The 139,931-nt window shown below is 37.6% G+C and overlaps 11 protein-coding genes across 20 annotated transcripts in view; 6 read left to right on the top strand and 5 right to left on the bottom strand.

Moving 5' to 3' along the window:
* Positions 1-11,895: 11,895 nt before the first annotated feature.
* Positions 11,896-13,849, bottom strand: LOC129578260 (probable maleylacetoacetate isomerase 2). 6 transcript variants are annotated; one of them, XM_055466540.1, is made up of 5 exons: positions 13,399-13,849; positions 13,266-13,299; positions 12,969-13,146; positions 12,565-12,895; positions 11,896-12,457 (listed from the first exon to the last, which is right to left on the bottom strand). In XM_055466540.1, the coding sequence occupies exons 1-5, from the start codon at positions 13,401-13,403 to the stop codon at positions 12,331-12,333; spliced, it is 675 nt and encodes a 224-aa protein (XP_055322515.1). In that variant the 5' UTR covers positions 13,404-13,849; the 3' UTR covers positions 11,896-12,330. The 6 variants fall into 6 exon arrangements, with proteins under 6 accessions (XP_055322515.1, XP_055322511.1, XP_055322514.1 ...); XM_055466536.1 differs by having other exon boundaries at positions 13,252-13,272; positions 13,592-13,849; XM_055466539.1 differs by lacking the exon at positions 13,266-13,299 and having other exon boundaries at positions 12,969-13,233.
* A 4,876-nt stretch (positions 13,850-18,725) lies between these two features.
* On the top strand, positions 18,726-61,352 carry LOC129578257 (BAI1-associated protein 3). The gene is made up of 11 exons (XM_055466530.1): positions 18,726-19,727; positions 45,187-45,771; positions 46,889-47,117; positions 50,875-51,115; positions 51,518-51,686; positions 53,339-53,639; positions 53,995-54,202; positions 54,345-55,135; positions 55,301-56,693; positions 56,790-57,036; positions 57,117-61,352. Exons 2-11 carry the CDS (start codon positions 45,603-45,605, stop codon positions 57,206-57,208), a joined length of 3,840 nt encoding a protein of 1,279 aa, XP_055322505.1. The 5' UTR covers positions 18,726-19,727; positions 45,187-45,602; the 3' UTR covers positions 57,209-61,352.
* Positions 61,353-61,479: 127 nt separating this feature from the next.
* LOC129578258 (collagen alpha-1(IX) chain-like) lies at positions 61,480-70,116 on the bottom strand. Of its 4 annotated transcripts, none has more exons than XM_055466532.1 (15): positions 69,982-70,116; positions 69,266-69,893; positions 69,101-69,184; positions 68,903-69,028; positions 68,742-68,801; positions 68,473-68,599; positions 68,330-68,380; positions 68,215-68,256; positions 67,976-68,010; positions 67,824-67,833; positions 67,662-67,714; positions 67,454-67,481; positions 67,368-67,385; positions 65,534-67,271; positions 64,183-65,119 (listed from the first exon to the last, which is right to left on the bottom strand). In XM_055466532.1, exons 1-14 carry the CDS (start codon positions 69,990-69,992, stop codon positions 67,099-67,101), a joined length of 1,446 nt encoding a protein of 481 aa, XP_055322507.1. In that variant the 5' UTR covers positions 69,993-70,116; the 3' UTR covers positions 64,183-65,119; positions 65,534-67,098. The 4 variants fall into 4 exon arrangements, with proteins under 4 accessions (XP_055322509.1, XP_055322508.1, XP_055322507.1 ...); XM_055466531.1 differs by having other exon boundaries at positions 69,266-69,896; positions 69,982-70,101; XM_055466534.1 differs by lacking the exons at positions 67,368-67,385; positions 67,454-67,481; positions 67,662-67,714; ... (8 more) ...; positions 69,266-69,893; positions 69,982-70,116 and adding exons at positions 61,480-62,294; positions 62,425-62,770; positions 62,840-63,611 and having other exon boundaries at positions 63,714-65,119; positions 65,534-65,990.
* A 776-nt stretch (positions 70,117-70,892) lies between these two features.
* Positions 70,893-73,816, top strand: LOC129578256 (uncharacterized). 2 transcript variants are annotated; one of them, XM_055466529.1, is made up of 3 exons: positions 70,893-71,239; positions 71,462-71,685; positions 71,819-73,816. In XM_055466529.1, the coding sequence occupies exons 2-3, from the start codon at positions 71,521-71,523 to the stop codon at positions 72,872-72,874; spliced, it is 1,221 nt and encodes a 406-aa protein (XP_055322504.1). In that variant the 5' UTR covers positions 70,893-71,239; positions 71,462-71,520; the 3' UTR covers positions 72,875-73,816. The 2 variants fall into 2 exon arrangements, with proteins under 2 accessions (XP_055322504.1, XP_055322503.1); XM_055466528.1 differs by having other exon boundaries at positions 71,459-71,685.
* A 466-nt stretch (positions 73,817-74,282) lies between these two features.
* Positions 74,283-81,326, bottom strand: LOC129578255 (uncharacterized). The gene is made up of 5 exons (XM_055466527.1): positions 81,099-81,326; positions 79,870-80,627; positions 79,332-79,796; positions 75,816-75,994; positions 74,283-75,727 (listed from the first exon to the last, which is right to left on the bottom strand). Coding segments are annotated over exons 1-5 (2,001 nt in total). The 5' UTR covers positions 81,101-81,326; the 3' UTR covers positions 74,283-75,130.
* A 320-nt stretch (positions 81,327-81,646) lies between these two features.
* LOC129578254 (uncharacterized) lies at positions 81,647-88,470 on the top strand. Its single transcript, XM_055466526.1, has 9 exons — positions 81,647-81,795; positions 82,113-82,289; positions 82,379-82,761; positions 83,054-83,282; positions 83,371-83,752; positions 83,843-83,978; positions 84,059-84,157; positions 86,820-86,998; positions 87,173-88,470. Coding segments are annotated over exons 1-9 (2,271 nt in total). The 5' UTR covers positions 81,647-81,793; the 3' UTR covers positions 87,857-88,470.
* A 253-nt stretch (positions 88,471-88,723) lies between these two features.
* On the bottom strand, positions 88,724-92,904 carry LOC129578253 (novel acetylcholine receptor chaperone). The gene is made up of 3 exons (XM_055466524.1): positions 91,798-92,904; positions 90,164-90,302; positions 88,724-90,091 (listed from the first exon to the last, which is right to left on the bottom strand). The coding sequence occupies exons 1-3, from the start codon at positions 91,975-91,977 to the stop codon at positions 89,871-89,873; spliced, it is 540 nt and encodes a 179-aa protein (XP_055322499.1). The 5' UTR covers positions 91,978-92,904; the 3' UTR covers positions 88,724-89,870.
* Positions 92,905-93,206: 302 nt separating this feature from the next.
* LOC129578251 (cytoplasmic tRNA 2-thiolation protein 2) lies at positions 93,207-94,683 on the top strand. Its single transcript, XM_055466522.1, has one exon. The coding sequence runs from the start codon at positions 93,330-93,332 to the stop codon at positions 94,641-94,643; it is 1,314 nt and encodes a 437-aa protein (XP_055322497.1). The 5' UTR covers positions 93,207-93,329; the 3' UTR covers positions 94,644-94,683.
* Positions 94,656-96,388, bottom strand: LOC129578252 (vacuolar protein sorting-associated protein VTA1 homolog). The gene is made up of 5 exons (XM_055466523.1): positions 96,176-96,388; positions 95,963-96,064; positions 95,715-95,865; positions 95,267-95,631; positions 94,656-95,127 (listed from the first exon to the last, which is right to left on the bottom strand). Exons 1-5 carry the CDS (start codon positions 96,246-96,248, stop codon positions 94,862-94,864), a joined length of 957 nt encoding a protein of 318 aa, XP_055322498.1. The 5' UTR covers positions 96,249-96,388; the 3' UTR covers positions 94,656-94,861.
* A 14,263-nt stretch (positions 96,389-110,651) lies between these two features.
* LOC129578247 (dual specificity protein kinase splA) overlaps positions 110,652-139,931 on the top strand; it is a 117,247-nt gene continuing 87,967 nt past the window's right edge. The window contains exons 1-3 of the mRNA XM_055466517.1: positions 110,652-112,095; positions 116,893-118,029; positions 118,306-119,285. Of these exons, the coding sequence (XP_055322492.1) occupies positions 111,478-112,095; positions 116,893-118,029; positions 118,306-119,285 (2,735 nt within the window). The 5' untranslated portion in view covers positions 110,652-111,477. The remainder of the gene's footprint in view (positions 112,096-116,892; positions 118,030-118,305; positions 119,286-139,931) is intronic.
* LOC129578248 (oocyte zinc finger protein XlCOF28-like) lies at positions 127,047-134,033 on the top strand. The gene is made up of 2 exons (XM_055466518.1): positions 127,047-128,439; positions 130,123-134,033. Exon 2 carries the CDS (start codon positions 130,212-130,214, stop codon positions 131,352-131,354), a length of 1,143 nt encoding a protein of 380 aa, XP_055322493.1. The 5' UTR covers positions 127,047-128,439; positions 130,123-130,211; the 3' UTR covers positions 131,355-134,033.

Genomic DNA, 139,931 nt, shown 5'->3' with positions numbered 1-139,931 from the left:
AGAGAGAGAGAGAGAGAGAGAGAGAGAGAGAGAGAGAGAGAGAGAGATAAAAACGAAATCTCTATTGACATTCATTGTTATTGCATTTGATATGTGTGTGTGTGTCGGTGCTTCGATACGATTGCTTCAAACAAAACGGAATTAAATTGCTAATCAGAAGCAGGCTGCTCGGAAAAGGCGATCTCTACACAGCAGCAATAGCATCCGAAACGCTGACGACGACAACAACAACAACAACAACAATAAACGAACAAAAAATATGTTCCACATCTAAATAATTCGTTTTTATGCTGGTTGAAGAGAGAATGAGAAGCTCAACAAATTTACTATTATTATTCGCTAATGTGTGTATATGTGTAGTAAATAAATTGAAACGATTGCGATTGTGACGTACGCATACAAAGGAATGTAGCAATGAGCACAGAACACAGAACCGAGTGAGAGAGAGAAAGAGAGAACCATATGCACATGAAGTGTGTGAGTGTGTCACCACTGGCTGTGTGTTTGCTTTACTGATAATATTAATAAGAATTACTTGAAACGATTGACTTTTATGACGACTCAAAAAACTTGAATATGAACCACCTCGAAATGCAGTAAATACAAGAACAATAACACAACGTACATTCTCATTCGTATATACACACACTCATAATCTGTTATTTTATTTTATTTTTTCTCTACTTCTTCTCTGTAATATATTCGCTTCTTCGGCTCCGATGTGTTCTCGAATAAACATTCGCGTTTGAAATTGTGCTCGCGGAGTTATCGTCAGCGAGTGACATGTGTGTACAAACGTTCTGAATCTGTGCGACCGTATGTGTGTCTGTATCAGAGTGTGAGTGTATCTATATGTATGGGTTTGTGTGACCCGTGATTACACATCAATGAATTCAATGTGGTTGCATATTTTGTAGTTTACTTTTTTTTCTCTTTCCCATTCTTCTCACTTTTCTTTGGTTCTATCACTTTAATTCTTTTTGATTTTCTTGATTTAAACAATGAAATGAAAATAGGAAGAAAAAGAAATCTTATCAAATGCTCAAAATGTTCTCAACCAAATTTCCATTTTCATTCCGTGCGCTTTCGTTTTTTCTCTTCTTCTTCTTCTTCTTCTTCTTCTTCTTCTTCTTCTTCTTCTTCTTATTTTTTGCGAACGACACACATTTTTTCACGCTGCTACTGTGAAATGCAATTTCCAAAACAAACCGTTTATTTTATTTTCTCCATCAATTGGTTACAAATTGCCATTCAAATTCAGTTCATTGATTATCGAATGCACTCGGTGGTTTTCTTTCGATTTACTCTTTCGGTATGTCAACGTAAATTTCGTTTGAGCGATATCAAACGAGAAAAATCAAATGTTATGAACTTGTCATCATCATCATAATCATCATCATCATCATCATCGTCATCATTATCTGCATTTGAATGATGTGTTTTGCATTCAGTCGCACACACAACAACATTTTTTTTTATTTTTTTCTTTCTTCATCTTCAAACCGAGCATTATTTAATATCGTCGATTCGATTTTGATTTAATAATTAACTGCAACTGATTCGTCATTGTCGTATTACGTTCATTTTTTTCTTGTCTCTTTACGTTTTGTTCAAGTGTAGTAGAGTGTACTATTGTTTCTGAATTAGAGTTAGAATTTGTTGTCATTACTTTTTCAATTGAAACAAATTCCGCCTTTGGTTTGGTTTGGCCTGTTTTCGATTCTGCTGCCACGGGATTGTTGGTTGAATTCCAAGTAATTAGTTTAAATTAAAAAACTTTATCAATACATAACAACTGAACAACGACAATTAATTCTTCTTTTTTTACTGCCTTCTTCTTCTTCTTTCGCTTATTATTATTTGTTGGTTAAATTTATTATTTTGTTTTTATAATATGTGTACAAAACTCAATTTGCGATTTAATTTCGTCGGACGAACAACAACAATAGCCACACAACGAAAAAAAAAATAATGTGAAAAAGATTTTTTTTTGTATTTATATTTCTTTTTTTATATGTATAAATTCGAAACTTAATGCATATAATATTGTTTGTTGTATTTTCGTTTGCCTTTGCTATATGTGTACGCGAAATGTATCTTTTTTGTGTGTTTTTATATTATTACTAGTTTTTTTTATTTGGTTTCAGTGTGAAAGAAGAAACAGTACTGTCATGAAGTACAGCACAAATGATACTAGCTGGGCTCTCTAGCTTTGACGTTATATGTTTTGTAACTGCGGTTGCAGAGGTAGAGAACCATTTACTGTTCGAACCGTATGTAAATTATATTTTATGTACACGCTCGCGATACACGCACACATCGTTAGACTGGGGCGCCCGTATGTACACGGCTCTCTCTCTCTCTTTCTCTCTCACTTAAGTTCAGCGTGCAAATAGTCTATGGAATGTGAGTTTTTCTCTCTCTCTCTCTCTTTCTCCCTCTCACTCTCGCTCGGTCTCTTTGACTTTTTCGTTCGCTTTTCGCTCTCTGTTTCGCTATTTGCTTTGCTTTGCGGAGCGCACGAGCCCCGTTCATGTAGTGGTGGCTGTATGTGTGAGTTTGTGACTGATTCGTGCATCAGAATTTCTTATTCGAATTCATTCCGAAACCAACCAACGAACGAAGAAACGAAAAAGAAAAACACACAACAGCAAAATAAAAATATGTGTCGTGGAAAGTGCTTGAATATTGGGCACCGTCGCTGTGCTCTTTCTCTCTGACACTTTCTGAGCGCGCGCGCTCGCCCATGTGTTTGTGTGTACTGAGAGTACTGACAGAAATAGAGAGAGAGAGAGAGAGAGAGAGAGAGAATGCGGCGGAGAAGCTACGCGTTGCGCATAACAGTAGTATTCTTTATGAAAATTCCTGCTTTGCTCTAAAGGGCTTTATTTGCCATTCAGGAAATGAATGCGTACACATGACATGGAAAAAAAAACTCTCGGTACTGTATGCGATGTGTGTATGCTCCAAATGCTTAGGACGCGCGCTATTTGGAGCAAGCAAAACGAAAAAGAAGGAAGAAACAACAAACGGTCATGTCATGATGTGTGATGAGAATGTCAGAATACGCACTTTAATGCGCTTTTCGAGTTCACTGTGTTGCTCTGAAATTTGCTACAAACGCGCGCGCTCTCCAACTCTCTCTCGTATCTCGTATCTGCCACTTTTCCGTCATTCTTGATTCTGTGCGATTTTTTTCTCTTCTGCTTAGTTTTCGTTATCGCACGGCCGAAATAAATGATGATAATCATTACACGCACCAAATATTTTGTCACATATTGCCGAGCGATACATAAGCGTTGGACTGATTTTTTTTTCATTTCATGGTCATTTGTTGACTATTATTATTGCATCATTCCACCATCAAAAGTCGCTCGTGCCTGTCATATTGAAATATTCAAATACGAATTGTGTGCGGCCAACATTAGCAACTACATAGCAATAGACCGAGATAGAGATAGATAGAGTCGCGCGTACAGAGAGAAATAGCAACAGAAAAAAGAGAAACACACAAACACACACACACACACACACACACCGTATAGTTTCATCAAATCGCAATTATGCAATTCCGAGTTCGGCGGATATTTCTTCGGTGGGAAATACTCAATGTGACTAACGAATATGTGTGGCCGTGTTCAATCGGAGCTGTCGATCATATAAGCCACGGCGAGAGGAATGTTGTTGCGAGAGGAATATGATGCGGTTTTGTGTGCCCTGGCACCTAGTTTCTGCTCCACACTCAAATACTCACTCATGAACATGGAACAGTCAGCTGACTGACTCTCGCGGATTGTCATACATTTACATGCATAGCGGTAACTTTGTTCGTTCATTCGTACATTCGGTTAACATACATACACTTATACACGCTCCGAACAATTGTGCATGCCAGTACTGAGTGTATTGAAACCGAAAGCCTAGATTCCTAACCCACACTCATACAAAAGCATACACACGTGCACGCAAGCACTTATGACACAAACATTCGTTCCGTCTCCGTTGCTTCCACAGTGTGCGTTTGCGTTTGCGTTTGCAATGGTTTGTCTCACTTATGCTGAGCACCATGTACATTTAGTTCAACAAAATATCCGAACAAACTACTCGGCCACTTGTAATGATCATTGTACTTTGGCCAAGAATCCAATAATTTTAACAATAATTTCAATTTGAGGCCGATTTTTTTTTTTTAAATTATGAAAAAATTTCGGTTTTCCGTATGGGTTTCATGCGACTTGACGCAAAGAGCGATTTGAATTAGCCGCTAAAGATATTCCAATTCAAGCGGGTTAAGAACACAGCCCAAACACATATATTCATTCATTCTATTTCATTCGAATAGCGATCATAGTCGCGCTGCTGTATGTACAGCTATTCGGCTATGTACTGATATTGAATACGTTATACGTATGCTCTTTGTATTTATTCGGCCATACAAATTATAACCCATTTTTTGTTCCTTTTTTTCTCTGCATTCGGTTTCTATCATCGTCGCACGGTCGGTCTCCTCCTGGTCTGTGTCTCATTCGGTATTCGGGTTGTTCTATTCTCTATGCTCTTTGCACATTGTTTAAACGGTTTTTCTGCGTCGTGAGCTTTTTTGCGTCGCTGTGAAATCTATTGTGCGAATGAGAGTGCGTATCCACTTAAAATACTATTTGAACAATTCAACGTTATTTTCGATTAAACTAATATAACAAAAGTGAGATGGGTTTTGAAGAGGAGAAGAAAAGCAACAACAACAATGGCAACGAGCGACTGAGAGAGAGAATGATTTTTGCTACTTTTCGTTGATGTGGTTGTTGTTGTTGTTGTTGTTGCTGTTGCGTTAAATGCATCATGTGTAGCAAAATTGAAAGCAAAGAGCAGCAAAAACACGTCGATTTCAATTTCAATTTCTTTACCTCAAACACTCAGTGGCATGTACAAAGTGGCGAACGTACGCATATTTTCTAAACGCATTTACGCGCGCGCTGCCTCTCGCTCACTCACTCTCGTACTCTTTCTCCTCATTGCAACATATTCAGTTATTCGGTTGTTATTTCCGTATTCAGATCGATTATGCTCTACATTGAAATGATTGCACGAATTCAAATTTATGTCAGGTACTTAGCGACTAATTCATTCTATCTATTTTTCTTTGAATGTAATTTGTATGCGCGTAAGTGGTCTGCGTTTCATTGTTATGTATGTAGATTCATTTGGTTATGGTTAAAACGGTCATTATAGCCATACGCATATATACATACACTCTACCTCTATCTTTTCTCTTTCCCATCATCATTGAGTGAAATGGACAGAAAAAAAAGTAAATTCGGACGAAATGACGACAGTAATCCGCAGTAGCAACAACGCAAAAGGCAGAAAGTAACGACCAACGACGTCGTCGTCGACGTCGACGACGACGACAAACAAATAATCAAAGTCCATTATGTGACTAATTTCGAATAGTACAATAATGTCATTGTGTACGCATACCATGCAGCCAAATGACCTTTCATCGATCACACATCGCATGTTGTCTGCAAACGCGAACTCTAATATTAACCAAATCGACGTCTTGTCTTGTCTCTTTTTTTGCATTATAATCAACGCGCGTCTGATGAATCGATAGCATTCTGTATAATGTACGTTCTCTCTCTCTCTCTCTCTCTCTTTTGTGTCGCTCACAATTGTTCTCTCGCCCGGTGTGTGTGACTCAGTGCAAAATTTCAGACAGGAGAAAAATAGCACCGTTCGATCTTTATTGAGGTGGAAAAAAAGAATGTCATATTTCGTGTCGATCTGCCAGATCACTTTTCATAACTGGTTGAATACAAGAAAAAACTACTTTTCGCTTAAAAAGGTCGCTTATTAGTGGTGATTAGAAATGTTTCCCATCTGAATGCCATAGAATTAACAAATCACATCCATGAGATTCAGACGATCGAGGAAAAAAAAACGACTACAACAGCACCAATAACAACGTTGATGACAACCGGGGAATTATGTGTAGGACAACAAAAAAAGACAATGCCAACACAAAAATTGACGAACCAAATGCCGGGGAAATGAATTGAGTCTCATTAAAACATTTGATCGTTAAAATATAATGAGAAATAAAATGATATATTACATGAAAAAATCGTACTTTTCTGCATAAACACAATGTGTTTGTGTTGAAAATGAGTTATTGTCGCAGTTTTGTTTGCATTTACAGTTCCACCGAGAGAAGAAAAGCAAACAAGTGGAGAAGTCTCAAGTAATCATCGATAAAAGATCACCATAATGAAGTGTGTAACATAGAACCGAAAATTCATTGACATCTCTCGCCATCGCCTGATGTGTCGCGTAACGATTTTCGATCAATTCCAATGCTTTTTGCTCGTTGATTTTTTGCTTTTAGCTTCGGCCATGTGGTTTTTTCGTTTGGTTGGCGGGCGGGCGGGAAATGCACGAAACAGCCAACGAAAAGAAAATTCATGACAATGTTCGCGAGTAATCATCACATGCACGCGCGCAACACCTGAACATGAATCTCTGCGCCATGAGTGTATTTCGTATGTGTTCGAACGGCGAGAAAACGTTAATTGGCTGTTCACGATACGAAGAGAGTAATGCAGGCCACAAGCGAGCACATTATAAGCCGATTACGTAATTAGAACGTGAAGAATTATTAACAATTTTTTTTGGTCTCTCTCTCTCTCTCTGCCTCTCTTTCTCGGTCGTGTTGAATAGCGGCGATTGCATTAGTCGAAATTCATTTCGAGAAAGAAAAAACACCCGTGAATAGATCGCTAAAATTGCAGTCAAATATGCATTCTCGATATGGATTGGTTATCGAAAAGGGCTTGTCGAAATGTATGTCTGTGTGTGTGTGTGGCTTGGAGATGATTGATTTTTTGTGTATGTGTGAGACTTTTTTTCTCTTGATAATTATCGATGCACGTTTTGGTGTCATTTATTGGCCAGGAAATTTCAACACTAAACAATAACATTTATCGCATATATTCGGTTTTAGTTTTTCGTTTCATTTTAAGAAAATCGGACATTTATCGTCGAGTGCAGAGTACATTGTTCAAAACTCGTTAAAATTCAATAGAAAAAAAACAGCAACAAATACAAAACAAAAGAAGTGCACAGCATAAAAATGATGCATAAGATGTACACACTGAGTTGGGAGATTCCAGTTTAGAGTAAGGCATCACACACATACGTACCCAAGTCAATATCGCATTGGCAACAGCAACAGCAGCAACAACAACAAAATATTGCGAGAAAAAAATTCGTAATGAAAAAAAAGAGAAACGTTGCATTGCAGATAACAATCTGGTTGTGACTTGTATTGCGTCTTATTTTCATGTCGATCTATTCTTTAGAACGGAATAGAACCCGATCTCATTGTCATATGTGCTACGACGTTACATTCTATTTACGCACAAAGTATTCTATTCTCGAAAAGATATCAATGAAATTTGTATTTGAGCGAGCATCTTTTCGTTGTCGAACGTCTAATTCATGTTATCACACTAATGTTTAAAAAGTTGTTTTCAATTATAGAAAACAATAATTTGAGCGTAAATTAACTGAACATTTTTTTTTTGTGCGTGCAACCGCCAAATATACCAAAAAACATTAGTTGAATTGCAATTATCAAATGCTACATTTATTGTACCCGTGTGCTCAATGCTTGGGTTGAACGTTTATTATTGCTTCGTTTTTTTGTTTTGCATTTTCTCTCTTCTTCATTTGTTTTTCGCACAGCAAACGACTGCTAACACAATTGAACATTTTCGACGTGAATGAATAAAAGCCACAGCAACAGCAGCAACAATAAAAAGGCAGTCATGTTTCAGTGTCAAACGATTTGAATATTGAAAATGTGCAGTGTGCCAAAAGGCGTTGCATTATAACCCAAATGATTAAAATACACTGCATTTGTATCGCATTATGCTCCTAATTAATTAACTAATAACAATTATGTTTATTTTAAACGCCAATCCGTGTGCCATTTGTGTACGTACAACAGCGCAAATTTTTGCTGCCCCATTATTTGATTAGGGTTAGCTATGCGAGAGTCATATGTGCGCGAATCGGAAAACTGGGGAGAAATAAACACAAATTATTAGTGCACTAATTTTGACCGCACAATTACGACGGAGAATTGATAAACCGCAAATGAAGTAGTTTACAGGCAATTTCTTTGGTCAAAGTTGTGTGTACTTTGATGGCGTTTTTTTTTTGGATTATTTTTAGTTGTGTTAACATTTGACCGGAAAATGTATTTCAAATCATTTTCGAAGCGAGCAGAGACATAACTCGGTATTCATATACACACAAATTGGTTGCTATACATTAGCAACTATGTTTGTGGTTAGATTATAATGAGAAATGGGAATGGCTTGAATGATACTTATCGATAGTCTGTCCCTTTGAAACCTCTGGAAAAGGTCAGAATCGATAAACATAATCGAGTTTGAACTCTGGATTTGGTATTAGAGCCGAGCCTGCATTAGCGGTGACATCGCCGTCGGCATTTACCATCGATTTTCAAAATCGAAAAACTACTCTCGCTAGAACTACCACAGGAAACTGGACTGTTTGAACCATTTCAATGTTCACCTAAATTGATTTTAAACTTTACCTTTTAAAAGTCAACAAAACATTTAATTAGCATAAAAGTTGAAAGCATTAGTCTTAAATCCACTTCACACTACCGATGTAGTGGCAATGCCCAACTACTGTTTTGTAGTCATGTCGACCGAATCATACTTTATCGCATGTCTTTGTGAAATTGAACGACGACGACGACGACGACGACGCCGATAGCCGCCACCAATGTGCGTGAATGCGAATCAACATTTTGTGCTGTTTGCAGTTCAGCATAAATTTTATGATAATGCATGTAAAAGTATGAGAAGTACCCATTGTCGCTGGCGTTGAATTGAAAATAGTCAGGTTATCATCAAGTGACCTTTCACATTTGAATCTGCTTTTACTTTCAATAGGCACAAACACACATAACGCTTCTTCGCTTTTCTTCTCCTTCTTCTTTGGTACGTTGTTAAACGGTTGCGCGCGATTTATTCAAAAATATTTTTCACACCCAGATATCCGATTAGGTGATAATTTTTCGATAAACACCATATTCGTCCTATGCCTAATCCGCATTGAAGTACGTGCATGATGTGAAAAATTGTAGTAAAAATTAAAAAAATATGTTAACAACGATGAAAATGTGCTTGATTACCAATCAAACGCATACACACAGTCTCTCTCTCACTCTCACTCTCTCTCTCTCTCTCTCTCTCTCTCTCTCTCTCTCTCTGTCTCTCTCTCTCTCTCAGCAGATTATCCAATGCATTTTTTTTTCTCTTCTTCTTCGTCTCTGAAATCAAACTGCAACCGCAAATAATTTTTAATAACCTTACATAATAACTTTTGTTGTTTGTTTTATAAGTATATAAATAAACATAAATTTTTTTTGTGTGAGATTTATTTTTTGTGTCTCTTTTACTATTACACGGTTGCGACCAGTGTTTGAGACAAGGTCATCATTTTTTTTCTCATTTATTCTGTTATGTCATGCGTCGTTTATTTATGATTTTTCTTTCAATAAATGCGCTATTTTGAGTGTTTTTGTGTCGACACATTTGTTGAACTACAAAGAGCTCGGAAAGATATTTTCAAACGAAGTGTACTTTGTTTTGAATTTGAAGCCGATTTGATCTATATACGATTTGTATATGCCATTTAGCAATTAGAAGCATAAGAACATCATCATTATCAGACCCAGACCCATTCACGCACAAAATGCCACTTTATCTGGTCCAGATTATTCCAAATATAATTGAACACGTTTGTGTATCAATGGATTCTCCAGTTCCAACACTAAAAACTCAAGGTTTATGTATCATGTTTATCGATTGTAATTAATATTTGAGTTTGTTTATCAATATGAACTCAACGAATGAACCAGGTTTTGTTTTATAAATATCTATCTCTCTGTACGTACGTTTATTTGTTTACAATTCCATACAAATTGTATTCATATCAAAAATTATTTGAATTTGTTTTTTCTCCGAACTAAAAATGTATTTTTAGCACTACATGAAATGTAGAGCTACTAATCTGCTTTTTTTTTCTCTTAATACTTTTTGAGTGATGAAACAAATTATGGTGAATTTGAATTTTATGCTCATATTTTTTATTTAATTTAAAACGACGAATAATTGCATAATATCTCAAAGCGCCAATCAAATTTTTATTATCAAATGTTGTTTAAAAATTACATTAATTTTTCGTATAATATTTTCTGTGTCTTGGACAGAATTGATGTGATTTTAGATTCTATGCTCATATTATTTATTTAATTTAAACCCTAGGGGATTCATGCCAAATTTTATTTAGCAAAATCTATTTGTATCATTTAAATCATGTAAAATTCAAGCTAGATTTTAAATATTTTGTATTATTTCCCGAATGCGTTGTTATTGTTCATATTCACCTTGAACAATATGTTCTGGAAGTGGGTTTTGGTGGATCCTCAGGATCGTTCAAAACTGCTCCCGGTTCTGGAAGTGGGTTTTGGTGGATCTTCAGGATGGATCAGACTGGGTTTGATAATGCCCTGGTCAATCCTGAGGATCCACTTCCAGAACCAGGAGCGGTTTTGAACAATCCTGAGGATCCACCAAAACCCACTTCCAGAATTTTCGAAGCGATAATGACGTCAACAGATTGGAAATGGTTCTGCTGACAGTCGGTTTATTGAACAAAATTGAGCAAAATTGAAATTATGCATACATATCTGTTTAATATGTTGAAACATAAACAAATTCATATTATTTGTTCATATTTTAAATATGGAAATTGGCGTGAGGCCCCTAGTTTAAACCAAGGGCAGTATATTTCAAAAAAAAAATTCAAACCAAGATGTTGTCATTCATTTTGCAAATAAATATATTACTTCAAAGTTACTTTGATGAAATACATTTCATGTAGTGCGCCAAAAAATAGTTTGTTGTGAAACAACAAAATAGATTAAGAAACTAAAAACTCAAGAACGCAGAGCGGAGCGTTTTTTCTTTCTCGGGTTCCAAAAAGTCTAATGAATTTTCATAATTCCGATAAAGAATCGCTCATAAAGGCTAGGAGAATCGATCGATTTTCAATTAAATTTCGTTCAAACAATTTTGAAATTCCCATTCGTTTTCGTTTTTTTTTTGTCGAGTTCTTGATAATCAATTTGGTTGTTTTTTCCAGTGAGGAGAGAATAACTAAGGCGATAAGAAATGCACTAAAGTTTGGTGATGAATAGAAATATCGATAAGGTTTGCGCCTAAGTTTTTTTTTGCCTTCGATGTTATCAGCGCAGTGCAATGCTAGTGACGAAAAGAAGTAATAGGCGATAAAATAAATTTTATGAGATACTAAGATTGCATTGTTATCACACACTATAGTTGGTGTTTCACATTCATGTTTCCAATTCTCGTCCATTGACAATTTCGACATCTGTGATGAAGATTACTAGGAAAACTTCTATCTTATCTAGAAAATATTATTATGACCGTTGTTCAAACTAGAGGCGTACTACTTCTTTTTGGTTTCTAAACTGTTTTTTCTTTATCTCGATTTTCAATTTATTCTAAAATACTTGAGAATGAACGAGAAAACATGTGTGCTTGATTCGAATTTGATCTCAATTGACGTGGCGGTGTATTGCATTTGCATCAATTATTATTCGAAGGCTGTATTCGGATTCAAAAAAGGACAAAAATAAAATACCTTGGATACGTTTTTTTTATATCGTTTTTGGAAGCAAACGAGTTTGTTGTTGTTTTTTTTTTATTTGCCCAGAATTTTAGGTTCACACACACAATTATTTAAACACACAATTAGAGAAAAGAAAAATACTTACTCTTACTATATGATTAAAATCGTAATTTATTGAAGAAATAAAAAAAAAGAATTGAAAAGAAGGAGAAAAAAGTATGTATATGAATAAAATCGATTTTGTTGAAAGGAAAGTGTGTCAATGTTTGGGGGCTTTCACTTATAGTGATATAACAATTGTCACACTTCTATTCCCTTTCTGCTTGCTAGAAGCGGGCCAAAAATATATGAAAACAATCAAAAATAAGAAGCTACATAAAAGAAAAAAAGAAAAAAAATTATATATATCAAGTGAATAAGTAAATAATTGGCTTGGAATTGTTGGTGTTGATTCTCAACGGATTGGAATAAAAGTTGAACTCAAATCGACAAATAATTTCAAATGGAATGATAAAATGATCGATTGTTCGTCTTTGTTTTTCATTCAATCAATATTTTGGTAAAATAGACGATTGATTATTTGGCTGCTTCGGGCGGACAATCTGGTTGATTCGATGGATGTGCTGCACGGAAGGCTGGATGACTTTCAAGCTCACGATCAATACGTAGAATGATTGGATAAGGGCGCAGATCGACGTGGAACCTATGTATGTATGTCAAATTTCGGAGATGATTAGTGATTGAGAACATAATATGCGATCGATTTAGATGAAGGACGATCGACAGATCGACGTCAACGTCGTCACTTACCGTCGCGCATTGAACACTTGTGGCACTAAACAGCAATCGGCCATTGAAATTTCATCACCGACACAGAATTTACCAGCCGAAGTGGACAGCAACTTTTCAATGGCACGAAAACCACGGGTTATCCAGTGCTGTGCCCATTCCTTTTTCTTTTCTTCGCCTACGTGGATTAAAACGATTAGATTCTGTAGCGGTTGAATGCCGGATGTAATGACTTCGCAGATTTCCCGCACTTTGCATCGCTTGTGTACATCCTGCGGTAAAAGTGGTCGCTGTGGTCGTGTTTCTTCTAGATAATGCATTATCGCTACCGACTCAACAAGTGTGTGACCATCTGGAAAATGGGATTGATAAATAAAGAGAGAAACGTCGTCAAAATCGAATACAGAAATTTCAGCAAAACTTACCGATTTGTAGGGCCGGAACTTGTTCCATTGGATTGACCTCACGATATTCATTGCAATGCTGTTCGCCACCTGATTTGATTAAGCTAATCGCTTTTATATCGTATGGTATTTCCTTGAGATTGAGCGCGATACGAACACGCCATGAGCATGAGCTCCTCCAGTACGAATAGAGAACGGGCTGCGAGGGAGAAGTAGTTGAAGCCAAATCGGATTTAGACATTTTGCTCAAAAAACGAGAGTTGGGCAAATTATTAAAAAGCAACTTCTAGAATGAGATACGAACAAAATAAGGCACACCTTGTAACTGAAAAAATAAAACTCATCAAATCGTCTACGAAACGAAGATATGAAAGGAAAAAATCAGAAGAAAAAACAAGTCATAATAATTTGGATGCAAATCAAAAAAATGTAAAAAAAAACACACACACACAGCATAAAATATAATGATAGGAACGTGTAAAAGCCGGTTTTTTTTGTTTCAGCCCAACTGGATACTAAATCAACACATTCTCAATATAAAAATACGGCATACAGAATTAAATACCACACACTGTTCGGCAGATGAACATCTAATCAAAAACAAACCAATCACGAATATGGATGGAAATCAACACTAAACAAACCTTCGCTATTGTCGATAACGACATAGCGTTATGATACTTTGAGTAATTAATTTTGGGGCCGTTTTTATGTAAAATATGAAAAAATATATTTGGATTCTTCGGATTTATGCTTGGTTCCGATTTGTCGTTTTTGTTTGCGGTGTTTTTTGCTCGTTTTTTTTTATTTTGTTTCGTTGTTTGAGGTAAGAGTGTTGCAGAGATTTCTATTTAATATTCAATCTATAAAAAATGTGCGGTTCAGACTGTCATTTGAGGCGCTTGTCGGTCTGTCTGAGTTTGTGCTGCACACACATCGTTAGGTTGGCATTCGTGCATTTCGAGCTGAACGATTTATGCATTGGCTAAATTCATAGCAAACATTCGAACCATCTCATGCAAATAATTCGTTGGTTTTTATTTTTTCATTCGACGAAAACCGGGTTTAGAATTCAAATGAACTTGCTCAAATATGAATAAACATTTCTATTCATCTTATCGTAACCATTTCATTTAATTATTATAAAATTTTCCATTTCAATATGTTTGTTTGCCCGATAGGCGTAATAACTCTTCTAAACAATTTTGGAAAGTCGACACACAACACATATACGACAGCTCCGGAAAAAAAGACATCTATGCATCAAATGTTGAATTACCTATGTTAAATTGTTATCCTGTTTTATCCTTAAAATCTTTGCAACAGATTCCAATGTTGGTTTTCCATTTGGCCATTCGGAGCGAGAAAGAGAGACAGTGCGGTCGGAAACCGTTCAACGTGCTGTTTCTTCCAAAAGCATACATGTAAAGCCTAAGTGTGTTAGTCCTTGGAATGAAAACGAAAGAAGCATACACACACTTCGTCTGAAGCCAATGGAAACGGTATCAAGGCCAAACTATTGAAATTTATCGCTGAATGAATGTTAAACTATACTTGTTGCATAGACATTGACAAGGTGAAAATCCGAAAATCACATTATACACATGTCAAATTGTATTACATGTTGTACTCGGTGTATTGTATGGATGTGTATGGATGTGTGTGAGTGTGAGTGTGCGTTGCATGGAAGGCAATTGATATCTCGCTGATTATCGAAACCACTGCAATTGAATATGTTGAATAAGCAACAACATTTTGCATTCATGATGAGAACACTGTAACGTGTTTGAGACAAGAATATGTTCCATTCAATTTTCCGCACTCTCTCTCTCTCTCTCTCTCTCTCTCTCTCTCTCTCTCTCTATTTTTTTCTTTCGAAAATAGGAAATTGATTTTCCTTTCCACCCTTATTTTATCGATTTCTAAGTGAATTGAGATTGTGGTTGAGTGAATGGGAGCGAAAGAAAAGTTGTAAATGGCCTCCCTCGCTCTACTGTTCACCTTTTTCGGTGGCCAATGTTGAAACAACCGAAAAGCCATTTCTCAACAAAATCTGATTTCAATTTGAAAATGTTCAATTTCCATTGCATTGATACGATTGGAACGGATGCAATGCAATGCAGAACGTCGAGTAATTATTGACATTACGGATCTCCATTTTAGAAATTAACGTGAAGTACGCTTTTTGGTTTTACTTGTTTGATTAATTCATGTGCGGTTTTTGACTAAATGCATAGGTTTTTCGGTGTTTGTGGTTGTGTGTGTGTGTGTGTGTGCACATGTGCATTTCATTGAATTTTCACACGAGCACAACATCACCACCCGACACACATTGAGATACGTGAACGTTGAATTGAACTGAACCTATTTATGATTTTCACTTTAGAAAGGATTAAAATTTTGTTTTTTTTTCACCTCAACACATCTTCCCTTGCGCTGAATATTGATCACTGCTTAACGGAAACACAAAATTGGTTAAACCAATATGCTGTTAAGCATATTTGTTTAGGACTAATTTTTTTTCGGTGATAATTAAACTTTATGTACTTTCCCGTATGAAATGTGTGGTTTGCATGAAATGAACCGAAGAAGAAAAAAACAAAATCGTATTGCCAACGAGCATTAAAAGTTGGAAATTGTGCCAGTTTAACCGCAGCTATCTGACACATCCTTCAAAAACCGAACTCAAAGTGGATAATTTCAATATTCTCCGAGCGACTCATTCACGCACAAAATGAGGTTGATTCGTTGTTGCATTGCATATTGCTCGCTCTCATTAGCACCCAAAACGTATTGACGACTAATTTGGATTTTAATCTGTTTGGTTACTGTTGAACCGAACACCCAACATTCCACAGTGAAGCCTGTTGATTTCGTATATACATATTGCATGCATACATATAGATATTTCAGAACAACAGCATATTACGCCCCGATGGAGAACAACGACAACAGTTAGAAAATTGTGGTCTCATCATACAATCGCTCAAATTCGAACCAAACAAAACCATAATGCGCCATTCAGAGTGTAGTTCCCCATAATAAGCCTATCTGTTTTGATTAAAAAGTTTTATTTTTTCCCTGTTCACTTGATGAGTAATCAGCTGACATTACAGTCGACAAACATTCGCGTGATGGATCAGAGATGGGGCAATCATTTTCTTGTTCTCAATTCTACTGGCAAAATATGCACCCTCGGTCCCTCACCCATATTCGATGAGTACGAGTACGCAATCGAAAATTATTTAAATGTTTCTTCTCTCATTACCATTATTATTCGAATCAATGTGATTCATTATCATCACACATACATATGTTACCAATATGTTGGGAGTTTTGTAATTAGTCTTGTAACTTTAATTGTCCATACGGGAATTGATAATTGTGTTTTGAATGATTTTGAAATATTAATTAAACCATTACTGTTCTTGTTACTTTTTAATGGGCAATTATGGGTGATGGTTAATGCATGTTATTCGTTTCGATTTGAATTGGGAAAATGGTTCGCAGAATCTCGTTCTTTCAGGTGTTTCATTACAGAAGCGGAACAGAAAAAACCAAACATATATTTGACAGCACTTCCATTTGAAATGGCATTGAATGAATACAAATAAAATTAACAAAAACCAAAGAAAAAATTGAAATTGGTACCGTTCCATAGCTTGAACCTTCAGCTATACACCAGTGAAATTACATATACGTATATGTGTAAGCATGTGTGAGATATTACCTCACACATACACACATGTGCGTTTCCTGTCCCTCGGGCATACAATGCCCGTAATGTATTTTTCCATGGAAACTGGACCGGGCAAAGAGACAGCAACTTGGTGTCTTCGGCGAAGTTGTAGTACTAAAGGTCTACTATAATTTTGCCGAAGACAGATATCTCTTATATCTTATCAATCACACGCAATACGTAAAAAACCGCGAAAACGCGAATATTCGCCTTCTCATTCTTCACGGAACTGAGAAGAGATAAGTGACTCCTGTCTTCAGCAAAGTTGTAGAGCAGGTTGATTACTATTTCCACAGACACCATTTCATTATTACCTATCAGTAACGCGAAAATCTGTTTAGAAAATCCTCGTATTTTGGGCGGTTTTTTTGCGAATTTGATAAGAGATAAGCGATATGTACCTTTAGCAAATTTGTAGAACAAGTTAAGTACTACAACTTTGCTGAAAATACCAATTTGTTATCTCTTATCACAGTCCAGTTTTTATATGAAATACATTACGGGCATTGTATGCCCGAGGGACAGGTATATGTTGCAAACTCAAGGGACAATCATAGTGTTAAATATGGTATTGAGGAAGCCAGCATGATGATAATTTACATAAAAGTCATCCTATTACTAGGCGACAATCTGAAGGATTTCATACGGTTCCTATCGGATCCTGTATTCATAATAAGAAGGATGTGCAGATGAAATGCTCAATGTAATTTTCTATAGATTATGTATCATATATAGTCAACGCGATTGTAATGTACTATATGGAAATGTGTTTATGTTTGTGTGTGAATGTGTGTAGAGTGTTATCTTTCGGTACTTTCTTAGAATCACGTTGACGAGCATGAAATTTGTTCCAAAACCGTCAAATAATGAAATCCGGTTTTGCAGCTGTAGTGTTTTAAATGAGAGAGATAGAACTGAAGCCTATACAAATCAATCACAATCTTTTACAGGAAAAATATGTTTTGTTTTGTTCGTCTTTACTTCGTTTCATTCGGTTTCCCAATTCCTATCTCACTCTCTCTCTCTCTCTTTCACCTATCTCTTTCTTTCTCACGTTTACATTTCGAAATGACACCAAACTTTTTGTTCGAAACATATTTGAAATATTGTCGAATTGTAAACTTTCATTCACGCTGTTATCGCTCGCTCGCGCACGAGAGAGAGAGAGAGAGGTGCGAACGATAGCGATTCGTTTGCAAGGGATAATTTCACAAACAAATAGGATAATTGATTGATAATTGGGAATTCAATATTCATTAGATGCATCGGAACGTCCCGAATGGAATACTTTGTCGTTCGATCCATCAAAAGGCTACTAGGCCCCGCGATGGATTGTCATTATGCGACGGTGGTGAAAAAAAAAAGCGTGGGATAAAAAACGTGAAACAAAGACCATTATCGAGCTAAGTATTTAACACGTATCTCGTTAAACTATCTGCACCGAATCGATGTGTACGATATGCTCTCGTGCTCTTGCTCTCTGGCGTACTTGTTTTTCATCTCGTTGCAAAGCTTCCGAAAAAAAGTATGCGAGAATTTCAAAGCAAAAAAACGCACACAGACACACTTCCACACATCCACGGGCTAATGCAAACCCATTTATGCCAGGACGACGGTAGTGAGATAGAAAAGCTTAAGCTTGAAGCCTTTACTGAAAAAAAAATATATATCAACGAAGTCGCACCGAATTTCCCCTGCCGCACGGAATATTTCATTTGCAAGCTCAACTTATCCGTTTTTCCACTGAAAGCTCGTCGTTATTCCGACCACATCTCTCTATCGGCTGCGTGTTGTGTGTACTGTGCGCTCTCCATCTCGCTCTCTCGTTCGCACACACATTCGGTCGGATACTCATCGCACTGACATTGTCACTTGGTTGCCACCACACACCGATTTGACGATTGTTATACACACTTCGGGGCTTCAAGTCAAGCTTAATTTTATCAAACACACGTAAAAAGCTCTCCAATATTCTTATCGCCTCACCATATATACCGAAGTGTACTCGGGAATGGTTGTGTTGTTTTCGCCTTTTATCAGCGCGTCAGCATACAGCGCGCTCGTACACACTACGTGACTGAAATCGTACGAAGAATTTCTCTCCCCTTTTGAAAAACAAAAATATGCGCTCTGATTTCAGTTCTTCAGTTCTTATCGAGCTATGTTCGGGATCGGAAGCAAATATTGAATAAATTTCGTATCAAACACACACACAATACAGTTTTAATTCGCGATAAACAAACATACAGAGAGGAAGAGAAAAGAAAAATATCGAGAGACGAAAACGAAAGAGAAAAAAAATAAGTAATACGCACAACAAATACACAGTTTTTTCCTTTCTCTTTTATTTCGTTTAATTTCGTTCCGTTCTTCGGTCGTTTTTTTTTCGACATCGTCAATCCGATGGGAATGAATTTATCGAAGACTCAATTTTATTTCTGTGATGTAAAAAAAATACCCAAGCAAAATGAAAGCACGTTTTGTATAAATTTCAATCGAGTAGATAAAAAAAAATGAAATAATCTATATGTATATTGTTCATACAAAATATCGCTATCAATTTTTCACGAATTACGCAAAATAGAATTAAAAAAAAAAAACAAATAAAAAAGAGATACGTCGACGGGAAGTAAAAAAATAAATAAAACAAGATAAAAAGTAGGCAAGGCAAAGAGATTAAAAAATAATGCGTGTAGATGCGGTGATGAATTAACCTTTGGAATTAACGAGGAAAAATTGTAATATCATATAGTGTAAAATCTTATCTGTATCTCTCGAAGTTGAGCCAAGGCTCATCCGTTTTCGATTCCTTCGTTCTTTCTTCCTTTCATTCGTTCATTCATTCATTTTTCTGTTTGTTGCTAAAACAATGTGCTCTTGTGATAAAAATTATTCACGTCGCTGATTGAGATAGACAAACGAGATAGAATGTGTATGCCGTTCTCCGCGCCGCGAATGGAAGCGAAGTGTTCGAAGGTGTTTCTATTTCCAAGGAAAACAAATAAATAAACAGAGTGAATAAATAAATAAATGGTGTATTGGTATGTAAATATGCAATCTATGTTCCATGTTCCAATGTTCAAAATGTTGTTATTGGTGATGTGAGGTTTGAGCGAATAATGTGAATGAGATGTGATTTCAAGAGTCGACTCTCGAATTTTAATTGTTTCCACTGTTTCTATGCGTATGCTTTTGTTTTTCTTTTTGCTTGTTCTCTCAACTCTTTTTTTCTGTTCTTCCTTGCTAAAAAAAATCTGCTCCCTGTGTCTTCTTCATCTGTACTTGTTCCTTGTTATTTCGTTTCTTCGTTGGAATTTTTCTCCTTTTCTGATTTGTGTGTGTGTGTGTGCTCCCGTGTGCCGAATCTCTCAATGAATGAACTCTTGCATCCTGTAGATGCTGTGTGCGAGGGAAGAAAAAAAAGTTTGCGATATCTTCTCCCCGTGATTTTCTCGTTGAAAGTTTTCTTGTTGAATTTAATCGATAAACAAAATTAAATTGACGATGTTGCAGTCAGAAAGAAAAAAAGTGAGCGAGCGCTAGAGAGAGAGAGAGAGAGAGAGAGAGAAAACGAGAACGAGAGAGTGAGACCATTTAGTCAATCGAATGTGGCGCCATATGATGTAAATTAAATATGAAACGGCATGCCGAGCCTGAAATGAAAAGAATGAGATTCTTGGAAAAAGTTTCATTTTGGTTCGTCGTTTGTGTTCGTTGGTTTGCCATCTGAGGCTCAAGGTATTTCCATAAAAAATTGTGTCTGCGGAATTAATTTTAAATTTCAATGCCGATCAAGGAAATGATACTTAGTTTATTGTGTTCGGCTTTGATGACGGTTAGACATAAAACACCCACATGGCCACCCCAGTGCACACGCACACGCACATACACTTGCTAACCATTCTCCTTCCTATCCAATTTCCAAACATAATAATAATCATCAATTGATGGGAAAAACGGATTCGGTTTTTGTGTTGCAACTAAAATAATGTGATAATTTTCCATCTTTTGTTCACTACACCGACATCACTTTGGCGTTCAATGAACGACGGCGGCAACAACAACAAAGAAATAACCAGCACAAAAATCAAGCGCAAATGAAATGGATTTTAACATATTGATTGGTATAAGTAGCTTTTGAATACAACAGCATTCTAATTTAAAAGCAAAATCCCCTTCAATTACAACATAAAACCATGGAAAATCGCACAGAGACACACAGTGAAAGAGCCATATCAAATCCTAATATCAAAATTACCGAGAATTCAAAATGTGTGTAACCGTTTGATTCCATACCGTTCAGCAGCACCAGCAGCAGCATCAACAGCAACGGCAACGGCAACAGCAACAGCAGCACAACACAGCATACATTATTCTACATGTTGATTCATCGCTGCGTATCTTATGGGCTTTTCCACATAGACAAAGACGGCGAAAGACACACCAAACCAGAGATACACAGTGTGTGAGAGACAGATTGAACAGAGCAACGATGCGTTACCCATTCATTGGCATCGAGCTGTGTGTGTGATAAGCAGCACACTTTCCTTTTGCCGTGTACGTATTGGATAGGGTAGCCTAGCTAACTGATGTGATTTTCACAACATTGTTGGCGCTCCGTTCTGATTGTGTACTTGTTGGCTTACATCGCAATTTCGTCTATGTCTGAATGTTTTGATTGTTTCATTATAAAATATGGCTTTCGTTAATGGTTTGAGCAATATAAATGTGCACGGAGGCCAATTTCCCCCCCCCCCCCCCTGTCTTTCGTTCTATATAAATAGAAACGTATTTATTTATAAATCGTCTGCCCCGTCATTTGGGCCGAAGTCAAGCCAATTTCCTGATATACATTCATACTTCAAACAGAGCCACCAAAATATGCGATGGCCACAGAATGAAAACAACAGCAACAAGAGAAAATAAAATAAACGCAGAGAAAGGAGAAGGTGAAAAACATGATTAATCACCAAATAAATGTTGAAGGTACGTTGAACATGCATTGTGTGCACACACACACACACACACACAGGCTACGGATGACACGATGAACTTGAGAATTAATGAATGACAACGTTATAACGAATAAATCCCCGCTTTAATGAATACAAAAGACTCGCAGCACATCGCATGCGAATGCAGTGTCATGTAAATACAAGTGTTTCACTTTTCGAACGCTTCTAATTTTATTTATAAGCAAATTGGTATGCTCTTCATTCAACCTCCGTACCTGAGTTTCATCTTCACTATCTGTACTAATGACAAAAGCACACACACATACATGCACAGAGTCTAACCTCAATTGGAGAGGCAGAACGAGAGTGCATGCGAAAGACGCACAGCAACACCGACCTATGTTGAATCTTATTCGAGAGCACGAAAAATATGTGATTTACGGAAAACATTGGTAAGATAGCACGTGTAACAGGATGGAAGTGTATTTTGTAACCAATTCCGACAACAGAAGAACAATAAGCAGTCGTTCGAAATGCTGCGCTTCGTTTCCAATGCTCAATTGTGCTTGTCTCTTGAATGTGAATTACACAGGCAAAAGAAAAGCCATTGTTCACTTTTTTTCCTCTTCTACTTCTGCTGCCTCTTCCTCTCCTCCTCCGATGTCATCCCATTAATTTTTAAATAATTAAGCGAAATGGAATGGTTTCGCCAGCTAAATCAAATTCCGTTTTATCGACATCAGATGTGTCAGCCTGCATAACACACCACCATATATCGCGGTCATAAAAGACCATCGGCAGCCTGAAGGTGTGTACGTCTGCTGTTGTGATGTATATTTTATTTTTCAGTCTTGCTCAACGCACATGTGCATGTGTGTCAAGTGAACAAAAATAATTTACGATTTATTTTCACGTTCATATCATAATCCGTTTTTACTACCGTTTGCCGTCGCAGGAAAAAAATGGCTTTGCATACAAATCATGTGCACAGTGCTTAGAAAATACATGAAATGAGGCAAGCCGTTTTTATGATCGTTAGCATTTTATCAGCAAACACGAAGAAATAATCAAGCGAAAAAGTGCGCAAACTTTTCATTCTCAGAACAGAAACGAATAGGGAGAGTGAAGAAAAAAGCACCAAAGCTGGGGCAGAAGGCAGAGAGCGTGGAATATGAATAAAGACAACCAGAAAAGCCACCTACCATTACGAGTCTTTACATTTCAAATCCTTAATGCACTTAATTAGAGCCTGACGATTTAATGGGATTGTGTTTAAATCGTATTTCTTCTCTCGTTTATTGTGTTTGATTTTGTTCGGTGTTTTTATGGGCCCAATTCAACGTATGATTCCCGGGAAATTGCTGCGGAATTGTTAAATCGCCTCCATTTCATGGGAAGCGTACAATGTACGGAGTACGAGGCCAACCACGTACACTGAGAACCAATTTCATTTCAATTTTTCTTCATTCAACGCTTTTTTCCTGTTTCGTTTTGTTTTATTTAATTATTTTCTTTTTCTCTCGCTCTATCCATCGATGACGTTCAACTGTTCGTTAATTATTTAACTCATATCTATAATCATAAATGACCTAAATCGTGAAAGCGGCACCAACGGCAACAACCGTAACACCATTCGACTTGCATCGAACTCAAGAGTTCATTGATTGAAAGCGTGCGAGCAATGCGATAAATTTCATTTTTCGAATATTCCATAAATAGCAAAGTTCCAATCTTCAAGTGAGTGTTTCGATATTTATACAATAATATCAATGGCCATGATTCAATTCTCATTCTCCCTGCCTTTCGCTCTCTCTCGGATTGATTCAGAGCGATTGGATTCCTTTCAACGCGCCAGAGTACCAAACGGAGGAGGCAATGGCGAATGAATGAGAGCTATTCGTATAAATTTTGGTTTCGTTTTTTTTTTCATTTCCGCTTTCTCGCGCGCGCCTTCTCATAAATGGATTAAAGCAATAAAGAAAAGCTTAGCCAAAACGGAAAAAAGCGTGCTCATCGAAATTGAAAATACTTCCGGATTGTTTTCATTTTACTCCATTTCCGTTCTGTGGCGAGCAGATTTTTTTTTTCCTTTCTTATTCATTCTTCTCTGTTGTCGTGTTCAATATTTTTCTGCTTGCTATTGCTTATTAGCCACTTATTTATATGTACACATCGTGGAGAGAGAGAGAGAGAGAGTGGGAGAGAGTACCTAGACGCTGTCTTTTCCAAATGCGTGTTTTTTCGCCTGTTTTTTTTTCCTTTCTTCTTTCCCATCCACTCTATCGCTCTCCGATGGAAAAGAAATAATACGCTCAATTGAACGAGATCGACGGTAGTTGTACCATTAAGAAGTAAGCATTATTATATGTATTGAATGAAAGGTCCGACGCAATAATTTTTTTTTTCTGATTTGATGGAGTTGGCATCAGAGCGTTGGTGTTGGCTGATGGTGATGTTGATAGTGTTTTTCAGTTCATCATAACTGGTCACAATAATATATTCTGAACTCAACTTCTGCGAAAAGAAGAAATGTGTTGCCTGTGTCCCCCACGCAATATTTCTTATTCGTTCGTTGCGCTTGGTCGGTCTATCGTTGGATCGCTTATTCACTTGGCATTCGCATATTTTTATTTGCTTTCTTTTAATGGATGGCTTGCTCAGTACGCATAAAAGGAAATTCGCATCGCTTATTAGGATACCCATTGTGCATTCGCTGTGTAGTCATTATAACTTAGTACTTTGGCATTTGCTGTGAACTGAACGATTGACAAGCTATGCCACTTTATCCCACGCATACACGCGAACACGAAAACGGTGAATATTTTCGATGACGTTGCAACCACGAAAACTGTGTGTAATTATAGCGAGCTGCAAACTATTGTGCGGTTGGCGATGATTAATTTTTTCGCTCTCCCTCTCGTACTTTCTCTGGTTCACAGCTGTGTGTGTGTGTGCGTTCTCTCGTTATAGTTCGTTTTGGCTCTCACATTTGTGCAATGCGACCGAATGGGTGCGCTCGCCATACTAAATCATTATATTATCGAAAACCTTGTACTTTTCATTCGGGTGCTCCCAGTGCGCCATGACGAAATGAGAGTAAATAAATGGCTAGAATTTGCAACCGTTTCTGTTGTTACAACGAACGTAACTATGTATTACATTGCCCCGAGTGTGTAATGGTTGGTGTTCCAATTTTTGTTGCTTTTTTTCTCTCTCTCTCTCACTCCATTCTTCATTCACGTGCTTCCAAATAACTTTGCTCCAATGGGGCTCGCTTGCATCCATTGTGCTCAGCATCACTGTTTAATGCCACGCATTATTTTTGGGCAAGCAGCGAAAGACGGTTATTAGTTATTAGCTCGAAGTGATGTTGAGTGTAACTTTTCGACTGGTGGCAAAAGCACACATTTACTTCTTTTTTCTCGTCTATTTTCACTTCTTCTTCTTTTTTAACTACAATGCGAAATCGGGGCGCGCACAACATATACACACACACAAACACTCACACTCGCATACACGATAATCAAATGAAATGAAACGCTTTGCGATGAACAAAAGAACAATAAATATGATTTTCGTCTTGGAGCTTCGTTTCATTTCTTCTGATTCCATTGCGCCGCATACGCAACAATCTAATATAATACACATCTCGATGGCTTTAGCGCGTCAGCTTCTACAAACATACTACGCGTTATTGCCCTCCATTATCGGCAATATCGTACATTTTGCCGAAGCAAATATGTCTAACGAAATTAGCTTCTTTCGCATGGGTTTGTGTGCATGTGTGTAGCCGTACGTGTGTACGCTTATAATAGGTAATAGGTGATTCCAAAAATGCTGATAGCTGCTCAAAATTTATGAGAAAAGTCAATGTACGGTGTGCTTATGCTTGTGCGTATGTTTTGTCGAATCCCGCAATCCCCATGACATCCATGACATTAAATGACGACAAGAGTTTTCAACCGTTCCCCAAAAACCAAATCCAAAGAGTTTAAATGAATCAACTAATCATAAAAAATAGTAAAAGCTTAATCACAACCCTTCTAGTTGATTGTGTCGCAGACATCCAATCTACATTTATGGCAGGCAAGGGGGATGGTTGACTGGCCATAACTGCCGCAACTAAAATGTTATGTATGCTCCATGCTCACACTTCATGCACACACACTCTCTCTCTCTCTCTCTCTCTGTTCCTGTCGCTGGTTCTCGCTCTCTGTGTCGCCATGCCTATGGCCATACCCATGCCAAATGTAGAAATATTCAAATATGGACGAAAATAAAATATTCATTTTTCTATTCAGTGGAGCTTTGATGCACCACACAAATGTGTTTCGGATCGACTTCAACTCATGGAATGGGGCGAGAGAAAACCTAGACGATTTTCACATTTTGCATTTGAAAATGTGTATGAAAATTGAAAATGATTCATAACTATCGTCAGTCGACCGCAATAGAAATGTGCAATCAGAAAGTTGCCAATAGATTTTTCGATAAACTCGACTGTTTTCAAAAGCAATAACAACAGCAACAACAGGAGCCACAGAACAATTTGTTGTTTGTTTTTTTTTCGTTCTTTCTCGTGTGTTCTTCTTGATCCCGAACACACTATTCACCGTTCACACTCATTGTACTATAGAATGTGTTATTGCTGTTGTTGGTCGTTGTTATCGTACACTCTTTTGTTTATTCGCTTGAGCGAAGGGAACGACGTAAAATGTAAATTAAGACGAGAAGGTCTACAATGTAGCCTTTTGTCGTTGTTCGCTAGGCTCTGTATGCGGCGGACGGTTTGAATATTTTATGCAATGAATGACACACACACACAAATACAAGTATTATCGATTTATCCAGACACGATGATTTCTTGATATAATTAAAACTTTGGTCATGCTAAAGAGTGCAGTACTTTTACTACACAAAAGCGAAATTGCCTGAAAATGAATTTATGCGAACACAACGCACATACACACACACCCACACATGCAAGCAATCTGTTAGCAGAACAATGAAAGAATGGCATTATTTAAAGACCGGTACTTGGTACTTCGGCATTTTGGCTTTGACTTTGGCATTGGGTGTTGTTTTGAATTTTTGGCGCAAGACAAAGTTCAAAGGATCACATTTTGGGCCATCATCGTTTGTGTCGAATATGCCTGATGAATATTGAGAGTCACCGAGACCATTTATGTTGTACTGTGCTGTGCTGTGTTGGATCGGATTGGATCGGATTGGATCGGGTCGGTTGGGTTTTATAATCGACGTTAAGTTATTTTTGATGGGATTGTGAATAGCGTCACATGCTTGGTAATCTTTTGTGGATCCAACTATTGTGTGTAATATGGTTTTTTTGTGATGTGTGCGTAAAAGTGTGTATGTCTGTTGCTACGGCACACATGTAAATGGATACCGTATGTGTATGTGTATGTGAGAGTGTCCATGTCCATCGTTTGGCTCCGTTTACTTCAGTTCGATGATGCATACGATAGCGGAAGTAATTTAACACTGAAAATACCCGTTTCCCGAGAGTTTGCATCTAGTTAATGAAGTTATAGCTTTAAACTAACAAAAAGTTTGTTAAATTTGCTTAATTGGTTGTTATTTGTTATTTTGTTTTGGGGTAAGGTAGAGTCGTTAGCGCATTCCGAACCAAAATAAATGCGATTATACTTTTGTTGCGATTAATATTTGAGCACAGTTTATTTATTGGGTCAAATGTTGGGCATATCCAATGACTATTTGAGCATAAAGCAGGTAAGCATAACGAGAACGAAACTTTTTGCCCGCTCCATCTTTCTTATATATGTGAAACGTCGCTTCTTCACATCGCTGGTTTTCTCTTCTTCTCCTCTTCTCGTCGATGGACTGTACGTGTACATGCGTGTATGCGCGTGCTAAAGTGTCTTGTTCATTTTTTTCCCACTAGTATTATCAATAGGAAATGTTTTTCGAAAGTGCAATTTTCAACATAAAATTCTCGAGTGATGCGGAGTGGCAAACAACAAATAGCCAGGCGAACACAAAAAGAGAGAGAAAAAAACAAGAACGGAGCGATAGCAATAGCACTCACATAGTTGAACTTCTGCACGTGAATGTACGTTACATTCCTCAGTTTAAAAATAAAAATAATATATGAAACTGATTGATGTGCTTTTATTTGAACGAATCAATACCAATATTGCTGCTTCTCTATTGAGATTTAAGCGATTGTTCATTGTTTGCCCGTCACAAACTACAAAGATGACAATTTGCGTTTTGGGTTTGGTTTGGGTTTTCATTTTTTCTTGTTGTTGTTCTTGCTATTTTTGAAACGAAAATCTTTGCAAACATACACATCTTTTGAGCCAATGATGCGAAACAAACTTCCATTTAAACATTGCCTTCATTTTGCCTTTTTTCATTCATTCCGTTGAATTGCGTTCGATGTCGGAGTGTGTGTGCTCGCTTTTTTCCTCATATTTTCACAAAGACACAGAGAACAGCGGCAGCAGACCGTCAAAGCAATATCGGAATTTAGACAAACGCACTTATCGAATTCGACGAGGCGCACAATCAGAAAGACCCTCAGGTGAAGGTTATATATATATATTCTCTCTCTCTCTCTCTCTCTCTCTCTCTCTCTCTCTCTCTTTATTTTTCGTTGCTGTTTTGTGTGCAAATCCGGATATTTTTTATCGACAAATTCTTTACTTTTTGGTTAGCTGCATATAGCATTACCACACCACACACCATGCCCGTAGCTGAAGAAACTGTGTTTATTTTTCGTTGACTGAGAGTCGAGTCGAGAGTCGTCAGTCGATCGCTCGGTCCACTCTTCACGCGATTTCGCTGTATGAGCGAATTCAGCACTTTCCTCATATGAAGACCCATCATATATAACGGGATGAAAGAAATGCGTCCACGGCAAATAGAATGAAAAACCACTTACATGCATGTAATGCGTACTAGATTGGCTCATTCCCTGTGAGCATTCGGCAAACTAAGAGAGAAAGGAAGACAACCAAATGGAGTGAGAAGAAGAACCACGAAAAAGGGGAGAGAAAAAGACAGAGATGTACTTTGACGCACCTCCGATAAGCGTACGCCGCATTTTCGATGGCTGACTTTACAGCCCCCACGCTCCCGAGCGCATAATTTTTGAATATCATATTTCAGTTTTTCGAAAATATTCCCATTTGAGTGCCAGAATAAATCCTCAATGGAAATCGGGGCAAGTAAAAATGCGGTGGCTTTATCAATATGAACGACATACACACACATACAAACACAGAAATGTAGTCGTAAAACGGAAAGTCTCATAAAAAAATCTCTCTATATCTTTTCTCGTCGTTTTTTTCTTTGCCTATAATTCGGCCACATTTTTGCAGCATATGAGAGTACTGTGCTTCTTTTTTAATGTCACATATCTGAACATTTGGTAAAATTATACACACAATGCGAGAAGTTGACATTCATAATATGTAGGAAAAAAATTGAACAGAAAAAGTTGTGAACATGTTATCAATCTGTGTAGAAAATTTCATGTGCAGAATCACAAAACAAACAAAAAATCTCCAGCCCAGGCAAACCACCGTTTTTCATTGATGCACGATGAATGCGGGAAGTGAGCGGACGGAGAGTGAGAGGCATAGAGAGGGAGATGAGGAAGAAACAAAAGCAAAAACAATTGGCTTGTCAATTTCAACATACAATGTGAAGAATTTCCTGATTATATTAAAATCCTATCGATGTGTAATTGGTTGGCCGAACACAGAATGCTTTGATGGCGCATTTTTTTTTTGCTGCAAGATATCCCGGATCATTTTCGCAACAACATTCCATTCGATTTAAGCAGCATGCTACTCTCGTCTGTCCGCACGTTGCTTCGTTTTTCTCTGTTTCACTCGGAAGAGAAAACCAAATGAACATACGCAAAATGAATTACGGAAATATGTGCCGAATTCGGGGAACGGCTCGCACTGTACGCCTATTGGCCAACTGTGAGTTTCTTCATTCTCTGAATAGCAGCGATAATGATGCGAAAACACTTATTTTCATTGCTTTGATGCTTCAAGCACTAATGATGCGGATATTCTGATGCTGATGGTCACAATGGTTGATTTCAAAGACTATTTCATCGATGAAAGAATCCTGTTGTCATCTCGCCATTTTGCTGGCTCTCTCTCTTTCTCTCTGGCTCACTCTAGCCCTTGTTGTTTTCTGTTGTCAAGCAATGCGCATTCTGTATTGTGGAATGTGTCATAGCGGCAGAAGCAATTCGTTATTTGAAGCATTCTTTGTTGTTTCCCATTGTTTAAACATAATAGTTTCTTTGTAATAAATGCGCACGAGTAACCGTTTTTGTTATTGTTGGTGCTCTCTCCCCGTGTGTATGTACGTTGTTATTTTCGTCTTTTTTTTTCTCTCGTTTCTTTCTCCAACTGTGCCGGTATTCTACGACTTTCCGACAAAATCGTTCGGAATTATTTTTTTCATACATAAGACCATATTGGAGTGAAAGAGAGAGATTCCACTATTTTTCAGCTTCCCACCGGAATTATTTCTCACACAATCCACTCTTCCTTGAGTTATCGAAATAATTCCGGTGGGAAGCTGAAAAATAGTGGGATCTCTCTCTTTCACTCCAATATGGTCTTATGTACGAAAAAAATAATTCCGAACGATTTTGTCGGAAAGTCGTAGAATACCGGCACTGGAAGCCGTTTCCACACTAACACAAAAAGTTCGCAGCATCATGTCGAATAATAAGTGAATAACACAAAGTGCGAGAAGCCATCGATATCATCATACTTTCGTTTCCGACCATCAAAAATCATTGCAATCTCACAAACGCAATGCATGGATGAGATACAATGTAGTGAAATGAAAATTCCAATGCGACAGTTGAAATATACTCGTTCGCTGAAAATGAAAGAGGAAAAAGCATTTTTGGCACTTTATAGACTCTAATACTTTTATATAAATATTTTGTAGTCGGGTAGAAGCAGATGAAAGGCTCAACACACACACACACAACCATTTATATTGTGCCATTCAACAACGGGCTCCTGCTCGCACACAACAACATCAAACGAAACGAAACGAAACGGAAAGAAAAGAAAGGGGGAGCGAGCGAGCGAACGAACGAACGAACGAACGAACGAACGAACGAGAATTGAAAAGTCGACAGAATGCTTTCGCTCAACAAAATCGTATTAGCCGCTTTGATGCTGTCGGATTTTGTCTTCATAATTTCCTTCCACTCTTGGCTGCACAAAGTGATTTTCATGTACTCATTCATCGGCGCTGTTGAAAGAATTTTCACGCATTTTAAAATATCATTTCGCCACTTGGCCACACTCAAAGACCCATTTTACAAAATCATCGCCTGACCAATATACCAACTGGAAAAGTGCACATTTTTAATAGCGCACAATACAAACACAACAGGTGCAAAAACAACAATATACACCACGCGCACGCTCGCGCTGCGAACAGGAACAAAGAGAGAGCTGGCACAGAATGAAAACCTTGAAGTTTTCGTGACCATTTATTGAGATTTAATGTCATATATAATTTAATATTCATTTAACATTTCGCATACAATAGAAATCCAATACGATGTAAGGTCCGTGCATTGCAGTCGTCGCGTGTAGTTTGTCAGTTACCTAGCGCCAGCTCTCTCTCTCTCTCTCTCCCTCTCTCTCTCTCTCTCTCTCTCTCTCTCTCTCTCTCTCTCTCTCTTTTTCTCTGTCCGTGTGTCTGCTAGCATGCAGTAACACTGAGAACGTCTGCTAGCGTATCAGCAAGTGAGCACAATGAATGTATCCACACGCATATCACATACATTTTTCGCACACCCAGCACGCAACAATGCAAAACGCACACGACATATAATTTATGGGGCAGGAATTTGCTTTTCTAATCTTTACTTAATTAGTTTTCTTGAGTGTAATATGGCATATGTCAGGGAATTCGAGCTCTCCGAAGCCGATTCACAGTTGTACGCTCGCTCTCGTACTGTATCTTGGTCGCTTTTGTCGTGTAGCCGACGCATACATTCAAAAACCGTTTGCTCACGCAAACTGAAATTGACGCATTTTGGCATTTTCGATGAATGTTCCGGTGCTCTCATTCTCTTCCTCACGCTCGGTCGTGCTGACTGTGAGTGTGTGCATGTGTGTGTATGTGTTGTAAGTGTGTGTGTGAGAGTGTGCGATATACCAAGCAATTATTACACGGAACTTGACGAAGTTGATGAAATGAAATTTAAAGTTATACACATCAATTTACGAGCATGTTTAATGCTTATTTAAATGCGAAACACATTCACTTCGTAGCTTCGATTGAATTGGCGACCTGTTCCTTCTATTGACGAGGCAATCCACTTTCCCAACACGAGAATCAGCTTAAGTTGTGCTCGAGCCAAGAAAGCAAACAAATATCGATGGAGCACATGAGAGCGGATGGGGATGGATGGGGGAAAAAAAGAGCGGTGCACACAGAAATAAAATGTGTTAGGTTTGTGCTATCTATTGGTGACGAGTATAATAGAAAAGTTACCCCACGCACAAAACTATTACTATGCACAGCAAAAATGCATTTTTGGTTGGAAAATTCTCGGAAAAGCGCTACTGTGGAAAATTGGGAAATCGGGGAAAGTTCAGACCAGTCTTAATCGATCGGGCAGAAAATTTCTGAGATAAATGAAAAAAACTTGCCGATATTTCCGAATTTTTTCATTTATCTCAGAAATGGATGGTTTTTTCGCTTAAAAATCGCCCTTAGGGTCGGTACCTCACATGAAATTTTCTGCTCGATCGATTAAGACTGGTCTGAACTTTCCCTGATTTCCCAATTTTCCACAGTAGCGCTTTTCCGAGAATTTTCCAACCAAAAAATGCATTTTTGCTGTGCATAGTAATAGTTTGGTGGGTGGGGTAACTTTTCTAAGACTTGTGGTAATTATACTCGTCACCAATAGTTAGCACAAACCCACCACATTTTATTTCTGTTTGTGAGAAACATGAGAGAATCCGGTATTTGCTACAAAAAGTAGAAGTACACACTCGACACAATTCGCAGACGATGAGAACAATTGGCGATAGATCAAGATGAGATCGGTGTTTGTACACATGCTCGTGTACGCTCTTTACCGTACGGTAATGATATGAATGCTACGGCTGACTGACTGGTGGTTGGTGAACGAATGAGAGCCATTTGCTCGTTGGAAGAGTGACTGACTGACTGACTGGTTGCCATTGTCATTAAAACTATGTTTTAAAAGCACTACTGGTCTGGAGACAGTCAGTTTGACTGTTGTAATTAAATGAACAACAAAATATAAACGCGAACAGAAGTGCCAGTCATCAACAATGGCATACACACAAACAAGCAGCGATGAGAGCCCAGCTTTACGCTCAAGTGAAACGAATATTGACGATTATATTCCATTTATAAAGCGAGAAAAACGAGCCCGAGTTGTGAATTATGTAAGGCACTTATGATGAACAATCATAGAAATATGAGCGTCGTTTTGTCCAAGCCTCCGTTCTCTCTATATGTGTGTGTGTATGTGTATACCGTATGACACAAGAGGAAAAACAGTGTTTTCGACTGTCTTTTAAGCTTCACTTAACAATTACCACCCACGCGTGTGTGTACACTGTACAGTCGCACGTATATCGCTTACGGCCACGGGAAGAGAGTGTGACAGAGAGAATGGGAGAAGTGAATGAGAATGAATGAAAGAAACCAGAGAGATTGGGAACATGAGACGAGCTTTCGGCTTTACCAGGGCCCAATATAAACATAATGAGTTCGTCATGATATATGATTATAATGTTTAAGTCATTCAGGTGAAAAGAACATCTTTGAAGAATTCTTCGTGTACAGTTCATGAAGATAACTCATACATACACACACACACACGTAAGCGCACAACACAATGAGAGCAAATCTATCGTTCTGTTATTATTATTGTTGCTGCTGCGCTTGAGGGAATACAAGTGGAGCTCAGTGTCGGTATGGATATACGAAAATGTTGTGTTTTCTTTATATTTCATTATTCGAATTTCTTAATGTCTCTTGTCGTGCGCTTCTCAGCAAAACTTTGCATCACTACGGTCCGCTGAACACCCATTGTATGTTTATGTTTTACATTTTACATTTTTCGGTATTCAAATATTGTGTTTTGTCGAGCACATAATTTCACCAAGATTTTTTTTCTCCTCCATCTTTAAAATAAAAGAAAATCCACCAAAAATAAATACATGCGGCGGCAAGAGAAAATTTTCCAGTGAGCGGAAGAAAATTGGCAGGAGCAAAAGAAGGGGGCGAGAATATTACAACGTCAACAGAAAAAAAATATACTGCACATACATTTACAATAACAGCACCGAAAATTCCATTTTTCGACGGCAAATGGGGTGAGATTAAGGGTCAATAATTCATTTAACTGCGTAGTATTTAGCGCTTTTGTTTATAATTTAATGAAACGCAAAATATCCAATCATTTCTTGAGAGACTTTTTAAATGAGCGCTATTATATTTTATGTTGAATGGGTAATCCAGAGTGGCAAAAACAACAACAAGCAAAAAAAAACACATAACGGACCGTAATTCCTTACATGGCTAATTTTCGTTCCGCTTTAATTTGTATTTAAAAAAACAGAAATATGACGATGCGTGTACGGACCCATTTTCCATTTGTCTTGATGTAGAAATTTCACCTTATAAATCCCATCAATTATAATTAACTTGCCAGTTGTGCGCTTGGTCTCCCCTCGCTCAGCCAATTTGATTCGGATGCAAAAAAAAACAAGTCGAAAAATATTTAAGTCACACACATATTTTATGGGTTTTTTGCGTTTCAGCTGATTCTGTCAATCAGATTTTGTTCGAGATTTGCTGCTCATTCATCATTCTTTCGTTCGTTTTTCGCTCTTTCTCTCCTTTTTCCCACTCTCTCTCCCTCTCTATCTCTCTCTCTCTCTCTCTCTCTCTCTCTCTCTCTCTCTCTCTCTCTCTTCACTGTCCTTCGCTTAATTTTGTCAAAGGTGATTGTTTCAAACCTTTCCGACTTAACGAGAGAATCTCTCAAAAAAAAAATTCAAAACATCATTCAACACAATACACGTAGCGACGGAATATGAGCGCAAAAACTGAGGGAGAAAGAAAGTGATAGAGAAAAAAAATGGAACAGAATGTCGAACAGCAAATACCAAACGGCGTTGGTGACAACAAATATAAATGCAAAGATGCTAACAATAAGAGGCTGCATGAGGAAGGAAAACACTCAAAGCAGTAAGCACATGATTATTGTGTCGTATTGGACGAAAAGACCTGTGCCACTTGTTCTTCTTCTCTCTCTTTTTTTTTCATTCGGTGACTTATTTATCGCATTTTCAATTCGACTCTCATTAATTTTTCTCGTGCAATGGCAAAACGATTAGCGAAATCAGATAGAGTATGAGAGAAAGAGAGGCATTGGTGAGGGAGTGTTGCAAAGCGTATAAGTGTATGTGCTTTATGTACTATGCATTGCCAGGACTATACACAATACACAAAGCGAGAGAGAAAAAAACGTGCGCACAAAAAGCATTCGGGAGTCGTTTAGTTGAAAAAACGATTTTACATCGATTATTTACGCTTTCAATGCGAACAAGCAATCGAAGTGCTGGTGATGTACCCTCAGCGAATTGGTTCCGACATGTATATGAGGCAAGCGTGCTAGCGAACGTGTATGAAATGATCGTACATGAGAGTCATACCAAATAACACCATTATCTAGTGTACATTACTTTTTTTTCCTCTATCGCTGTTGCCGTTGATGCTGTTGGCCATGTTGAAGCACAACCAAAAACAACAACATTGACTACGATGATACAGACTGTTGCTTGTTGTTTTTTATTTCGTTCTTCCATCGTTTCATTTGCCTGTCGTTTGATTGCTCTACCATTTTGGCATATGTATTTCCAATTTGCCACCCTATCTCGGCATAAATTGCCCTTTGGATTTTTATGAAATCATTCCATTGCTGCGCTTACGAGCTTTTCTATCATCTAATTACACACAATACCGTCGAATCCAATAACAAATCTTTTACCTGCCAGTTTTGAATAGCTCATCAGGTTTATCGGAGCGACTCGTTTTACTCTCTTTTTTGGCCCTTCTTTCTGCTGCTCACACTTGCATACATTCACACACGCACGCACACTCTACTCCCTTTTTTGCCGTTTTCCATCGTTCAGTACACTGGAATTGGTGTCGAAATTTTCGGTAATAGTCGTCATCAGGCAAATATGAGCGTCTGTGTCCGCATAAAATGATAACCATTTCAATATTGTGATGGAGAACTCGTTCCGTCAATCAAAATATTTATGCACACCATGAGATCCATTATTTGCACAACGTACAAATATAAATGGAGAGCACCCGAAACATGGAACATACTGAACCACGCATAACGAACAAAAAATAAGAGAAACTATATAGCAATAAGAAAATTATGTTAAGTTCAGGCAATGGCAATGGCAATAATAGCGACACGTAAAAACCGTTTCATCGGATTTGATGCGATAAATAATCCAGAAATAGATGGTGTATCGCTTGAAATAGCATCGGTGTAAGTAGCACGGTCTACATTCGGAGGGGAGAAGGATGAGGATGGGGTGTTAGCCGACAAAAAAAATGATCACATCTCATACATATCATAGCCATTTTGGCACCCACTGCCATTTTGGGCTTTCGAAAAATCTAAATATAAAATTTATTCTATCGATACGTATTCAATTCATCTGTGACAAACAAGCGCACACATGCGGGACATACACACACGCACACAGGCTGGAACAAGTAGAAAAGAGCGCAATGCGTTTTCAGCTGTCATCGTCGCCATCGCACATAAACAATGAAAAGGTAACTCTAATGTGTTGAGGGGGAGGGCTCGACATTTCATGTGACACGCATGAAAATATCACCTGTAAAATCATTTCAATAAATTTCAAGATGTAATTCCATTAATCATTTGATATATTCCGAGTGGAAAGCGACAAATATCCATCTAATTTCTATCCAACAACTTTATTTAACATCGATAAAACTGCGACGCTTTCCATGCAGGCGGACACATTTTTGTCGTCGTCGTCGTCGTCGTCGTCATGTGAATTGGTTCGGGAAAAAAGCATACGTTTTATGTATAATTTTTTTTTTGCTCTGTCTCCCTTTCTGCAGAACATTCCGTGACGCTAATCATAAGCGCATTTTCATTTACGTATTACATATCTCTCAAAGGGATCCGTGCCAAATGAAACTTTCATCATTCAATGCCACCCAATTCGATTTAACTCGCATTTGGAATCAAATCTAAAAGGGCATCATATTCAGAACCATTACAAAAAACGATACACGACATACACAGATAGAAAAAAAAGCACTATCGTTCACACACACACACACACACACACACACATTTTTCCCACATGCCCTTTGAATTTTGCAACAAATAAATATATTCAGATATAATTTTGAAAGAAGTGAACGTGTGGTTGTGCCGTTCAGATTGCTGATTGAACCAATTTTAGACAAAATGATTATATCAAATTGCATTTAAGGATGTGACAGATCGTCCCCCGTCGTTGTAAGCATGCCTTTCATTCAATTTGAAATGGGAGCGAGCGAGCGCACGTGGACCAGCGCTTTTGATAATTCCGCCAAAAGAACAAGTTCAATGATGATGCGTAATAGTTGCTTGCGGCCATGCGACACGAGCAGCGTGCAATTGAGTTTGTTGTGCATCAAAAATGCATGGTCGTGTTTTGAAAGATTCTTGAGGAATTCCGTAGCAAATTACACTTGAAGCCGATTCTAATCATTGGAATACTTTGAATCACTGTTTGTGCATTCCACATTTTGTGTGCCATAGCAACAAAATTAAGGGAGAGAAAGAAAAAAACGCGAAACTGAAATGACTTTTACTTAGATGAGAAAGAAAAAGAAGAAAACAAGGGAGAGAAATCTTCAGCGCATTGCAAAGAGATGATTTTTCCAAATATCTTTCAAAATGGATGCAAAGTACCGATTCTAATATCTGAATAATTTGGATTCCTTGGGAATTCAATATTTTGAATTGACAGAAAGGACGAATACACAATGGCATTTCGGAATGATGATGATGATGCCAACACAATCTCTAATATCGTTCGATTTAAAGCTTAATGTACATCACAAACTTAAAACCGTTGCTCTCCCACTCACTCACTCTCTTTCTCTTCCCAATGAATATTTGATAGAATTGATTGCGCTCATGCATTATTCGAAATCCTAAGCAATACAAAAGACGTACAAACTATGACAACACCGAGTATGTGTCTGAAAGTTACGTGATTCATTCATTGCTTAATGCATTCCTTTAATTGAATATAAGTGAACACACGCACAACAAATATATGTATGCATCATCATATTAAGAATGATGTTTGCTATTTTTCATAACGAACGAAGGAGAAAAAAACACAAGTGAAATATTTTCCGTGTTCAATCAATAAGCTCACTAGGCCATTTGTTGTATTGCGAAAGGGTGAATCGAGAAAAATAATATTTCCCATCCATAAATTTTGTCTATACATTACAGTTTGCGCAAATGAATCACTCTCGTTACCGTGCTGGACGCTTGGGTTCGGTTTGGTTCGCTTTCGCGATACTCTAACATTTTTTCTCCCTATTCTTTATCTTTGCTTTCCGAAAGCGCGAGAGAGAGAGATTTATTTTTCTACATATATTTCCTTTCCTTCCACGAAAAATCAAACTGTTTGCGTTTGCAGAAAACTTCCTCCATATCGAAGCATTTATTTTACCTGGCGGTAGTTAGATTCAAACATAAATTGTAGAAATTATCATTTGTTTGTGCTGTTTGGCGATGTTACCTTGCTTTGAGCTAAGCAAAAGCACATGAAAAGTGATTCACTGGCAACGGATGTGCAAGCGTTACGATATGGCCAATATGGTCAGGAGTAAATATATTTCAGAAAGTTTGTTTACAAATATATTTCGGTATTTTCCCTCAATATCGCCATCTTCGTCGTTGTCGCTGTTGGTTTTTTTTCCCTTTTCACTTCAATTTTTTACCGATCTGTTGATTTACCTTGGAAACAGTGGCACCTAGCTGGAGAGACAGACTAAAAGTTATTGATTTGCTGGACGCCAAATCCTATTTTCCTATTTAATTTTCATTAAAGTTCTACATGCATGGTACAAGCGCCATTTATATAAATTATGTGCAATTTGTGTACGTCTCAGTATGTGTATGACTTGGTCCAAGTCATCATACAGTTACTTTTTCCCTCTCTCTATCTCTCACTCTGTGTCTGTGGCTGACAATTGTCGTGTGTCACCTACAATTTTCCTATTCAATGCCGTTGTTGTGCTTTATTGCTCTCCATTCATGTTCATTACAATGATTTTTCGGCGAAAACTCACATTTATCATGATTCATGAACTTGAAAGTGTTTTGAATTCAAATGGAATCACCTATGGCTGAAAATAACACTCTACAAAACACTACAAAATACTTCACTAGCGGCACTAAACTTTTTTTATATGGTCGTACGTACGTATGTTTATTTGTGTTTGTTTATTTACGTTTCGACCGAGATGAGGAAAAAGAACTGCCAGATCAAATAGCAAAAGTTCTGTGTGTTGTGTCCTCGTGTGTTGCAATTGTGAGTAAACACAAAAGGACACTGAATAATAAACACTTTGTGTGGAGCAGTTTTTTGTTTTGTCTTTTCATTCCTCTATATCTTCCTACCATTGATTTGGCCGTCACTTTTGCGAGTATCTATATGTGTATATGTGTGTTTTTTTTGCTCTTCATCGCCCATCACCGTCATGGGTGCAAAAAGAAGTTGCCCCTACTGCCAAACGAATGGGATGGAAAGCAATGTTTGTACATATCGAAAGGAAATAGAAAGAATCTGAGAAACAAAAATCGAAACCAAACAACAGTGAGCGGAAAAAAAGGAAGAGAGAGTGAGCGAGCGAACGGACAAATGAAGTGAAGAATGGAAATAGTAAAGCCGAAAAGGACGGTATAACAAATAGATGATACTTTCCATCATGTTAACATGCTACTTATCCACACACACACACACACAATCACATACAAACACCGCCGTAGTAAAGATTAGAAAAAGAGGAGTGAACAGGGAACACGATGGATCGAAAAATATAAAAGTAGAGAGACGTATACTAACCAACACTCACATTGAGCAAGTAGCTCAACACATCAACTTTGATCGTGGAAATAAATAAAATTGCACGGGCGTGTTGACTTTTTTATAAGCACAACCGATATATACGTTATACGTTTCATCGACGGGAGAGATGAGCTTTTTTTCCCACTGTCGACGGTTTTGTCCGCCGTGCGCGCTCTCAGTTGATTGTGACAAAAGATGAAAAGACGGAAAGATGCTCCTATAAAATATTATCAGAGGGAAAATAAAATACATATATATACATAAAAGGAGATGACAATATGATATCAACTTTTGTGAAATTGTACATATTGTATCAACATCAACATCAACTTCCATCGTTGTCGTTGCCGTTGTCATCGGTTCAAGCCAACTAGTGCGTTTCGTCAGTTATTCATACGATGTTTATGATTTGTAGCGCATTTGGTAAAATAGATAATTTATTGGAAAGGAATAGAGAAGAGAGGCAGTCAATCACTTTCTGAAATTTCCATGAAGAAAAAAAGAAACATACACAGACACACAGAGAGACACACACACGAAGAAACCATTCGACACGAGTATGACATGTTTTCGACTCACTCCTTAAAATAGAAGATTGAATACTTTTTTTCTGTTTGCTTTAGTCATGCGAGCATAAAGTAGACGTGGCACGCTCGAACAAATGTGACAAAAACTCAGCGAGCAAAAGAGCAAAGAAAAAACGACGATGACGACGAAGAAGAAGACAAACGGCATGAAGCAGAAACTTTCGGACGGAACTGCATCAACTTAATTGTTATTCGTTCACTTTTCATTATTTGTAAGCCAAAATGTTTGCTTTTGTCGCTAAATAGACCTGCAAAATTGAAATGCGTTTTCAAAGATGGCTTTTCTTTCTCTACATTTGCAACAACAACGAATTGAAGCCAGAGCAGCAGGGGAAAAGCAAAAAAAAATATGGTAAAAAAGTAACACCGAATGACGACCAAAAAGCGGGCGAGTGAAATGGTTGAATGCGACTTAATCGAATGAACTAACCACAAATGCTGTTTCGATAACTGAATCCACTTGTGTGTGTATTTGCGGGTGGGTGTATGGGCTTGTGTTTGTAACATTCAATGTTGTGAACGTGCGCTGAATTGTCGAAAGATGGGTTTCATGCGATCGAAAGCAATTTATAACAAATTCCCACTGTGCATTCGATTCAAATTGCGCAAAATTTAGGACAAGAAAAAGGATTTTCGAAATTCCCACCATATTCCACATTTAAAATCAATTACTTTTCAACCTGAGTCCCTTACTGTCTGTCTCTTGTTCTCTCTCTCTCTCTTTCTCTCTGTCTCCCCGTCTCGATGTCCTTGTTATCGATTTTCGCAATATAGCAAATGCGTACCAAATGAATGAAAAGCGTTTTCATTAAAAGTCGACCCGGTGAAAGGTATTTGATGTTTATTTATTTCTTACACGACACGACACTACATACATTCGCATACGCAGGAACAAAACAGTTTCGCGAAAGAAAAACGTCGGTAGATAAAAAAAAACAGAAGGAAAATCAAATAACAACAACACATTCCGTTTGATGGCCCATTAAAATACACGAATGTCTTCAATGAATTTCATCGGCACCTAGAAGAAAAACAATACGGAGTGTTAAATGAATTAAACGCATGTAGATCAAATGTCTCAATACTTTTCCGGTGTAGACGCGTGGAATTTTAATTTGTCTCCATTTCACCGTGTGGAAAAATGTGAGTATGTGTCGTGGTGTGCGTGCGCTACCAAACGCTTTCTCTAAACATTTCTCGAATTGTTTCGGTTTTGTTATTCATTCGCATGTTGACTGCCTATAAATTTTACCAAACAGTTGATTTTCACGTTAGAAATGAGTGGCGCAACCATTCATTTTCTATGTGCTACGCATGATGTGGATGATAGAGCGATGGTGCGGTCGATCGAACCACTAAACGAAACGAATGATGAAGAAGAAAAAATCGCTTAGATTGGGAGAAAGCGAAAACGTTAAGGCTCCGAACAGCCCACGTTTGTTTAATATTTGTATTCGGTTGTTAGGAGACTGGAAAACCAAAGTACACTTTTTTACTTTACCGTTTCTGTTGTTTCGCACGGAGTCTTCCTCTCTTTCTCTTCTTTCTTTTCCCACTCGGTTTTATTTGATGGAATTGTTTTAATTAATTCTTACCGGCGAAAGCACCGTTTGAAATTTACATTATTAAAAAAAACAATGAAATGGAGAAAATTGAAAGAAACAGAAAAAAGAAAACTTTTCGCAATTCAGTCGCCCAGACCAGAGAGGAAATGTTTATCAAATTAGTAAAATGGAAGAATTCGTCAAGAATTTTCTATATTAGTGGTTCGTTGGCGTCTTATCGGGGAGCCATATTCCGGATTGGTGTTTGTTTTTTGTGCGTATTGTGTGTTTTGAGATTTCCATCATCGTACCCGATTGGCAGGCAATGCTTTTAATTGTCCGGGTGCATCCAATCATCGCGATTGCTGTGTTGTGTCATCTGGGGCATTCTTCAGAAATGGAAATATGCCGTATTCAACATTTTACCATGACAAAAAGCAAACGACCATAGTAAATAACAGGCACAAAATATGATAAAGGCAAAAAGCTGAAGCCTCAAAACCAACAACAACAACACAAACACCACCATCACCACCGACAAAAAAAAACATCTTGAATATTCACAATGACAAACGAAAACCAACACAGTCACAATCACACAGCATATTCATGTTTGGCATACGTACATTTGTAAACATATAATGTGCCCGTCAAATATTTTGTAAATAAAGACGTTATTTAGTGTTATCGATGATTCCATCGAAAATAAATTATACACAGTCACAAATAGACGTATGAAAGGCGAATGAAGAATGGGGGAGTGAGAGAGCGAAAGCTGAAAAAAAATGGGCGAGAGAGAGAAAAAAACGGAGCGATCGAGTGAATGAATGAGTGAGTGAGTGAACGCACAATGGCTGAAGTGAAAAAAGCACACGGTGACAGACACAATGAAGAAGTGCAGTGTGTTTGTGTGCGACGCTTTTGTGATGTGTGTCGACGTAAATGTATTTCTTTTTTCTCTGTGGGTGAATGTGAAATGGCTGATTGAGCTCATGACAATCAAATTCAATGCTTTACTGCCAACAACTTCGACGCAATATTTTACGCAACGATTTTCCTTTTATCAATGCCAGCCCAAAGCTGATTACACGAACCAGATACCGAGGTGAAAATGAGAACGAGAGAGGAGCATAGCAGCAGCAGCAAAAAAAATAAACGCACGAAGCATACACACACACACACATACAGAACAACAACAGCACATAAAACCGAAATCCAAATAAACGTTCAAACATTGACACATAAAAATAAAATAAATGAACTTACAACCGACTCACATTTTTCGAACGATTTGAATCTCGAAGCGAAGCAGCAAAAGCTTTATTGTTTCGTTATGGTGAAAGTGAATTGCTTTTGCATCGGATAGAAACGGATATGGATCTATCGCATGAAATTTGGAAATTTGTATTCATTGTGGTGAAATGCAATTATCCCTATGCATTCAAAATTGAGCTCGGCTAAAGTGTCTGTAGGGTGGTAAGGTGGAAGGGTGGCAAGGATCTTAGTGTGAGCATACTAGAAAAAAAAATATTCCCCAAATAACGAAACCACGACACAAAGTGATACCACCGCAAAAATCAAATAAAAAGTGCTTTTGATGGCAGTGCGCGCATACACACCAGGCCGCTTCAGACATGGGGCAAATAAAAGTAAAAACCATTTTTATCCGAAGCTTGTACTAAGTAAACTTTAATGCTCTGAAAATGTTCCACTAAAGTTGAGTGTTAACTTCTCACTCTCCACCGCAAAACGATTTATTTTTATTCCGAATATTCGAAAGAGGTATATAGATATCGAAAAGCTTCTTCACTTGGTAACCTCGACTTGTGGCGAACACAAGTCAACCGAGCCAAGCCAAACCAAGTCAAGCTAAGGCGAACCGAAAAATTTCAATTGAAGTGCTTTATTATTGGATATTTTCTGTTATTAAATATTTACTTTTACTTTGCCCGTCTCGCTTTTTGTAATTTATTCCTTCAATCTGAAGATTATCCGCTATTAGGGACATTTTTGCAGACATTTAGTAGCAGTATATTTTGATATCCTTTGCTATTACGTTGATTGGTGCCTTATCGTCCATTTTTTCGCTCTTGCTCTCACTCGATCGCTCGTTCGCTCGCTTTTTTCGCCTCCTTTTTTCTTTTTGGTATTTTTTGTGTTGGTGTGTCCTTCTTTCCGTTGAGTAACTACCAAAATCGCTGAAATATGGTATTAGTTCTTAGTCATGATGGGTTTTTTTGCTTAATTATTTTGGTGCGTGTTCGTCTGTTTTCATTATGAAGATTAATTGAGGCGAGTGGTACTCTATGTGGCTATCCAATAGCTTCACAAATTATTGCAAATTGCGTGCGACAAATTTTAATTTATCAATTATGCTCGTCATCAATAGGATAGAGAAAGCGAAAGCGAAAATGCAAGTGGTGGCAGTGGCGGCGGAAAGACGGGAGTGAAAGTGAACGCGCGTAAAAATGTTCCAATGACATGAACTTGATATCGACGTGATGGCGGCGTCGACAGCGAATAAAAACAATGTCCACGACCACGCCGCTACACGTTGTAACCCAAGTACAAGATTTCAGACGACTTTAGGTCAAACGACCAATGATAGACACTGAACTTAATACTTAGGATTATTGATTTTCTTTTGTATTATGTGTGTATGTGTGTGTATGATTTTCGTTTCTTTCGTTTGGAAATTGTGACACTTTTTTTTGGGAATGTCAGCAAAATGTAGTTTCGGTTAAAAGTATCTGCTATAGAAAATCAAAGCGTTGGGCCCAGTGCATTTTCATGCTACACCTGAAACTCAAAACTTTGTACCGTTTTTTTTTCGGTTTCCACTTCGACTTCTTATCTTTTTTTTTCTTTTTTTTGGTTTCATCAACTTAGCCATACAACTGGTTGTGTGTGAATCATCTAAAAGATTTTGGGGGAGAATCTGCTTGCTTGCTTGTCTCTGGCCGTTTATCTTTCTTACACACATAAAGTTGCCTATTTGATTGAAACTCGTGAATATGTCTTTTCTTCTTCATTCTCGAATATTCTTGTGAGATTGTGTGCACGTAAATGTCAATGGTAGTTTGAGTGTTGCTTTCAATCTTGATAAAATGCTGTTCAAAATTTTTTCCCCGTCTAAGAAATTGATTAATAACGGCATAAAATCTGAATTTATTCATTTCAGCTGCTGTCAATTTCATGAAAATGTGTGTTCAATGCTGGAGAAAATCGACCAACTTCAACTAAATCGAATGGATAAGTGAACAATATTGAGACGACGAGTAAACGAACGAGATAGAGAAATCGAGGCAGCACAAGGATACAAGAGCAACAACAACAACAACATACCAACCACCATCACCACATCACACGGACTGGATATTTATTCGTTCGATTGGGTCTCTATTCGAAAGCCCGTTTTGAATGAGTTGAAGTCATTAGAAACGAATAAAACGTTTCGTTTGACGGCCGAGTTTCGTCTTTTTATTTTGGATGTGTAGCACACTTTGGTAGACTCATTTCGACGAAAAGTTGAAAGGACGCACACGCTTATTCCAAGCTTTAGAGCAAAAGAGAGAGGGACAGAAAAAAAAAAGAAAAATGAGTTTTTTCAATTCGCTTCAACAGTATGTGACGAGCGGTGTTGCTGGTTTGGGTTTGAGTCCACGACGTTTTTCGCTGTCACGTCAGGAATCAACTGAACCACAGCAACCACCACCACCGTCAACGCAAACGGAACGAAGAGAGAGCAACAATTCCCAGCATCATGGTGAGTATGAATTAAGCTTCTTAACTTTGACACATCGCGAATACATATTTCGCTTTTATTTGTTGAAATCGGTTAAAATTGAAACAGAAGTGCCGAGTGTCGCGATGCGGTGCGATACGATGGACGGAAGGGGTGACGATAACAGCAACGGCAGCATCCGCTGAATTAAAGTTTTCAATTATTTAGTTACAAAGTATCAAAATTACGAGCATTGTTTTGCTCGGCTTAATGCACACATAAAGAGAGTTGCTACTGATTGAAGTCGTCGTCGTTGTTGTTGTTGTTGTTTTTTCCCTCTTTGCCTTTGTGAGGGGGTTGGTTGAACAAAAATTATGATCGGATAATCCTATTATTTACCATGTTCACTTTGTATTCGAAGTTGAGCCGAAACTGAATTATTAATTAAAAAGCAAATGGTCGGGAGGAGAGGGAGTGAGAGAGAGAATGAGAAAGTACAAATACGTATACTCCCAGTGTATAGAACACGCATATGACAGTGCCGCCATTGATCATTTGGACCGCCATTGCCATCTCTGCCGTAACCGTCACCACTGACAAATACCATTCCATCGCCACTATCGCGCTCTCATTCGGTCGCTTCTATGTGGTAGTGTGTACATATGTGTAAAAGCTCGCGTTGAACGATATTCTTAAAACGCTTTGTTTAAGGACACTCTTGAGACTTATATACATTGCTACCGTTTATTGTCTCTTCGTACAAATTAAATATTAAACGCTGTCTACAACGGCACGAATGTGTTAATTGTTACATTACACTTGTTAAACTGTCTGCCGTAATTTCCATAATATGTTTATATTTTTGCCCCAATTAAATATGGGCGCGCGTCGCGAACTGTTGGTTTATCAGCCAACAAAATGTTTACGCTCTGTACATATACATGTATGTTCGAAATGGCGTAGATTTAGGTGATGTTTACTCTTCAAGTACTTTCAAATATAATTTACACCATGGTCATTTAATTCAATGACTCTATATATATCTGAACCATGTATCTTATCGACTGAATCAACAGCCGACAAAAAAAGAGATTCCAAATAATAGTAATTATTTTTTCTGTATTTTTCTTGTCCCATTCTCTATCCACCGTTAATATAGGCTTCCCAAAGGTAGTACCAGCACCGGGCACGATAACACCACCACAAAGCCAGGGTTCGATCCGAAGACAATCACGTGCATTGGAATGTTTGGCACCACCGCGCAAAGGATCATTTCGTACGCAACGTGTATCGCCAGTACATCAAGCGACGCCATTAGATCGACCACCATTGGCATTTTGTAAGCGACGTTTGTCATGGCCGGAAGTGGAAACTCAGTCAACATCTGGGTAAATTAATTTATTTTTGTTCTACAAGCATCCCCAGCATATTATGCTAACTTAAAAGTTAAAAGTCAAAATGTTGTATGCGCACAGCGGCAGCGGCGGCACTGTTGAATGCAAACAATTCAACAACAACAAATGCCTCGACTCGATGGAGAGGCATTAATGTAACCATTTATTGTCACATTCGCTTGACACTTTTATGCTCTTCAATTTATTGTCGACGAAAAGTCTTTACGTTTCCGAAATGTTTCGTGAAATCTATGTGTGTGTGTGTGTGTGTGTGTGTGTGTGTGTGTGTGTGTCTGCGTGTGTTCGTTCACTTGCTCAGCTGCCTGTGTGCCACTTATTCGTCCATTCGTCTGCACCGTGTCGTAACCTGGTTGAAATAGCATCGCAAAGAGCAGCTTTGGAAGCCGGGCGAAAAGACAATAGAAGCACAAACTATTTGCACTGTGCGAAAGAGAACATGTTTTGCCTGTGCGAACAATTCACACGAGTGATGGCAATTACGTATGTGTCGCACAAGGAAACAAATCAGTCAAAGAGCACATAGAAATGTGCTCAGTTCTTCAAATGAAAATAAAATGCCATACCGATAAAACGTTATTCTACAGTGAATATAAACACTGAATATAAGTTGACTTGATCAACCTGAAATAATACGATTTTAAATAAGTGGGTGCGAGACAATGAGCGAGCGTGGTGTCGAAGGCAGTCTCAACATTGTTATTACAACACATTCCGTTCGAAAAATGAGCCCGCATGGGGCGGGAGAGGTGACATGAATGGGCAAGTTGATGAGAGATCGAGGCCGAGCAAGGGAGTATATTACCCCGATGGATTCGCCTTTTCCGCTGCCGCTCTCGCTCTCTTTCTCTTTCTCTCACTCTCCCAGCCTCCAGTCCAACTGGGAGAACGAGAACGAGTCGGTTTCATTAACAACAATGAAAAAAATAAACAGAAGAATTGGAATAAAGAAAACAGAAAACGCCAACAATGAAACACCATAGCAACTTCCTTTTATTTGTGATTTTGTGCCTTTTCCTCTTCTCATTTCACCGCACAATCACACTATTTGCTTTGAAATTACATAAGCTGAACAACGAAAAGTGGCACAAAACTTTCAGTCGGAGTGGATTTAAAAAAAAAAGAAATACATTTACACATGTACACAATGACAGAGGGAGCAAAATATAAGCGAAGAAGCAAATACACGAGAAAAAACGGGAAAATTGAAGCGAAGGCAAGCTTTCTGCGAGAAAGACAGAACGGACTTACACAATAGAAATCTACGTATTTAAATGCTGTCGGAACGACATGCTCATCCTTGTGATGATAATAAATGAAACGAAGTGCCCAAGCGCAAAAAAAGACAAACGTGAAACATTGTGTCTAGATTGTTGATAATCCCCAAGACATGTTGAGAAGTACGGAATCAATAATGTGATGCCAAGCATGAAAATAGATCACAATTTACAATCAAATCGATACGTTTTGGTTAGCGTGGACTACGATTGTGTATTTGTCCATATATAGGCACTTTTTTCAGCTTCTTCCTCCTCGTGCTTCTCTTCCCAGTTGTGTGTATTTCACCTCATTATTATGCTCACTGGCAATTGTTAATTGTCTTCTTTTTTGTTCGCTATCTCATGCATGCCATCTAAAACTCAACCACACAAAAAAAAATACAACAGGGGGAGGCATGAATACAAATGGAATGGCATGAAAACATATACACAATTAAAATAATTCGGAAATTGAGTTATCTCCTTAACACCACCCATCTGTCCAACGACAGTGATTATTTTTATCGAAACTTTAACCATTAACCAAACAAGAAAATAAATTGAAGCTTTGATTGACAAAAGCACGGAACAATAACACCAGGCACGCACACACACATACACCCGAGTCATGAAGCTACAACGACAATTATTATTTACAACAATAAAACCCGGAACAACCAAGAAAAAAAACATATGAAAAACCATAATATATTATTCCATACACGAAAAGCGAAAGTGACAACATGTTTGTGTGTTTTACACTGTTTTTCCTTGGCATCTGTCACCGTTGCCGAGCAAAGTGATGAGTTTTCAAGCGACGGAAAAACGTATCGTCTGATTTACGAGAGAAACGAAGCAGAAAAAAGCACGATGATAAATTATTAAATTTTTCACTTGTACTGTTGAGAAATATATCTTCATAAAATGTGCTTCATCGATTCATAAATCATACGTTTGCTTCGAGAAATTCTGTTTTTTCTTCTGAATATTTATGAAAAGCATCGACACTCATTTCCTTTTTCACGACACATCCAAGTTCGATTCAGTTCATTTTCCCATTTTTCACGGTATGCTGACTTTGAAATTATGCTCGCATAGCAAAACTCGTATGACATTGGATACACAGAGCAGCAAAACGAATGGAAAATAAACTGAAAATCCCGCCTGTTTCGATGTGAACAATTTGAAAGTTTTTTTTTTAGTCTGTTGTTATGGGTGTGTGTGTGTGTGTGTATATGTGGTTTGATTTTAATTTAATTGTCATCGAATTGCGTGCTCGAAATTGGTTTTTCAGACAAATATGCTCGTAATTATTTTATCGCTTTTTCGCCCTAAAGTAATTGCCAAGTGCAATGGAAAGTATTATTTGGCCGCTCACTGATATTCGAAATTATTTTTCTGTTGTTGACGTTAAACAAAGTGACTCACACCACTTGGCACAGACACACACACCTTTTGGCATAAGCTTGTCATCCAAGTTTTGGGCAATATGCTTTGGGGGTAAGAACACAAGCGCTTGAGACGAATCCGTACGAATATTTGTGAATTCGTGTGATTGTGTACACGAGACATTCGCAGCGCAGTGAGTGTACAACAACAATAACAAAGCCACGAACGCATGAATATATGCGAATCTATGTGAATCTCACAACTTGTTCCTAGCCCCTAGGCAATATGTATGGCAGCCAGTGCGAATTGATCCAACAAAGTTGATGGTAAACTGTGACCACATGCTCAAAGCACTTGAAAACTCTCCCCAGAACATGAGGTGACTCTCTGACTCGATGACTTTGTCTCTGCGTGTCTCTGTCTCATTCACTCCCTCATCCTGCCGCCCCATCCACACACAAAAAAACACACACTCACTCAATCGTTCACTACGTTCAAAACCAGATAAAACATTTGTGCGGCTGAACATAAAAATGGGAATACAGATCGGTTATATCAAGAACCGAACATGAAAAATTATTTCGGAAAAATATAACAAAGAAGCAATATGCGAAAAAACGTAACATGAAAAATTATTTCGTAACGTTTAAAACGCAACATGCATTTGCGCCACACTGAAGCGCGTCATAAGAATGCTGTAGCAACCGCAGCTCATGTTACATTCATGTCGACTGGAGATTCATGTTGCGTTTTTACGAAATAATTTTTCATGTTGAGTTCTTGTTATAACAGATCTGTATTCCCATTTTTATGCTCAGCGACACATTTATAAGCGAGCAGCTTTACATCCATTATATATAAGTATATACGTACATATCGATTGTAATCAGCTTTTCCATTATTTTCAAAACAATGGAATTCTAAAATAAAGTTTTTTTTTTAAATAAAACTTTTTGAAGGCATGCATTTTCAATTATGAAATGCGCCATTCGATCATTAATTTTTGTTGATGATGTTTTTGTTTTGATTTTTTGTTGTTGATTATTTTTTCTCCCTGTTGTTTCTGTCGTTGTTGTCGAAAACAGAATTCAGGAAACAGATGGAGGATACTTCGAAGCATTCACGGCTTTAGCATGGAAACGAGATAACCGTCGCATGTCAGCGGTACGAACAGCCGAAACTCGTGCCGAAATGATACCCGAGAAGGAGCACGATGCACAAGCCAGCGAAGAATTCAACGATACACCCGACGAAAAAGAGCAATTATACATTGAAGTACTGCAAACGATTGCGAATGCCGTGGGTGCGCCAGCTCCCGGTGGCCAGGTGTGTATTGCAATCCATTGAAAAATGGTCATATTTCTGTTTTTTCTTCTATTTGTCTTGTGTAGCACATATTTTTTTCTTACCTCGAACGGATTTGCACACAACCATTCAGACACTGCCATGGAAATGAATGCAATAAGACTAAGTAGATGGGTATTAGTTGCAGTGCATTGAATTTAACGCGAGCAAATAGAATAAAAAAACATACATACACATACACATACATATTGATACACATGCACCCAAACTAAAATGGTTCAACGAAACTCGAACGACTAAGCCGCTCAAGAGTGAAAGATGGATTTTCCCGATTATTCCCATTAATTACCTCAGAAATCTGCTTTAATTGCTTTAATGCATTTCTAATGCATATTTCATTTTTGTGTGTCTTCATCGCTACAGTTTCAACACTACAAAGATGAAATGTTTTTGCAAGCGCAGCGCGCTTTCGGTGTTTCGCCTGACCGTCACTATCGATTGTTGCATGCAGCTGCCGAAGAAAAACCAAGAATCATCGTATTGAACGTGCTAGTGCAAGCAGCTGATAACTTAGAAGCGAAAGATGCAAACGGTAAGCCATTTTTTATACATTTAGTGTGATTGTTGGAGCGAATATCGCCGAATGGTCGTCGTCGTCGTTGTCATCGTTTTTTTTTGTTCTCATCTTCAATTTAGTTTTTTTGCTTTTTTGCCAAAAAAAAATCGTTGCATCGTTAAGTTATGAGAGTGGCGCTCAATCACCCCTTACATCTATGGAAGAGAAAAATATCAACGGCATCGACATAATTTTCAAAGAAAATTGCTCTAGTAATCAAGTTGCAATCACGCAACACATTTTTGTTCAAAATTCTCAATCAACTTCGGATAACATGTGACACGTAATGTGAAACCGTTGCCTTTTTTTTATTTCGTCAATGTCAATGCTAATTTTGTTGCGATAGTTCAATGAATGAATGATGAATTTACTGATGGGTTAATTTCTGGACAGATCGTTTAAAATATTTCGTCGTATGTTATCATAATTTTGCTGAATGATTGCTGCTGCTGCTGCTGTTGCTGCGGCTGTATTTGGCCTGCAAATTTCCTCCTGTCGCGTTCAATCAAATGGAGTTTAAAGCGCGCTACGTTGTGCTTATAAATAAATAGTTGATGAGCAACGAGTACGTGCATGATTTCTGCACGTTGTACATACTTTGTGTATGATGTAATGCATTGTGTGATATGAGCGATAGAGTGGGCTAGTGAACGCGGTTGGGTTTTGTTTTGCGCGCGCTCTTTTATTTCTCTTTTTTTTGTGGGTGGTCATGTGTGTCAAAGCGTGCTCTACATACTATAGACGCTTCTTTGATCATATCGATGGTTCATGACCTACATTTTTCGTGTCCTCATGCTACCATACACCACACATACACGCATGCACGCGGCCGAGAGAATGCAACCCGAGAATAAAGTAGTAATTTCACATAAAAATTTAGACCAAGCGAATGTCTCTCTACGTTGTTTCACCGTATCATTTGATTCAAGAGCTCATTAACTCATTAATATTTAAATATTATATAATTATTATAATGCTTAAATCAGACTATTTCACGACTATATCACGACCAATTGCCATTGAATGAATGAACGAAGCAGCGAACGAAAAAACGTCCGAACCGACGTAAGATTCGGTGAAAGAAAAATGACGTAAATTTAATTTTCATAAGGAGAATAGTTAAGCGAAAGAGACGAACAACTCAAGGAACTTTGAACTAACACGTATCAACTTACGACATGCGAAATAGAAATCACGGCTTGTTAACATCATTTTTCTTTTTTTTCTGGTGTGCGCTTTTTTCCTCTTGCTCTTCTTCCATTTCTCTGTTCAATTTGTATCTGTATGATAATATATGCTCTATATCTCATTCGAATGAAGTTCCTGCAACGAAAAAGAAAAAGAAGAGGAAAAATGGAAAAACGGCGACGACGACGACGAAGAAGAAGTAAAAGAAAAGGAAGAAGAGAGACGATGATGAAAAAAGCACCACCCAAAAAATTGCACTTTTCGTCTTGTATTAATTTTCTGATTTCCGAATTCATGTTTTTTTTTCTCTCTGATTTTGTGTTACATACATTATTGTGGCCAAGTTTACATTAAATTTCTTTTTCTACTCTCCCCTTTCTGTCTCTGTTTCTGTTGTTTTTTTTCTCCTCTTTTCACTGCGTGTGGTTTGATGCTCGCAGGATTCAGTGATCCGTATTGTATGCTCGGAATTCAACCGGGTGGAACGACGCCAATTTCGCCTTTGCCACCACCAATGACACCTCGAACATTGAGCGACGTAGGCTTCGACAATAATCTAGATTCGCCACATCATAGCGATAAATTACGCAAACACCATAGTTTCCGGCTGAGTTTTAAGCGAAAAGATGGACGACGCGAGCACAGAGATTCACTCAATGGTCCAGTACCTGCGAAATTTATTCGTGCTACATCCATTAAATCGCATACATTATCACCGAAATGGCATGAAAAATTCAAGTTGTACGTATTTTTCATTCACAAATGATTTCTCTTTTTTTTCTCGTTCACATTTTTGTGTTGTGTGCGTGTGTCTATTCTTTTTTCGTTCTTTTGCTCTCATATTTCGTATTCGTGTCGCCACATCCTTTATTGTCCTTTTTACCATGTGGTGTATGCCATCACTTGTACATTGTGTACAACTGAAGTACCAACTGAGAGCAAAACTTTCTCTATCTCACGCACTCTGTACATAGCTTAATGTCTCTCTCTCTCACACACACTCTCACCACGAGTTCAGCTCAGCTGCACTCTGGCTCTGTACATCTATATATGCTGCTTGCTATTTATTATCTTGATTGTGAATTTATTATTATAGTGACGTAGACGACATAAATACGGATATATTTCATATTGATATCTGGGATTGGGACGACCCAAACGAAAGCAGTGTTTTAGACGCGGTATCTCATTTAAATGAAGTACGAACGGTTCGTGGTTTAGGTAGGTATTTTAAGCAAGTGTGTCAGTCGGCTAGACAAGGAACGCAAGACGATTTTTTGGGTTGTGTCAACATTCCAATTTCGGTGAGTGGTAATTGTGAGATACTATACAATGTATATATAAATATGTGACACGACGATGTCACAGCATTGAGTGGAGATGAATTGCAACATTTTGGATAAAATATACATATGTATTTTGGGGTGTGTGTGTGTGTTTGCGTAGGAAATCCCATCAACTGGTATTGAATCGTGGTTCAAATTAGAGGCAAGAAGCCATCGAAGTGTAGTTCAAGGGAGAATTAAGCTAAAACTGTGGTTATCAACACGTGAGGATCGTGGTCATTCGGAAGAGGATGAGGGTTCATGTGATCACGATATATGGACATTGCAGCGATTACATAAGGTGATGATGTCACATGAGATTGCCACACATGAACCATCTTGGACGTGGAGCGGTGATTTACCCGGGCCAGCATTGACCATTTTACATCAAATGGCCGTTCAGAGTGATTTATCTGATTTACAGTGTACGGCCGCTCGATTCATCGCAGTGTCCAATTTAAATCGCACCACAGCCATTGATCCAAAATTCATTCATCGGCTGCTCCTCGATGTCGATCGATTCTGGAATCAACCGAACCAAAAGAAATTGTCACGCGAAGCGGAACAATGGTTGGCCGAAGCGTTTAACAATTTCATCGACAAATCGCTGAGTCAAATTAGGAAACACCGTGATATATTTCCCGCATTACATCCACCGTCGCTGATACGTTTGGAGTTTTTGCTAAAATGCCTGGGCATATTTAGCAAATTCCAAGCATACAAACAAGTATGTCCGTTTAGCAAGGGCATACGTGGTGAGGTAGTTGGTGCTCTGCGCAAAGGATCCATTCAATGGGCACAATTTTTTCTACGCGAATCACAACGACTTTACAGCTCGTTGATTTACTTCGTAACCACAATAATCGCAAACATTCAGCTAGGCTTAATCTACTATCATTCATTGTTTGATACGTAAGTATTTTTCCCCTTTGTTGAGTTTCCGTACTTTTATTATCGGTCGTTAATTTTTGGCCGCAAGTATTTTCATGCATCACATATCAAAATGTTATTCTCTTCCCTTATCTCCCCCTCCGCTCTCTCTCCTCATTCGTTTGCATACCATACACGCATGCACAGGACAATCGGTGTTCAATACTTTAGCATTGTGTATAAGCAATTCGATGTCATCATAGCCGAAGAGGTGTCGTCACGTATGGAAACCGGTCAAGTGCTCGGTCCATCATTGAGTCAGTGCACAGTGCTTGAAGGCGATAAAGAGCCAGCCGATACACGGCCCTTCGAACTGTACTTAGTGTTGCAAGAATTTGAATCGTTAAAAAATCATCTTACAATATTGCCGCAACCACCGGAAAAACCATTGGCACTTCAAAATTACCACGATTGGTTTGTACTCGCGGTGCAACGATGGATTATGGTTGGCAAAGCGAAAGCTTTGAATCGTGTACGAGCGGCGATTTCATTAGATAAAATATCGGAAGGTGATCGAATTGTGCGTCACACTACGTCATCGGTGGATGTGGCCGATATTCTGTATCAGATGCGTGAATTTTGGAAGCTACTCAATTGGCCGGATCTTAATTCGGCTCAAGCGTTTGAATCTCAACTGACTGATGCCGTGTGCTCGTGTGTCATTCACTATGCGGATTTGATTCATCAGCAACTCGCCGATACGGGCTACTATGAGCATCAAGGGCCGTTCCGCACGTCAGACGATATGTGCGTTACGGTCAACAATCTGGAACATGTGCGACGCGCTTTGGCCGAATATCAAACGGACAAATCAGAAGTATCGAATCAACCGGACCAATCGGATATTTTACTTGATTCAACGTTAACTCAATTAGAGAATCGTGTTGACCGTGTTCTTAGCAAATTGGCACCATCGATGCAAGTTCCACTACAAAAGGCTGTTTTCCACTTGGCCTGGTCACCCGAATCGTTGCCCACGAATCAGGCAATCGTTCCGTTGCTCGAATACTTGGACGTACACTTATCGGCACTGAATTCAGCATTACTCATGAAAAATTTCAACCGTGCACTCACACTGATTTGGAACACCGTTCTCAATGAATTGTCACGGCAAATGGATACGGGCGGTGAAGGTGAAAAAACCAAAAACTTTCACGATCGATTGTATGAAGCGTTGCAGTTGCTCGTTGACTTTTTCAATGCCGAAGGATTGGGTTTGCCGCTCGAAGCATTGCACAATGATGCTTATTGGAGAGTCGATCAGCGTCTACAATACCACAAGAAAGACACGGAAAAACTAATTGACCTCTTTTATTTGCAACGTCTACAAGAGCAAATGATGGTCACATCGCCGGGTCCGTATGGCGTTTTAGCGGTTCGTGCATACTTCAATCATGATTCATTGTGTGTCGAAGTGTTACATGCTCGAGATATCATTCCATTGGATCCAAATGGATTCAGTGATCCATTTGTGATTGTTGAACTGCTGCCCCGCCGCATATTCCAATATTGCGGCGAACAACAGACCAATGTGCACAAGGTAAGAACGACATTCATTTTCAAGTTATTTGTACGTGGTGCACCATATTTTCAAGTGTCTAAAACTAAACTATAATTTCTCTGCTATAATTGACAGAAAACGCTGAACCCAATTTTCGATGAATGTTTCGAGTTTTCGGTAACACTTGAACAGTGCTTAGCTGAGGGTGCAATGATCGCATTCACCGTTATGGATCACGATGTTTTGACTGCAAACGATTTTGCCGGAGAAGCATTCTTAGCATTAGGGAATATCCCCGGTGTGGCCGACTACAGTACGAGCATTGATAACTTTCATGGACTAAAGCAAGTGGATTTGCCGTTGATGCAACAAAATGATAAAAGTATGTTTTAAGCTGTTTGTTTGAAACGTTTGCATTCAGTTCGAATACTAATGACCAAATGGTTTTTATCTATATATCAGATCATCCAATTCTCCAAATTTTGGAGTCTCGCACCAGTGACAAGCAAGCAGTGGACTTTGTGCGTAAGCAAAAAGCTCGTCTCGCATCTTAATTTCATTCATCGCACACACACAGCATTTGATGACCTTTTATCAACCATCCAACCGCAATTCGCCAAGCAAAAGCAAAAGCAAAACCAGAACAAATGAGAAGAAAAATGGACGCAAGCACACACTTGAATGAAATTCCCTCAGAAAATTAGTAGATGCAAACTTTTGTAAGTCAACGTTTCATTAATGCACTCTAGGTTTTATTGAAATTCTATCGAATCACAATTAAATAACACTTGCTTCGGCTAATTCACACACACACAAATACATAAACGTACACAAAGTCTGTCATTCGCCCAAAACAAAAGAATAATCAAATTTATACAATTGAAATAGTGAAATGGAAAATGGTATGAAAATTAATAATGATTATGAACGATCTCACTAGATGAGCAATTATTTTAATTTATTTCGCTCGAATCGCGCGCATCCAGTAAAAGAGACAGAGAAAATAATAATTAATGGGAAGTCTAGAAGAAGAAAAAAATTAGTGTATCATTATCGCTTGAACCTATCACAGCGGCATACAGAATATTATAGAATTGCGTACACGCAGTCCGTCAATTGACTCAAAGATGAAACAAATGAGAGCGCTCAACAGTTACGCAATAGCAACGATAGAAGAGAAACGAAAATGAAAATATAGAAGAGTCGACATTTGAATCGAATGATTTGATTGTAGAAATGTTGGCTATTTGAAACCAATGCATCTTCCCGGCCGTTCGTACGACAGAACACGACAGCGAAATGAATTACGTGCAAGCATATTGCTTGGGATAAGAGTTCGAAGATGCTTGACGACAAAGCACTTGAAGTAATTGTGTTATTTTCATGGTCGACAACAGCAATCGATCAACGCTCATCTTGCATATATAATTACTCGATTCCCATTTAGTTTGAGACCAATTTTGATTTTGCGTTCTCCTCTTCAACTAGCAACTACTTGGCTCTCGTCATCGTCGTTGACGTCGTCGTCCGTTCAAAATGAGCATTTGCCTCGTTCATGGCACAAGTTGGGAACAGTGATTCGAAAAATGAAATGCAAACAGACATACACAGTACACACACACACACACAGCGTAAAATTGATGAAACAATGTGTTGTTTGCAATTCGTGTGGAAATGGAATATGGAAATTTGAAAAAGAAGAGAGAGAGAGAGAGGAGATGCTGATATTACACACAAATAACGAATCATATACTTTTTACAAGGAACAAACAAACAAAAATTATCCCACAAATGGCACATGCTCTCCCGAATTTCAAATATCTCACTTTTGAATGACTATACAATCTATTCATATAGACGAGAACTTGAGAAATAGGACAAATTAATTTACTTTCTATGCTGTATATATACATGTTGATTTTATGTACAATCATTTTATTTTTGGAAATGTATAACATTATCAATATCAAATATCCATATTATGTATCACACACACACAGACCCCCCCCCCCTCCCGAAGAAAAAGTCTTCAACATAAGTTTTGTGTGTGTATAATAAAATTTTGGAGACAAATTATTATTATTATTCAAAGCAAATCAACTGATACAATCCAAAAGAGGACACGCTCAATAGAATTGCTGTGCCACATTTAACTCTTAAGAATGTCCATCATTTCTCATTCTACGTTTTATAATGCAATTTTTTTTTGAACAAACTGACCCACCTACACACGCGCGCTGTAGAAAAATACAAAACAACAACCTGAAAATGAATCGACCACTTTTTTCCCTTTCGATATTTTTCCACTCTACCGTTTGGAGTTTATGAATTTTTCGCGACAAAAAAAAATTGCTTGAGTCAAGTGCACCCGAACGAAAAGACATTTCAATTAATTTATTCAATTCAGGCACTTGAATCATTCTTAGCTCTGTGCGAAAACCCACCAAATCGACCTGACCTACACAATACAAAAATTAATCCCAAAAATATCGTTTGAGCGGCGATAGAAGGCGACATTTTGCATAGGTTCGGGAATAATTGAGGCTGTGAGAATGAAAATGGCAATACAGGAATAAACATTCTGAAGCGCATCAAGAAAAAAAAATTCGCAAAAGTGAATCATGAGTTCTGAATACGCAAAAGTGAACCATGAATCTTCTATGCTGCCCGTGTAAATTCATGTTTCACTTTTGCATATTCAGAACTCATGATTCATTTTTGCGATTTTTTTTTCTTGATTCATTTCAGAATGTTTATTCTTGTATTGCCATTTTCATTCTCACAGCCTCAATTGTTTTTGCTGTGTAGGCAGACTTGATTTTTTTTTCTCGTGTATCCATTTGATCTTGCTAAACGTTTCTTTTTTCTCTATTATTGACTAACGAGCTTAAAACCTGTAACCGTTCCATAACTATCTCAAGACATGAAAATTGGTACCAAAACTTGATGGACGCAAAAAAACCAAAACACAACAACAACAACAAAAAAATACGATCAAAAAATTCCTTCAAACTTCCAATGACGGAAAACAAACTATCTTTTTTCTACTGTTTTATCGATGTTTTAACTAAAGTTAAATGAATTAAAAAGGAACAAGAGAATCATATTTTTAAACTTATTTAAATTACACACAGAAATGACTGATTCAAAAATTAAATTCACACTGACAATTTGTGCAAAGACTAATTTTATCCCAACGTTTTCTATTAAGAGAGATTAAGGATAGGAGTGCAGCGTAGAGATAGAGACAGGGAGAGAGAGTGAGAGAGAACGGAATTGATTTCTATTTATTGCGCATATGAGCGACAGGAGATTGAAATGATTATGTGTCATAAATAAAATGTGTCAAAACCATATATACATATAAATATATCTATTCAAATCAACAATTATAGTGTATAGAGTGAACGTGTAAAATTGTTGTTGACAACTGGCTTTCGGTGTTTAATTTGAAGCTCCCTCAGCTTAAAGTCATAAATCTCCCCCCACAAAAAGCCTTGTCCATTTCTATCTCAACACCTAATTCGGAAAATGGCCCATCTGCAATTACACACACACACACACAAACACACACACACATCTATTTTCTTCCTATACACACATACGAGAAAATTTACGTACGATTTGTATCACAAACACACAAAAATACACACAAACATATATATTTTTTATACAAAACAAACTAAAACCAATCAAAGATGCAACAATTCTGACTTGATCTAAATGAAATGAACAACAACAACATCAACAAATGAAAAAAACAAAAACATTACCAAAGACATAATTTTTGGACGGATTTTTTTGCTAAACTAAAAACCTCACACACACAAAAACAAATGAAACAACAACATTTAAGTGACAATTTAAATATTTATACTAAATTTTATACGTTTTAAAACGCAATGCATTTTTTCACATTCTTTTTACAAATTATCATGCAAGACTTTCGTAACAGTGTAAAGGAACAACAAGAAGAAAAAAACCCAATAACTTCACATATTTCGATTCAATCAAAAATGAAAGCATTAAACCTTAATCAAAAAACCAAACTTTTGGAACAAGAAGAGTATTTGCTCTTGAATACCACCTATATATATCCCACCATTTGCCGAATCTCCCTCCCACTACCACCCCAACGCAACCCACTCACATTTTCATGGCCTAATGTAACTATGAGTTAAATACGTTTTTAGATGGAACATTTTCGATTTCTGGAAAATGTTGACGCATACTCGCATGCGGTTTTATCAAAACACACGAACGGGAAACACACTGTTCTACGTTTTGTAGGTACTATTAGAAAATCTAAATGCTAATATTCTCGCAGATGCCTTTGAAAACTTTTTATTTCACTGTCTGAAACTTCAACTCCCATGAAAACATGCTACAATCTGTACTAACCAAACTAACAAATCCAATATCCAAGAGAACTTTTCCGATACAATTTTCGACACCTCATGAAAACCAATCTCATACAGATGACTTTCTGCTCACAACGTCCTAACAACTTTTGCTAATTACCCCATACGGCAAAGAAAAAACAAAATACATATATTTATGCAGTGATTATATATATAGATATCCGTTTGAAGAATCAAAATTTCAACACAACAACCACATGAAGAGAATAAAAAAAAACGTCATATTTAAATTTTAATCAATTTCTGATTATTATAAAGAATTAAAGAGAAACAAGAAAAACCTTAATCAATCTCATGATACAAATGATGGAAGCACTTATCATTAGACAAATTAAACGTTGGTTGTAATGAAAATATCTCAGTCACATCAAAAGAAAAAGAAGAAGAAAAAAAAACTATTTGCATTTACAATGTGACGTCCAAACAAATGGAAAAAACCAAATCATATTGTGTATTTATCTAGGAATTAAGAACACTTGGGCAACAATTTGTGGAAACCTAAACCAAAAAAAAAAAAAAAATATATGCGTTTACAGCAAAAACCAAAATTGAACATTAATTAAACACATATGTAATTAGGAATTTAAGCAAAGCCTCTCCTCCTTAGAAACAAGATACAAAGAATAAAAATAAAATAATGATAATGTTCAAAGCTACAACAACAAAACACACAAACACAACAACAACAAAAATTGAATAAATATGTATTGATATATTGATATGTCATCCTCGTTGCGCTATGCGTCGTCATCGTCGTCTGTATACTACAACAATATATATGTGTATATATCTTAATTAATAAATTGCTTATTGCTTGCATGATGTATTTTTTTCTTTTATATTTCTGAAGCAAACGAAAAAACAAGTTATAATTTATACAAGCAAACAAATAACACAGAATAGTAAAAAAAACTCACACACAGAGACACATACAAAAACGTGAGGGAATGTACCAAACGAAGGAGCGCGCATACAAAGCATTTCCAAGTACAAACACTTCCATTTACTCTGAATGAATTATTTGTATATAAAAAAAAAACTAAACAACAAAACACACAACAAAAGAGAATTTATTTGTAGGAATGGCGAAATCGTGTCACGCGTTAACTATAATAACAATATACATTTAATTTAAAAGAAGAAGAAGAAAAAACACAAATCTATTGGAAAGATGACATATAGATATATACATGAATATACACTAGGGTGTTCAGCTAATCTGAAAAAGAAGAATGAATAGCATAAATTTAAAGAGAAGCCAATTTTATGTCAACTGGTAGCATTAATAGAGCGTTATACAACACTTCCAGAAGAAAAAAAAACTCTTTGCAAAATCGAATAATGCTTACCTAAACGACCCACTAGAGTACTCCTGCGCAGTTAACATCAACCAGATGGGGAGTCAACTTGCTTCAACGCAACTATCCCACATGATCGGGATAGCCTTTAATAACTAATGTTACATTTGTTTTTTTTTTTGTTTGCAATGTGCTGATTAGACAGCATGATCAGCTGGCTGCTGGTCGTACTCGAACATTTCTACATCATTATCCACGATGGCGGCAGCAGCAGCGGCTGCTTCAGCGGTTGCTCTAGCGGCAGCAGCAGCGGCAACAGCAGCGGCTGCTTCAGCAGCTTCGCGCCAATACCTATTGATCGCCTCTGGTATCGGAAGTCCCAGTAATGTCCATAGTCCTGAACAATTAAACAAATGAAACTTCTTAAAAAATCATTCAATCGAAATTGTGCGTCAATTAGCCTTACCTTTCAGTAGAATGTTCTTAGCAGCCACGACGTCACGATGCCAAATCACAGAGCATTCGAGGTTTAATCGCCAGTTTTTGTAGTAACATTTTACTTTTGGGAATAAACGCTCGTCTCCTACCAATGCTTCTTCGTTCATGGCGCGTTGCAACTGTCGGTAGATCGATAGATCCGTTTTGCCCAACTTTGACACAATTTTCGTTGGCAGCAATGTTCTGGCGTCGGGTACGCATCGGCATTTCTTGAATCTGGCCGCTTTGTTCTGGTTTTGGAATCGATTCATACATCTTGCGTCGGTTTGAGATGTTCCCCATTCGTCCACCAATTGTATGAAACAATCTCGGCGCTTCTTTATTGACCTCAAAGTCTTACGCACCCCTGGGCAGCGCACGTGCTTCTTGATACTTATTGGGCTATCAGGTGGTATTTCGCCATCAGCACCAAAAAAGAACAGAGTCGGTTTCTTATCGGTCACCTTATTCACCCATTCGTCGACAACACTACTGCTCTTGATGTGTTTGTCCAAGGCGAGTCGAGTGTATTTGGCAGTCGAGTAAGCGCAGATTCCATGCTTCATCATCTTGACTCGATGTTTGATGTAGTTCAGCCACATTGACCCTTTTGGCGACGGCATCACTGGATACAGATCACGATTTTCTCTGTCTGCGCGCTCCATTTCGACGAAATTTTTGGTCCATCGCGCTGCTTTGGCATTTCGCACCTTTTGACCTGTTTGCCAGTGGAATTGCTTGCTCGACATTACAAAGTTGGTCTGAAAAAATAAATAGAAAAAAAGGTATAGTTATTGAGTTTTGGCACTTGAGCATTTTCTATTAAAATACACACAACTTATTCGAATGTATACAAAACTTACTTCTTTGCCAGTTTCAATGTCGTGTGTTGTTGTGGTATTCCAACTTCGCACACCTGAATCAACGCCCGAATAATTTTTGATTGTGCCATCCTCAATCTTCTGAATGATGCGAGATTTTTGGTCGATTTCTTTGTTGTCTGTCTTCTTTTTGGCCGAGTACTGGAGAGACACAGAGATTCCATCGGTGTTTATGGAAAAGTCAAACTGCTTTTTGGCACGTACGAATCGTCGAATTTTTCGCATGTAAAAATACTGATTCCACCAATAATCTCTCGAATGATTGAAATCCTTTTGTTGAATCGTTTTCGTGCTTGTTGTTCCTTTTTTATTCTCGATTTCCACTTTCGGTAGCAATTTTTGCGAAGACAACACCTGGTGCATGGATGAACAATCGATTCTGAAGTGCGTACGCCGGAAATCACACATCGGCACCACTACTAAATTTCGGATGAATGGCCGAAAATCTGGGTTGTCGAGCATTTGGCTGCGCTTGCGTTTCCATTTTCCTTTTGTCTTTTTTCGCTTTCTTTTCTTATGTTTGGGTCGGCGCTGATGTGGCCACTCCGAATTGTACTCTTCTATCTCGCGCTGCATAGATAGGTACATTGGCATGGCCTTATACCAATGTTTTGGGTCAGTTGTAAGGTCATGCAGATCGATTTCTGGGAACACATTGCAATCTCTCACGATATCATACAACACCTCACACCGTACAAGTTTGTTTGGATCGCGACTTGGCACTTTGATATCTTTTTGCTTGATGATCAACTTGACAACATTTTCGATGTCACTTGGCAAAAATTTCTCTCCATCCTCTTCCAAGTTTGAGTTCAATTCAAACACTTTCAGTACCAAGTACTGGGTGATGTGTTTGTTAGCATGCGTTTCAAGATTGGTGACCACGTTATCTGTGTACTGATTGCTCAAATGCTTAAGGCCATTGCAGAAATCTTTGTTGTTGGGCCAATCGATACGATGATAGTCGTCAAGACCTTCGACAATTGCCTTGAATTCAGGATCGATACGTGGCAGCTCTGCTCGTGGTCCTCGTGGCTTTGTTCCGCTTGGTTTATACCTTGACTTCGGTTTTGGTGGCTGATTGTTGTGCCATAGCACTTGTTCAAAGCAGAGTTTGATCTTATCTTCTCCACTTCCACCAAACAATGCGAAATTATTGTTCTCGACGCCTATATTCGAATGCCTTTTGCACCTCAAACAAGAACAGCAATGAGCCCAAAACACAAATGGAAGTGGCTTGCAAACTCAGATCCGTTATTTTGCTCATCAATGCTTGCTGGTATTGTGGGCGAATGATTGTCTTTAGCGCACATTTGATCGTCGTAATTTCATCTTTCGTCTCTCCCTCCGCTGGTATTGATGGCTTGAAACGATTCGCCATTGTCCTACTGAAAGAAAAAAAACACACATTCGATTTAGTTTGAAAACGAATAATATTGAAACTTAAATTCGATTTAGTTTGAAAATGACAACAGAATGAGACACACAAAAATGACTTCGGTTTGATAACAATGGCATTGATTCAATTTGAGTTCGAACAGTAATCGATTAACTGTTTCTCTTCTCCGAACAATGGACTCAATTCATTGCATAAAATGAATTTCACCATCACACGTATTTCACCATCACATGTAACAGAACTATGTACTGCAGAATTATTGTGAAATTCATTACTTTTGTACATGGAATCTAATATTACTGTTGATATGTTCAATATATTTCACGTTATAAATGCTTATAAAACGTTTTTAAAATGAATTCCACAATAAGAAGAAGAGATTGAAATGATCAAGTTTACTTACACTTTGGCGACTTGAATTCAATGTGAACTCCGGATCAAATCGATACAAAACGCACGTAAATCGAAAATAAAACGAAATGAAATACCAGCAAAATCGTAGATAAATTAAATTGCAATGTAAATTTCCAGTTTAAATTGTAAGATAAAATGTAAGAGTTTCAATTTGTTGACTTCGTGTTCACAACGCTGTATGTTTTCTCGGAATGAATGATGCGGCGTCTGTGACATTTCGAAAACTGCTGAAGTGAATGTCAAATGCCATACGGATCGGTTCACATTGCTAATTTTTAGAACATTAGACAATTTGAGCTACAAAGAGTCAATTAGTACTAACACATAAAAACGGTTATATTTCGGTGAAATTCCAAATTTATTAGCAATGAAGGACGATTTATTGTTTGATTCCGATTTTTTGGGCCGAAATCTGCGTAGAAATCATATATTCTTATTTGACTCCCCAAACCTGAACACCCTAATATACACACACACTTACCTAAATGAAAAATTAATGAAAATTATCTTTTACACCTATATCATTTGTCACGATATGTGTTCCAAACTTCCGAAAATAAACATACGTTCTCAATTTTCCGTTCAATTTAATCAAAGTCATATTAATCGCGATTCAACGCAGAAGGTCGCACGAAGTTGAGCAGTGAGCGGCGGAGAGAGAGAGAAAGAGGAAAAACAAGAAGTTTTCTTTCTCTCTCTGAAAAAGCATTTGGCTTTCTTTTTTCTCTGCTCGTTCGTTGCTTTCCGCTCTAAACTTCTGTGTGTGTATCTAGGAATTATTCCCGTTTATTTTTCCACCCGATTGATAATTTATATTTTAGATGAAGCCAAGTTTTTGTTATTAATACATACAAAGCAAACACGAAGAATATATAGAGAAAAAAAAACACGAAAGATTTACCTATATTGTTTTATATGTATACACACAACCATCAATGTTCAGTTTGAACAGTTTATTTGGTTTGGATTTACAAGTAAATACGTAATTTTATTTACCAAACAAAATCAAGTCGATTTAAGCGCATTGAATTGCTAAGATTATCATTTAGATTTATCATTGATTGAATAAAAATCATTGCACGAACAACCAAACAAAATACAAATGTGTTGTTGATTCCTAATACACACAACTCTTTTTGTTCCCTTTCTTTCACTGCGAAATTGTATTTTTGGCTTTAAACACAAAATGAAAAGAAGAAAAAAAAAATAACTCTACCATTTGGAATCTATGATGATACTTTACTAGATAAATCGATGCAAAACAAAAACTGATAAAATTTAACAAGACACACACTAAACAAAATCATCATCCTGTACTTTGCGGGCTTATTTAAGAAATCTAAAATGGATATTATTGTAATGAATATGGAACACACCCGAAATAAAAAAAAATACGATTAAAAGAAATAAATATCTTAAGCAAAACAAAAAAAACAAAAACGTTTTAGAAATTATTTCATTTATTTTCATAGTTGAATTGCAGTATAAAGGCAAGAAATCGTCAAGAAGTTTTTTTGGGGGAGGTATTTTGTGGTTTGATTCAGCCGATTCGGATTATCCTTTAATGTTGAGGCTAAGTGGTGATGGTCCCTTGCTTTGATGCTGCTGAGCCTGGGCCGCCTGCAATTGTTGCATGTACATTTGAGTGTAGTAACAATCATTTGGACATTGTCCTGGCGCTCCTGACGATCCGGGGATTCCATTTCTACCGTCTTCACCGCGGTCACCTTGTGGAATTGAAACGAAAATGTGCGCAAAATGTACATTGAAAAATGAAGAGCAAATCGATTGAAAGAAAAAAAAATTTAATTCCAAAATTCAACCTGGTCGTCCTGGTGGTCCTGTAAGTGGAAATCACCCCATTAGTATTTTTTTTTTAACTAAAAAAAATAAGTGTCGAATTTCATACCTGCCACGCCTTCAATGCCAGGCAAACCCTGAAGGAAAGTTTCAACACAAAATTAACGATTAGATTCGGTTTTCGATTCATTCCTTTCGAAAATGGTTCATCAAAGTTGGGAATAAAGAAAAAAAAGAAGAACGAAACGACGAATATGCCGCCAGAGGCTTTGTTATCGCAACAGCGAGCATGGAAAATTGTTATTGAAACAGCTTACTTGAATTCCCGGCGTGCCCGGTCTTCCATCCTCGCCTCTGTCACCGCGGTCGCCTGTGTATCGAGACATTGAGTGCATACACATACAAGCGTAAGAAATTGTCACAACAATCTTATTGTTCATCTCAAAATAATGAGCTTTTCAACGGAAAGAATAACAAACCTTTTTCACCCTGTCAAAATAGAAAGTTGAATTTTATTTGAATACATTATGGTTTTCAAAGCGAGTTTAAATAACAGTCAAATCGATTTTTTTTCTTTGCTTGCGCGTCGTTTTAAATCTAATTGAAACATTTGTCTTTTCGACTGTCTTACCTGCAATCCCTGGAAACCGTCATCACCACGATCACCTGCACACAAATACAAACGCACATAAACAAAATGAAATGATTTTCAGATGAAAGGCTTTGCATTGAATGTGTGCAAATTTGATTGCCATACAGAAATGCTTTCTTTTTTTTTCTTTTTTCGCACTCGATTCTTCAAGCTTTGTTCTTCGCAGTTCGATTTGCCAGTTTTGGCCTACATAATGAAATTGCTTTGAATCAATTTACCTTTAGGTCCTGGTCTACCTCTTCCTGGTTTTCCAGGCGGTCCTGCAAACGGAATCGTTGCGTCGGAAGTTATGAAATTGCTTTTTTTCAACAATTATTTCTATTCATTAAATACCTGGTGGTCCGATCGGTCCGATCAATTGAGGCTTCAATGCAGCAAGTTGTTCTAAATGGACGAGAAGAAGACAAAAAAACCAATTGCGTATTAACTGTGAACATAAAAAAGTGGTGCGCTGCTGATGTATTTTTCAATTTAACCTTTCAATACATTTCCACAGATTTCACGGATTTCCAGCTCTCCGAATTGATGTTCGCCACCCTCGGTACGGGTTATTATTAGCCCTGGTTCGCCTCTTTCACCTTTTTCACCGATAATTGACTCTCCCTACCAGTCCAATATACAATACAATGAACGAATAAGTAATTACAATTTCATTGCGTTCAATGCAAATGGAAATTTTAATCCGATTGCCAATGGATTTTTGGCACTCTTTGTATGCTTATAATAATGCAATAGTTGTTATTACCGGAAATCCTCTTTCGCCACGTTCGCCCTTTTCACCGATAATACTGCGACCATCGATACCCTGAAAAAATCACACGAAAAAATTGGATGCGACAAAATATTGATATTTGATATTGAACAGGGGAGGAAAAAACGATTTCAATTTAAAAAGTCACACAGTACATCTCTTCCGGGTGGCCCTTGTGGACATTGAATTGGACATTCTTGTTGCACAATTGGCGATATTGTTGGTTCCGGATAAATTGGTAGAACAATCGGTGAATCTGGTTTGACTGACTCTTGATATTGCTGCGGAGCGAAAGATATAAATTTCAATTAAAAAAATTTGCTTACGCAACACAACAACTCATGCTTGCTCACCGGTAATTCTTCACAAGTTGGCACAGGTGGACGTGTAGATTCGCATCCAAGTACCATCCATTGCAAATCAATTTGGGCCGTATTCTAAAGTATTAGGAATAAATTAAACTCGTATCTTCAAACGTCACCCCATATTAAAACTGGTGAGAGAGCTGTAAATTTTACCAAATACTGATTTGTTTCATCGATATATCGTGCAATGTAAGCATTCCCATTGGTGACATCGAATTTTGGACGTGGCAACAATGGTTCTTCAATTTGGCCCCGAACACCGAACATTTCCTCACAATCGATCCAAAGACGGACTTTATCCTTTAAAACGCTGACCAAAATTTTGTGCCAATTCGTATCAAACAGCGTTGACGATTGGAAGAATACACGCTGTACATTTCCATTGCTGGCTGGTAGGCCAATGCCGATTAAATGCTCAACTGTGTCCAATGTTATGCTAATTTGTGTAACACCCTGAGAATCGGTCACATGAAACAGATAAAATGGTTGAAGTGGCTGCACCAGCGCACGGAACGTTGACTCAAACCAAAAATGATACGGAATGCCATTGGGAAAGGCTTGGTATGCGTAATCGGTTACATTCGATTCTTGATGCAAACGGTATGCACGTTGAGATGAAATCGAACCAACGACCTCCTCATATTTCTCCGCCGATTCGCTTAAATGAAACTTATGAATCAAATCGATCGTCGGCAAAACACCATTGTCACGATTAAATTTACATTTCGGACATTGTGCATTGACATTGCTCACGACAAACAATACACCAATCACCAACAATCTACTTGAAGAAAAAATGAAAATCAGACAATTGTTTCCATTTACAAATCGCACAAATTTATTTGAAAACATTTTTCAAAGAAATTCACCTAAGTAACATTTTGCTCGAAAATTATTCGTTCAACTCACAAAAAACTAGAAGAAAAAATAATTCTTTTCCACTTCCAATTGCACCAAAGAATATATAAAGACTGTGAGCAGAAACATAAATTGCCCTAGTTTTAACATTCGGCCCAAAGACGTTTTAATTTCGAGTTTCCAAATCATAATCAATTGACCGAGCAAACGATGTTTTAGAACATTTTAATTAATCAACATTGGTTGTATGGCCGAAAAAAAATTTAACCCATTGCACCATTGTGTTCAAACTCATTAAAATCACCAATTGAGAATTTATTTCAATATGTGTGTTCCGAAGTAAATTTGGTCTTCAGTTCGGTTTGGCAATCAGACGACAACAAAAAAAGCAATAAAAATAATTTCTTCGCTCAAAATAAATCAAATTTATGGGTTTTGCGACGCTGAATCGCGAACATGGAAACAAAATGTAAAGTCAAAACGAAAAAGAATGTGAAATTGAAATAGGTACTTATTAAAAACGGGTGATATCAATTTTTCGCTCTTCAATTTCATCATAAGTCGTTTTTTATAGTTCACTGTCATTAATTGACCGAAATTAGTTGGAACCGAAGTATGGCAGTCATATGTTGTTCCATTTCTCAAAGTCAAAGATACAAACAAACAGTCAAATGAAAAAAACAAATGGGACATTTATAACAAAAAAATTGATTCGGCGAAAATGATTTCCATTCCGATGAACACAGTCGAATCCCATATATTTAGCCCATAGCAAACAATGTGCGGAAAAAATAAAGGAAAAAATCTTCAAAAAATGCCTTATATCAAATACAAAAACCTAATGTTTGAATTTTCGCGCTCTGTATGTGAAACTACGCATTTGTCATGTGACATGCGAAGCGCGCGCCTCCACACATGATTTGCGACGTATGAAATTGTCGAAAAACAATATGGCCGCCCTGTTTTCAATTTCAAGATCAGACCAGATATTTTTTATGCACTTCATCGTCTGTTTATGTTTTCATTTTTGATTTCGCAATTTAACATTTTTTTTCTGTTTCAATCTGGCACATCGATTTCAGCGTGTGAAATAGTGTGTTGGCGCATTACAACGGTTGCTGATTACAATTGAGTGGGCCAAACGAAAAGAAATAGAAGTAAAAAGGCACAGGGAGCGAGAGAAAAAAGGAAAATTGAGAGCGAGAGAGAATAAAGCGTATACGAAATAGTCAAAGCATGTTAAAAACAAAATAAATTTTGTTGAATCAGGTTAGTGAAAATTTTCTTTGTTATTATTGTGTCGCGTGAATTGACGTCACAAACACAAATAGTCGCCTTTTGTCCTCCCCTAGTCACTTTTAACAGTATCCATGACAACTATTCCCTTTCTTTGCGAGTTCCATGTGAATTTCTATTTCATCACGATTAAACTTTGTATTATTTAAATAATGAACGAGTGTGTCTGTGTGTTTATTTGTTTTGTAATAGAAGAATAATTCGCTGAATTCAATCAACGAACAATCGAGAAATCAAAAGTTGTCAGTGTCGAAATGTCGTCTGATGTAGATGATGACCAAGTTCTTCCGGATTCATTGCAAAAGCTGGAAATTGTTCCCGTTTACTCACATTCACAGTCGGCCTGCAAATCGAACAACGAACGCAATCAAAATCCATTCTTTTCGGTATTATCGACAGCGAACGGGATCGATGATCGGGTAAGAAATTGGCGAGACCTCCAACGTTATAAATAAAACGAAAACAAAAATAACAACAACAAAACCAATAGACCTAGTCGAATCTTTTTATTTATATATTTCTTTTTTTTTTCGTCTCTCGATATTCATACAGATAATCAAAGACCTGTTTGGGCCAACGTGTAGCAATTGCGAAAGCAGCGATAACTCGTCGTGTGACATGGACAGTGTGAATTCGAGTAGCGGTAGTAAGGATGTGTCAAACAAAAGTTGGCGACATCGTGGTAGTAGTGTAAGTCAGTGTATCGAACACAGCATTAACAAGCAGATTCATTTCAAACATCGTGATAAGGAGAAATCTCAAGTGTTGTCCGACAAGAAGCTAACAATACTGCGTGAACCGATTCTAAAATCCATTGGCCGTTCGGCGTATCACAATGGCAACCAGAGTAAATCGTGTTGTGAACCGAAATCGAGTATTGAGCACAGCGGCAACAGTGCAAAGAACAGCGATCTGAGCAATTCAACGAATCCAACAGTTTGGTTTGCACTGAAATCACAGTGCGGTAATGGTGGTGGTGGTGATGATGATGATCAAGGTGCAAATGGACAGCTCAAAGCAAATTGTACGATTACCAAAAGTGGAGCCGCCGAATTGAGCACAACTAAAGTGGTAGGTGAATGTCAGCATGTGGTGCCAGGCACTTCAGTGGACGCAAATAATGTGATGATTCATAGAATACAAAATTGGCAATTGAACGATGATTCAACCGTTGATTTTAAGTCATTGGTCAATGAATGCGATAATCTAACGTTGTCCACACGGGATGGAAGCATCAGTTCAATTACGGAACTGCATAAAACGAAAAACTTTCAAGTACTGCAATCAAATCAAATGGGCGGAAATATTGGTGTCGGCACCGCATCATCGACTGGTGCAACCGACACAAATTCGCCGAACAATAGCATTCATGCAACGATGGCGACAGCGACGACGGCGACAGTACTTGCTGGCACTGGAACCAGCAGCAATGCGATGAATAGCAGCCTGAGCAGCAACAGCAGCAATTCATCGTCGTGTTCGCAACAGGCACGCATGAACTCAAGTAACTGTGATGTCACAATCGACGAATTGGCGAGCTACATCGAATTTCAATTGCATCTCCCCAAGCCCATGTCCTCAAACGTTTACGAAGCAATGTTTTCGTAGCTACGTTCTACTTTTCAATGCCGGAACATAGAACCAAATTTTGTGGTTGGCATACTACAACAATAATATATCGATATATTTATGTGTTTGTGTATGACGTAACTCTTTGATCACTGGCATTCAGATTACGAGATTTTATTTTGCAGGCTCTTGACTTGTAAATAGTCAAAACAAAACCGCTGTTTTCTTTTTGTTCAATCGATTACGCATTTCGTTACACTTTTTCTTCATTTATTTTTATTCTATACTACTGCAGCTGAATGATAGGCCGTATCATCCGTATCCTCATTCTCAATTTAAAAATAACTCGTGAATCGAAAGTGAAAATGAATCGTCAATTTTTATTTGGAGTGTGTACGTGTCCATGTAAAGAAAAAAAGAGCGGCACATATTTCAGATTTAAATAGAGAGAGAGAGAGAGAACAAAAAAGGGAGCCTATTTCATTTGAAACAGGTGACGCATTTTAACTGAGGAAATATAACTGTAGCACATAATGAGTGGAAACAAGAGGAAAGCAAAACAAAAGAGAAGAAACAATGCTAAACCTCTATTAGTACAATACGTATTTTTATTTCGTTTCGTAAAACTCTATGTATACAAAACCACAAAAACACATCAATTGATGCATTGGTTTCATTTGTAACCCAACCCCCCCTCTTATCCTTCTTCTTCTTCTTCTCGTAAGAAATCAGAAAAAGAGACACATAACATGGACCTTAGGATTTTTTTTATACGCAGCCAATATATTTATATTTAAAATGAAACAAACAAAAAAAATGAAATTAATAAAATTACATGGAATTAGATATGAAATTGAATAATTTATAGATAAATATGATCGATATTTCATAAGAAACAAAAATTCGTATTTATGAGAGAGAAGAAATTATTGCAAATTAGTTAATAAAAAGAAACAACAACAACAAAATGATTTGAACGCATAACTTGTCTTTTTATTTGCCTTCGAACTTTGTCTTTTTTCCACAGAGACATGTTTGCAGACAGACAGTGGTCATAAAAAGAAAGGTGTGAAAACAACAGACGGCACGTCTTGCTAATGGTTATTTAATTGCACCAGACAGTATTGTTAACAGGGTAATATCATTCAAATGAAGCTATCACTGAATAAGCAACCTTTTTTTATTGCAGTTTTCTGGATCATTTTTTTTTATGAAGTTTTTATTTTACGATGCTAAATATCTATTTCTGTTGAGTATACAGATAAAACAGTTCGTGCTCTTGTTTTTGCAAAAAGATTTACCTTTTTCCAACCAGTCGATTGGAAAAACTTTAAAGAATGTCTAATTTCGGAATTACCTTCCCAATGTTCTCAATTTCTTCGGGCTTCCAATGTTCTCAATTTCATTACCTGTGGAATTAAAATCGATCGAAATAAAACGCAACCAATTTTACTTTATCGTTAGATTGAATAAGATTAATTTACTTTATTTTTTTTAATGATTTTTTCTTTGTTTTGTTTTTTTTTCCACTCACATATCGATGAATTAAAAATGCTTTTTATCCAATATCTGAATCATTTGAATCCACTTCTCTGTTTCTTCTTCTTGTAATTTAATTTGTCTTTCCACACTAGTTTTGCACTATTGAATGAGTGCGGAATCGACACCTATTCGTTTTGTATATTTGCACTTGATTTGCTTGATATTGACTTATTTCTATTTTGTGTGTGTGTATGTGTGTTTAAATTTAAATTGAATTCACATTGAAATGAGCACAATTAAAAATGGTTATTAATGGATTTTTCTTCTTTCTTCAAGTTCAAGTGTTTTTTTCTTCTCTCAATAAAAATCCAGTTTGACCACTTTATCCCTAGATAGAGAAAGAGGAAGAGGATTCTGTTTTGCTATTAACCGTGCATCACACGACTGTAGCACAACAACACCACCTTCTTCTAAATTCAATGTGTTTCTTTAAAACAGAAATTTAAAATTCTAACAATTTAAATAATTTATAGCTACGTTTAGAAATAAAAATCTACGAGAGATAGAGAAAAAAAAACGAAACTAAAAGACATGAACGTAAGCATGGTGTTTCTAAATATAATTATTTTTTGTATGTTTCTGTTTTGAGATTAATAAACCACAAATGTCACCACTAGCTAGAGGTACGAAAAAAATATTAAATGAAATGTTAAATTAAGAAGAAAATGAAAACCAACAATTGGATTGGTTTTCGGTGTGGGAATTTGATTAAAAATTCAATCTTTTAGTTGTAGATTTTGTGTGTGTGTGTGTTTAGTTTTTAACTGGTAAAACTGGTGGTGGATAGTTGAACGGAACCGATTGGACTGTATTGAATGATAATGATGGTGGCGGTAAATTGTAGAGAGAAGGAACACCGGATGGCATTGCATAGGATTGATGTGTTCCCTGTTGGCCATACACATTTGAAATCCCCGAATTTGGTTTTGATTGGAAACCATTGAATTTTGATTGGTCGGCGCTGTTGCGTAATTGATTTGCGCTGCCACCATTTGCAGCCGATGCATCATAGTATGATCCAGTCTTGGGCGGATAGTTTGATGTGGTTGATCGTGGTACATACGATGGTTTTTGGTCTTGATTTGCGCTTCCCGTGTTGCCATTGTATGGTCGTGGCTGATATGCTGAATTACCATTTGGTACACTTGAGAAGCGTGAAGTTGGACGCTGACCACCGCCATTGCCAAAACCATTGGCCGAACGTTGACCGTTGGAACCGTACGGCTGTGAACGATTGCGGAAATCATTCATACCGCCACCATTTGGGCGACCGCCGCGTTGATTGTATTTGTTACGGCCTGATCCATTGCCACCTTTCTTTACCATATCCAAAAGTCGAGGATTCACGACCTATGCAGAGAAAGAGAAAAGAAACAACCGTTTTCAGTTGATAGTTTTTTTTTCTTTGGTTTTAAATTATAGCGTGCGCAACACTCACCTGATTTGCTTCCTTGAGCACATTGACCAGGTCACCGGCTTTGGATGCGTTTTGAATGGTAAACAAAGTGTATGCCGTTCCAGTGTTATTCGATCGACCGGTACGACCAATGCGATGAATATACTCTTCAGAGTTGTTCGGATAGTCGAAATTGACAACGAACTTAACGTCTTCAACATCTGTATTCATTGATCGTGGAATGGGGGAAGTATAAATTTAGTTCAATTCTATGTGGTAATGTCAAGAGTCTTTGTGTTTTTTCTTTCAAATTTTCTTTGCACAAAATAGATACATATGCATATAGATAGAGACAAAAATAATCAACTTATTATTCTTTTTTTTTTGGTAAAAATTTTATGAAGATAATGTTTGTTTGTGTTTCTTATATTCGTCAATGAATGTCAATTCACGAAAAAAACCAAATTCTATTACGTTGCACTTTAAATCACACTAGTTTTTTTTTATTGTTTTGTTTTGTTTTGGAATTTGCTCTTACTTAATCTATTGGACCTTATGCAAAAACAATGTTCAACAAAAAAAAGCACCAACAAAAGCAAGATGTGTGTATGTGTATGTTTGAAATTAGTCCGTTGTGTTTACATACCTTTGCGTTTATTACATGTGTGTGTATGTGATAAATATAAATTAATAAACTTTTTCTTTCTGTACTTGTTTTTGTTTCAAACAAAACGAGAACAAAACAAAATAATTAATTGGAAACTCTTAGAGGTTAAACGTTATTCGGAATAAAAACAAACAAAAGTATAAAGCGTTTAGCTGGTTTTCGGTCCTGGTTTGTTTTTGGGCTTGAATTACCTGAAGGAGAAAAAGGAATTTTTTTTCTTCATGCCTCACACCTCAAACACAATCGAGTAAGTTGCTCGGCACCTCGACAAAATTCGCTTCTTCCACATGCATTCACGGTTCAATCACAAAAAAATGTAAATAATTATTTTTTGTGCATTGACATTTGCACCACAACAACAAATGTCAGTAAATTTAACATCATTCACACCCGGTGATTCAAAGGTGACAGATCAAAAGTTCAACGCCTATCATATACCCGCTTATTAAAAATTTCTCAATGAATGATTTTCATTCGCGTATATATGATAAATAGTAATAGGAATTGTAATATGGTTTTTTCGCAATTATTTGTTTTTCATGAATATAATAAACATAAAATTATGATTTTTTAGAAAGTATATCATCGGTAAAAATGTGTTTTGTGTGTCAGTCAAATAGATAAAAACGACCAAAATTCGAAAAATTGTTTCAATTTTACGTTCCCTGCATAGTCAAATGCATATTTTCAAATTATATTTCCTCTAGCGCCGAACACTATCGGAGTGAAAGTGAAAGAGCGACAGAAAACAAATAGAGAGTGAATATTATCAACAAAAATAAAAAAAGACTGGAAATGAGAATATAAAATAGAGATAATAAATAGGAATTAAGAAAAATGCGTAAAAAAGACGTCGTGTCATTGGAGTCTGAAATTTTTCTTAGTTTTTATTTTAAAATAAAATGGAAGTTCTCAAACACCGAGTCTGAGTTAGTTCACAGCACCATAACATCTCGTCGAGCATTGCCACTGGAGACACAGGACGAACGCTCTCTCTTGAATCGAAACGGTGGAAAAGTGGGGGAGCGAGCGCCGGATTCATGAAGAGAACCCAACACCTAAGTTCATTTCCGAAAATTGCATCATAACACATAATCAACTGGATTGGACACTCGTTTTTCGAAAAGCCATTTGAACAAATAAAAAAAAAATTATTACATAGCAAAGAGCGTCCACAATTTTTCAACTTAGATTCGAACATCAAAATCCATTTCAATAATATAAATTCAATGAAATAAAAACGATCGATTCCATTGAAGTAAAAAAAAAAAACCTGTTGTATGTTGTATATGCACTACATACAATATTATATATGTTATAATATATAATCGACTACATTTTCCCAGTATTCACTTTAAATAAAAACTATTAGTAGAAAGGCAAAAAATGAAATGATACCAATTTCCACAGAAAAAACCCAAAACAAAAATTTAAGCCTAGCTTAGCCTAGCTAATTTTGTTTTGTTTTTTTTTTCTCGCAACAAAATTAAAAACAAAAAAACCAACAGCGAAAAAAACAACGAATCAAATAAAAATGTTTCAAAAGAAACGAGAAAGAAAATAGTGAACAAATAATGAGACCTACTTACCTGGTGGCGACCATCATCCGATATATCGTCTCTAAGTTTTTACATAAAATTCAAAACAGATAGGATAATCGGTGCTAGATGAGTTAAAAACTGACGAATATTTAAACCAACTACAACTACCGCACATAGGAATGCTCAGACATGTTTCGCCACTAAATTAACGTGAATACTTGGAAAAATAAAGTTCTCATATTTCTTTGTTTTTTTCTTCTTTTTTGTTGTTGCTTATATAAATATATCAATTAGTTTGGTTTCGATTTCGATTCCGCTTCGTCGACGACTTAACGAACAGAAGAAAATTGTGTTACAATTTAGGAGCAAGAGAAAGAGAGAGAGAGAGAGAAAATTTTCTTTTTTTCAACAACGAAAACAAATGATAATAATAAAAGTAATAAATCAATTGCTTTGATTTGAAGAAGAATAAACCGTACCGTTGTATCCATTAGGCTTTTGGTTTTTGTGCAAATTAAAAACAATAATTAGAAAATTTCGATGCTGTTTGTTTGCTGCTTTGTAAAAATTGACTCCATTTTGTTTCGTTTCGGATATTTTAAACAAAAATACGTGTGATTTTAAGAATATCACGAGAGAATTTAAATTAAAAAAAGGTTTTGCTTCTTTCTAAAGGTAAAATTGAACTGGTAAACAACACTTCACTATTTTGCACATAGTAACAGCGCAGAGATCTTTCGGCCATAACAATATATCTGACTGACTTCAGTGTAAAATTTTGGATCATTTAAATTAACGATTTTTACTCTCTACCACTCATATAGTAACATCATCATCATAATATATATCAGTTTGAACGAAAAAAAAAACTATTAAAATGAAAGTAACTGGTAATGTGTGGTTCTCGGTGTTCGATTGCCATCGAATCGAAGGTGTTCTTAAGGCATTACATTGCCGCAGACGTGCAATTCGATCGAGTGCATCGAAAACCAAGACAATTTCAAAAACAAAAGAAAAGAAAAAGCCAAATAAAATGCACGATTTCAATTTGCAGAAAAGAAAAGAAAAAGTTTGAGATCAACAATTTTAGAAAACGTAATAAAAAAGATCCGTTTTGGGGAACGCATTATTTTTGTTTCTCTTCTAAATTGTTTCATCTCGCTTCGGTCTTTGTGTGTGAGCGCGTGTGTTTTTCGCATGTTCCTCATCATTTTTCTTTTCTTGTCTTTTCCTTTTTCTTTTCATTTTTGATCTCATTTCAAATTGAGCCATTGAGTGAGTCCACTGAATCAACACACACGGTTACAGTGTCTGCTTTTTTTTTGCTAAATGATGTTCACGTAATCTTACCTAATCCACGAGCAGCAACATCAGTTGCTACCAAAATTGCTTGACGTCCACGACGAAAAGCGTTCAAAACATAGTCACGCTCCTGTTGCGATTTGTCGCCATGAATGGCACAAGCCTTCCAACCACCTCGGTTGATTGAACGCGTCAAATCGTCTACTTTGCGTTTTGTTTCCACGAAAATGATGACCTTGGAGTCGGGCTCATTCATTTCGCCCAATAATCGCATCAGTTTGTCTTGTTTCTCTTCCTCGCCGCACACGTCAATGATTTGCAAAATGTTATGGTTGGCCGACAGATTCACCGATCCGATGTTCACTTGAATGTATGAGGTAAGGAACTCCTCAGCCAGCATGCGGACTTCTTTTGGCCAGGTAGCCGACCACATCAACACTTGACGGTCGGGACGGATTTGACCAATGATCTTACGGATTTGTGGCTCGAACCCCATATCCAACATACGATCAGCTGTTTTTTTTGTAACAACATTCATAATTAGACTAAATTGAAATAAATGTGAAAAACAAAAGATGAGACTTGCCTTCATCCAACACAAGATATGTGCATCGGCGCAAATTGGTGGTTCCTTTCTCAAGGAAATCGATCAAACGGCCTGGTGTTGCGATGACAACATCAACACCACGCTCCAAGTCACGGGCTTGGCTACCTTTTGGTGCACCACCGAAGATACATGTGTTACTCACGCGTGCGTTCGCTCCAAAATCATGGCATACTTGCTGAATCTGCTGTGCCAGCTCACGTGTCGGAGCCAAAATCAATGCGATTGGACCATCACCACGCTTGCGACGCTCTTGATTATTGATATGAATCATACTTGGCAAAACATATGCCAATGTTTTACCCGATCCCGTCTTGGCAATGCCAACCAAATCACGACCGCTCAATGCAATCGGCCAGCTGGTTGCCTGGATTGCCGTTGGCTTCTCAAAACCTTGACGTTTAACGCTGCTCATGACATAGTCTGGGAATAATTCTTCATGGAATTCTGTGTTTGGTGATGGAAGCTCTGTTCCACGCAACGTAATCTCGTTGCTTTTGAAGAATGCATCAATATCAGCTTGTGATATGGTCGCTAACGGTGTGTAGAAGTTCTTGCGGAACGGCGTTAACGAAATGGTTTCCCAATCGATGGCACGCAAATTGCTACCATTTTGCGACTGCTGTGGTTTTGCAGCCGATGATTGGTTTCGGTCATTGCGGAAATCATTTCGATTTCCATTTGGCTGTGGCCGAAAACGATCACCAAATTTTCCATTTGTACTTTGCATTTGATTGTACCTAACGAGAGAGGGTGGGAGAGAAAAAAAAAACACACAAAACCATAAGCATAAAGCCATATATCAACGGTAACCACTCATCAAAATCGATTATTATGTCGTAGTAATGGAAATTTCCATCAAATCGACTGCCATGACATTGAGTGATTTTCATTGGTTATTAGACAGCGATAATATAAATTTTTAGTTGAGCAAATCCAAAAAAAAGCAATATGGCGATTCATTTGGGATGGAATAAAAATTGCGTTTTCTATTTTAACTATCAGCAAAAGCTATCTCTATCAAATATAATTGCAGACATTTTACTAAAAGGTAAAAAAATGTCTCTCTCTCTCTCTCCCCCCCCTTCTACTACACTCATTCACTGCTTGCTTACTTGTCTACTTACTCTATTCATACAAGTTCGAGAGAAAAAAAAAATTTATGCCTAATTTTCACACAATCGCTGGTGAAAAATCGACAAACTACTTACATTTTTGATAAGATTTTCAACGAAACTCTTGTTTTCAATTGAAATAGAATTGGTTTGAACTGATTTTTTGGTCAGAAATAATTAATTGAAGGAAACTGTTTCACAAAGCACAAATGGCGAACACAGTATGTGAGTTAACACTGAATTATAGAAACAACGTATGTATTGATTTTTTCGTTGGACCCTTTCTATACGCATGCCTCGTTCACAGCTCGCCTGTGCACTGTCACAACGCCGTCGCCATCTTGATTTGAGCATCTGATTTTTTTTCCATTGTTGTTTCCATTCGCCCAAATCATTTCAGATGCAATTTACAGATAATATGGAAAATTGCTAATTTTCTTGTCATAAATCAATATTTATCTGCATTCATATAATTTTTCCATTAAACAATTGGATTCGAAAAATACGTTGTATAGTTTCGTCATACGAAAATAGTTATCACAGCATCGATGCTATGTGACTTACATGCTCTGTGAACGTGACTTAATTACGTCAGTGCTAATGAAATAGCTTCGTACATCTGGTGAAATTTCTATGTGTGAGTCAGTGAACTGCTGTACAAGATATATTGCAACACGAAAAGTTTGAAGCTCGAATCTTTTTCTTTCTTTTCATCCAAAATTACAAAAACATCAAATTGAATTTTGCTTAATTCGTTCAGTAAATAGGCTGTAGTAAATTGATAAAACAAGATGTAAGTGATGATTTTTGTGTGATGCGAGAATATTTCATTTTCAAATTGTTGAATTCATTTTGGTGTGAATTTCTCTCTTTCATTCATCGTTTTTGCAATCATTCATTTTCAACATGTCTGCCCTTTTCACACTGTTCATAGCAGTTTGTTGGTGTACTAATTGTGCTCTTTCACACGAACGAACGAACGGCATGAAAACCTATTTCGAATGAATGTTGTATTATTTGCTTCCGTGTTGAATTTGCTGTGTAGAGAAAAAATGAAGACTTACACAGGTTGACCTTTATCTAATTTTATGTGTTATATTCTTTGTGTAGGTTCAATCGTGATCGTGGCAACTCCAACTCTGACTACGGTCGGAATAATAACAATAATAATAGAGGCTCTCGCGGTGATGGTCCAACAAGAGGAGGGCTCGGTGGAGGAGGTGGTGGTGGTCGTAATGATGGGCCACCCCAAGGAGGTATGGGCGGCGGTGGCAACGCGTTTCGACGGTAAGAAATGTGTTAACAATCACTTATTTTAAATCTCGCTTTTTACCTGGTTTATTTTTGGAAATAATTTTGAATGATGTCTTTCGTAGAGATGATCAAAGGTCGTCGGATCGACGAAATGGTCCAAGCTCAGGCGGTGGTGGCTTTGGTGGTGGTGGCTTCGGTAGTGGTGGTGGAGATCGTTACTCGAGTAGCAAGAATCAACAACAACCTGGTGAACGTTTGCGACGCGTACGTTGGGAAGACTTTGAACTGATTGAATTCCAGAAGAACTTTTATCGACCATGCGAATCGGTGCTGCATCGTACACCCCAAGAGATTGAGCGTTTCCATCGTAAAAATGAAATCACCACCAAAGGACGAGATGTTCCACCGCCAATGTTGGAATTCTTTGAAGGAGCCTTTCCCGATTATGCCATGCGCGAAATTCAAAAATGCGGTTTCGAAAAACCAACCGCCATTCAAGCTCAAGGTATGTCCGATTTGCATTATTAATTGGTGTTTACATCATTTGTTTTTATCTCTCTTTGATGTGCACGAAATTAAAATAAATTCATAATATAAAATGAATAATTTATCGTTATGAAAATCGTTCGTGATGTGAAATCATTCATTTCAAATGCACGATCTGTAGTGTGCAAAGAGATAGTAAAAAATGTACATATTCATTATAATTTGGTTGGCGCATTAAAGCTCGTTCAAACTTCCTCAAGTGCAGCGCACATAATTAATTATTCAAATGCATACGGTTTTCTGTTAATTAGGTTGGCCGATTGCATTGAGTGGTCGCGATATGGTTGGCATCGCACAAACTGGATCGGGTAAAACGCTCGCATACATTATGCCCGCTGTTGTTCATATCAATCATCAACCACGTCTGTCACGTGGCGATGGGCCAATTGTATTGGTTTTGGCCCCAACTCGTGAGCTGGCACAACAAATTCAACAAGTTGCCAACGATTTTGGTTCATGCACTCACCTTAAAAACACTTGGTATGGGTTTGTGGTCACAAGATAATTAAATGAAATATGCCAAAGTGACAACCAAATTATTTTCATCGTTTTTTTTCGCATTATTTAGCATTTTTGGTGGTGCACCAAAAGGGCCACAAGCCCGTGACTTGGAACGAGGTGTCGAAATTGTCATTGCCACACCAGGCCGTTTGATTGATTTCCTTGAAAAGGGAACAACCAATTTGCGCCGATGCACATATCTGGTTTTGGACGAAGCTGATCGTATGTTGGATATGGGTTTCGAGCCACAAATTCGTAAGATCATTGAACAAATCCGTCCCGATCGACAAGTGTTGATGTGGTCGGCCACCTGGCCAAAAGAAGTCCGGATGCTGGCTGAAGAGTTCCTCAACTCATACATTCAAGTGAACATCGGTTCATTGAATCTGTCTGCCAATCACAATATTTTGCAAATCGTCGACGTTTGCGAAGAATTCGAAAAGGAACAAGTAAGTATTAGCTTTTTATTGATACACATTTTTTTTTTCTATTAGTTTGGGAAATCGCTAAATCTCGATTCTGTTTTTTTTTAAAATTAGAAATTGATGACATTGCTGCAAGAGATTTCTGGTGAACCAGAAACAAAAACAATTATCTTTGTTGAGACGAAGCGTCGTGTTGATGAAATAACTCGCGCCGTGTGCCGCAACGGCTGGAGAGCAGTTGCCATTCATGGTAAATGTTCGCCCATGTAGAAGTCCATTTTTGAAATTCAATATTTTACCATGATTTCCTTCTTTCCTCAATTTCAACAGGTAACAAGACACAACAAGAGCGTGACTACGTGTTGAATTCATTCCGTAATGGGCGTCAATCGATTTTAGTGGCAACTGATGTTGCTGCTCGTGGATTAGGTAAGAGTTTCTGTGGCCAGTGTATTGGTTGATCAACGAATCGACAGCAAAAAAGAAAAAAAAAAACAAACAAGAAATCGAACGATCAATCAATTGCTCGCTTCAAAGTAAACACATTTTTTTAATTTAGAGAATAACCATTCATTGGTTACATAAAAGAAGGTTAGATTGGGATAATCAGGTCAGTCAGATGATTTATGGCCACCGGGTTTTGTTGCACATTCCATTTTTTTAACGAAGAAAAATCCATCGGCTGAAGACTTGAAACAATTCACCACACAATTCAGTTGAATTCAGTGTCTCGGCTTTGTTTGCTCCGTATTTTGTTTCAATAAAAACGAACGAGAGTGACAACGTAATTGATAGAAAAAGTTAAAGTAAACACAATAACGCACACAGACAGACAAGACACAGGAGAAAATGGTAAACGAAAAACGGAATCTAAGCAGACGTTTCGAGATTCCAATTATCAGTTTTCCAACCAAATGTCCATCACCGCAAAACAAATTTTATAGTGTTTATGTCCAGTATTCACTCCAAAATATCCAATCAAAGACAAAGACTTTATGTAATCACATCGGGCATCAGTGTATTTTCATCGATTTTCGTCGCGCAAAAAGACAACGAACATGGGGTAAGTACACGGAACGAGTATTTTCTTTTTGTTGCGTTTTCATTTGCACATTTTCAGTAAACGACAACAACATCAACGAGCATTGCTACACACAACGACTGTGTAGCCATGTGCAGTTTCATCGAAAGAAAATTGAAGAAAAGAAAAAAAAAACGAAATCATCATCAGTGAATACTGGATTAAAGACAAATAAAACGTACTCTGCGGTGATATTGCAATTTGTACAGCTGCTGTGGTTCTCTGAGTTGGATTGTGTGTGATATTTGAATTTGTTTCGAACGATTTTATTTAGCTTTGGGTGTATTCTGTTGTTTGCATATTCTCATCGACACGTGTCATTGTTGCTTCTTCGGTGAGCATCGGATTCATGCCTATCCAACGAATCTGATGTCATCGCCCTCCTCAACTCAATGCCGCCGCATTATCTACAATTTGAAAAATCGACAAATCAGTAGCGTGCAATGCAAATAAAAAAGAGAGTCAAATACAACTAACGCTGAAACCATGACAAAAATGAAACGTAAATCTCAGCGAAACACATTCGGTGAGTGAAAGTCTCCACTTCCGTTCTCAAAACAAAGAAACAAAAACATGCTATCGCCAACGCTATCAGACGGTGGCAACAAATGTTCGGTAAAACTAAAACAAAGACAAACTAACGAAATGAAATCATCAGCCCAACACATTCGAAAGCATCAATTCCATGCCGTTCATCCGAGAATGGCACACATACGAACAAAAACACAACGTAGGAATCAGTTGGCTTCGGAAATAATTGTCGCTGCTAATAATCTCACTCTCGATTCACTTCCATGCAGCGATAGCACCAATTTGATTTGGAATATGATTTGTTCATATATATGTAAGATTGGCCTTGAAATAAGTTGATATTTTTTTGCTAAGTTCTTTGTTGACCAAAACACCATATAAAACACGAGCGAAATACATAAACCAGTGGCTGATGTGAACACAAGGCAATACTAAAATACTTGAAAGACAAACATAAAAACCAACCGCATTGATTCGCTGTAAGTAGACTGTATGGCGGCCAATATTCGAGCAAATCAAAACAAGTGCATTTGAATTTGTTCGTTCGAGATATGAAAGAGGCAACAAAAAAATCTTCACTACACACAAAGTGCAAATTATGATATGTATTATGATAATGTGTCACAGAAACAATTAAAACGTATCGAAAAATATCCAAGCCGAACTAAGAATATATTTTTCAAAGTACACAAAGTGAAACAGAAACAGACTCCCACTGGCCAATTTATTTGACTGACAATAGCGAGGAAAAAAAACAGAACATAAGCAGAAACTTTGCCATTTGTTTATTTGTTTATGAACTAAATTTGTGAAACATACATGCTTGTTGACTTTGATGGACCATTTTACGCGAGAGAGAGAGAGAGAGAGAGAGAGAGAGAGAGAGAGAAAGAGAAATAGGTAAAAACACATAGACATTGGTCAAAATGATTCGGAATGAATGCGTTACGCAATTTTTTAACGCATTCACACGCATAAAAAACATTAGTGAAAAATGTAATGCAAAACTAAATGGGGAAAAGCATGCGTGGACATCGAACTTTATTCTGAATATTCGTTATGAAATTGTGTTCTGGTTTCAACTGTAATATGTTCAAACAGAACCGTGTCAGAATCAACAAAAGCAACGATCATCATTTTGAATTTAAAACAGAAAAAAAAATCCACGAAATCTCTATCAAGTTCCAGCTTCATTTGTTTCAATTAATTTTAAGTATTTTTCTCGATCAAAAGAAAGAGAAATAGACAAATGAAATGGAATTCGGCTCGCATACATAATTTCATTTCATGGAATAAGCTCGGAATTTTGGTTCTATCATAATCAGGAATTTATGTTCACAAACAACTCGAAATTTTTTCTGTTCGCTTTTATTATTCGATAAATAACCAATCAATACCAAACCAAAAGAAAAATAACAAAAAAAAAACCATACGAACCGATTTCAATAAGCATTCGCCTAAAAATACGAAATTATTCAGATGTGGAAGATGTTAAGTTCGTAATCAACTTCGACTACCCAAACAACTCCGAAGATTACGTTCATCGAATCGGTCGCACTGGCAGATCGAACAACACCGGCACCGCTTACACTCTGTTCACCTATCAAAATGCGTCGAAAGCCAATGATTTGATCCAAGTTCTCAAAGAAGCAAATCAGGTGAGAGGCAAACGGTTTTTTTTTTTGAAAAAAAAAATCTTAATTTCTTAGCACCAATTTTTTCCGTTTTTTTCCTACGTTTTTGCTTTGGCTCATATTAATACAATATTTCTGTTGTTTTTTCGTTTACTTTTTCTACTTTTCCTCTGTCTCTCTTGTTCTCTCCCTCGTTAGGTGGTGAATCCGAAATTGTTTGAACTGTCAAAGTCCGGCTCACACGGTAACAATCGCAATTCGCGGTACGGCAACCGCGGAAATGGTGGCGGAAACAATTTCAACCGAGGTAACAACGATCGACGTCCATTTGGAAACAATGGCAATGGCAATCGTTCGAATGGTTTTGGTAACGGAAATGACAATGCATTCAGACGCGATAAAGATCGCAATGAAAATGGAGGTGGATCACGTTTCTCGAACTTGAATGGCAGCAGCGGTGGCGGCGGCACATCCCGTTTCTCAAATCTAAGCTCTGCTGTCAACACAACATCAGGCAACGCCGGAAACTCGAACTCACGATTCGGAAATAGCTTTGGCAGCAATAGTGCAAGCAATGGTGGTGCCAGTGGTGGCCGCGAGGGTGGTTCACGATTTTCGGCACCCAATTCACAAGCCACATCACGCTTCTCAAACAATGACTCATACAACAAACCATCGACAAACACTGATTTCTATCCAAATTCGGCGTCCAAATTCAAACCATATGACAACAACAAACCAAACACATACGATAACAACAAACCCAAACTTCCCGTGACCAATTCCACAAATGGTACAGCCAGCAGTATGCCCTATCCACCGCCATACAATGGCTACGGATCAGAGGCAATGTTCGCTTATCCTCCACCTCCAATCCATTAAATTCTCTTCATCTCTTATCGAAGTTACTCGCGCAACAACAAATGCAACACTCACACACACACACACACACAAACAAACATTTACATTCGCTGCAATTCATCATTGAATCGAATTGCAGACCATTTAGTTAAATTATTATTAATCTATCCAAGTAAAGAGATTTCAACATTTTCTACTTACTGTTGGTGTTGGTCATTTGAAACAACAAGAAATCGTATGCATACGAGTAGTTTACCGTACCCAAAACTGGAAAACCCGACCATTTCCCATTCACAATGACGCAACAACAATTTGTTCCACAAATTGCAGAACTATTTGACAAACCCTATATAATCTATACTATCCGAAAAATTTTAACGAAAAAAAAAATCATAAATTGACAATTTTCCCTCTTTTGTTTTAATCCAAAGTAGAACTTATTCGCGTAATATTATTTCTGTGCTAAATAAGTAGTATTATCCAACTATTAAATTAGTATGTGTTTATACGTAACAGAAAAAAACAAAACAAAACTTAATCCCCCGAGTGAAATGCCGCAATAAAAACATGATAACAAAAAAATTAGTTTCAAAATGACAACAACAAATAAAGATTCTTTCTAAGCTTAAAAAAAAGTATATTTTAACCAATTTGAGCATTTTAGGTAGCAGTCGCTCGACTTTGCTCTCACTCCATGCTCGAGTGCATAAACGTTAAATGTCAAATGATGAAAAAAATGATACAAATAAATAAATCAAGTTTTAGTACGTACAAACAAAGTATTACATCTTTTTCTTACCTATTGTTCATTTTCAGCATTGAATCGAATTGAAAAAATTAACAATGCAGTCATCCCAAAAAAAATTGATTGAAATTCAAAACACGAAATTCATTGGTGTCAAATACTATAAATTTTTCTTTATTTATCTTATTATTTTACTTAATTTCCTTTTTAAATCTGTTCAGCAAGTGTTCTTTTAAATAATCCAGTCACAGTAAATCGATTGTGGAATTGGCCGTCATGGCCGTGTGAAAATGTTCAAATACTAAATCTCTTTTTGAAGCAAGAGAAGGTAAAATCTTTTGTTCGTCGACTTTTGGTGAAGGTAAAATCTTGAAAACTTTCAGTGGGTAATAAATGAGGTAAGGCTAAAAAATCGAACAAAAAGCATACTAATGCTTTGTTTAAAAAAAAACTCTTCTGTCTTTTGACCGAATTGATAAACGTGCCTCATCGTATTTGTAACATGGATAAAATCGATTTACTTACAAAGATACTTGTTTTTTTTTCTAGAGAAATTCATTAAAATCAACTTGTTCTACAACTTTAAGAAGAAAAAAAACACACGAATTTCAAAAACTTCAATCTTTGTGGGCTTGTTCTAATATCGAATCAATATTGACAAATAAATAAATAAATAAATAAATAATTAATTTAATCGTAAGACAAGACTAATTAGATATTATTGGTAAAATAATTTACTAGAAATAAAAAAAATATATCAATGAATCTAATGAGGACACATTCGACGAAAAAAATAAAATAAATAAATAAATAATCGTTCGTTTGGATGAAAAATGCACATGAAAAAAAAAGAAAGAAAAATATTCAAAGGAAAAATTACAAATGGAGATGGTAAGACATAAATGAAAATTCTAGTTGGTTTTTTATACAAATATCTTATTTTTGAGCATTTCTTTTGGTGGAGTAAATTGTGTGAACGTAAATTGTCGAGAGAAAAAAAAAGTCGATCAAATGTATCAAAATCTACGTATTGCATTCAGCCGATACAATATTGCTTAAAAATCTTAATTTCAATCCAGTTATTTTTTTTTTTTTTTGGTTTCCTAATAAAAAATTTCTTTTCAATTCACTCTTCATCAAAATCAATCCAATCCAATTTTTAAAAAAATTTCTTTGTTCCATAATTGTTGTGCGATTTAATTTGTGGTTGTTGTAATATGTATGTGATAAATTCCACGTTGTGATTATTATCGTTAAAAATCGGTATCATCAAATTGATTGTGGAGTTGCCTAGTCTTGTTTTAATCCATTTGCTTGAGCCTGGGCTGCTGCATTGATTTTCGCCTCTCGTCGGCTAATCTGATACCACACAACTAGTCGGCCGGTGAGCATAAAAGTGAATACCAACGCCGGTCCGATTCGTTCAAAGGCATCGCTCACCATGTAGTGGTTGTAAATTGATAAGAACATTAACGCCAGCAACGTTATATTCCCAGCATTTTTCACTTTGTCTGCAAAATCAGAGTGATTGATCAGTCATTTTTGATTGAATGAATATACAAAAAAAAATTAAAATAGCTTACGATTCGGAATGGCTGCCATCGCAAGACCGCTTCCAACTTCCAAGCCACCAACGACACGTCGATACCATTTCGATGGGATTTTTATGTCAAACAGATCGGATAATGGAAACACTTTTGAATATTTCACATATTCCTTTCGCTATAATTCGAGAAGAAAAATAGAAAACGGGAAATGAGACGAAAGAATCAAAACATGCGTTATTATTTGCGTAAAATATCGCGAATCGTGTGAAATGAGAGACTTGTGCGTGTGTCTAATTAATTCTAAGCAATTCACGCGAATGATGTGTCGCAACCTTGAAAATATCAAAATAAAAGACCTTTTGTATGTTCTATATGAGTGAAATTGAAATACTCGAGGAAGCAGACGCGTCATTTATAAATTGAGCCGCAGCAATAAACGAGAGACAGTGGAATGAACAACGAAGACAGGAACAGGCCGAGAAAGAGAAACGATCACAAGCGAAACAAAAAGGCAGAACGGAAAAAACGAAACGATGAACGGGAACAGAATAGAAACGACATCGGCGACGACAGTGAAAAAATGCACGAAAAAACTTTTTTTTTTCAAAAAAATGTATTTACTTTTGATTCCTACGCAAACACACGTTGCTAAAATTATATCGAAAATAGTCAAGTTCACATGTTATTTCATTGGATAAAAATAACACACAGCTTAGCGGAAAAAACGATTCGCCGAATATTCCGAATGTATCGCTCCTGTTATGAATTATTATTATTATGTGTTCAATGGCCATTTATTTACGCGTGTTATTGCCGTTTATTTATTTTTGCTTCCGCTTTTGTGTTGTTGTTCATATGGTAATGGGATTGATTTATTTATATTGGCGCTGCCAGTGAAAATGATTGCTATTTCATTTTCATCTCATTTGATCGAATAGTAAACATGTAATGATTACGTGGCGATGAAAAGAAATCGCCTGATTGATCAACGAACGGGTGATGTATCGCGAGCGGGCACTCACTCGCTTTTGCTCACTTCTTTTTTTCTTTTTGTCTTCTCCTTCCTTCCTTCCTTTCCTTTTCGACGGTTTTTCTTTTTCTTACAATCACGTTGTTATACACGGTGAAAATGGTGTTTCGCTTATGCTCAACACATGAAATTCGGTTTCATTTTTTGTACGTGTTTAGTGCACTAACGGTGTACAAAATCACGGACGCACATATATATCATACCCCACAAACGTACGATATATACGATGCAATTTAGCTGAATCTATTTTAATAAAACCTGCGTCGAGCTACCGGTCACAACAAAATGCACAATGTCTCTCAAATGTTCAGATCGAACTAGTTTTGTGTTTGATTTGCGCGATAGTTTCTTTTTTCGCTTTCGTAGGCCAATTATCTATTGTCGATTTTTTTTCCTTCTTTCCAAGGTATTACAACCGCCGTTGATACTTCGTACACACAGGGACTAGTCACTGCCGTACACAGAACTGCAAGCAGTAAAAGTACACCAAACGAATTGAATTGAAATCAAAAACAAATCAACCCAAAAATGAACGTCTGAACCACATGCCACGAGTTTTCATTAACACTTGATTTGAATAAAATGAGAATATGACCAGAGATGCATCGAGAATGCTTGTTCCGATTAGCCATGAACTTACCAAATCTTTATGCAAATCTTTGCTGATGAGAGGTGATATTTTCATGAAGCCGATGACCACGAAGAATAAACCCAACAAAATTGATAAACTTTTTAGCACCACCGATGAGCTGACACTGTGATTATTGAGCGGCCCACTGGGTGGTGGTTGAGCATTTTGTGAACTTTGTGATTGTGTCATTGTTGATTCTTTTCTTTTGTTGTTGTTGTTGTTGTTTGTCTTAGGGTTGAAATTGAAATTAATTTATTGATAGCTGTATGTGTCACTTAGCTGCCTGGCTTTTGTTCTTTCTCTCGATCGAATCACTTGTATTTACTTATCAATGAAAACTTTTAACTTCCTTTCAATTCAAAATAAACACACTTTCGTTTCGTAGTTTCGGTTATACACAGAAGTTTTTTTTTCTTGTGATTTTCTTCGGAGTCGTATGATGTGTTGTGGTCGCTGTTGATTTATCTGTTAAAAATTCATTTACTTGGCACAACACGTTATTATTATGATTACACAATCGTAAAAATATCTGTCGCAGACTGACAAAAAAGAAGAAGTAGATATTCGCCGTGTTTCCACTTCGGTGTCAATAGAAATTTTTTTTTTCTTGTTTGTTTTCTGCTCACAGTTTGTTTTTTATGTTTAATTTTTTTCTCCTCAAAATGTTTTCTTGCATGTACTGGTGGTACCAACAAAATGGTATTTTTGACGGGATTTTTTAGTACGTACACGAATCAAAATACTTAATTGATTTAGATTGACCGAAATGTCGCAAAAATCTCGGTGTTTATATGCGAAAGCGTGTGCGGCAAAGGGAAAATGAATAGAATAAAAAAAAATATATACAACAAATCGACAAAGCACTAGATCTGCTGCTACGAAAACGGTATTCTGTTTTTAAACACTGACGCGATATACCGTTTTTATTTCCTTTCCCTCGTTCATTCACAGCGATATGATTTCGATGAAATTAGAAAATCAAAACAAACCACCCAATGAATCAAATGCTCTGATCACCACCATCGAATGGAGTCTATTGTTTGCAAATCCAAAACATTAACTATTGTTCGGTTAACTGACTCGAAAGGACGCGCTGATATCGTTGGAAAATCAATAAGGACTCTTCGCATTTGGTGCGCCCTGCGCAACAAACACTCTTCAACCGAATTTACCCGTTTAATCGAACCCTGTTTGCATGCACGGATTCATTGGCAAAATGGATATGATTTTCTTTGGCTAATGAATGAAAACCGTATAAAATCTTTCGAATAAAACGAATTCACATTTTACGTTTGGAAACTTATCTGAAAAAGCGAATTTTCCCATTAAAATGTTCCATTGAACTTAAATAGAGAGCATGAATCGACGTCGCCATCTTTTGCTTAAATCGCGTACCATCTCCGATGCTTTATTATGACATGTGCTTGTGACGTTTAAAAAACGTGCGATATTGTTACTATTTCCACATCAAAGTGCAAAATTTCAAAATATTTGCCGAAAAAAAGAGTCAACATTTGCTGTGGAAACAATCAATAGTCAAAATGTGTAGCATAGGTGAAGATGATTTTGGTGACGAAGGTGGAGTGCACACAATGCAGGCGGATCCAAAATTGCCGGCCAGTGCAATCGTTTCGGATGAAATTTGTAAAAAATGTAATGAACAAACGGTGGCTGTGAAGCTCAATCTCAAAGATGCCCAGTGTGAATCGTGTTTCTTCCAATATGTTCGACACAAACTGCGCGCAGCAATGGGATCATCGAAGTTAATTGAACGTGGTTCAAAAGTGTTACTCGTATTTGATGGCACATTTGAAGCTTGTGTATTGTTGGATATGATACATTATGCGGTGTCACAGGAGCAATTCAAGCGATTAACCATCCAACCGCACGTTGTTTACGTCGACGATACTTGCATTTCAAGGCGATCGATAGACGAACGACAAGCGAAACTTGACGAAACTTTTAGAATTCTACAGCATTTTGGAATCGAAACGTATTATGCATCGATTGCTAGCGAAGGGGCAACAATAAAAGCGCAAAGTTTACAACTCAATCAACAAGAACAATTGGCTGCCCCAGAAGAAAAGTTTGTCAAGAAATTCAATGCGATCGGAAATCAAACCGCAAAAGAAGACTTTATCAATGTGCTCAAAATGAACATTTATCGTGCGGTCGCCGCACAAATTGATTGCAAATATGTTTTTGTGCCATCGATTGGTCATGAAGTGGCGACGAATTTACTTGTTAATGTGGCATTGGGACGTGGAAAATCAGTTGCCAACGACATTTCATTCTGTGATAATCGATCGAATGGTGCGGCCAAAATCATACGACCAATGCGAAATATCAGTTCACTGGAGGTTGAAACATATATTCGGCTGGACGAATCACTCAATCGCCTCACACAAAACACCAGCTACTTGAATGTTCCGGGCCAAAAATCAGTTAACAGTATACAAAGTCTAACCAAACAATTTATTGACAATTTACAAGAGAACTTCGCATCAACGGTGTCAACAGTGTTTCGAACGGGCGACAAAATCTCGGCTGCTGCTGCAACAACACAAACGTCTGAATTGGATGGTGACAAGCCAAAACAAACATGCAAATTCTGCCATTCCGATTTGGACTATGAACATTCATCCACGCTATTTGCCATCGAATATTCACGCTGTGTGTCGGCCTGTGCCGATCAAAACGAAGTCAACGATGTGGATTTGATGCTGAAAAAGGCTGAAGATCAAGTGCTTGGCGGCAAACACGATGACAACACGGACAATCTTATCAAATCACTATGCCACGGCTGTCGAAACATTTTTCGCGATCTAAATGAACCCAATTCATATGTTCAATAAATTCAATTCATATTTATACTTTTAATATATTGATTTATTATACGTGCTTTGCTTAAATAAAAAAAAAATTGTATTTTTTTTACAAAGAAATTTTTTTAGTCGTATGTTCGTTTAAAATGCAATGTTAGTAAATTGTTTGAATTTTTTTTGAGCCGGATGCATGATAATTTGAAAATAGTTTTCTGAAAGAGAAATCTGATCAAGTGGAAGATTGGCATCTAGGCCTTTTCTTTGCCAGTAGTCAGAAGATGCAAGGCTTTTTCTAAATTATCGATTGCTGCTTTAACATCATCAAAATTAAGAGCACTTCCGGCGTATTTACAGTATTTTTGTGCCTTGGCCATTTGGTCGGCAGTGAGAGCAACATTTGCCGGTGGTGGCTCATACTTCGGTATTGATGTTCCGTAACTAGTCGGGACGTATGGTTGAAAACCACCCGGGTTCTTTGTTTCTGGATCAATCGGCGGCGATGGAAGTTTGTCAGCTGAAAATGGCAATTTTGGTTTAGGGAAAAGACTGATGGAAATTTTATTCTTTTACGAGCTTATAAGCTCGTAGTTTGAGAAAAGAAAGTTTGCTTGCACTTGCAGTAAAATATAATGCGTAGTTACAATTTGTCTTACCATTGATTTCAGTTGGATGTGGTTTGAATTCAATTGGGCTGTGTGGTGGTGGTGGTGATGGATCGTTTCGTGGTGGTTCAGGGTCATCAGCCGGTGCCTGAGGAGGTGAAAATGATCCATTGTCATTGCCCGGATTGCTCGATGGTCCGGGAACGGCATTGTTGTCATCACTTTCTCCTTCACCTCCTTCACCTTCGTTCGGTGGACCTGGCACTGGCATCTCACCGTTCTTCAAACACGTATGAATGTATGCCGCTTTGTATTTGGCGTACTTTCGTTTATCCGCCGTCTCTACGCTCAATTCACCGAATGTCAACAATGTGTCAGCGATAACGCCAGCCGTATAAAATGCTTTTACCACATTCCTTGAGATCACGAAAAAAAATAATAAATAAACAGGGTTAAAATACTATCATCGCCAATAAATAATGAATCGCATATCAATTACTTGTTAAAGTTTGAAGCTCGATCTTGTTGATCAGCATAGGTGAACAATTTCATAGCATAATTTTCCAAGTAGGCCTGTGCTACGACATCGTTGGTGATTGCTTCATTGTCATGGTGTTCCTTCTTGAATTGTTCTAACCAATCCATGATACCTACATTGTTGTAACATAAACAAAACATTGTGAAATTGTACAAAACACAACGAATTGAACAGTCAATTCGTCGAATCCACCGAGTCAGTTCACTCACTCAAGAACAGTGCAGTCTCCTCTGGCTGCTTTGTGGATAGTTTCAATCCACTTTGAAGGGCATAATACCGACACCAATAGCTCACAACTGGATCTCGTCCATCTAAACGTCGCAATTTTTAAATGGTTTTTGATCGATCGAAACAATGAAATATGACGTCATTACACTTAATCATCAATGCTTGACTTTTTTTTTAAATTTTCCTCAACTCACCGTGTTCCTGTGCTGTTTTCAAGAAATGGGCTACTGGTTTCAAACTTTGTGGAATGGCTGGGAAATTAGCCATCGTTTATGAAATACAGAAATTATTGAAGACGAAAAAAAACTCAACAATTTTAGAAGACCAACAAAATATTTCGCAATTGACAATGTTTTTATTATGTTATTTTTCCCCAATGAAATCACCGTTTGACAGCTACTTTGTTTAAATGTCATTGCAAATCTTCATTACCGATTCGTTTATTTTCATCAGTAAATTGGTTGTTACCTTATCGTCGGTATAGAAAAACTCGTACCATTCGAACAAAAACGACCGTTATTTCAGTTGGTGAAGAAGTGGCACGGAATTGTTGTGTAATGTAGGTCATATTTGCCCCGAGGAAACACAATCCGTTTTGATTCCAACGGCAATTTGATATTCCGCCGAGCCGCGCACACAGAAATTCGTGCATTTTTTATTCATGGAAATGGGAGCGTTTTTTGTTGTCGTTTTGTTGGTCGTTAGCAGCAATAAGATTGCCATACAAAAATTTGTCACAAAAATATATATCAAATGTATTGTGCACATTGTTCATGAATAATAAATGAGCAAAATGGCAGTTTGGTTTCCTGGGGTCTATGTCGTGAAATGGCGGAAATGAGCGCGCGCGAAAAAAAGCCGCCCAAGAGACAGAGGAAAAATGAACATTAAGCCAATTGTATCGCAAAAATTATGGCAATAACCAAACAAAGTAATCATTGTACACGTTGCGCTAGTAGACACGTGTTGAGCAGCAATGGCAATTGTGACTTGCAATTGATTGCCGGGAGAGAATGAGATAGAGAGAGAGAGATCAAGTTCAGTTGGCAATCTTTACAGTTGAAGTCACAGCAGAAGCGGAAACCAAAGGGGAGAATAGAACAACAGCAGCAGCAGCAGCAGGAGCAAGCACAACACACGTAAATCAGTTACATGGTTGCTTTATTCTTTCCTCATTCTCCAAATTTATATGTCATCTGAATTTCAAACAAATTTCTACTTGGAAGCCAGGATGCAGCGCGAAAAAAATTAATATGAACGAACGAAGAAAAGTGGTGCATCAACAAAGGCGTAAAATATATTAAGGGTTAGCGCGCGGACAAATAAAACAGTGCAACCATGCTCGAACGGCGAAGAATCATCGCATCATTGTCGGTCGGGATAATGTTGTGTTGTGTTTCTGGATTCCATGTGGATTGAGTCGTTGTTTTTGTCGTGCGCAAACTCGGACCCATTCGGTGGAGAGATGGATAGAGAGCGGGAGTTGTTGGTGTAGTATAAACACGCAATGCACTGTGTTGTACCGTACACGCCAATGTGCTTCTATGCGTTATCCTCTCGCTGATGATGACTGGGAAAATATGCACAGGAACGGAAAATACATTCGCTCTGTGCACATCGCACTGCCGATATTGCCATTCGATGTCATGCTAGGCTAAAAATCCTACAACACGAAAACAGCCACCGCTCGTTGTTCTCGTTCGCATGAGCTTTTCTACGCGGAAAAACATCATGTGCTTGTTAGTCGTGTTTGTATGTCGGTCAATCAAGCAGCCCTTATCGTATTGCTGACGTTTTTTTTTGTTTCGTTTTCATTTCGCCGAATATTTTTACGTAAAATCATCGCACAGTCACACACATTTTGAACGGCGTGTTCGGCATACGAACCGTCACTTTTGGTGTGTGCAACTGATGTTGAATACAGAGAATTGAAATTTTCAATAACGGACGATGAATAAAAACAATCTTATTGTGTTCGGGTAATTGTTTACTAACTGAATCCATATTTAGTTTTTTTTTGTCTTTTGATGTTTGGTGACGATGTTCGATCTTCGTTGAAATTTACCAATAAACTCACCTCGTGCGCATAGTTGTGAGAAATGTGTGATATCTTGATCAATGCAACATTGATCGATGCGTTATTATTGTGCGGCCACAAAGCAAAGTGATACGTTAATCGTACATAATTAAATTGACATATTTTCAAAAACATTGTATTCACAAACTAGGCTAGAAAAAAGACTCAAATTATTCACTTGATTTATTGCATAAAATAGACCAAAACATTTCCGTGGTGAGAAATTGAATTGGTGCTGTACATGTTGCCGAATAAAATCAAAATGCCCGCTATTTTTCGTTGAATGCACGAAAACAAAGTTGCGAATAAAGTTACGAATTATTATGTAAACAAAACGTGTGTGCATCACTATCATTAATTTCAAGAATCCTACCCCACCGTTCCGCAACGCCATAGACGTACACACGGAATTTACAGTTGGAGACAGACCAGTAGACGACAGCCTAAAAACTCGTATTCAAAAACGGTAAACATTAGTAGTAGACACAGTTAACTGGGTAGAAGGGAAAAAAAAGTACTCCAATTAAATGACAACAGTGAAAACATACACAGAAATCTCCACGAAAAAAGCGCCCTTCAAATATTTAAATTACTTGATCTAAGTCAGCTGCCCAAGTCATCAACAATCAAACAATTCAAAACAACATTTTTTTTGCATTTCGTTCGTTCGTTCGGTCTGTGTTTTTCAATCTCCGCTTATTTCGGCCATTTCGCATTGAATCCAATACACAAACTTGTGTGAATGCCCAAAAACTTTTGGCTGCAAAGCAATAGTTTCGAACATTACTTGTTAATTAGTCGTCTAATTAGTTCGTCAAAGTTTCATTTGTTAGAATCGTTCAGTACTTTTTTCGACGTAGTGGTCGAACGAGGATCATTTGTCATTTCGTCGGACTGTCCTACCGAGAGCAAAAAAGCAAGCAGAAGCATTATATTTTGCGTGCGTCTCCCTCACTCTTTGTGTGTGTTTTGTAAGACTAAGGTCACATCGAAGAAAATTTTCGAAGAATGAATTAAAGTTCAGATGCGGTTCGTTCAGTGTTTTACTTCTCTGCTTTTGCTACATCTTCTGGATGTACCATGGGAATGATAACACAACGAATTTCAAAAAATTATTTTCGAGCATCGTCAATGAAATTCAATGTGTTTGGGAAATCTGATAACATTTTTCTGGTTGCTGGTTGCTCCTCTGCTTCATGTTGTTGTTACTGTTGAACAAAATTCATGCACGACACCGCAACCAACATTCTTTTCTTCAACTACGGAATGCGTACACTGGTGTTGTTGTAGATTTTTTCTATCTTTCTCTCTTCATATTCAAGATAATGTAGATTATCCCATTTCCATACACCCCCGGAAATCTTTTTCGCTCTCTTTTTTTATTATCTGCGTTTATTTGGCTTTATTGTTGCGCCATTTAAATCCCTAATGAGTTATAAATACAGTTATTATTTTCAAGTCATCTTTTAAGCTCTTGATGCTTTTTTTTTCTTTCTTACCCTCTCTCTTTCTCGCTCTCTCTCTCTCTCTCATTTTCAGTGCGCTCACGTTCGTGGAAATCCCAGTGCATTTTAGTTGCCTTTGCTAGTGTACGAGTGCTGTTATTGAGATGTGTCGGTCTTTGATGTTGAGTCAAAAAATGAAATTATTATTGTTAATAATGACTTCAGAAGTCTTAAGGTTTTCGCTGTTTTCTACACGTCTAATGTACTTTGCTTCGCTTTTTCATTTAATGTAGCGCCGTTCTTTTTCTTCATTCGCGTCTTTATTACACACTCGATGCGAATATTTATGCGACATATTACCTTCCGAGAAGGTAATATTCACATTGAATTCGAAACGTCGACGTGGTGATTCAAAGAAAGCCGCACAACTTTAAACGAATGTAAATTCGATGGGCATAAACATTTTATGCTTCATTCGTTTCTCATTCACAAGTGCCGATTTTCGTCGTCGACGCCGTCGTCATTGAGGCCACTGATTTTTTTTTCTCGAGAAACATTGAAGCAAGTGATTTCCAGCGTTACTTTTATTTATATTACAAAAGACCATTTGTTTATATTGCCGCGTGAAATGTCCTAGTCTACTTTATTGTAACAAACAGACGAAATGGGAATGAAAATATCATAGAAATCACATTTCGTTTCCTATATTTTTAGCAAATCAAATCAATAAAAATTGAATAACACGATAACGATATCGATTGCTTATCGCGTTTTCATGGAAAAATGCAAATTCTTGATATTAAACTGCAATGTAATTTGATAGAATAGAGAGACAGAGCGAGGAAAAAAACGCAATGATTCGAATTGAATCAATGAAATGGAATCAGAATAGTATCATTTCCGATAAGCTCACAATCATTCGGAATATCTAATGCACGATGAGTTTCCAAGTAAAAATGAGAGTTCGTCTGCGTGACGACTTGAATGGCAAAGGAAAACGATTTAACAACTCAATACATCCATTAAATTGAGATTTTCTATTAAAACAATAGCGTATCGCAATGAGTGTGATCTTTTGGACTTTGCCTTCTATTTCGTTGCCTATATTCGTTTTTTTTTGTTCTTGTTCTTCTTTTTTCGGCATACTTTTTAGCGACTTCCCTCTTTATCCAGTTCTTATCATTAATAATCACTTAAGAAAATGTTGTGCCGACTTTGATGACTCAGTCATATTTTCTTTTTTGCTCCCGTCGCGCTACACCAATCTCAGCAAACATAGTTACATCTAGAACGTCGTTACATAAAATATTATTTATTGTACAATCGATAAGAACATATGACATTGGTGGGCGAACCGAGCCATCAACAAATAGTAATCAAGTTGAAATTGTCCGAAATTTATTGAATACACATAAATCGAAATATAAACATTGCACGATGGTGTTAGTTTAACCGGAGGGTTGGCAGAAAAAAACACAGAAACAGCGATAGAGCAGTAGCGGCATCAGCAATAGGCAGAGGCAGAAATAACGTACACGCATCCATCTAGAACAGTACACATTATTATGGGCACGACAAAAAAATTTTTTTTCCCCACAATTCATGTACTCGACATCAATTTCTTGCTAAGCGTTACATTACACAAAATATGAGCGAATGTGAGAGAGAGAGAGAGAGAGAGCGAACGAGAAAAAGAAGAACGCAAATAAACGTGAATTAGGTTAACTCTACTTGTGGTAATAAAGCTGCTCTTTCGTTGCCGTTGCCTGCACTGCCTTTACTGACATGTGTTTAGATTATGCGGTATTTATTTCAAAGTTATCATAATAAATTTAGCAAAGAACTGAGTTGAATGAGAGAAAGAGTGAGTGTGTGTGTGTATGTGCGAGAAAACGAGCTACCAGTGGTTATGGTGACGATGTCGATGATGCTTACCATTGTTGTTGCTATCGCTACAAAATCAATTCCTGGAACACTTCGTTAGCAGTTTATCTGCGACCGGATTCTCTTTTTTTTCCTCTCCATCGTCGTTCCCAGTACAGTCTTTTTTTCTCCTTTCTCTGCTTCTGGTGTTACTGTTATTGTTGGTGCTGCTGCTGTTGCTGTTGCCGTTGTTGTTCCACTCGACAAATGTAACAGACCAATGGGAGCGTGAACGTGTGCGTATGCACTTAAATTTCATTTAGCTAGTGATGAACGAATTCGCCTGCTCCTTCTTTATTACCCCCAATAATTTGGACGGTAGGCAGGGAAAACCGTCTGAATTTATATTACTGCTACAAGACGAGCACCACATCATGCGGTTTTTCCGCATATTTTTCCACAGTGGTGGCTGGCTGACTCGGGCTGTATACCAAATGGGAAGCTATAATAGAACACAAAACCAAATGATAACTCGCTATGTAAACTGTACATGCAGCGAAAGCAGCGGCAGCAACAACAACCGTGCAGAAGCATCAGTAGCCCATTTTCAGCCACACTGAAAAATCAACAGCGCGAAAAATGAAAACAAAATAGATTGAAGTTTTTTGGGCTGTTATCGGTGCTGATGGTGCTGTTGTTCAAAAAAGCAACTGGTTATGACACCTAATCAAGATGAGTGACGGCATATATATTCGGTGACAGCGCGAATAACCATTCAATATCACTCAGTTCAGTGCTTTCAACAATTCATACATTTGTAATGAACAAACGCATTTCATCGCCGGGAAAAAAATTCCGGGGAGAGAAGGGAGACCAACGACCACGACGAAATGGAATAGCAGTGGTGTGCGTGATTCGATTTTTGATCAAATGTTTTTCGACACTCGCTCTCTATCTAGCTCATCCATCTCATCTCACTTGTTTACCTCCGTACTTGTATCATTTGAAATGACTTTCAAGTGTATAATGAAATGAGCACACATGGGACATGTCCATCGACACAAAACAAGAGAGATCGCGAAATGAACAATAGCCAATTCACTCGGCATCTATACAATGTGCCATCGAAGAAATAGCCTCTGTCCATGTTCTTTTACTGTGACATAGCCAAATGCTGTGTATGTGAATGCCGAGCGCGAGTGCGAATGGTGAGGTGTCAATAGCAAACGCCGAGCTTCCCTCATTCGCATCTGATTGATTGTCCTAAATATTTAATATCAATGAAATGGAAAACACAAGAAGCCATCAACAAAGATAATTTGTTGGTTGTTATTTTGCGATTGTGTTTGTTGCATTGTTACAAATCATACGCCAGAAAATGATTCGGTTGGTTTTCGGTTGTGTGCAACACAGCATGCATACAAATGATTGCATAAATCATATTAAAGTGGTCGCGCGCTGAATTCCGTGCAAATTTTAAAATTGAGTACAATTTTAATTTGGCTTTTGTCATCACCGAAATGCGGATGGACGGCCGCAGAGAGATGATGATAGCACAGGCGATGAGCTGCCTAGCAGCATCATCGCATCATGATTGCGAATAAATTTTGAATCGGCTGGAGGAAAAGTTTTCCAGTTGCTGTTTCTGCTCTTGTTGTTGTTGTTGTTGCTTCCGAAAAAACTAATCTACTTTGTTCGCCACATTTTTCGAAGCAATAAAATAGATGAGTTGAAAAGGGCTGTTTTCGGTGCATTGTTTTCCCGGCGTGCCGATAATGAAGAACTTGGTCACTTTAATGGTGTTAGGCAAGTTTTAAAAATGGATAAAATGCTAAAAGTGGTTTTCGGCACCGAACCGCATCGAGAAATGCACACAGCACCATCAATTCGCCGCCAGTGCTGTGTCAACATCGTGTCCTAGTCCAAGTTCGGCTCGGTGAGCCAGCGGAAGAGAACGAGAGTTTTTCCCTATTTCTTGCTCGGCTTTTACTGCTGATGCTATTGTTGTTCGGAGCACATAGCATACAAAACGGTTGAACTGCCACCGAAATTGGGATGGTTCATTAGGCCGAAAACTGAAAAATTCAGCTGCATTCAGGTCAGCACATTTTCATGTCAAATACATATAAATAAACGTATATTCGGGTGGAAAATGAAACGAAACAATAGCAGTTTTGATGGCACATTTTCGTGTGAAGTTTCCAACCATCGACTGTTGAAAAGTTTTTAATTAAGTATGCATCTTGGGTAATTGGGCACATTAAACTAACCACATGCTCCCTCACAATATTGATGAGCGCATCCAAACATAATTATATCCAACATTCAAGCGTATAGTCTCGGCTCCAGGTCTCTTCTCATTCTGTCACACACATACACACAAAAATCATATATGCCCTGTGTGTGTGTGTGTGTTCGAGTATTTTCACGCCACGGAATAATCGCACATAGGCAATATCTAAAGATTCGTATTTTTGTTGTGTCATTCGGCTACTCTCAAAATCGCCACACATATGCGTACATTTTTTCCACCATTTTTTCTCTCGAAAACATTGAAAAGAATGATGATACCGCGGACGGTTTTCCTCGATTATTTTTATCTGGAGTGTAAAAAAATGTTTATAGCCTTCAACTACCACTCATTTGATATACTCACACAGAAAATACCGCATAATAATAATCAAGCGGAATATCCCTGAACGAATCGCGTTTAATATTTATTCAAATTCACGTTTTTTTATGGCGAAACATTTTTATGATGGGTTTATGAATGCGAACTCTTCTTTTTCGCACACAATATTCATTTCACGAAGAATTTCATGTAAATCTATTGAAACAGCCCATTCATAAGCCGATAAAATTGCAAAACGTCGATGCATTTTCTAACTCGCCACAATAACAATTTGCAAAATATCTTCCATCACTCACTCACACACACACACACACACACACACACACACTATTATACCCCTCTAGCCTTGTTGCCCTTGCGCTTAATAAATTGGCTTCACAAAAATTTGGTCGCATTTGTGGCGAAACTTGGTGCGTGATTCGATTAATTTCTGGGCAGAAAGCATGAATATATTTGGCCATCAGTCGGCAGTTGCTAAGAGTAATCATAAATTCATGATGAGCCCTCGATTCACACGTCGCACTTGCCATCTCTCTGGCGCTGTTCACCACCAGCCAGTTGAAATTTCGCGAGTAATTTAAAATCAGTCGCTGTATGGAATGTAATTTTCATAACAATGTATTTGCAGGCGCATTCCGCATAAAACGTGCTGAAATCATTAAAATGCTTACAAAAGCCACGAAAATACGGTTGTTTTCATAGTGTGTGTGTGTGTGTGTGTGTGTGTGTGTGTGTGTGTGTGTGTGTATGCATGCGAACGAATAAATGCAAAAACCCGATTGACCAATAACAAAATTGATGCACGTGCATCCGAATAGACGCAAACACAAACCCGTTCACACACTCAGCAAACAAGCCAATATCCAGATGATTATTTTCATGGATAATTCCATTATAAATACATTGACGAAAAATAATTTTTCGCATTTATTACTCCCTAGATTCGGTGCTGTGCATTTAATGTGTATATGCATATTTTATGAACGCATTGTTCACTAAATTTGCTCAAATGTGTTTAAAATGTAACCATGGCAATGTGACGACGACAACGACAGCGATAACGGTGATGGCCAATTGCGACAGTTCCATTTGTGCCATCCGAGATTGATTCCTCCGTCGTATTATGCTGTATTTTTCGGCAAACATGTTTGTTTATGTGTTTTCGATGCACGTGGGCGAACAAACATTCACCAACTTCTTCCCGTGCATTGTTGTTTACACAAATTGAAATTGGCATGTCGATTGTTTCAGCATTTCATGGACATTGTGCCAATAATTGATTGATCAATTAATAAAACAAATAGACGGCTTTGGTATCCTAAGAGATTCTCTTTCTCTCTCTCTCTCTCGCTCTGTGTGTACCGTTGGGAAACCACACTGGTTCAACGTGCCATAAGTGCCGATAAATGAAAAAGCGAAACCAAAAACCCGAAAAGCTTCAAGTCATTTTGCAAAGCGTGTCCCCAATTCCACGAAAGTATGCTCCTCTGTTCTGAGTTGTGTGTTTTTTTGTGTCAGATATACGCATACCCCGAATATAATCCTCGGTGATAAATGGTGGCCTTCATCTCTTCCATTTACATCTTTGAACACATTTATTATCCTAACTAGCGCGGATTGTAGTGCTGCTCATTCATAAATCACACATTTTTCACATTTAATTAGATTATTAACATCGATGGAATGGTTTTCAGTTTGCAACTCGCTTATGGAAATCATTTTAACTTTCAGTTGCCGAGGCAATCGAGAGAGAGAGAGAGAGAGAGAGAGAGAACGAGTAAAATGCGCTGCTTCCATTTTCAATGAAAATGATGCTCCACATATTTCTAGCACGCACTACGTAAATTTGTATCGCGTTCATACATTAGAATTAATTAAATTTGGAATGTGTCATGTTGGTCGGCATAACCGCATTTGGCATTTGAAACCGCATTCGGCAGAGAGCGCTGTGCGATGCATTGCGATCCCATTAAATTGAACGCCTGTTGTCTTTTGTTTTCGTGAGTCTATGAATACAAATCAATTTAAATGACAACAACAGCAACAATGAGTATCGAGTAGTGGTGTGCGTACAGTAGGTTTTGGTTTTCATACACAATTTGAGCGTCGTTGCTGTTGTTGTTGTTGTTTGTTTTTTTTCTCTCGTTTTTTTCACTCAATATTTATTATAAATTTTGGCTTTGTATCATTTCAATGTTTCAATGTCAAAATTTACTGGTGACTTTGATTCGGTTGATGTTCATTAAGTTTTGTGAATAATAATGGACGCCCGTTTTTAGATCAGCTGCGATTGAAAGTGAACCTATATCAGGCGACAGTAATTCTAGAAATCACTTGTGATTAATCATTTGCACGGCCTCAATGTGTTTGTACAAATTCGCATTGTGTATTCTGGGTATCTCTCGTTCTCGCTTCCATTCATTGCTTTCAATTCCAAATCAACATCATGATGAAATCGTAAGCGTGCTCCGACAAACAACAGAACAATGCTTTCATTTAAGGTATATTTATTCGTATACACGATGCAACCACTTATCGGAATGTTCTCTCGTACGAAACGTTGATGCGTCGGAGAGTGAGCTCAAGTGTACAAAATATACAATAATCGCATTATTTAAATGAATATTTTAAGAGAGAATCTTTGTAACATATTGTTTGTGTAGTGAAGAGGAATCACATGCAAATATTTGGCCATTCGGGCCGCTCTTTCACACAACACACACACATACACATAGCCAAAAGCAAACCGAAGCATGAGGCAAAACTCGACAGACGGTGTGAGATCTCTCTCTCTCTCTCTGTTTCTATCTCTATGTTTCGGATTCTTTCCCCAGCACTAGCACACCAATTTTGTTAAATTAATAGATGAACGATAATACAATACACGCCGAATAGTGTTTGCATATTCACTTTTGAGTGGATTGCATGCATCTTAAGGAACTCATGCATCTTGAAGTGATGTTATGTTGAACGACCGGCATCATTTAAACCAGAAAGCGTACTAGCGTATCTCCTTTGAAATACGGTATTGCATCGGTACAATGGGACCAACGTACTCTCTCTCACACTCGCTCTCGATTGAAATGCGAAATTATCTTTCGAATGATGCGTTTGAGCATATGAACATTCCATGCACAATTTCCACCCACAGAGAACAGCAGCAAGAACAACATCAGGATCAGCACCAGCAGCACTACGATGCTTTATACCTTTTCCATTTCGGCCAAATACATAATTTATGAAATTGGTAGCTTCTAATGAACTCAGCTCTCACTTTATTTCCATTACATTGCTGAAAATCATACGGTTTAAACAAACAAAAATTTAAGTGTAAAGGGATTCGAATTTATTTCTATATTGGCAACTGAGCTTCAATTTACGATTGAATGCGTTGCGAGAGTGTGAGAAAGAGAGACAGAACAGAAGAGTAGAACAAGTAGCAATCGAGAGAAAGATGCTTTTTCCCACATAGACGAATTAATGTTTTGCTTGCATAAGGATTTCAAGAATCAACGTAACTCCGGAATTCCCTTAAAATCATCATCCACATCATCAGTACAAGCGAACATTTTTAATCCTTGTGTAAATATGACTGAATGAATGGCGGAAAAACCGCAATGTCACACATTTTAGAACGTAAATAAATGAATACAAATGTCTCCCAGTGCCATGCAAAAATTGCCTTCACTCTTCCATAGCCTTGGCAGAGAGTTCAGAGTGTGACATACCCGAAGCTAAATGGAGATATGAAGAAAAAAACAACAAGGCGCACATACACTCATTTTATAAATGATATATTCGATAAATTACTCGCAAATCATCCCCGGCTGCTGTCGTGGGTTGCAATCGTGCTCTCTCAAAGCAGAAAAGAAATGAAATGAAAGAAAAAAAAACGAAAAATTTCAAAAACCAATGATTCCGCAAACCGTATGTGCTGCGGCTGCTGCTCTCATCTCGCTCATCGTTGTCGTTGTCTTACAAACAATATTTTTCGCTGATCGTGCATCATTCTCATGCGCATTGCGTAAAGTTAATGATAGCAATGGGCATTTAACGATTTGATCGACTAATGGAGCGAAAAATTGAATGAGAGAAAATGAACATATTGAGCTTTAAAATTGAATAATCGTTCAATTCATCGCAATGATTTGCAATTTGGACATTTTTCATGCGTAGATCGCTCTCTCTCTCTCTCTCTCTCTCTCTCTCTCGCTTTCCGGCTCTATGTGAGAAAGATGGTCAAAATCTTTGATTGCTCAATCAATGAACATGTCATAATTTCTTTAATTGATGAAATCCGGTCAACCAAACACGTTTTTATTTTAATTTAAAAAAATTGCAACAAAAACGAAAATTTGTCGAAACATTCGAAATTGTGTGTGTGTTGTTATGAACTGTTTTTCCTCGGTCTATAAACGGAAAACTATTACTTATTATTATCAAACACTCAAGTGTGATGAGGGCCAATTTGGCGTTTTTAAAACGCACTTCACCGCATCGATTGGATTCAAGGTTTTATTTCGCATTTTGCGTTTGTTGACTACAACGACTACGGCGTCGTCAACGGTGATGATTACGACGATTAAAAGATTATTTGCGGTTTTTGGCCAAAAGTTATTTAATTTCGATTAAAACATCGATTGCTGAGTCACATTCTGAAAAACATGGTAACATGGTGTGTTTGTTCCCAGTCCTTTCAAACGATCAAAAAAATTGAATTTCACTAAATACATTTCATTCTGTAACTGGGTAGAGGGAGAGAGATTTTTCTTCGACTATGAATTTCTATATTTTAAAAATCAACTGAATAACAAGATCTTATTACGTTTAAAAAAAAAAAATTATCTCACAGCATCGAACACATTCCTTCCATCCCATTTTTTCTATTGCGAATATACTTTGCAGCAAGTGTATCTCTTGTTGCGCAGTGTTTTTTCTTCTCTCGTTCGTTGTTGTTTCATTTCATTCGATGTTAATTTGAGAAACGTAATCATAATTACATCTAAATAAAACATAATACGTAAAACGGCAGTCGAAAATTCCATCTGGAGCAAATGTTTTGAATGGCAAATTTTTTTGCTCGTTGCCAACAATAAATAGCATTTATGTATCAAACAAACTTCCCTTCCCTTTGTCTTCAGTTTGTGTTTTTTTTCCTCAATTTGAGCTTTAGCTTTTGGTTCAGGCATTACATTGAAATCAAACATCACAAGCCCATTATTATGTCAAATCGTAAAAAAGCAAAAAAAAAAAAAAAAATAACTCGTGAAGAAATACACACAGAGAAATTTATGCAATGTGATTCAAGCATTTTAATAATAGCATTTTCTTATTCTCTTTATCTTTTTTATCCAGTCTACCATCATTTCAGTTGGCGTTTTGCATATTTTTTTAGTAACGACCGTCGCAAGATTTCGACCAATTCACAATCAGAACAAAAGAAGAAGATTTCATCGTGTGGTTGGAATTGAGTGTTTGGTGGCTGGGTGACTGAAAGTGCTTGAGCCCGCGCCCGTAACCACATCAAGCCAATTTCCAACGATATTTATCTATCAACCGGATGAATGATCTTCGGACTCTTTCGACAAGTAGGAGAGAAAATCACATACCTGAAGCAAACGCAACAGCAGCAGTTATATTCGCATTTATACATTCATAAAAATAAAAATGTATATGGTTTGACGACAAAATGCGCTCATGAATTTACCTACGTAGAAATGAAACAAAACCGAAACGAAAATTATAAGTAGAACATTAAAAATAAATCGAAAGAGAAATGAGAGATTCCGTGAATCGATGACGCGAGTAGAAAATTCAACCGGACGCATGGACAAAGGCACACATTCACACATACGTTGAAAGAAGAGGAAAAAGAAAAGAATTGACTACGCAAATTGCTACATTCGGCCAGTCAGCCAATTGAATGAGAATCGAGTTGAATGAAATAAGTGTCAACAGTGTTGTTTTCTTTCTCAAACTGATACAAAGAATCAAGTGACACTTTTTTAGGCGGTTGCATTTGGCATCGTTACTAATCGGTTGCCTGCAATTTCCTCGCAACACACATCGAGTGAAAGTGTGAAAGCTTTATGCGAAATCGACCTACACACATACACACCGTGCATACACACGCACGTAAAGTGCATTCTTGAAGCGTTTTACGTTTTGATTGAAAGCGTGCGAGAGTGAAGCGAGATCCAGTGCAGTAAATTGTTTGCAAAAAGAAACTAAAACAGAAAAATCCGAAAAAGAAGAAGAAGTAGAAGAAAAAAAAACACAAAAAAGTAATAATAAAACACACATAAGTGCAGCGACAGAGCCGCCATCGACATAAGGAAAACATCAACAGCCAAAGTATTATTGCATTTATATGTTAATTATATGGAATTATCATAAATGAAGAAAAAAAGTGAAAGAGAATAGTCATTTGCAGTGCTAAAGCAAGGAAACCACGCTGATTCATATGCCTGTGCGAGTGTTGGGTGCTTTGGTTCGGTTTTCATACACAACCGATGGTTGATTGAATTTCATTTCAGCGAGTTGCGTGCGAGAGCATTATGCGATATGATCTAGTTGCGAGTGAACGAGCGTGCGTTGTCACTTTGCAAACATCAAATCTACAACACACACACAAACTGGTGCGAAATCTTCGATTGTATACGTGCTGCACAAGAAAAATACGATAGGCAAAAGTGAAGAAAAGGCGATCACTTTAATTTGTGATAAATCGCTGAGCTGTGCAGAGTAGCTGATACTTACAATTACACACAGCACCACCACACCACTCAATCTTCGCATAGAAACGCATATTTGGGCGCGTATCAAGCATATATCTATATATCTATATATGTATATTGTACATATTTAAATGCATATCGTTACGGCTAAGTATGCCATATTGTGTTATGTCATTACATCAACTTGATAGCTATTATTACCACTATTATCACTATCATCATTGGCATCGGCGCACGGAATGGACATTCTCACATTGTGTCGATAATGTTTATAATATATATCTCTTGGGTTGTAACTCAAACCAAAGCTCGCGCTACTGATTCTAATCGCACAGTGTCATTTATTGCTGTGAACAGAGATAGCACTGCACCAACGTAGCCCATGTCATGTAATGTAATTGTAAAAAAAGTAACAACAACAACAACAACAACAACAACCACGAATATTGATAAATTGATGAATTGCTTTACATATTGTCATTAGCGGGTCGTTGATATGTGAATTATGCTAATTAAATTGAATGCTTGCATCAAAAAACTGTTTGTGCGTTACCTTAAACGGTCCAATTGAATATAGCCAACGACTACGGTAAAACAATAACAAACTGGAGAATAAGAAGGCGAAAAAAAGAACAAAAGAAAAGACAAACAAAAAAAACCCAAGAAGAATTAACGACGTAATTGGATCGAGAGCGTGTGTGTGTGTGGATTGGGTTTGAGATTGAGTGGAAAACAAAAGAAGATGGAGAGGCATCGGCGGCCGCCTGACGTCGAAGAGGCATTGTCGTCGATGCTCTGGACACCGTATCAGCGCAGTCCATCCGATTCATCCGATGAAGAAGAAGAAATGAACGATTGCAATTTGCGCACACACAACAACACCAGTAAATTGCAATCAAAAATCACAGCCACCGATTTGTTTGCAATAACCGATCAACATTTACATTCGAAACCGGTACGTCGGTATCGTGAAGGTAATTTTGCATCAAATTACGGATATTTCGTTCCGAAAACATACAATAGCCTGCACAGCGAACTACCGTCGTACGACCACATTGAAAAGGAGCGCAACTTTGGTAACTATTTCTTGGCCGGTTTTAATACGAATCGCGTAAACAATACCAATAATTCGAATAACATCGTCGCCGATAACGTGAACAACAACAATAATGGCATTTACTATAACAACAACAACAACAACAACAATAATATCGGCCGCAGTGGCTGCAGCAGCACCACCACTACCATCGCCAATAATAATGCAAGTTGTCCGTCAAATGGCATCTATATGATACAAGAACAGTCCATGTGTCCGACATCGATGGTGCATTCATTCACCGATGACTTTCTTCAATACCAGGTAAATAAATCATTCCGTTTTCATGCATGCTCCTCAATTTTTGCCAAATTATCTTTCTCTCTACGTGCAGCAACAACGGCGACGACAGGCGAATCACTTCCGCTGAAATGACGCCGCTGCCGTGTATGTGTGTGTGCATGTGTGCATGTGTGTGGGTTATCATCACATTTATGCATTGGCACTGTAATAATTCATGAGCAACAATGCGCATTGCATTGCACGGATGCATTGAATATACTTTTGTGTGCCATTTAGACCTTTTGATTTGCATTAGATAGGTGACTATGTGTGTATATGTGCCTGAGTGCCCATATCATTTATTTTTTTTCTGCAGCAATTGTTGTCGTTGTCGTTATCTTGCTGTTGCCTTTTTTATCATTTAAAAGTCAGTCCCATTGTTTTCGCCGATTTTCAATTTACTCGCCCGGTTGTTTGTTTCGAAAAGGTAAATTTTTACGAACTTTATCATGGCCGGGGTCGGTGTCAATGTGCGAAATTTTAAGGCAGAAAGAAAAACATAAACAAGAAACTCCGACAAGAATTTATGCAAAAGAATATAATGCGGGACGGAGTTCAATTGAAAATGCGTACATTCCTAAATGAGACGCAAATTACTCAACGCTTGTTTTTTTTTCGTTTGGGCCTGGTTCTTTTTTGCTGTCATTTTTATTATCTAGATGATTATCAGTTCAGAAGGACAAAGAGCAATGATAACGAAACAGATTCAAATGTACATGAGGTACAGTGTTTTAGGTTCAATTGGTCGATGGCATCAAAACACACACACACATACGTATACGTTTTCTTGAAAAGATAAATGTGACTCATTTTGTTTCTTTATTTCTGTTTTGCCATTTTTTCAAGTCAAGTAATTAGAATCAAAATTGAACGTTTCTGAAATGCATAGCAACGGACACACACACACGCACACACATTTGACTCTTGGCCATTTCTCTATTGTTATTGCCATTTCTAAAGACGAACGGTAGTAGTAAATGAGCTTCGGTGGAACGTCTCCAATTTTGACTCTGTGTGTACGGTATATTTTTCTAAAGGTTGTTTGTATACATATCTACATAGCATCGGAGACATGCGGAACGAAATAGCGATTATTTGTTTAATTACAAACAATTGAGACGAGCGGGCCCCACAATCTCACATCTCAATTGAATGGAATTTTCATTCTCGAAACACATAATTCCACTGGCTGAATTGAAGATTTAATCATTTTCTTTGGATTTGTTTCGTTGTGTTCTTTTTTTTTTCGTAAAATGTATCGAGGGGTTTTTCGTTCAATTATTTCGCTGTCTCATTCCATGGAATTTTCAAAGTGCATGAAGCACATTCAAGGTACAGTTAGATTTCAGTTTCCGCTAGATAGATATGTATACAAACGCAAATAAAACAAAACACAGCGCACAGAAGTAATGAACGCATTCTGTATGCCATGCCGAGTGATGTGAATGGCGATCAAAATAATAAATATTGCATGTAATTGTCTTCGGCTAACACATAACTGCATGGAAATCTTTCTAAGAGTTGAGCGCGCGCGAGAGAGAGAGAGAGAGAAAAGCGCAAAAGAGTCGAGACGATAAGTCGCAATGTGATATCCAAGAGAAAGGGAAACAAACAGCAGCAACAGCAGCAACAGCAGAACGCACGCGTTGCGTATTTATTTCACAGCCGATTAAATTTTGATTTGGTTACCTCTTTGTTTCTTTCTTCATTATTTCCGTAATACTTTTAAATGGTAATGAGTAATTGTTTGAGCGCCTTCATAATGCAATATATGCCTAGGAATAAAATGAACACAACAACAACAGTAAGAGCGGCAAAAAAAAACCACCATTGAAATCCATGAATTAGAAGGAAAACGAAACAACAGCGAAAAAAAAGATTGAAGAAGCGTACGAAGGTAAAATGTGGAAAACTTACTGTAAGTAAGACGGACTACAATGCAACATATTAACCAGATAACAGTTTGTGTATGCCAGCTGAAGAAGCTGAAGACCGACTGAACACAAAGTATTTGCACATACCGGAGTGCGCGCTTCAAACAAAATGATTTCAAATGGATTTCAAAGCCTAACCAGACACCTCGATACACGCAACTGATTTTATTGCGCATTATAATGCACAGGGCGCGCACGACACTAACAAAATCAAGTAAAGCACAATTCTCCAATGAATTCGTTTAACGACGAAAGTTCTGTGTGTTCAGTGTCATGAAACACACTCACCACGTTTGGTTTCATTTGCTTCAATGTGTGACGCTAGTGTAGCTGTCAAATGCTCAATTTGCATGTTGCCTAGCAAATATGTGGGAGCATTAGCAGTGTCAACGCGTATGCATTCAAATTCAAATATTAGGCAAATGCGAAGCGATTCTTCATAGAAGCATTGCGAATAAATGCATTAATAGAAATAAGCAAATGAGTTGTCAGTGTCATTCAAGCCGGCCATGTTGCACTTTGGCACAAAATACATAGAATTTTCGTTAAAAGCATCAGAAAATAGAAAAAAGATTGAAATAACATGTAAATACACGCATGCATTGGAAGTTTGTTACCGGCGTTCGCAGTTATTCGGAGCCACTCAACTTTTAAGTGCATAAATGCGAATGCATGCACGGTATTCGCGAGAGTCATAAGCCTCTAGAACTACAATAAAATAGTGTCGTCTTTTATTTTCAAAGACTCTATCCAGTGGATAGTATCCACTATGAAGTCGCAAATATAATATAATAATGCAATCTTCTTCTTTTTTTCATACGTTTGTTGCTATGTCTGTGTGTATACTGTATAGATTATATTGTAACTGCAATTTACCTATAAATGGAAAATAAAAATCACCGACCAAACATTTACCAATGAATAAATGGCCGCAGAAAAAAAAACATTACAATAACTTATTCATTCGTTTGCAAGCCCATAATTTTTGTAATCGAAATGTGCTCGACGGGTCAAAATAACAAAACCAATGAAAAAAAAACGTTGTCTTACTTCCAATAAGCAGAGCGTATAGACTGGACATGGCAAAAAAATGGTTGCGCGAAAAACATCGCTAGACTGTAGCACATCGCGATAGCATTGGCCATGCATGTGCAACTAGAAAGAAACAGAAAAAAAACTGCATTTCCTTCATTAATTCGATGATTTTTTAAGCGTATCATTCATTCATAGCAAAACGTAATTCGGTGAATCAGTTGTAAATGCGAAAAATGTAAATATTTAGTCACGTCATAAAACCCCAATCATACTATATCAATCAGTAGTAGCAGCAGCAACGACAGCAGGAAAAAAAATATACAAACAAACACAAAGCTCCGTGTTACGCATACACACAGCCCGTCGAAACATAAAAAAGAATCTGCCGCTCATCGCTCATCGCGCATCGCATCGCAAAACAAAACTTTCTTTTAATATATAATTATACTTCCCTGAGATACTTCCCTGGCCACGAATCCACAGCCACGCACAATCGGCTGAAATAAAAAAAAACAAATCAAAAACATCGAAAATCATTTCCATTTTTATTTGTTTATTTTTCATTTATTGAACACCGGCAAAAAATGTGCAAGCATGCGGGCGCACACACACGCGCGCGCTCATATTCGCGCAAGAAAAACACATTAAACCAAAGGAAGAAAAAAAAACAAGGTGAAGTAAGACTTAGCCCAGTAGACACAGACAAAATGTATACACAAATGTATGAAGTATGAAAACAATTCTTATTTCTATCAATAAAACACATAAATGCATTAATTCGTTCAGATGCAATGTGTGTAAACTTCGTCGACGACGACCTGACGAAACTGAATTGTTGATATTCATGGAATGGAAAGCAGAAAAAAGAAAGAAAGAAAGAAATGGAAATAAATGGAAAGAAAAGAAAAGAAATGAATTGAAACGAGAGCGTAAAATTTACATACAATACGGCATCATTTACACAAGAATATCGCACAATCAAATGTAATAGGTCGAAGAATATTAAAAGTAGCAGCAGCAGCGGTGGCGGCAACGGCAATTATGACAACAGCTACGACCACGGCATACTTCACCAAACATTCTCCAAACATCCGTAGTTCATGTTAATCAAATTGATGTTCTTCCAACAACAGCCACAACAATCAAACAACAACAGCGAAAGAAAAGAAAATCACCCAAAACAGCCGAAAGTCACAATAAAACATAGACATAGATAAAGCACTGGATTGAGTGAAAAATTAAGTCAAATTGCTTTGATGAAATACGCACGTTCACTATATCACATTAATACATCGTTTCAGTGTCGGCCAAGGAAGTTGAACTATCTAATAGAAATTCACATTTAAGCGCAGACCACTTCCACCAATTTTTCTTCGTCTTTGTCGTCTTCTTCTTTAAATAATCTGGTAAACCATTCGAACCGGCGATCTGACATTAACATTTGACCCAATAAGATCTACTACTACTAGCTGCGTTCACACTCACTCAATTATGTAAATCGGAATGTGATAAACAGCAACGAACCGATTCAATCGTGATCAACCGTTCGCTTCTCTCTCTCTCTCTCTTTCTTTCTTTCTCTCTCTCGCTCTCTGATTTGTGCGACGAAAAATCATATTTAATTCATTGCGGGGGTGGTTTAATTCTCTGTAATTTAAATTCAAGTCATTCGAACTAGAATACGACACATACATATGGTCGACATTTCAACACACAAATTGGAGTTTTTCTATTAAATTGTATCGCAATAAAAAAAAGCTATCAATTGATCGTAAATTTTTGTGTCTTTTTTCGTTTCTCCTTGAAATAGGTTCATAGTATAAACGGAACATCGACAGCAGCAGCAGCAGCAGCAGCTGTTCGACAGACCGATCATGCGTCCGCATCGTCAAATCGATTTTCGAGCGATTTCAGCCAGCTTGACATCCGATTTTTGACCGATCAAATGGGATTGAGAGACCAAGATCCCAATCGAAATACAAATTACTCGAGACTAGGCGAAACATCAAAATCAATGTCGACATCGTCTAACATCGAATCATCTGTGATACAGAACAAAAAAAATTGTACAAATGCCACAAACGCTGTTGTTGATTGTTGTGTTGGTCAAAGCCGAATTCGTGCCGAAGACTTACCTGAGCGGGTCAGTAAACTCAATAGAACGACTATGAACGATGCATCAATACAAGCGACGCAGCAGCACGAGTATGTGAATGCGTTGCGAACACGTGATACGGTATACGGTGAGCACGAACAGCCGAGAGTAGGGAATGATCGGGCACATTCGACAGCACCGACGATGAATATGACGAGAAGAGAGACGACAACAACAAGCGGCAGCCGAGAGGCAAGAGAAACGCAAACAACAGTAACAGCGGCTGTAGCAGCAGCAGCAGCAGCACAAACGACGAATGGATCGTCGCTTGTAAACATTGGATCGAGCCAAGCGCTGTTCAGTCGTGATCGGTTATTCCATGCCAGCGTATCGTCTACAGCGCATGCTTTTTTCGATTTGTTTAAGTTTAGTCGAAATAGTGAAAGTAATATACGTAATTTTAGTCGTTCTAATCGCGAAAATATTTCACAAAAAAACAGTTGTGCGGTTGCGGCGATGCGACTCAATGTGCCTAATCAAGATTCAACAGCTGTTGCTGCCAGAGAGCCATCCATTAGTGTATCCACGCGAATCAATCATATCGATAACAGTAAAACGGTTGTAAATATTTCGAATGCACATGATGGTTGCTCGTTGCCATTGGGCACCATGACGACGTTGACGACGACGACGACGACCACAACAACATCATCATCATCATCAGCGTCGTGTCCATCTGCAAGTCATATATTCGAAAATGGAATACTTCTGGGTGCCATCGTATCACAAGCACAGCCAAGTCTTACAATTCAAGTGAATCAAAACGAGCATCATCAGTCGCAACAAACGCAGGTAATTGAGCAATTCGACATGTTCGGCCATTGTTTCATTTTGTTCTGTGATTCAGTGTTTTTTTTGTTGTTGTTGTTTTGGTTTGCGGTTTTCAATCCTGATCTCACTCTGTCTCTCATGACATGAAATGCCACAGAATTTCCCACTAATCAAATACTTACATGTGCTCTTTTTCTTCCATTCATTTTCTCTAACTCGGTCTCCGTATCCATTCGATGTGACTGCTGCTGATACTGATGATTGATCTCCCAATTCCAACACTACCCGCCACAACAGCAAAACGAACAAACGCAACAGGTGAACTTTGTTAGTTATCGTGCGGTGCCCGTGCAAGTGGTTAATAACAGCAGTGCTTCGCAAAATAAGAATTGTATCGATATTTGTAAAAGTGATAAAGCCAATAACATCGACAACGACCACAATTCGATGCAATCGCAAACGAAAAGCCACACCAATCTGATGAGTGAAACAAGTGAAAAATGTGATAATATTGAATTTATCGGTGAAAATACAACAAATTCAAATTCAAATTCAAATTCAAATACAAATGCAAATGGAAATGGAATTGTGAATGCAAATGTGGTACTCAGTGATGGGGTACAAAGTGGATTTGTGCATACGAATAGTGGTAACTGTAACAGTAGTATGATAAGTGTAACGGATAATACAAATAACTCAAGCCCCAACCATACGAGTCAAGTTCATTTGAATCAGCGCACGTTCACATCGACCGAGGCGCAAACAGATGATATACAGCATCAAAGCAGCCAGGAGCAGCGACAACAACAACAACAACAGCAGCAGCAAAGTCAATCGGCCGATGCTGCATTGATTGAATCGACAACAACAGTCAAAACTAGTAGCAATAAGCCAAATCATTCGCACAGCCGACGCTCTGGCACGGATAGTAGTGAGGCACAAACGAGCCGGGAACAACGACGCCGAGAACGTCGTGAGCGTCGCCAACCAAGAAGTTCACGACAACATGTGCATCCACCACCAAATCAATCGCTGGCTATGCATTCGCATCATTCCAATTGCGAAATTCTACCCGATATTTTGCACAATCACGTAATCAGTCATCCACCGCCGTACACAACACTTCCAATGCCCAGCCATTGCCAAATCAATGCAGCCTCGGTTCTGACTCAATCGCCTCCGCCATCTGTACTCGTACCTGCTCCACCATCAGCTCTGATACCCGTTGGAATTAGCGACGACGGCCGATACACATTCCCATTGCCGATAATGAGACGGTAAGTGTTCAACATAGAAATAATTCACCAAAAATTAGTGCCTGTGTGTGCCTCTACGGTTTTTTTTTCATTTCTCTCTCTCATCACTTCAATACCGCGTTCGATTCAATTTGATGTGGAGAATTTGATATGCAGAGTAGAGAGGAAAAAAATAACACAATTTTCATTGGCATCAAAGCCAAATACAAAAATGAAATGCAATGAGAGTGAAAAAAATACAACACTTTATTTCGCGCACAAAACAAAAGTATCAATTCGTTTAGTTCACGTTATATGCAGTGTTTCAAGGACAATTTGTTTGCCTAATGCATGAGCATTTGGGCATGGATGGAAAATATCACCGACTCTGACTTTTGCACAGTGAGTGCGATTCATTTTGCGTAGATCGGAAAGAAGAGAAAAAAAAACTCCAGCAATGTTTATGCCCAGCCGTTGGTGTGAGTGTATATCGTTTGTGCGGTGCTGTTTTTTTTTCTTCTTCGTTTTTTAGTGTGTTATGTGATATTTATATTGACGTCAATTCAATGCAATCGCTTGTTCGTTGAATTCGGATCAATTTCCATTGGGCGGTGTTAAAACTGAATCCAAATCCATCGCCCGATCATTTCATTTCAATATGTTTTTTTTTCTGCTTCGACTGTAGAATGAGATACAAAAATCACTTTATTCTCCTCGCTCGCTGGATTTTGTGTGTTTGTGTTTTTTTCGCTGCTACTTCTTTTTTTTGCGGAAGTGTGTGCATCGGATAGAGTGTCAGAGTGATTCAGAGACAGAAAAAAAAGAAAACAATAATAAAAACAACGACGCAAACTGAAGTTGTTTGACAAAAGCAGCATTTTTCTCTGTGTTCAAAGCGATTTTATTATTGCAGCCAAATAAAAATAATTTGCCGTAAGCACTTTTCAACTCGTTTGGGTGACATAATATTAAGCATTGACTGTTTTAATTCAGTCGGATCGTGTAACGCTCGAAAACATCGCGCACAGATTTGAATGCAAAGCACTGTGTGCAAGCATATTTCAGCACAGAAGCGAGCAAAGGAGGAGAAAAAAAGACAACGGCAGCACCGCGAGTGTGTTGAGTGGAAGAATGAATATTTAAAAAAAAAACGGCATGCAAAACAACAAAACAGATAAAGACGATTTATTATTGGGACCACTTTGAGACAAGTTTTAAATGAAAAACTAAACATGCTCACAATAGGAAATCATATTCTGTTATGATGAAACAACACACACACACACAGAGAAAAAAGTACAATAATGCATTCACTATTAATGACAACATGGAAATATATAGGTCGGACGGATTATACATTGATGATGACGACGACAATGACAACAACGACGACGATGACGATTATAAGTAAAACACCGAAATGAAAAGAGAATGATAGTAGCGTGTGTATATACACAATGCAAAACGGTAAATTTGCCACATATTTGCGGAAAAGAACACGGTGAAGAATTGACGGGAATAAGTCTGAGCATCCGAGAGCACGGCACTATGCCACAATCGAGCAGAAAGTATGAAACAAAAGCAAAAAAAAAACTGCGGCGGGTAGAGGAGAGCGAGGGGAGTGAGAGAGAGAGAGAGAGAGAGGGAAATACCAACAAGTAATCGTTTGTTCCTCTTAATTACGATTATAGAACTTGATGTCTTTCATCTTCGGTTTGCACGCGTTCTGCCATCACTTCTCTCCTCGTCTCGCACGTCATTTTCGTTCGTGCCTTCCTCTTTTGCTGATACTGGTTGCTCTGTTCTCTATCCCCGGTGCACGATGGCATTTTTCCCATTTATTTCGATGCTATGTTTTTTTTTTCTTTGCCATTGCTGCTTCTTCTTCCCCATTCATTTTCTTGTGCCGTGCATTTTTGCTCCAGTCTATATTCGTCTCGTAGCCGTGTTTATGTGTCGCTTTGATGACTTCAATCATCTTATGTCATTTTAAGCGGTTAGGCAATGTCTTTGTATATTCATTACACCAACTTTACAATAATAAAAATAACAAAGAAAGCAGAGAATAAGAAGAAGAAGAAGAAGAAAAGAAAATCGTAACCACGAAGTACACACTAAATTTTACACACAACGGCTTTTGATTATATATATATATATACCATCTTTTCGGTGAGTGCTGCTGTGGCTCGCGAGCTCATTCGTTCATTGTTGTACTTCATTTAGTCGAACTTTTTTTGTTTGTTTCATTCGCTATGCTCTGCATTCTTTTCTTCTATTACAGCCTCACCGAGAGAGACATACATACGTGTATGCAGTTGGGTCTATTAAAGTATATTTCAATTTGCACAACACCACACTACCCCAGTCAATGTTCTAAAAGATTAAGAAATGGCTGTCGCGCTTTCGAAAGAGTCGACGCGACACAGTGGCAGGATGCATATCAATTTAGCTGCTGTTCCACATATTGCAAAAAGGCACACACAATTATCATGTGTGTGCCAGTCCCCTCAATTTTCGACACACAATCAATGGTTGCACTGATTACAAAACGACAATGCAGTGGCATTCCATTCGATTGAGAATTCGGGTACGGATATTTTGATTTGAGAATTTTTCAAAGTATCGTTTCATTGTTCGCAGCACGAACAATATTCAAAGTTGTGATTAGTTTTGGGAAATGAATAGCAAACAAAGAGACAACAAAAAATTGTCACATTTTTTTTTATCGAAATTCAATTGTAAGCATATTGAAAAAGTTGAAAAGTTCATTGGAAACAAAAGACAAAACGGTCCGAAGAATCACTTGGAATGACTAAAATCGGTAGGAAGGAATGACAAAAAAAACGAGTTGAAAGATACTTTGAAAACGATAAATGTACCGTTGTCTGTAGAATTTGTGTATCACATTTTCTTTTCCATTCTGTGTGAGCGTAGTGTGTGTGTGTATGTGTGACTGAGTTTTTCTGTTTATTGGACACCATTTTGTTCTGTGTTTTTTTATTGTTTGGAATGATTTAGAGTTGTGTTTGTCATAACCGTTTGTTTGAATGTTACAATCTAAGCAGTTTTGCTTATGGATTCGAGCAAGAGCGAACCGGAGAGGGAGATGAAGACTCGAATCATTTTCGATACCATTTTTCCACACAGATTCTATAATACTATACTACCATATGCAATAAATATGCAAGTCAACATCAAATGGTAGTTAATAAATGTGAATGTGTTCGGGATCTTCTAATGCTCGAAGCGTGAGACACTAGCATATTTTTCAGTCCGTTTTTCCTTCTGGCTATGTGTTGCATTCACCGCACACAAAAATAATCATCAATGCAACACAACGAAAATACACAAACATGCAGTTTTGATCACGACACAACCAATTCCGAATGAGAAAAATATAAACACAAATCAAATGTACATCTAAGCATCGTTTTATATGTTTGTTGCTGCTGTTGTTATTGGTTTGGCGAAGATTTTGATTTGGTTTGCCGAGGAAGACAGTGCACAATGTTTGCACTTCGAGCATGAGCCAAGAGAGAGAGAGAGAGAGAGAGAGAGAGAGAGAGAGAGAGAGAGAGACTGAGAAACAGAATGAGAGAATGAGCGCACATGCATCCGAGAGCCATAATAGCGACAAAACAAATTAAATCGAACGGATAGTGTGTACCTTTATTAAATACATTGTAATATGACGATGGTGAAAGAAATGCCAAAACATAGCGACAGAGACAGTGACAGAGAATGAGAGAGACGGGCAAAAGGCAGCAGCAACAGCACCATAAGATAATAAAATAAAATCAGACAATTATGGAGCGAACACGAACAGATGTATTTCGAATTGGCCGAGAAGCACAGAGTGCAGGCAACGATGCCCGAAGACCCGCTTCAAAGTAAACAATTTCATAAGAAATATTAGTGTTTTGTGTTCTTTGTTGGAAGTTTTGATTGTGGATATTTGCGCGCTCGCTCGCGCACACAGCACTGACTCATTCCGTTCGACGCAGAGATATTGGCCGAAGATCTCTTTTCTGGCCGATCGGAAAGCAAGCCCAATGAACGTACACGCTCGAAACGATATCGTTCGTGTTGTATGTTGCAATTTTGATGTTTGCGAGACCGAGAGCATATGTGTATAATGTGTTCGAATAAATTGTCTATATTCTCTGGTTTCAAATCCAGTGAGCGAAAGAGCAGTGTCGTTCGTTCAAGCGCTCGCGCTCGCGCTCGCGCTCCAACACACACATACGCTCAAGCCAGCTCGAGCTTAAGTGTAGCAAAGAAGAAAAAAAAACACAAAATATGTATGCTGCTTTCCTCTCTCTTTTCACACACGATAATAGGTTTTCATTGTCATTTTGTGTACTTTGTGCTGACTGTTGTGTTATTTGTATGTGACAAAATGTTATATTTTGCAACCCACATTTTTTTCTCTTCTGCGCGCTGTATCTTGTGCTTCGGTGTACTTTTGCACTAGTTGTTTTTTGCGCTCGGTCGTTGGCTATTCTAGTTAACGATTTGTATTAGATGCGTGTTGTTGTTGTTGTTGTTGTTGCTGATGCTGCCCAGATCAATGCTTTCTTTCGTCAATGTGTTTTTTTCTCTATCTTCTGCCGATGGTTTAATTTTTCTTGTTGTTGTTTTTTTCGGCTTTCGATTCACATAATCGTTCAATCTTTTGCCGTACACCTATGTGTCGAATGAATGGAATAAGCTGAAACGTATGGGTGTATGGCGATGCCGATTCTGGAGCACACATTGAATTGTATGCGAGCAATGAATCTATACACATTCGCTGTGCACTGTGTGCATCCGTACAGCATCAACAAATGTTTCAACGATTGTGGAACAAATGAAATAACAACGACGAAAACAACACAAAAAACCTACATACAAAGACAAGGAACAAACATAATTCTAAACGATCGCTCCGAGAGAAAGAGAGAAGTGCATTGAGCATGTATTTGAGAATGAGTTGTATGCGACGCCTTGCACACATCTCAACTATGATCCTATAAAGCTTCTGCTTTATGCACAATGCACATGCATACGGAACCGATACTATAAATATATTTAACGATTTGAGACTGTACAATGGCATGGAACATTTTCGTTTTGCTTTTTCGGAATACAAAATCAGCTCGCTCTCTCTCTCTCTCTCTCTCTCTCTGCGTATCATGCAGCTAAACAGAATAGAAGATGCCAGTGGAAAAGAAACTCACAAAAACATACTCGTACACACACACTCGAAACGAAAACCGAAAAAGGAATCGAAACAACAAGAAGACACTCTCCAGAGTGTAGGTACATTCTGTGAATGTGCACATCTAGACGAATGAAAACATAACACATAAGTTTAACGATCAGTTCGCTGTGTTTGTGATTGAACGACATTAACAACAACGATGAACGAAGCAAAAGACAGTAAAAACAAAATACAAACCGAACATGTACACACATATAATGTTAGCATATCCATATTGGAGTATGTGTGTGTGTGTGTGTTTTTTCCTTCATTTTCTCGAAATTCCGTTTATATGCGTGTTGTATTGTTTGAAAAATCTTTGAAAGACAGAAAATACAATAATGACGATGGCAGGAATAGCCGTAGAATGGGCTGAATATAAAAAAACGTATCATACAATAGAGGAGAATGAAGAAGAAGAAAAAAACACACCGAGAATAAATTGATCATTGATTCATTTTTTTGGTTTTCTCTTTTGCTCCCTCTTTCCTAAGTCGCGTCGACTACAAAAATCTCAACTGCTCTTCAACTCCGAAAGATAAACACATCTACCGATTCATTACATTTTATCCGACACACAGAAAAATACACCGAAGAACAAAAAAAAAAGAACATAAAGCAAAGCAAACGATTCGAATTAATAAAGAGAAATCACCAGTTAGAACACAGCATACGTTCGTTGAATGAGCAATCATGGCTGATTGAATGAGAGTTTAATAGAAAACGTTTCCGCCGGTGTATTTTCACAATTCGTTCGTGTGTTTTTTTGTTTCGCTCTCTCTCTCTTTCTCTTCGGCTGCACTTTTCCAACTCGTTACTATTAATGATCTAAGTTATAATTTTGATGTGAGTGCGTTTTGATAATTTCAAAGGGCGAACAATGTGTTGCATACAAATAAACCACATATCAAATATGCACACCAGTTTAAATATTTCGCATGAACATTGTGATGCAACCGAGCTCGACTAACAACAATAACTACACTAGAGAAAAAAATAGTACACAGAGGCAGGCCACAAGTATTCTTCGGCTTGAATAAATTGAAAGAAAAGGGAAAAAAAATCACATAGAAGGCCGCCGTCGCCGCCAATGTGTGTTTTTTTTACCTCATTCTCGATCATTTTGGATTTTCCCATTTTGGAAATGTTGTCGGTGTGCACTATGTGTGTGCCTTTTGTATTGTTCGTTAGGAGTGCAACGATTTTTACCTTCATTCCCTCCTCTCTCTCTCTCTTCTGGGTTTGAAAAATTCTCATAATTTTTTCATTCTTAAAATCACTTCGAGGCAATAATGGGCCGATGTGTGCACCACACTCCGACTGTCTATCTCGCATTGTGTGTGCGGAAAGATATTCTTGAAAATTCGAGCATTGTTTGCAGGTCGTAAATAAAACCAACACATGTGGTACCATGGCTGGTACGGTATTTTCTCGACCAATACTCTCTTGAGTCTCCCTTACTCTCTATCTATCAACCCTCAAACCATATCTACCGCATTCACACACAAAAGGAGTGCAGGAATATCATTGGTAACAAAAATTCAGAAAAAAAAACAAAAAAAAAAACCAGAACGAAACGAAACGAAGAAAAAAGAACACCAATTCCATTAGATTATTCGATCTCTCTCCACAGGCAAAGTAATTTGAGGTGTATATTACCGTGCTGATAAACGAATGGTAATGTTTATCTGGTAGCCACCTTCAAGTTGACAGCTTCGGTGTTTATCTGTGATGGAAAACTCAAGAATTCAGAAGGGAGTCGAGGCAAAACAAATAGACAAGCCACTCAATATTTATAGATTACCGTGTTTTATATTCGATTTGACCTTTCAAACAACGATAAAATGTGCGATAGAAAAAATCAAAATATTCGAAAATGCTCTAGCTCACCTCCAATCTGATTCCAAGCAAATGCTAATTTATTGTGCAAGAATGAAAAACGAATCTAAGCGAAATGTTGTGCCATTTAAAATGGGATTGTTGCCATTAGGATTGCCTTTAAAGCATCTAATAAGAGCACACAGCTTCATTTTCTAATGCACCCGTGAACTTAGCATACATTATGCAGCAGCCAGCTAAATGTGCGCGGTGAGCGATATGTTATGATGATAGAGATTAAAGGATCGCGCTACTTCATGTTTTGTCGCGCTGACGATATAAATTGCAAAAGCCAAAAGATTAAAATCAATTTGTGAAAATGTCACGAGTATGAAAGCGAAAAAAAAACTTGGGTTTTGTGTCGCATTGAAAGAGCGAAAGTTTGACGAACGGATAAGAATTGAAATTTTCAAAACCGAATATCAATTGTGTGCAGCGTTGAGCGCGCGAAATTTCGCCGCCATAAACGCATGCAAAAGATGGATAATTTTTTTCCAAAATAAATCCTCCCTAGCGTTTGAATGGAGAGTAAAATAACACCGCATTTAGATTGCAATTTTGATATCAGGCCACAAACTGGACACATATTCAAGTTTACCACATCAATTATTTAGACGAAATCTTTTCGGTTGTTGGGTTTAAGATAAATGCTAAATCCTAAAGTAGCTTATAAGAGCCGAAAGAACAACGGCAGGCGAGCGAGAAAAAAAAACAACGGCACAGCAGAAACCAACACAACACACGTACTATGCGCTCACGAGATAGCGTCGACACAAGAGCGGCAAAGGCATTGGCATCGGCATTACGCGAACAACACACCGACCGACCGTACACAACAACAACAACAACAGCAGCAGCAGCAGCAGCAGCAGGAGGAACATCAATAATAACAAAAACACGGTGCCATCGAATGCACAGTGGAATAGAAGCGCTCCAATATATACGACGGTACGACTATGGCCGTCTCGCTTTCATGTGCGCATTCTGTGTGTTTTGTCGATATAGTGTCGACGGCAAGAGTGAACCGCCGCCGTTGTCGTCGTCGTCGTCGTCGTCGTTGCTTCTCGTTCGCCTGCACACAGCCACAATTTCGGTTCTAACACATAGCCATGCACGTATTCTGTATCGGTCGGGTACACCAAACCAATGCCCGTCGTCTCCTTTTAGTTTTGCTGTTATACTTGAACAGATAAACATTAAAACTTTTATTCTGCCACATTTAGAGCACTGCTTATTGTGAAATTGTTCAGTTTTGTTTCTGTTTTTCTTGTTCATATTATTTTTCGGTATATTGTCTACTCGTCTCTGCGCTGTTTGAAAATTTATATTCCTGTTTGGCCTGTGTAGACCACAGTGTTTATTGTTGAAATATTATATTGACGGCGACAGCGACAACGACGACGACGATACGCGCATTTCTCTACAAGTGTCGATGCTGTCACCGTTTGTTGAGTCCATATTCAATTCATTGCTCTGCTCTGAAATAGTGCGTTGTTGTGAAATAATACGCGACACAAATTGCAGAAAAAAAAACCCTGAACGAAAAAAGAAGGTTGTAGCCACAAGGGGAACCCAGAAGTAGCCAAAGAACACCGCAGCCGGAGAGTACCCAGCCAGAAAATCGAAATCAGCCGAATCATCTTGAAGAGAAATAGCTTCGTGTGTGTGTGTGTGTTGAACTGTACCAGCGCAGCTATTTTGCATTGCATTATTCGCATGCACTGTTTTCGTCAAACTGACAGACGGCGTTTTCTATTGAACCGTAGTACATTTGGATTGAAACGAAAAAGACAACGATTCAATGCTGAACCATTTGAATACCGCGATAAAAATTCGGATAAAAGTGAAACAAATCGATTTGGCGTCAAGTGCAAAGTAGATCGTAGACAAAAGAAGCGACACCGAAAGGGACTCGAATCGAAAGGATTGAAGCCAAAGAGTCGTTCCCTTGCGAAAATCGCACAATACCCAGCACCAGCACCAGCACCACCATCAGCAACAATAGCAGCATTAGCAATTCGGCGACACTCTCAACATTCAAATTTTCGAATTTGTTTGCTCAATCAATTGATAATTGTAAGTAAATTCGATCATTTTATTCTAAATGAAAGAATAGTACGAGTGCAGCGAAAAGAGAGACCAACAGAAAAAGAAAACGAACGAAAAAAAAAACGAAATGAATTGTGCATCGAATCAACAAAGAGCTAGTATACAGAGATACATATTATTTTTCTCTCGCGCGACAAAAAGAGAGCGAAAGCGATTATTGCGCTGCACTGGCGCATACGAGTGCGAGGGAGAGAACCATAACTAAACTCATTCGCTTGTTTTTCTCAATTTGACATTCACCATTTTCGTATTAACAATCCAATATACTACATAGACTCACATAGACGAGCGTAAACGCTCTCTACCACAGACAACGCGATGTGTGATCGGCGCATGTGTAGCACAAATGCCATTTCATATATACACAGCGATTTTTTTTTTGACAGCAGCAATGTGTACAGTAAACTCAGGCACATCGTACACACAAATGCAAAAGATTCTTATGGCCAGAATAAACAAGATCCAGGGAAGAAGAAGAAGAAGAAGAAAACGGCGAATTGGAAAGAAGAAAAATGAAACGAACGAAAACGTCTTTTGTATTCTTTATTTGTTCGCTGTGTGCTTTTTTCTTCTTCTTTTTCGCTTTTTTATATTTATGGCTATGCAACAATTTATATATATATATATATGACTCTGGATATGCTGTGCCATGCCGTGCTCCTCTGTGATACAATACATTGTATGCGATGCGTGAGTGTGTGTGTACCGTGTGCACAACACACAGTGTACACACTTCAAAATCGGATGCATACTCGGTATCACATATTTGGACTATTTGCTGCAGACATTGTAGACGTTACTTCGTCTTCTTTTTTTTGCTTTGCTCGTTCGCATAGCCAGGCGAAACGAGCCAGCCAGAGCCAACGAACGAACGAACGAACGAACAAACGTACGAATGCTTTAAGAACGAAAATATACGTATGTCTTGTTATTCTCTGAATAGTCACTTTACTAAATACAACACACAAAAATAAAATACAAAATACACACCGAGCGAACATGTCGACAAAATAAAAGCGCTAAAGTTAAAGCCGTTCGCTTTTAGTTATTTTTGATTTGTATGTGTTTATTATTAGTATTTTGTTTTTTATTCACTTCTTTTTTTTCTCATTCTCTACGGATCTTTTTTTCTGTTTTGTTTCTGTTATTCTTATTATTGTTGGATGGTTTTTCGTGTCTTAATGTTTTTTTTTATATTCCTCTTCGTTCTATGTTTCTTTCTTTGGATGATTTTTTTTTCTTCTCTATGCATTTTTTTCTACGCTTGTTCGTTCGTTTGTTTTCATCGCTTCAATTCTTCGTACAGATCCATTTTATAAGCAAGAAGGAACAAAAAAAAAACTGTGAAATTCTCAATGGTGAACCCCATAACATCTTTTTGCTCGATGATCCTTTGTACTCTGTATATTCCACGCTCGCCGATTCATGCACATTTATTCATTCCTTTTATATAAATATATATTTGTTTTTCTTTTTCTGCTGTTGTCTCGTCCGATTTCTTCGTTTTCCTCGTTTTCATTACGAATGCACTCGATGTGAAATCAACACAAAACTCTGATGATATCGAAATGTTAGCTATGTTCTCTCTTCATTGTGTTTTATTTTTCTTTTTCTTTCGATCTTTTCTCTTTGTTTATACGGAATCTGCAGCAGCGAATCATATCGTTATTGAAAAAAGCCTACAATTCGCATACGATCGCGAAGTGCGTGATCTTATCACCCAATCATACACAGCCAATATGGATTTGGTCATAAAAAACGACGGCAGCGCATTGAATTTCTTCCCAAATTATCAGCAAATTGGTGCAATAGCTTCGAATTTCATTCAGGACAACATTAATTATGTGAAACTGAATCCGGCAGACTCATATCAGAATCGGCATATTGCAGCCGCGGCCGCTGCAGCTGCTGCAGCAACAAATGTACCAACCAATGTTATACCGAACAATACGGTTGTGCATCAAGCGCCGCAATCAAATTTACTCGGTACGACAACAAATGTCATTACCGTTGCCCAGCATCACAAATGCAATATATGCGAGAAGACGTTTGTCGATGACAATCGCCTAATGATTCACATGAAACGACATTCCGACAAAAAGCCAACGTCCTTCGAGTGCACCATTTGCTTCAAGCTATTTTCACAGGCAGGCAACTTGAAAACTCACTATCGAATACATACAAACGAAAAACCATACACATGTGATCTTTGCACGAAGGATTTTCGACAGCTGAGTGGTTTGAAAGCACATCAACGCACTCACCTCGATTTTCGGCCATACAAATGCACCACATGCACACAGGAATTTCATCAGTCGAGCGCACTTCGAGCCCATAAATGCCCTAACAAAGTCGAACCAACCACATCTGATGGTTCAGACGTACAGGATATGATGGCCTATAAAATGCTACAACGTTTACCCGGCGCTGAGAAAACACTGAAAAAAACCAAATCAAAACGGCAACCAATCGACGAACAGAATCCAAATCGCGTCGTTAAAATCGAATACAATCCAGAGGATGGTAATTTATCATTCAATTGCGATCGTTGCAGTCGGAAATTCAAGCGACGAGATCATTTAGACATTCATATGCTCATCCATACGAATACGGCACAATTCTTTGAGTGTACCATGTGCGACAAGAAATTTGTGCAGCTTGGTAATTTGAAAACTCACTTGCGCGTTCATTCGGGCGAAAAACCATACCAATGTTCGTACTGTGACAAGGGATTTCGTCAGCTGAGTGGTTTGATCACACACGAGCGCATCCACAGTGACGAAAAACCGTTTCAATGCTCTGCGTGTGATCGACGTTTTCGTCAATTGTCCGGTTTGAATTCGCACATATCCCATTGCAAGCAACTCCTGAAAAATTTCTAAACGACATCGTCGTCCGGCCGGCCGCACCATGTAAACGATCACCAGTGTTGCGTTCACAATGCAAGAAAATAATCAAAAAAACAAGAAATGAAACCGATTGAAAATCATATATACAAGAAAAGAGAATGACTAATACAGGTTAGGATGCGAAGTATCTGAATCAAATTCATTATTTTGCAGCTATGTTAGGAAAAGTGCTATTAGAATGCCCCCGCCAATAAGATAGTTAAGAAGCAAGCGAGTGGCAGCCATGAATGTGAAAACAATTGTTGAAAGTCTAAGTGAAATGAAGAAACGAATAAACACTTTGTTAGAATCGATGGAGTCACACGGTGACCATTCACCATGTGTGAGGCCATTAATGATGATGAACCATAGAAAGTGCACGGTTGATACCAAGACCATTAACATGCATCTGAAAGCGAAGAAAAAAATACGTTTTCTTTAAATTTATATATATACAAAAGACGTGAATATTTTCTTTACACTTTTCTATTAGTTGTTAATCACTTCAATATTTTATTTGATTGAATCGAAATTTCTTTTTTTTTTACTTTATTTTACAAATGATCAAGAATATTGGAATTGCGCAACGATTTTTTTTGGATACGAAAAACAAGTAGAGTTAATAGAGTTAAGCTCAAATTGGATGAAAACTGGGAAGAAACAATAAGGATAGGAAAGTGAGACGAATGCGTTGATTAGAGTTTTATCAAATGGAAACAAAGAGAGAAAAAAAAAACATTTGAAAGTGATATATAAGTTGGTTTTATAGTTATACCATTTATGATTTTTTTTTTAAAGAAGTTCAACTACATATACTTTAGGTTTCATTTTCATCGTCAAGATTTTTCATTGTCATTTTTTTTGTACTGAATTTAAATACTCGATAATGGAAGAATTGGAGAATGCTCGATATCAGAGGGCATATTTTAGATACACTTTTTTTCAAGCCATTGAAATTTTCTCTTCAGCAAAGGAAAGAAAAAAGCAAATAATTACAATTCTGTTTTGTTCAATCCCATTTAACCGGCAAAAGAAACATAAATATGAGACTATTGTATGTGTTTTAGTAGAAAAAAAAAATATTATGTAGAGAGCGATTGAAGAGGACTCCACAAAACTGAAGAAAAAAACACGGGAAAAGTTCGGCTCAAGAAGAAGCAATCTTCAGAACTCGAAAAAATATGAAGTAACCGAAACAATATCTGCTCTTCCGCGCGTCCTCAGATTGCATAGTACTTAAGTCTATCCAGTGTACTGTATACCCGAACAGAAAGAAAGATCGAATTTGGTATGGAAAAATGTTTCAAAAACAAAATTGCTATTCAACTCCAAAGTAGCTACGTTTAATCGATTTTTTCTTTCTTTATAAGTACTTCCAAATTTGTCGATCAAATTTGCACGATAACCGAAAGAAAAATAATCGATTTCAATGTGAGCAACAAGAAAATTGCAATAAAACAGGAGTAGTTGAAGGAGAGAAAAAGTAATAGACATGGTCATAAATGTTTGTTGGCAACAATGCTATACAGTGCTCTAGTTTAAACTTTTTACTATTTCTCCAGAAAAAGAAAACACAATGTATTTCATACTAAACATACACCACATAACATGAACTATTTGCATAAGACTTAGGTGCCAGCAGAAGTGATTAAACATAATTTCTCATTGTAGTTTGAATAGTGTCATCGCGAAAGCTAAAAACTGTTGCTACTCACTCAGAATAGCTACATCACAAAATCAGCTAAAAGTTGTACAAATTGCAAAATAAATAGATTCTATGTTGATCAGAACGGTGAAGAGAGAGAGAAAGAAAGAAAGAGAGAGAGAGAGAGAGCGAGAGAGAGAGAGAGCGGGAGGCCAGTTGTTGTTATGCGCGTGTAAAGTAGAAGAAAAGAATGAAGAAAAAAAAGAACAAGAGCAGAGTAACCGTTTTGCGATGATTTTCGTCAAACGGAAACTCACATCTAAGCACCTAATATTGCATGTATACAATTCATACATTATATTAAAGCATCTAGGAGATATAGTCGTATGGTATATAGTCGCAACACAGACCGTAAAGAAAACACTAGGCAAAACCAGAACTTAGAATATGTGAAATCCACAGCAATCAGACATAGATGGTTCTTGCACCATGCAACGGAGAGAAAGAGAGATGGAGAGAGTTTGAATATTAAATGCATTGCACAATGTAAGCAACCACAAAATCCAATTTGGAAAATATTATGACAGAGATTTGAGCAACGGACACTGCACGTCTTCGCTCCCTCCTCTCTCTCTCTCTCTCTCTCTCTCTCTCTTTCTCTCTCTCTCTCTCTCTCTCTCTCTCTCTCTCTCTTTCTCCCCTTGTGTGTGCAAGAGTAACAGCAAATTGACGACATTGCATTACGATGTCGAATCCATGCCATAAGTTTCGTAAATCAAATTGAGCGAAACAATTGTAAATTGTTCGATGATGGATGCATGAAAACGCAAACTCAAAACTCACAAATCGAACGGTCTGCTCTTCGATAAAAGCCAATTTCAGCCATCGTTACAGAAACAATACAATAACAAATAGAACATCCAGCATCTTTTACAAAATCTAAACTGAATTATAAAAAGCTATTTTAATTTTAAAACAAAACTATAAGCATAAGTGTTCTAATAAAATGAAATCTTAAACTACATTAATTGCATTTGGTGTTTGGTTTTTTGGCATTTGCATCGAGTTTCAAGTTTTCACATCATTCAATTCTCTTTTTTTTATTCTCGCATTTCTTTTGACACAATGCACAAATGATTTGTTAAATATTTTGCTCTTGCGTTCTCTCAATATACACAATATTATTTGTGCAAATACAAAAAAAAAATCAAAGACACTCGTTGAATGGATGAAAGAACTTGTGCTGGGATTATGGAGTATCGTCTTTTGCATTTGGAGCGTAGCATTTATGTTTATATGTATATACGTACGTAAAACAGCAAATGGGTTTTACATTTTCGAGCACTGTGTTGTTTTCTTCTTCTTCTTCTTCTTCTTATGAATAGCAGCGCTTATTCATGGAACGATTTTCCATGTTGTCTATATTTTATGATAGAAATTTTTTCTGTCGATTCGAGTAATAGGGACTTTAATGGTGTATAGCATATATATATATTCCGTTTGAAATGGTTTCAATTCAGTTAGTCAGTATCCCTTAACGACTCTTTCACTCGGTACTCTTCAGCTCTCATGTATATGTATATATCGACAGTCCTCTTGAACGATCATCACCCGGAGTGTTGTTCAATATTTAAATCATTTACTCAATCACATTTTCCAATTTCTCGGTAAATGCACTAGAAGAACTTTGGAGATGGATATTTCTCGACAAAGTGCCCTACAGACGATGCATTAAGATAGAAGAAGCACGATGAGAAGAGCACAAACACACAAAATAGTGAAGAGGGCATCGGAAAGAACACAGCAAAAGAGAGCGAGAGAACAAGATATAAGGTGCACACGATCTTAAATGCATGAATGTGCAGATATTCAATACGTCGACCAAAGCACCAATGAAACAGAAGAAGAAAAACGAAATGCAAAAAAAAGAAGAAGAAAGAATCCGTCCAAATCAGCGAATGATGAAACAAGAAAGAAGCGAACAAATTAAGTAAACAAGCGCGTACTAGCGTTTCTATGATATGCATGCCATGGTGAGCCCAACAAGAGATGCAATGTACCTTCATCTAACTTTGTCCATTCCGAATTTGCACTTATTCTCATTTACGTAATGTGCCGTGGTCCTACTTTAAATGTATTTGGACAGTATTGATTTTCTTTCTGTGTGCACTAAAGCGACCAAAAGCTGCAAAAAGACGACAAAGAAGGAAAAAAAGCGAGCGAATAATAATGGCAAGAAAAAAAGCCAAACGAAATTGGCCGTAATAGTTAATGCAAAATGTACATCTAAACTCAAACGGAGGTGATGAGTGTGCAAAACGCGAGATTCTGCACGAATTACTTTGGTAGACGATGCATCGCAGCAATGAATTCTACTTCTTCTTCTTCTTCTTCTTGGCCGTTTTGTTTTCTTTCTTCCTTTCTGTTTTGTGTTCACCAATATTTTTCCCGTTCATCTTCGTTTTGTGATGAAATTTCGCCGATGTTCGTGCGCACTTTGCCTCTCGGTAGTCAATTCAGAAAGAGTCTGCGTATCTGTGTGCATATTTTTATTTTGAACATTTAGATAAAAACCGGTTATTGGGCTCTCTTTGCACACGAAAATAAAAAGAAAATAAATAAAACTACAACAACAACAGCGCCGAACAGAAACAACCATGAAAATGAATAATAATAACAACAACAACAAGGCATTACGGAAAAAGGAGCAGGAATCAAATGATGATGGTAATTTCATTGATGCTATATACCAATTTTGAGTTGAATTTCTTGGAATTATTTCTCTGCACCTTATGGATGATTGTTATTGTTTCTTTTCGTCGTCTTCTTCAAGAATGCCAGACAAAATCCATACATCTTATCATTATAGCTTATCCTTCTAGACAAACACACAAGGCAATATTACTACGTTGGCTGTCAGCCGAACCTCACGCGCCGTTGGCATAACCATAAAATTATTTGCAGTACAAAACTATACTACTAACGTGAATTGAATTGCAACGATCGAATTACTCTGTTTTTAATCTGTGCCAAAAAAAAAATATGGCAAGCAGGCGATATGGAGCTTTACCTTCCACAGGCGCAAGTACAACAATAACAACAATAAAGAATATATGTCGTGGTTATTTATATAAAAGTCGCCATGTTCTTCAAAATATCCTTATAAATTAGTCACAGCATGTGAATCGTGGTGATGAATGATGTCTTGTAATAAAAACGGCTCAATAAAACTGGGCGAATTTGCATCGTGTCACATACACACATTTCAACGTATTCATCGTTTTTGTCGTTGGCAAGGTTTGTATGACATACACACACACACACACACTCACACTTCAAACGAAATATCAAATCATAAATTTAACCGAAACGAAACGAAACTGAAAAAAAACTCTGCCCAAAAATTCCGAGACAATCGTTTCGTTTATGTTCATTGGAGCTAATATTAAAAACGATAATAAAATGAAAATATTTTCAGTCTCATGCGATTTTAATCTCTCACTCTGTGTCTCACTCAAGAACGGAATGAGAAAAAAAATCCCAACCGTCATCGTATATAGATGAAGAATGAGAAAAATTAGCAACGATCAACGAAATAGTAAACGCAAGCAGAAATGAAGAGAGCGACCAAGCGAGCGCGTAGCAAAGGAGAGAAAAAAAAGAGTTGCGTGCAAAAGAAGCATTCAAATGAAATCTTTTAAATGAATCACTTGGGCACTAAGCGAAAATTATAGTTTTTTTCCTTCTCGGTGTGTTTGGTTTGGTTTCGATTCTCTTGTCTTTTGGCATCGACTATTTTTCTGGAATGTTTAGTGATGCTTGATATTCATTCTTTGGAACAAGCGAATTTCGGTGTAATACTTCGCATTGTATGACAAGTTCAAGACTTTCGCGGTCGATGATTGTATTCAATTTGTGTGTATGTGTGTGTGTCGGCTTCTGTTTCGATTTTTGCGGCCAAAAAGAACGCACGCATTCGATCTCTATTCATATGAATCGGCCAATGTGCACATTGTAAACCTCTCAATGGCCAATACACAAAAGCGAAATTTGTTTGGATTTTCGTTCAATTCCCATTTTTATCACGACGATGGATCGATTGTGTCTGCATGTTTAACATTGGAACAAAGTGATTTTCGGCAATAAGACGAAAGCAAAATAAAAAGAGAATGTAAAATATGTCAACGCCAATGCAGACACACACTCACATACAAACACACACAACAGGGCAGAAAACGCCGCTTTTTTTCGTTGCATGAATATTGAAATGGAAGAGGCAAAGAGGCGGATGAAAAAAAAGAAGAAGAACAAAAATTGTTTTTTTTTTGCTCAGGCAAATCAGTCGATGATTGAAATTTCGAGTGCTATGTGAGCAAAGGCTAACAAGCGGTAAAAAGTTACCAACGTACGCTGATCTGAAAAGCCAATGAAAAAGAAAGCGACAACACAAGAAAACTTTCAACTTGTTTTTTTTGTCGTTCGTCTCATAGACGATTACAATTTGCTTTGCGTCACAACCTAGATTTAAATGCAGAGAAATACCGGCAACAGCAATAGCATCATCGCAGCAGCAGCAGCAGCGGTCGAAAGGAAGAAAGCTATCAGAAGAGAAGGAAATTGATTGCGAACTTTTGCATAAAATCCGAAAGAAAATGTATGCTGAAACACAACAACGTCCTATTCTTGTTTCAGGAACGAACACAAAGAAAAAATGATTCACTTTTTTCTGGTGCCCATTTTTTTGTCTTTAGTCGTTTGTTGTTGAACACGAGAAGAGAGAGAGAGAGAGAGAGAGAGAGAGAGAGAGAGCACCCAGGAAAAAAATTGAAATTGTGTCCGTATATTAGTTACTTTTTCCTCGTTGCATTGTGTGCAGCAGAAAGGAAAAAAACAAGGCCAAAAGCATTTTCAGCTTACGCTCTTTGTCTCTCTCACCGTGGTGAACACATGCATATGAAGCAGCGAAGCTTGATATTGCCGTTGCTCATGCAATTACGTTTACTCTGTACACATTATATGCATGCATCACACGAAAACTGTGTGCACTTTGTGTAAAAGGAGAGCGAGAGCGCTCCACAAACGTCCCACTGCACACATTTGTGTGCGTCGACCCCTTTGGCAGAATACATGAAAATCGCATTGAGCTATTACCTTCGCAACAATATCCCACAAAGGCTCCAATATTTACATTTTTGCTCATTTCAGTTTTTCGATGTTTGTTTAGTTGATTCGTCGTGTTTTTTGCTCCTCGTTCCATCTCAGCTGCTGCTGGTGTTGTTGCTGCTGGTGTTGTTCTCGTTTTTCGTTTACTTTCCGCCAAAAAATCTTTGGCTTGGATTAGTCACGCCAAGTGCAAGGAATAAATGAAAAATTAAGAGGTTTTATGCTGTTTGCTGTTCCATGCACTTTACCTGTTTGGTTCAGCTTCGGTTTTCTTCTTCATCATCAGATTTATGTATTTCGCTTTTCGGAGCTTGTAAAATGCATTATACCAAGGCAAACATATTGCAATGAAGTTTTGTTATGGAAGCCGGAGATCAGTCGATACATGCACCACAATATGAAAACAGATTAGAGAGGAAAAAATTCATCGTCGAAAGAATCAGCTTTTGCAAAACACAAAAGATGCACACGTGGATGCGGAGAGAGAGAAAGAGAGAGAGAGAGAGAGAGAGAGAGAGAGAGAGAGAGAGAGAGAGAGCGAAAAGCGTGAGTTGCAATTTCAAAATAACGAGAGAAGAAGAGACTCATCGTATCGAAAGCGACCAAGTTTTTTTTCTTCGCCATATCATATGTGAATGAGGAGCCGGAAAACTTGTATAGTAAGTACATAAGAACAACGACATTCGATCGCATTATAACAGAAAGTAAACAGAAAAACTTGAAGCGAAAAAAATAGACACACCGACCGAATGAGACAGAGCGCACACAAAAACTGAACCGAATATTGAGCTCAGGTCCTTTTCACATTTGCTGACTTTTAACTCTGTGGTTCAATTCGTTGTGCTAAGCGTAAGAATTTTTGCACTCGTTCCAGTAAATTTTAAACGCAATTCATCCAACACAGATCGCTTACCGATGGCTCTTCATATCTTTCGCTCTGTCTCTCTGTCCTTCAGTGAACCAACTTTGTGGCACATTTCGTTTATTACTTTGTTACCGCATTTACCGTGAACGTTTCATTATGTCTGTTTTGTGGATGTGCCCGCTTTTTTCTCCATTCATCCTGATTTGCTCGTGTTCCGCAATCGGAATTGTACGACTACAATTCATTTACGTTCAGTTTGATCGTATACAAGTGAGAGTTATAAACAGGCAGAGACAAACAAAACGAAAATAAATAAAATAGCTTACAAACCGCTCATTTTTTCTTCTTGTTTCGGTGTGTTTTTCGATTTGTCCCTTATCCCTGGGTGTGTGTGTGTTTTTTTTCTCCATCGCATAAAGTCCAACTTCCAACCAAAAGCGGATGTACTATATTGAAATGCATAAATGTGTGCTGAAAATTCACTGAACACTGACTTTTCCATATATCTACTATTCGATTAAAGTAAAAAGAATGAGCAAAACAACAGAGCAAAGAAAAAATAAACTGACAAAGCGGAAAAGTCTTTGGAAGATTTCCATTTATACCGGGCGAAAAAAAAAAATATGCCGTGCACATTTTCGGAGTAAATATTTAAAGGAAGAGTTCTAAAGGAAAAACACGCACAAGCAAACAAACAAGTCAACATTTTTTTTTGTGTTTGTATTTGTTTGGTTAACGATTTGCTAGACTACAAAGGTACATTTATCATGATTTTGCTTCTTGTTGCCTACAAAGTCTACCAAAAGTCAATGAATTTCGTTGCTTTTATATGGGAAAGGGAGGATTTAGGCACGCGATGATGCAAATCAAGACTTGTTTTTCAATATCCAACCATCAG

This window comes from Sitodiplosis mosellana, unplaced genomic scaffold, assembly GCF_009176505.1.
Source record: "Sitodiplosis mosellana isolate CC-2019 unplaced genomic scaffold, AAFC_SMos_1.0 Smas_scaffold_6226, whole genome shotgun sequence".
NCBI lineage: Eukaryota > Metazoa > Arthropoda > Insecta > Diptera > Cecidomyiidae > Sitodiplosis > Sitodiplosis mosellana.
The sequence above is the reverse complement of the archived record's forward strand: the minus strand, read 5'-3'. Positions and strand labels throughout refer to the sequence as shown.

What these genes read in the sequence shown, in the direction of transcription:
- LOC129578260 (XM_055466535.1), bottom strand. Translation starts at nt 13,615, where the DNA reads ATGTCGTTATCGACAATAGCGAAG. An exon ending in CGTTATCGACAATAGCGAAG is followed by an intron (nt 13,234 to 13,591) that starts GTTTGTTTAGTG and finishes ATCTCATTCTAG; the next exon opens with AAGTTGCTTTTTAATAATTT. An exon ending in CAAGTGTTCAATGCGCGACG is followed by an intron (nt 12,458 to 12,564) that starts GTAAGTGACGAC and finishes ATACATACATAG; the next exon opens with GTTCCACGTCGATCTGCGCC.
- LOC129578254 (XM_055466526.1), top strand. An exon ending in GGTGGCAACGCGTTTCGACG is followed by an intron (nt 82,290 to 82,378) that starts GTAAGAAATGTG and finishes TGTCTTTCGTAG; the next exon opens with AGATGATCAAAGGTCGTCGG. An exon ending in AAGAATTCGAAAAGGAACAA is followed by an intron (nt 83,753 to 83,842) that starts GTAAGTATTAGC and finishes TTTTAAAATTAG; the next exon opens with AAATTGATGACATTGCTGCA.
- LOC129578256 (XM_055466529.1), top strand. Translation starts at nt 71,521, where the DNA reads ATGTCGTCTGATGTAGATGATGACCAAGTTCTTCCGGATTCATTGCAA. An exon ending in CGAACGGGATCGATGATCGG is followed by an intron (nt 71,686 to 71,818) that starts GTAAGAAATTGG and finishes ATATTCATACAG; the next exon opens with ATAATCAAAGACCTGTTTGG.
- LOC129578252 (XM_055466523.1), bottom strand. Translation starts at nt 96,248, where the DNA reads ATGGCTAATTTCCCAGCCATTCCACAAAGTTTGAAACCAGTAGCCCAT. An exon ending in GAAAACAGCACAGGAACACG is followed by an intron (nt 96,065 to 96,175) that starts GTGAGTTGAGGA and finishes TGCGACGTTTAG; the next exon opens with ATGGACGAGATCCAGTTGTG. An exon ending in ACATCCAACTGAAATCAATG is followed by an intron (nt 95,128 to 95,266) that starts GTAAGACAAATT and finishes TGCCATTTTCAG; the next exon opens with CTGACAAACTTCCATCGCCG.
- LOC129578258 (XM_055466534.1), bottom strand. Translation starts at nt 64,325, where the DNA reads ATGCCAATGTACCTATCTATGCAGCGCGAGATAGAAGAGTACAATTCG. An exon ending in ACATTGAAACTGGCAAAGAA is followed by an intron (nt 63,612 to 63,713) that starts GTAAGTTTTGTA and finishes TTATTTTTTCAG; the next exon opens with ACCAACTTTGTAATGTCGAG. An exon ending in TAAGAACATTCTACTGAAAG is followed by an intron (nt 62,771 to 62,839) that starts GTAAGGCTAATT and finishes TTAATTGTTCAG; the next exon opens with GACTATGGACATTACTGGGA.
- LOC129578257 (XM_055466530.1), top strand. Translation starts at nt 45,603, where the DNA reads ATGAGTTTTTTCAATTCGCTTCAACAGTATGTGACGAGCGGTGTTGCT. An exon ending in GTGTCAACATTCCAATTTCG is followed by an intron (nt 54,203 to 54,344) that starts GTGAGTGGTAAT and finishes GTGTTTGCGTAG; the next exon opens with GAAATCCCATCAACTGGTAT. An exon ending in AACAGACCAATGTGCACAAG is followed by an intron (nt 56,694 to 56,789) that starts GTAAGAACGACA and finishes TATAATTGACAG; the next exon opens with AAAACGCTGAACCCAATTTT.
- LOC129578248 (XM_055466518.1), top strand. Translation starts at nt 130,212, where the DNA reads ATGGATTTGGTCATAAAAAACGACGGCAGCGCATTGAATTTCTTCCCA.
- LOC129578253 (XM_055466524.1), bottom strand. Translation starts at nt 91,977, where the DNA reads ATGACACAATCACAAAGTTCACAAAATGCTCAACCACCACCCAGTGGG. An exon ending in AAGATTTGCATAAAGATTTG is followed by an intron (nt 90,303 to 91,797) that starts GTAAGTTCATGG and finishes CTCGAATTATAG; the next exon opens with CGAAAGGAATATGTGAAATA. An exon ending in GATGGCAGCCATTCCGAATC is followed by an intron (nt 90,092 to 90,163) that starts GTAAGCTATTTT and finishes CTGATTTTGCAG; the next exon opens with ACAAAGTGAAAAATGCTGGG.
- LOC129578255 (XM_055466527.1), bottom strand. An exon ending in ATATCTTGTGTTGGATGAAG is followed by an intron (nt 79,797 to 79,869) that starts GCAAGTCTCATC and finishes CAAAAAAAACAG; the next exon opens with CTGATCGTATGTTGGATATG. An exon ending in TGCTCAAGGAAGCAAATCAG is followed by an intron (nt 75,728 to 75,815) that starts GTGAGTGTTGCG and finishes TTCTCTGCATAG; the next exon opens with GTCGTGAATCCTCGACTTTT.
- LOC129578251 (XM_055466522.1), top strand. Translation starts at nt 93,330, where the DNA reads ATGTGTAGCATAGGTGAAGATGATTTTGGTGACGAAGGTGGAGTGCAC.